Here is a 144179-nt window from a genome sequence, read left to right as displayed (position 1 = left end):
ACTAAGCTGCGAGGCGGCTCTGTGCCAGTGTGGGGATGTAATGCCAATAAGAAGAAGAAGATATTTATAATATGGGGCGATGTGACCACCCCCTCGGGGCAAGACGAGCGAGGACCAACAATTATATAAAAAGTGTGCTAAATTTATTAAGAAAATCGAATTTCAATTTCAATCAATATTTCAAGAAGAAGTGAGGTTGTCAAAGTGCGTTTTTCAGTGGTATAGCCCGTTTACATTATTGTTAGTCATTCCTCGTAATAATAATGCTCACTTTAGTCATAGTCAACGTTGGCTGTCTTGCCCCATATGGCGATCTTGCCCACTTTCCCCTATTGGTCATATTAGGCAAAACAATTTTTTTTTTCTGGTCGATAAGTTATTGTTTTTCATGGATACTATTAAAATTACATTGAATAACAGAAATCAGTATAAAATTTCAGTAAATTTGACAATGTAAGTTACTCAATAGATTCAGCGCAATAGTTTTAGAATTTTGTGTATTTGATTGTTTCAAAATGGAGTGCTACTCTTGCCCCATTTAAGATAAATTAGGTATTCAAATCTTATTAGGCATGGTCAAACATTTCACTGTAAATATTTTAAATGTAAAGGTAAAATAAAGGGGTGCTCATCTTGCCCCTGGGGACGATCTTGCCCCGTCCTCCCCTTAATCATTTGTTTCGATGCTATGCAGTATCTTTGTGGCATTTACTCACTCAGGTCGTTATTGAAGATTTCTGGAATTGAAGGTAGTCGAATCTTTGGTTTTGTTCAAGAAATTCAGTCAATCCTCCCTGTCCATGGATAAGGGCTTGACGTTGATATTTCAAGTGTCTTAAAAGATTTTTATTTTATTTTTATTTTTGTTGTTTAATAGAGTGCTTTTTCAAACAAAGGTTAAGTTCAACACTAAATTAAAAAATTAGGATATTTTTCCATTTTATATCTCTTTCACAAGAATGTCGTTATTTTAATGGTAATGGTTTGAAAATAAGCTCCGTAGAAACTTTTATCACATCTTACTTAAATAAGGTCAACAGTTATACCAAACACTTGAGGTACCATGCCTCCAAGTTAACTAATGGTTAGTGTCGCACGATCTAACAACAACTGCCTATTGAGTAAATTTGGAGGTGCCGGCAAATCAGGGCTCAGTAGAGGTCTAACTAACATATCTCTAATACTAACAAGACCCTGAAACAAACGCTTATCCAAATAGCATACATCTATTTATACTTGTAGTAGTAGCTAACAATAATTCATTTTGTACCCGTATAGCTGAAGTAGAATTTTTAGTAGTGAAAAGTAGAATTTGTAGATTTACTAATTTGGCATTGGAGATAGTGAATGTATCTATTATATCTTCTCGATAATCTTTTATTTTAGTCTATCTAGCTGCATGGATCAACGCAAAAAAACTGTTTCTCTCTTTCCTTCTATTAGGTTAGTTAGAAAAATTAGCGGATATATAGGGGACATGACTTAGTGTTTCTCGTATTAAGACAAATTCGCTGACCTTTACCTTATAATAAAATAAATTACCGATAGTAAAATAAATGACTGAAATTTAAAGATATCAAATAAATAATAAAAAAGAAAATAAATACATGACCATCGGTGGACAGAAAGATAAGAGACAGAGTTCTGTTTAGAATAGTTAATGGAGACCATTGCACTCACAAGATAGAGAATAACTAGTACCACTATTATTGCTACAAGACTAATAACTTGACCACTTACGGAAATGAGGATAGACCATATGATGCGTTGAATATTGTATACCACTGAATCTGAATAACTGAATTTTAAACCTCATTATTTTAATAAATAATAAAAGGTTTTGAATATTAGAAAAGGGAATAGAACTTGACCAAAAAGCAATTACGGAACAACTGGACAGAAATTTTGTATAATGATCACTATTAGACTACTGAAACTTTAACATATGACATTACTGTGACTGATAGGATACAATTAACTCGACGACGTATTGACAAACATCCGATACTCAACCGTGTTAAAATAAGGGAAGCTCTTCAATGTGTCCATTTATTACAATAGTACTTAAATTAATCTATTTTGAAACTACCCTACCAGAATGATATCATTACATCTTTATTCGAAATTGTTACTTGGAAATGGCAACAGTACCACCCGTTGTCAACATAGACGAAATTGTTACTTGGAAATGGCAACAGTACCACCCGTTGTCAACATAGACTACTATTAGGTATTGAATGTCGGCTCCAAGTAACTAATAATTAAATTTACATGTTAACTACTTATTCAGAAAACATCTATGTACATGTTGAGCTTCCATTATTTGTTCGGTTTATAATTGACAGACTGTAGATAGAAAGAATAATGTATCGCAGTGGCGTTTCCCTAACCTCAATCTACCTGTGCACTGGACTTAAATTTAAGGAATTAGTGTGCGGAAATGCATAGAACAACTAGATTTTGATTAGTTTAAACGACTCTGATAATTTTATTTTCCCTTTAGGCTGTCAAAATATCAAAATTTTCATTTTTCGGGTCAGTGCACAGGTAAAAAGTGAGGTTACGCGACGCCACTGATGTATCGGTATGATCACAATACAAACCCAGGCCGCAGTGACCTAGTGAGCAACATAGCTTGAGTCGTCTGCTAGTATTGTGTATCACATGGAGAGCCCAGCCGAGATACCAGTCTATTAAGACTACAGCTGATCAACTCTCGAAAAAAAAAAAAAAAAAGAAATTCAGTCAATCGTCGGTTGACCATTCGCTCCATATTTTTTTAGATTCAGCTGGTTAGGGCAATTCGCCAATAGTTTCTGACTTCGTTAGCAGGGCCCCTGTGTTTCGGGATAGCGATGACGAAGCTATGCTTCCATTCAACCGAGACCGTTCCCGCAGTTCACTCTTGGTTAAGCGTGGCTTTATCTCTGATACTGAGATTTTTTTATCATCAGATATCCGATGTCATCTGGACCCTCAGTTTTCCCTTTGGACTTATGAAAGGCGTATTATAGCTCTGCCATAGTGAACGGGAGGTTGTAGTTCTGTTCTTCATCAGGTGGGACCAATAATCCATGGATAGCCATGTGGGAGGAAGGATGCCGCTTTTAGGAAGGTTTCTGAGTAACGGTATAAGGAGGAAGACAAGTCGTGGAGGTATTCTGCCAAGGCATCCGCCATTGGCTTGTGGATCTTTGATTATTGTGCCGTTTACCTTGATGGCTATTCTCTTGTGCCGTCTTTTGCCCTGTAGACTATTTGTTCGCATCCATATCTTTATAGCAGACTGGCTCTCGTTTTGTGTGTGTCTTTATTAGCTTGTTGCTCTTGGCTGGCTCGTATCTTCTTCTCGCGCGTTTAACGGGGCGAAGAAGTTTTCTGCGTCATTTGGCCGCCGTCGCGTCGTGATGTCCTTCCTTATTAAGGGGGAATGAAGACGGGCAACACACCACTACATAAATCCTTTTGTGTTTGTGATATTGCCCGACACACCGCCGGTGGTGAATCATTCAGAAAGCTGTTTTCTTTGCCCAACTTTCCTTGAGCTTTAATATCTGCAGTAAGTTACGAAATCAATGTAGGAACACGAGTACATATATAGTTCAGTTTCAAGTGCAATTCGAAAACCGGCCACCGAGGTCTGCTCGAGGTCTCTGGGTCTGGAACTGTCTTGTTTTGTAGCGCGATACAGATCGGAGCGTGGTCGAATCCTCTGAAATCCTCGTGCGCGGACCAAAGAAAGTGGTTTGCGGTGGGGGTCGCTACAAGAGAGATGTAAATCGCTGATTCTGACTGACCTCGGAGGAAAGTGGTTGACCCATCGTTTATGATAGGGAACTGTTCCGTTTTCCATCCCACTGAACATATATTCATCTCATTGCAAAACTAAGAAATACAGCACCAATCTCGTCGCTTCTTTTTGCTAACAAGCGTGCTAACTGCTGAAAAAAATCACAAAAATAAGAAACAAACCAAATTCCTTTTCAATGCTTTGTTTTTGATGGGATGTAAATAGGAGCTATGGGATGAAGTGCCGAACCGTTCCCCTAGTTAGATTAGATTGCGCCGGGTAGCGAGGGTAAGCCCACATGGCATAAGGCCGTTTGGCATAATGCCCACAACAAACTAAAAGTTAATCTATGAATATATAATTTCCATCTTTAGAAGTATAAATTACCCCTTCTTCAAAAGTACGCAATTTAATATTCAGAGTAAAGCAAAGAAAACAAAATTGAAATAACCAATGTGGGCTCATTTTATGTCCGATTGAAATTTTTAGAGAAGAAGCCTCATCATGTCTTTTTTGGTACATTACTTGATTTAACCATGGTGCCAATCCGCCCGGGTTTATTAAGGGAGGGTTCCTGGGTCAGGTGCAGTCAAAAAGGGGTCATTCTTAAAACCCTTGATAAACGAGCAAAACGAAAGCAAACGTAGTCAATCATTATTGAATAGTATATGAAGATAGTTTTGATATAATTGGATCACCCGGACATGGTTCCAGATGTTCCGGGAACCTAGTTCCCTCAAGGAAGTGAACAAACTCTGAAACCTATCTTGCAACGTATCAAACTTCATGATTTTAAAAGACAAGCTCAAGCTCAACAGATAAATTTTTCAGAGATTTTGGAGTCATTTGCTACGTCAACTTCTCTGTGGGAACCAGGTTCCCGGGAACACTTCCACCCGTGGTCAATGTATCGAAAACCTCTCAAAGAATCATCCATTCATTTTATCTTTCAAAATCACGAAGTATGATACATATGTCGCAAAATGGGTTTTGGAGCTAATCGAAGTTTGTCCCCTTCCCTGAGGGAACCAGGTTCTCGGAACATCCGGAACCATGTCCTGGTGATCCATTTGTGTCAAAACTAACTTCTGATACTGGTCAATAATGATTGACCACGTTTGCATAAACATTCTGTACGCATTCCCTCATTTATCAATGATTTTAAGAAAATGATCCGTTTTTGACTACACTTGACACAGAGTAAATCCGGCCGGATTGGTACCATGGTCAAATCAAGTCATGTACCAAAAAAAACATGATGACGCTACTTCTCTGAAAATTGCGTGTCAATCGGGCATAAAATGAGCCCACACGGTATAAGATCTTCTTTTGACCCCGGAACCACAAAGCTCGGTTTCGGAAGGAAACCGGCAGCAAACCCCTTTGGGGTTTGTTTGGGTTTCCGGAGCTCAGGGCGTACGGACGCAGAGGAGATTTCGGATCTCGGGAACCTATATCGCACCCGCACGTAATACTCACAATCAAACATCGCATCGAAGATAACGATCGTCAGATTGAGGGGACCATAAAAACTGCACGGACAGGCGGAGCGGAGTACGGCGGAGGCTTCGTTGATTTTTGCGGTATTTCACCGGGAAGGAAGGTGCGATGTTGGGCGATCTTAGTACAATGGCGACGGTGTGTGCCACGGTGGGCTACAACGACAATGGTTTCAACAACTGACGTGAACGACGGACCAGGTGGTCTCGGGAAACGAGGTGGTGGTCCCCAAGGGATGATCTTCGGTTGAATAACCGCTGAATGTTGCCGGCAGCGATTATTGGAGCTTGGCAACCGCCACGGACTATGTGACAACGGAGATGAGCCGCGACGGCGTCTTTCAGGAAACAGAATGGCGGTACAGGGAGATATACTGTTTCGAGGACCGCGAAATCCAGCCGATGGCGGAGGTGGTGACTTTGGTTTTAGCGTTCAGTAGGAAGGCTTTCGGCGGCTACGGCGATTAGAGTGCCAGCCAAATGCACATGGATGTCTGTATCAGCCCGGTACAACGAGTGATGGATTGCCGAACAACTATTCGACGATGAAGCCACGGCAAGATTGCAGCGCTAAGCCTACGACTACGAATCACGAACCCATCGGAACCCATCTTAAACTCACTGTTGGGGTTTCAACTTAATTTTTACTACCGGATCGAAAAACGTATGTACTGAATCCTACCAGGTAGGAGTCTTGCACTCCGTTTTCTTTTAAAGGAGCTACTCTATCCAGGAATTAATATCAATTGCCCCCTCATGCCGTTTTCCAACCTTCCACCTTCCATCCACTCATGAGGCAGAACCTCATCCTCCCAAACCTTGGTAATCAGACAGTGCAGTGCTCTAGCCAGTGCCTCACCACCATGTTTAAACAGCTCTGGTAGTTGGTCAACGCCAGGGGCTTTGTTGTTTTTCAGCCGGCCGATCTCCTCCTGGATTTCCTGGAGATTCGGTGCCGGAAGTCGCATGTCCTGCGCGCGTGCTCCTAGGTTTCTTACCATACCGCCACCGTTGTCTGCCATATTGCCATTCAGGTGCTCTTCGTAGTGCCACCTTTGGATCACCTCACGCTCGTTTGTAAGAAGGTTCTCGTTTATGTCCTTACACATATCGGGATGTGGCACGTGGTCCTTACGTGAACGGTTCAACTTCTCATAGAACTTTCGTGTGTTATTAGCGCGGTACAGTTCCTCCGTCTCTTCACGGTCTCGATCTTCCTGCTGGCGCTTTTTCCTCCGGAAAATCGAGTTAAGTCTGTTCCGCGCCCGTTTGTATCGTGCCTCGTTCGCCCTCGTTCGGTGTTGCAGCAATCTCGCCCATGCTGCATTCTTCTCCTCAACTAACTGCTCACATTCGTAGTCTTGGGATAGTCTACCGTCTTGTAGCCGCCCAATGTTTAGCCGCAGCGGACGACTACGACGCGTGTTGTACACCGTCGAGAGTTTTGAGCGCAGACATACTGCAACGAGGTAGTGGTCGGATTCAATATTCGCACTGCGGTAAGTGCGTACGTTCGTGATATCGGAGAAGAATTAACCGTCGATTATAACGTGGTCGATGTGGTTTTTCGTTTCTTGATTAGGTGATTTCCATGTGGCCTTATGGATATTCTTGCGAGGGAAGATAGTGCTGCGGACTACCATTCCGCGGGAGGCTGCAAAGTTTATGCATCGTTGGCCATTGTCGTTCGATACGTTATGCAGACTATCCGGTTCGATGACCGGTCTATACATTTCCTCCCTTCCTACCTGAGCGTTCATGTCACCGATGACGATTTTTACGTCCTGCAGTGCCTCCATCGTATGTCTGCTCCAGCTGTGCATAGAACGCTTTTTTTCTCGTCGTCGGGTCTCCCTTCGTGTCCATCGCTCAACTCCTCTACCACCATCTTGCGAGCATGTTACACGAAACAATGTTTCGTATGACATTGTCACCAGAAGGCGCTAGAATGAAATGTCAAACTCGAAGGATTCCGACGCTAGCGCCTCTAGTTGTGAAACGCTCAATCAATGAAATTCAAATTGCTCGTTAAAATCATGGTCGATGAAATTTTCTATAGTGTTACGTCTGTTGTCTGTGATGCTATAGTTGAAGAATGGGTAGGCTGACCATATCATTTTGGTGAAAAAACGGGACAAACGCGCTTGCAAAACGGGACAAGCAAATAAACCTTGTGATAAAATTTAAGAGCTGTGGAAATTTCAAAATTCATTGAGATTGCTGACGTCTAATCACCTTGATTGATTGCGCAATTCATAACTAGGGGCGCTAGTGTCGTAATTCTTTGAGTTTGACATTTCACTCCAGCGCCTTCTGGCGACGATGTCATACGAAACATTGTTTCGCGAAACATGCTCGCAAGATGGTGGTAAAGGAGTTGAGCGAAGGATTTTTCAGAAAAATGTTCAAGACTGTTGTGCTTTTATTGCAAGTTAGTTGTGGAAAAATACTAAACTACAAATATTTCACTCTTCAAAGAAACGCGGACAAAAATACGAAGGAACAGAAAATTAAGCATCTTTCAATATTAAAAAAAACATACTTTAAGGAAAAAATGTCAGAAGACAAATGCGAAAAGAGCAATAGAGTGGGATCATTGATTTCCCGTGCCAAATCCCTTTTTCATTAATTTATGTGGGGAAAAATCTGCGGATAAGAATAACATGAATATTAACAAGGAAAGAACTTTAATAGAATGTAATTTTAATTATTTCCATGGAATTGGTTGGCGCATGAGAACAAATGTCAAATCGAGGCAATTCACAGTCCTTTTTGATCCAAACTGATTTAAATGTCGCTACAAGTAGTCTAACACCTCGAGAATCTAATGAAGTGATGAACTTTGTTATAAACTTAAAAATCACTATAATAAATAAATAAAAAAATCCGACCTAATTTTCCCTTGGTGTTTTAAAATCGATTATGTTCAGTTGATTTTTAAATTATTATTTCATGCCTTCGTTTGCTTAAAGTGGAGGATGTCGAAATATTTAGAATTATCCAGAGAGTCTTTGAATGATTCTTAACATTTCAAAAAGAATCAAATAATTAAAAAAATACACGATAAAGCTGATTTGAAAAAAAAAATAATTACCTACTTCGGAAGCTTCAAAAAGAATAATCGAAAATGAACTTAATCTGAAAATTAGAATGTCTGTCCCTGCGCTTCATTTTATTGACGTTGAGGCGTAACCTGATTTTCAGGAAATACTTGCCTACCAAGTTACTACTGTTGAATTTGTCCAAATTTTAATAAAAATTATTTAGGCTCTTTTAGTGGAATGTCTTCAACTGTCTAAGACAAGTTTAGTACTTTCCATTTAATTCCACTACGTCTTTATCTATCTATCTGATATCTTTACATATACGTATTTCGACCTTAACTGTGAGGCCGTCTTCAGTGTCTCGTAAGTCGAGGCAAGTACGAGATACTGAAGACGGCCTCACAGTCGAGGTCGAAATACGTATCTGTAAAGATATTTAAACTTGTGGAATTAAATGGAAAGTACTAAACTCGTCTTAGACAGTCAAATTTCAATGCCTCCGTATTAAGCAGAAAAAATCATTGACGGTATGAAAAATCTCCCGGTGAAGCACCTGTTGTCAATAACAGACACCTTAAGAAAAGTCGATCAATGGAAAATACAACACCTTACACTTTTTTATGGGTTTCGTCCACTTTCTTTGTTGAGAGATTAGCCAGCCGAGGGCTGTAAATCTCTCTTATAAAGGACGCAAACAAAAACACTTCCCATGTATGATCAATGTAGAATCAATGAAAAAACGGGACAAATTGAGGATTTTTCAGATTACGACGGGACAGCACAAAAAGGTCTAAAAAACGGGACTGTCCCGTGAAATACGGTACTTATGGTCAGCCTAAGAATGGGCCTTTTATCCTCAGCTTGCACATCCTTGCGTTGATTGGCTGCCACCCAATCACGCGTTAGCGCATCTTTCCCAGCACTATGAAGCCGGTTCCCAGCTCGTTGGTGGTGCCACAACTTTGGTAGAAGGTAGCCGCTCGATGCCCGCTTTTACACACTTTCTGTAATGTCCAGCAGATTTCCTGCAGCGCTACGACATCGAAGTTGCGGGGATGTAATTCATCGTAGATTATCCTGTCGCAACCTGCGAAGCCTAGCGACTTGCAGTTCCATGTTCCAAGCTTCCAATCGTGATCCTTTATTCGTCGCCTAGGTCGTTGCCGATTGTATCGAGTCGTATTATCTTCTATGTCGTTCGTAATGGTTGTTTTTAAAGGCGGCTGATTGGGCCTGCGCAAACCTCCTGTCTCATCGGAGGGCCGTCGTGTCAGGGCTGTTTAGCGTCCCACCTAACACCAGGGCTTGGGCTGGTGCGCTTTGAGCGGCACACGGTCGCTTTGGCGGAGCCTACTTGCGAATACATGCAGCTTTTTATAGAGGTTCAACAAGGCTGGGGAGGGATCGTCAAGCCCATGGACATAGTCCCTACTGCCCCCAACAGTGATTTTCAGTTGGACGGCATAATTTACGATCAAGCACCATGATACTCATTCAGTTCTTGGAGAATTAAATAAAGAATGTTATGCTGAAAACCGCGACAAGATTAGAGTTTATTAGTCAAAGATATTACCATTTTTGTCCAGAGCATCAGGGCTTCAAATAGAACCGAATAAGAAGGCGACCCATCTAAAAAAGTGAAAAAGTTTTTCCCATACTAATTTGAGCCAGCTTTCAGAGGCTATTTCCTTATTTTGCTTTTATTGTCTATCCGTAACAAAGTTAGAACGCTTTTTGTACCAAAATTGGATTTTTCTCCAGATACAGGCAACTTTCCCAACTTCGGAAGTAGTGCGCTAGACTCGCCCAAAGATGCGCTAAACAACGCATCAACCAGTTTCACAGATAAAACTTCGGAAGAAAGTTCGGTTCGGAAGTCCCGACTTCCGATATCTAAGTTGGTGCTACGCCGACAATATATTATCTCCAGTAGCCTTGCTAGCAAAGGCGTAGAATTGCCATTCCGGAGAAGGCGAGTTCGATTCTCAGGGGCATAGTTTATCCATTGTAGGGAGGTAGGGGGTAAAACGGATAGGGGTCCCGTTTGAGCTAAATTGTTACAAATTTGGCACTCTATCGCGTGGATATTATTGCTTGTTTCAAATTATGAGTGCAACATGTTTTACTACATTCAAATATTGGAAACTATCTTGTTTATTGAAGATTTAATGTAAACTATGACTGATATGCCATGGTGATGTAATTTATGATGTGCAAGCTTTTAAAACAGAAATCGGCAAGGCTAATCCGCATGATACTAGATGATCTCAAACTTTTTTCTATTCAAAGATTGTTTACGGGTTGAATTGAAAATTTATCCCAAAATTCGATTTTTCAGATTTTTTTAAGAAATTGAATCATAGTGGGGTAAAACGGACACGTTCTGGTGTGGGTAATATGAACTATATGAAGTACAAATAGGGCATCCAATCATGGTTTGAACTAGTGAAAAGCGTATCATGGTTTGAACCATTTTGAAATCAGTAGAAATTACCATCGGGTCGGTTGCCAAAAATAACGTTCTTTTTTTCTTCTATCTCCATTTTTCGTGGTATTTGAGAGGCTTCAGTAAGCTACCTTACCGGGGTCGCGTTACCTACATCGCGATGATGGGGCTGCCACCTTAGGTATAGCTGACACGATACAGCATTTCGTTAATCAGCCGCTGGGTACCAGGCAGACGCTGTTTGAGCCGCACCTCCTGGTGAACAGACGCTCGAGACATACCTTCTCACTCTAGCTGATGTCAGAAGGACCACAGTGCCCAGACTGCACTACCAGCTAAGTACACAACCCTTAGCTGTCGGTCTTTAGTCATCGGATGACCCGTGGAAGCGTGATATAGGAACTTGTGGGGAGCAGAGCTCTGTTGGGCGCTCCTTCCTTGATGTCAACCCACGATTTTGCAGCCCAGGTTCATCGTAGAGCTGTAGCCCATCAAATCAAATCAAATCAGAAATTACCATCTCATTGGCAGGAAATGAATCTAAAACAGTCTGAATGGAATATTTAGGTATACTGGAAGTGATAGAGTTTATTTAAACATTCGTGCATATTGTTTAAGTAGTAAAATTAAGGGATTTAAAAACGTCATGAATTTGCGCCAAATCCCCCCCACTAGTGGCATAATTTCAAAAAGCTCATAAAGGACGCATTTTATGACACAGGAGTGAGATCAATATATCAAAAGAACGCTATTTTCATATGTAATCGATTGACGTCATCATACAATTGAGAAATAGTTTTAAATAGTTAAAATAGTAACATTTATACAAGGTCAAAACTGATCATGGTTTGAACTAAAAGATATTTTAGTTACTAGATAAATATTGTCGCTCCTGTTCCCTTTGTTCTGCTGTCCGGAACATGTTGGGTATCAATCGATTTGACATCGTATGGATTTTTCTTCTTTGGCATTTAGCTCCCCTATCCTCGCCAGCAAAAGATGTTCCGGACAGCGACGACAGCGACAATCTTTATCTAGTAAATAAAATATCTTTTTTTGAACTGAATTCGTACCATGGTTTGAACTTGTAAATGCAGTCATGTTCTGCTGCTGTCCGCTAGGAGCGCTGCATGCGCCTAGCTGAAGCATTTTGTTTACATTTCCAATATGAAAAAATCGCATTTTTCATATCGATAATTTAGACGATTTTCACACGTTTCGAGTTACTAATCAAATGCGAGAAGATGAATAGTAAAATAAATTTGCTTTTCTACAGATTTCCTCAGCGTTTCATGCATGTGATTAGTATTATATTTAGGAGCTGCTGGCTGCTGCAGTAGTTCAAACCATGGTACGAATCAAAGTTATGTAATTATTAAGTTTTTTCAATGAAACTAAGCATAAATATGTGCACTAGAGTGGGGCGTCGTGGTATTTTTTTCAAATCAAAGGTTTTTCGAAGCCATTCTGGATCCTGAACAACTGTACAGAATTTTGGACCGATTGGTTGCTTCATCGCTTTCCGCATCGCGTTTGAAGTTTGTATGGAAATTAGTATGAGAGAACGTATATTTTTGCATTTCTACTACTAGAGGTTTCAGTTCATCGTGAACCAAGTGGCACATTACGTTAAAGTATAACCCAAAGGATGCCGAAAAACTTTGCTGAAGAAGGCACGTTGCTGGAACGTCCACGAAAAAAGTTATAACGCTTCGAACATTGAGTGTTCAAATCATATGCAAAAAATCGTTTATTCTGCCAGCACTGCCGTACTACGTAGACCAATAATTTAAATGAGTGATATTTCAAAATAATTAATCTTATAGGCCTTTACAGCTAATGGGAACTATCCGGAATTATTTCACAAAGAAAAAAATCCGATAAGAAGGAAGATGGGTTTTGCCCTTCGATAACCATAGGTTGTCCGGTAGTGCTGGCAGAAACATTGATTTCTTGCATATGGTTTAAACAATCAATTTTCAAAACGTAATAAAATTTTTTGTAGACCTTCCAGCTACGTACCTTCTTCGGCAAAGTTTTTTGGCATCTTCCAGACTATATGCTAACGTATTGAGTCACGTGATTGATGATAAATTGAAGCCGCTAAGAGCAAAAATATAAAAAAGTACGTTTTCCCATACTAATCTCCATGTAAATTTAAAACGCGATGCGGCATGCGAGGTTGCAACCAATCGAGCCCATATTTTGCACAGTTGATTGGGGTCCCAAAACGTTTCAGAAAAACCTTAATCTCACTTGATCGGACGAAGTTTGCGTTTTTCCATACAACTGCGCCCCACTCTAATATGCACCCAGGATGTTTTTAGAAAGATAATGAACTACGCTTCCATACAAACTAGAAATCGCAGTTCTAACATGTCCCTTTAATGAAATAAATCAACTTTATTTTGACGGCTCATCTGAAACCCGCCATTTGGTTCAAACCATGGATTGGATTCACCGAACTTTTGTTTTGAAAAGTTTGCATTGTTTACCTCCAAGCATTCATTAGGAAATTCGACTGACTTGGACATTAATTTACAATGTTCTGAAAACTCAGATGTGAATATGTGTCGACTATGCGTCCAATTTGGGAATCTCCGGCTCATTCAGTGCCCGGAACATAGGCGTTTAACTTTGATATTTACGAGATGAACCGGCCTAGGGCCGAAAATCTCGTAAAGATAATTCAATTCAATTCAACTTTGGTTGAACTGAACCTGAGTTGCGTACTCTTGCCTACGCAATACGGTCGGGTCTGAGCTTGACGACCGACTGGCAAATAGCACACACAACCTCACTTGATCAGTACAATTGTTGATAAAGAATGTGTGTAGCCGCCAGACATTCTAAATACTCACGCTCCTCTAATGTGAACGTGTACTATATACAGTGAGTCCAAAAAGTATTCGTCTAGCTGTGTGTTTTCTAGAAAATGTCAAAGATAGAATCTAGTAAGCTCAAAAAAATAAAACTATCGATTACATTGTGTAGTAAACTAATCAATTCATCTTTATTGTTAAAAATCAAACAGAAAAATAAAACAATAACAAAAAGACAGGTAACAAAACATAACAATTCATTAAATACGGGCTCAAAAAGTATTCGTCTAGTCAGGTTTAGCGCGCTTTTGAAACGAAAACAGGAGTTGTAGAATGGAATTCAATATGTCGTTGGATTCCCCTGTGTATCTATGACGGGCTGTAGTTCTTGTGGCATGGAACTGACCAAATTAGCCGTACTGGGGGACGGAATATTCTTCCATTTTTCTTTCAACACTAATTTCAATTCGTTGTTGTTAGAAATATGACTTTCACGAATTTCACGAAAAGTTTGTCGTCCAGAACCTTCCAATGGAGTTAAATTGGATTCATATCTGGGATCTGAGGAGACGTTTTGAGTTGATTGGGGTATTATAGAGTAGCTACAGCTTAGTACTTTGGGCTGTGTGCTTGAGGTAATTATCACCCCGTAAGATGTATGTTCCCTGTAAGCTCAATTTCCCAGCACTGGCGTTCAAATTTTCTTTCAAAATGCGGATGAACATTTTGTGATACATAATTCCTTCAATAATGTGAAATTTTCCCGCACCGGTTGCGCTCAAGCACCTCAGAGACCATGACGGAGCCCCCACCATGCTTTACTGCTCAAAAGAGATTCTGCGGCTATATCTCAATATTCATTTTCCGCCATACAATACATCGGCCATTTGATCCAAATATGCTGTACTTGCTTTCGTCAGATACCATGACTTGATTCCGAAAGTCATCCTTCTTCCAGCGATATTTTTAGCTGAAATCGAGCTGTTTTTGATAATTTGATGGCTCACTTGAATTTTCTTCCGTGATACTCGCCCATTATACCCATACTTTTCACAGGTATTTCTGTTCGTATTGGTTCATATCTGAGCACTTCTTCTCTCCAACTCACTTGCCTATATGGGTAAACTCGTTTTTAAGGATTTTTTTAATTTTCCGCACAATAAATCGCTCATCGTTATCAGTTTACCATCGTTGATGATCGCTCTGTTATTTGTTCTGATAGATTTTTGTGGCATTGATGCGATCAATCACCAATTAAATGGTTGAATTCTTGCTACCCTTGGCCTACCCACATTTTTTGCAAAGTCATAAGTCAACTTGCACTAATTATGCAGGCGTAGAATAAGTTTTTTTTTTTCATTTTAACTCATCTTTTTACTTTTCCCACCCATGGTGCTTCTATTTTCCGCGCCAAGTTCAAACAAAACAAAAACATTATTTGATCTGTCATTGAATATTGACAAAAATGTTGCTAGACATCACTAGAGTGTGCTAGTGTAACTACATGCGAATAAAACTATTATATTCGTGTTTCACTCGATTATTTTCTGAATAGACGAAAACTTTTTGAGCGAGCGAATTTGACGAAATTTTGGTATTCTCTACATATCAGAAAAAGTAATTCAAATTTCTATTTGCTTTTGAATAATAATCATGTGTTGATAAGTTTTCTACCAAATTTAGAAGAAAGTTTTTTGATTTCACTTCTATCACGCCCAAGTTTTACATTTTACTAAAGAATATGCAGCTAGACGAATACTTTTTGGACCCACTGTACATGTGGAAATGTTTGACAAAAATGGAAATGGATTGACAAAAATGGATTGTGTGATTGATTCGACTATGCATTCAATTAGGCCGATAAGTTGCGAAGGCCGACGGAGGTTCTTCGTAGCTTGGTTAAAGCACCAGTCTACCGTATTGAGGGTCGTGGGTTCATGTCCCATCGAAGGGAAAGTGGTTACCTCCAATACATAGGAAAACTGTCAAAACGTACGCAAACGCATCCATTGTGTTTGGCCCATTAGCCGTGCGGTAAAATGCGCAGCTACAAAGCAAGACTATGCTCAGGGTGACTGGGTTTGATTCCCGGTCCGATCTAGGAAATTTTCGGGTTGGAAATTGTCTCGTCTTCCCTGGGCATAAAAGTATCATCGTGAAGATTATATTAATTCATCAGATGTAACAGCAACGCCCTCCTTAGTCGTGCGGTAAGACGCGCGGCTACAAAGCAAGACCATGCTGAAGGTGGCTGGGTTCGATTCCCGGTGCCGGTCTAGGCAATTTTCGGATTGGAAATTATCTCGACTTCCCTGGGCATAAAAGTATCATCGTGTTAGCCTCATGATATACGAATGCAAAAATTGTAACTTGGCTTAGAAACCTCGCAGTTAATAACTGTGGAAGTGCTTAATGAACACTAAGCTGCGAGGCAGCTCTGTCCCAGTGTGGGGATGTAATGCCAATAAGAAGAAGAATAAGTAACAGCAATAACAGAATTCATCTCATTGATTTGATGGCATTAGTATCCAAAATATTGCTGGCTAACAATTCTAGATTTACATCTACCACAACCATATAGGTACATGTACGACCCATGCTTGCAATACTATCGTCTAGCAAATATTTCCTCTTTGATCATGGGCTGACGAATGGCAAACATCTAGCTATTTATTTTAAGTTAAACAATCCCTAAAAGCTTTTCTGTTTACCGCCCTCCCCTCCTACAGTCTTATAGGTGTTTGCCTTTTCACTCAAGAGAACAGGCTGCATACTGCTGCCACTATCACCGATCTCAATTGGCAAATTACATTACTTTAGAGCAAATAATAATATTTGTCTTCATGCGAAAACAGTTTTCGTCTATCTAGCGCTGAACTGAAGCACCTACCGGAGGTGGGTTTGTCATCAAAGTTTCCATTTCATTCGATTTACGATATCGATTTGTAAGCTGCCCGGTATTATACGATTGTGTGGCCAAACAGAACGAATTCATGAATGTAGCACATTAACAGGTGGATGAGGTCATCGCAGCGCAGCCCAGAAGAGTGTGCGGAAAAGAATAACAGCAACAAGAATCCGCCTGCGGCCTGCGCGATATAAGGAAGGAGGTGAGCGAAGCAAGGCGGCAAATTGTCGAGTCATGGTGACGTTAGACGAGATACCATCACAAACGGTTGCTAAGGTATTGGACCATTTTTCCAATAAATCCCGCAATTCTCCTGCAGCGGAACAACAACGCATCGTGTGGTCAGCGAATGCGCTCGAAGTGTTTGCGTGACAGTGTCTGCCTACACATGCATCCGTACCTGGTGACGGGTAAATTATCTGTCCTTGACCTCACATTCGCATGATATTGGCGAAGCACTGGCGTAGCAAGCTGACCAGTTGGTCAACGCGGTCGCCCCATGTCGGGTCAAATTATTATAATATGAACTATGATTTCATTTGGCACATCGCAGATTAGTGTTTGTTCACAGGTTTCCACAATTATCAATTTAAAGGTTTCGACATCTACACTCCATCATTTATACATTCGTGTATCATGGGGCCTAGTGTCCGCACGTTAGCGGTACGATGCGTGACTACAAAGCAAGTCCATGCTGAAGGTGACTAGGTAAAATTCTCTGGTCAGCCACAGAGAAACAGACGTCTCACTTAACACATGTTGCATCGTTCACCTTTTCAACGGTTGATTTAATTTTTTGTAGATGGTCTTGACGTTTGCGCACTACCGCCATCTGGTTGTCGCTTGGCCTAGTGTCACCGTGTTTTTAGCATTGAGCGACAATGTTTTTGTGACGATGATTTTGATTGCATTTTGTCCTAAGTGAGATGCCTGTTTCTCTGTGGTTCAGCCAAGGAAATTTTCAGATGAAATTCTTTTGATTTCCGTGGGCATTAAAGTGGAGCATCATGATCATTTTTTTTGAACAAGGTTTTTTGATCCCCTATTTTCGGCTGTCTTGATAAAATCATTTTCAAATATGTAGCATTCATCCAGGAATCATTCTCGTTTGCGATTTTGAAGGAAACGTCGCTGTGCCGTACCTTAAACTTCTTACGCTGTTGTAGTCACTGTTTCATGGATATTCTTCCACAAGCAGAGTTGACAAGGCACTTTTGTGCGAATTTGAGAAGTATTAGGATGGTTCAGTAACAAATGTGCAGTGTTACGTGGCCTCTCACTGCTTTGCAAGGTTTGCCGCTTAGGATGGCCATCTTGTCCCATTTTTGTATACGTTTTCTTTGCAATACTTGTTTTTTGATTCTTCGTGACCACTGGAAATTCCAGTCTTCTGTTTTCAAACCTGTCTTAAATTGAATAGGTTTGATACAAGCAATGCTGATAATTGATCTCACATGATGTTATCTATTACGACGTTTTGTTCGCTTTACCTTTACCACAATGTTTTCGTTTCTTTCCCTTTTTGCAGGCCGATTTCGACAGCCGACTTGAGGCTGCTGGCGACAAGCTGGTCTTGGTGGATTTCTTTGCCACGTGGTGCGGCCCTTGCAAGGTGATCGCCCCCAAGCTGGATGAACTGCAAGCCAAACACGCCGATAGAGTCGTAATCATCAAGGTCGACGTGGACGAGTGCGAAGAGCTGGCCATCAAGTATAACATTTCCAGCATGCCCACTTTCCTGTACATAAAGAACAAGGATGTCGTCTACCAGTTCTCCGGTGCCAACGCCGAGAGGCTGGAAACATTAATCTTGAAATACAGCGAGTAAGTGCTTCATCCCTAACTCCACCACTCGTATTTATAATATATATGAAGCATAAAAAGCACACATACACAAACATACACGAAAAGACCTTCTTAAATGAAACGAATCCACTTGTTAGGAAAGCAGAAGGAAACAATCGCGCGGAAGAAGGTTCATAAACTAATGTTGTTAATTTTTGCGTTAGATAACTATAGCTTGAAGATTGATTCAAAGTGGTAATTCATTGTCTCAAAAAATCGATTAGAAACAGACGAGTATAATTTTGTCCGTTAGAACTACGTGATTCGATAAGCGCGCGATTTATGATTGATTTCGACGAGTTATGATGCAATCGCAAGAAATGATGGAACCATCTACGCACCTGCTTGCGAGAATGTTGTTGTACTGTGTAGTAAATAATGCTTTAAACCGGATCTAAGATTGATAACGTTAGAAATGTGAAAGGAATAAACTGCAATTTTGTGTTGCAATACGAAACCTCATATTTTTTTGAAAAGCAAATATCACAGCCGAAATAACGTTTAAGCAATACACTGCACCCACTCGCATATCAGTCCCACACCGTTTTTTCGCATATTGATTATTTTTCGGCGAGTGATCGAAGCGATGCGATTGTGTCCGAGAAACTCATGCGCGATGCTCTCTCTACAGAATCGCAAGCGAGTTAGCTCGTGTATGAAGCTTCCATGATTGAGCTTTGAGTATGATTCTACCAACACTGGTTCTGGATCTCAACTCCACACTGATCTTTCAATATATCAACCAGGTCACCGGCTTCAGTCATTTCATCCAAACCCTTACATTGGATGACTTCAACTGGGCATAGGACTCCCACATGAATCACATCAACCAGCCCCTCTACAATCAAGTTTTTGCACGCACAGCTCTTCTGAAAAGGATCCCGAACATCATTTCGACTTATTTTATTTCTCCATTGAGGCTTCGCCGCCATGAGCCTTTGAGTCTGCCTCTGCTGCGATGTCCAGCTGGGTTCCAGTCTAATGCTTGTTTGCAGATTTAGTTTCCGACCCTACGTAGAGTTTGGCCGACCCAGCCCTACTTCCGATCCCGAATTTCTGTTGCTATCGGCCTCTGGTGACAACGATGATGGAGCTCGTTGTTTGAGACAGGCATCTGTTGATGAACACCTGCAGCCGTTGAGTGTTCTCCACCGATGCACACCATGTTTTGCTAGCGTATAATAGCACAGAATTCACGTTAGCGTTGAAAATTTGTATTTTGGTGCGCTCACTTATCTGCCTGTATTTCCAGATATTTCTTAAACTCGCAAAGGCAGCCCTTGCTTTCTTGATCCGCGCGCCTATGTCGATCTTGGTACCGCCGTCTGACGCCATTTGGTTAACAAGATATTGGAAGCTCTCAACATTCTCCACCAGAGGCGCATTCACGTTCCGAGTCGTGGGTAGGACAAATAGGAAATGCCAATTTGGGAAACAGTTCTGGAAAAAAAATTCCTAGCCTCTTCAAGCTTAGCTCTCGTGCCTATTGAATGGAGACTTCCGTGTCTCTTGAAGGCGGGATTCCATGCCTTTTAAAGGGCGGCTTCCCAGCCTGTTAAAGGGAGGATTCCGAGCCTTTTCAAAGTCGGCTTTCGAGCCCTGAAAAGAGGACTTCAGAGCCCCTTAATAGAAGGCTTCTGATCCTCTTGAGAAAAGGCTTCCGAGCCTCTTGAAGGGGGGCTTCAGAGTCTCTTGAAAGTGGATTTCGAGCCTTTTTAAAGGCTTCTAAGTACCTTGAAAGTACGTTTCTAAGCTACTGAACCTCTTGAAAGTAGTCTCCAAGCCTCTTAAAAAAGGCTCCGGAGCCTTTTGAAGGGGCTTCCCAGTCTCTTTTGAAAGGAGGCTTCCGAGAAGCGTAGAACGATTCTTCTAATTCTGAACTGAACAACTGCAACTGAACTTTTCGAAAAAAAAAAACATCCATCCTCTTAAATGGAGACTTCGTACCATCAGACTCTAGATTTTAGTTCAGAAGGAATAGATTGATTGCATTGAAGTTTTTTTTTAAATTTGTTCATTCGACGTTTTGTCCTTTGATCTTTTTTATCGCCCTTTATACACTGTGCTCGTTTTGGAGAGCAGGATTCAATAGGCTTTGATTTACTTATCGACATGCATATTATAGAAGATTCTAATGCATAATTGTCCCATGTTACCTTTGATGAAAAATCAAAACTCGGATCAGATTGTCCCACCAATTTTAGAATTGTATGGATCTTAAAATTTAACAAATATTTTTGGGATGTTATCACCGTAGGCAACATTTTCCAGGACATAAAACAGATCACTACTTATTTAAACGGTTTTCAGTCTCACTTATCATCAAACAACAACTTCATTATTTCAGTGGGACAAATTGCCTCGAGTTTGAGATTTTTCATTAAAGGTAACATGGGACAATTATGCGTAGAACGGCAGTACAAGACTTGAAATAAAAAATTCACAATTATCAATCTTTATCAATAAGTGTGATTTGAATTGTAAGACAGTCGACTCTCTACATCACGATTTCTAGATGTCTCTCCCTATGTCGATGGTTTTATCGGTTCCTTCAATCTACATACATTTGGGATTTCTACATCTCGCTAAGGGTCTGTTCAAATATTACGTAACGCAATAGGGGGTGGGGGGTTGTTTTATTTTTGTTACGATTTGTTACGCAAAATATAGGGGGTGGGGGTCCTTCGAGAAATTGTTACACGTAACAATGAGAAAAAATATTTAAATTTTTCAAAAAATAGTTATTGTCTTCAAAATAGCATAAAATACACAAAAAATAATAATTTATTGTATCGTGGTTCAAATTCTACCAAAAACAATATTTTTTCAAAAAAAATGTTTTTGTTACGCGTGACGGAGGGGGGTGGGGGTAGTTCTAATTTTTGTTACGGTTTGTTAGGGGGGGGGGGGGGGTTCTTAAAAACAACGTTTTTCGCGTTACGTAATATTTGAACAGACCCTAACTTCTCTGTCTCGATATCTTCACCCAAAAAATCTGCACGTTGTTTCCAATTCTGAAAAGTACGTAGATTTTTTTTCACCTGAAATTACGTAACTTTTTACCTGATTTTTCGATAGAATTTTCATTCTACGTGAAAATCGGCAAGTTCTACCTGGAGTTTTTGATAGAATTTCACCAAACACGTAAAAGTTTCACCTGAATTTTCTTGAAGTATTTGCAGTTACGTGTGCATCGTAAAATGTACCTGAAAATTCAGGTAGAAACAACGTTTAGATTATTTGGAGTGTTCTGTCATATTTTGTTCAGGATTCTCACCTTCCTATGTCAATAATATATCTGAATTTCTAGACTACTAGATCAGTTTTGGATAATAACAAACACAACAAAAAACAAGAGATGGCATTTGTTTTGTTATCGTTTTTCATTGCAATGAGCTTTTATCGATCTAGTAACTCTGTCAATTTTCCTTCCTCTCCTTATATCGATGGTCCCTTCATTATCGAGATGTGGAGATGCGACTGTAGAGCCGCAACTACGCATTATTGTCCGAGGTACCCCCAGAGGTACATGTACCCCAGGTTGAGGACCGCTGATATAGATTACCGAGACTTTCAGCCCGAGGCTGCCTCGTCTCGAAGAATTTGTTTTCGGAGCTCAGAACCCTTTAAGAGCGGTCTTCGGTATGTTTCTGGTTCCGCAGATTTCAATAGACCTTTATTTGAGGTTTGAAGAAGACTTTTTCCGTGGGCTTTGAATAATCCATTCAATCGTGCTTAATCATAACGTCTAAAATATTTAATTAATCGCATTTGCAGAATTCAGCAACTTCTATTTCACCTCTGTAAAACATAGACATCTTTGAGCTTTAGGATTTTTAAAGTGCCTGAAGTCCTAAACAACAATCAATCAGTAGTCCATTGCTTTAGGATACAAAAAACATCTATGATTATTGTTTGGACTCTGATTAACTTAAAAATCATCTTCTGCTAACACACGAATTCTTGCCATCCAATCACTTCATATGTTCTTACAGGAAAATTCATGCGTGTAGGGACATGTCCTACCTGCAGGGTGACCAGCGAACCGGGAAAACCGGGAAAAAGTCGAATCCAGTTTTCCTCGAGCGGTAATGGCTGCCAGCTTGCCTGCGGGTTACTCTCTGATTTGCCGTTTCTGGAGGTCAACTGCACCCACCATTCGAGCATTTTGATTATCGTGGGTATATAAGAAGGCTTGAATTCACTGATTCAGCACCTTCTTATATGCCACTAAAGGAATTTCCAGGATTTTCAAAGGATTTCCTAGACGTTCTTACAAAAAAATTTAAAACATTTCCGAAGGATTTTTGAAAAAAAAAATACAAGGCATTTCCGGAGGATTTTCCGATGAAAACCCTGGAGGAATGGAAAATGAGGAATTTTTATGAATCTTCTGGATTTACGTCTGGAGAAACTGGCTCTATTTAAAGTTTTTTCTAAAATTATGAGTTTTTGAAGGAATTTCTGAAGGAGAACCTGAGGGAGTTTTCGAACAGAATTTCTGTGAGCATGAAGAAATTTCCAAAAAAAAATCTCAGGCATTTACGATGAAATTTCCGAAAAATGCCTTTATTTCTCCAGGTATTATCCGGGAATTACTAAAAGATTTTGCTCCATCGATAAATCACCTAAGAATTCCTTTGGATGCTTCTCCGGGGTTTATCACAATTACAGAAAATATTTTTTAGAATACTCGGTGTTTATATCACAAATCTAGGAAATATTCTTAATTTGGTGAGTCAGTGTGCCCCATCCCTAGTGGAATTTAATATGGAAAACTTAATTGTGTTGTTTTCCTGCTATATCGCAAACGAGTTTGCTCAATCATGGAGAATAAATGAATTAGATTTTAATATGAATAAATCAGCATTAGAAATTTGGAGACAGTCAGAGGGGCGACAACGGATTTTTTTCATATGGAGTTTGGCAAGTATGATGCAATTTCAGGGCTGGTAGCGATGAATGCCTTTCAAAATAGTGACTTTATGACCAACGACTACGAAAAGTGACCAAATAGTGACTTTCTATTTGCAGAAAAGTGGACCAAATAGTGACATTCGTATGAAGTTTTATACCGGGATAGAGCTACAAGTTGCATTAGAGTTGAATACAAACTAGTGTTTTATTTTTGAAATCCTTATCTAGAATGTTATCAGAAATCAAGAAAAGGTAAGAACAACAAAAGCATGAAGATTACTGCTACTGGCCATGTCCATCTTCACGGTAAGGAGGGAGAGGATGGAAGCAAAGAGGCCAGTGACTGCGATACTCTCATAAGTACCACGGAGTTGGATATTGAGGATGGTATTCGTTGGCTCACCAGAAGCCATATCAATATGACCATTGGCCATGTTACCATACTAAGTAACACAGGCATCATATAAGGTAAACACACCCAGCGTCACGAAAACAGGTAGTGAATTACAAGTTGTTACACAAAATTATGTTGATAATTACAATATTTGTTGTTTAATATGAGCTCGGAGTTTTCTTTATATCAGCAAAAGAATGATATAAAATGATCTTATTGATTCCTAGACGGTGAACTACACGGTTTGGACTCACAAAACTTATAAATCTTTGGTAGGATCATTTGTTTGAAGAATATAAAATAATTAATATAATGAAAAATTTGAAAATACGATTTGATTCTGTTATTAAACTATGGTTTAAATTAATAACACATTTAAATGTAGTTTTTGAAGTTTTGAGCTCGACGTGGTATTTTGAAGCAAATTTTGAAGATCCAATGAAACCATGCTCTTTTATTAGAAATCCAGAAATTCTAATAAACTATGATTTCTAAATGGCAGACTTTAGTATTGAAGTTTATAAAATAACGGCCACCAATAATCTCGAGTTAAAAAATCTAATCAGTTTGTTCTATTTTAGATTTTAAAAATCCGATCAATTCATTCACCTCCATACTAGTTTTTTGGGTATCTATTCTTAATTGTTATTAAACTGAATCTTTTTATTTAAAAAAAAATGATATTTCTAAAATAATTACAATCAAAAAAATTTGAATTACACCATGATCCTTTTTAAGGCGATTTTATTCGCGAGCTTTTAGAGAGTGAGCCAGCCTAGGGCTGCAAGCTCTTTAATAAAGAAAGAAAAAGTTCGCGAGCTTTTTTCATACGCACATGTTCCTTATAAAATTTGGTACGATTTAATTCCTACCAGTTAGGGAGAACTGGGTGAGCATTTAGTAGTGTCATTTTAGTTCACTTTTGAAGAAGCCATTAATCAAGCATTTTTTCCTTCACGATTTCCGCATATGATCCGCACCAAGACCAGAACTATTGATTTCTACTATTGTCCCATAATGAAGGAGTAGAAATAAAAATTAATGATAAAATTGATAAAGTCTAAAAACTCATCAGTTTTCCTAAAGAATATCCTTGATTGCCCGTAATTTTATTACTTTATTATTTTTTTCGGAAAAAATTCAAATACCCTCGCCCCTTGAATTAATAAATTTTGTCCAGACGTGGTTCTAGTCTCCAACACTAATCAATTCTGTACTCTATACTCGAGGTTCTTTTGCATTTTAACAAATTCCATTCGTGAAGAAAAAGAGATCATAGATGACATGAATTGGAAATAACCTCACGATTTTTCCTGCAACACACTTGGATTTTTATTTTGGAACTTTTACAATTGGCAATGCAAAAATAGTGACTTTAGTGACCATTTGCGAAAAATAGTGACTTTAGTGACTTTTGATACTAAAAGTGACTCGCTGGGCAGGCCTGTACCTCTTATTTGGCGCATAAATTTATACTCCAATGTCAAAATGCTCATATACTATCATAAATTGTTGTAGTATTTGTGAAAATTTGTATTGTTTACCGTTTTCACAAGAGAGAGTGGTGTCGAAAGCACATATTAAATTAAAAATTGCAACGAATAAAAATACATTAAATCCGTAAAAATGTAGTGTTTTCACTTTGTTCCTTACGCGAAATATGCAGATAAATAATTCTCGCTTAACTTTTCAAAAGGACCTAAGTAACATTTTTTTCATGAATTAATTTGAATACAGCAATCAATAGCTTTCATGTTGTTCTATTGATTGCGCTTATCAAATTAAATCATGAAAAAAAAATTACTTAGGTCCTTTTGAAAAGTTAAGCGAGAATTATGTTGGTAGAAGAACAAGAACTCTGTGCTGAGCAGAAACAGTTGTTTCTTGCATTTTCCAAACTTTCTTCTTCTTCTTCTTCTGGAGCTATCTTTGACAGCTCTTTTTAAAGGGCAGAGTTACTGTGACTATAATGCCCTGTTGCTTTTTTGCGAGAGGTGTACAGCAGATGACCAGATGCTTTTGGTTTTCCGCACAAGTACAAGGCTCCCCCGTTCAATTCCACAACAACCGGCCCCCGCATCGAGGCCAGCGGATTTATTCTACAGTAAATGAGCAATTTAAATATCCATATTGATTTCTTTTAAAAACTTACAAACATCTATCAAGGTATCAATGTTTTTGCTATTAAACAGATCAATTAGATTTCGAAACCTGCAGTCGAACGAATATTTTGAACGAACTATTCCAATGCAACACAACATGCTCTCCATTCTCAGGGTCGTCACAGATTTCACATAATTCGCTATCTACTAATTTCATTTTTGCTCTCCAATACTTAGACCAATCGTGCCCTGTTATTAATCTATTCAATAGCCTTACGTTCTGATTACTCAAGCCTTTATCAAAATACCATGCCTCTTTATTAACTGTTTTTTTGAAATTGATAAAATTGTTTCCCTTTCTCAATAGCATATTCTCGGTACCACTCGTTCGTATTTTCAATTGACTTGTTTTTGAATAAGCCAAAAGCGTCTGAAAGTAATATGCAATTAGGTATTGTTAAGGTACCAGAAATAGCAGTTCTTGCTAAACTATCCGCTGTTTCATTGCCTGTGATATTAGACTAGGAATCCATTGCAATGATGCATTCCATTTTACTGCCTTGGCTATTATTTGATTGACTAGTTGGGGTGTCTTACTAGAGTACTGTCCAGAGTTTATTATTAAACAGGATGATTTTGAATCTGTATATATAATCATGAAACTGATTTTCTCCTGGTCTATTATAGAGAGTGCTTGGTCTATGGCTATTAGTTCTGCTGTTGTAATGCATGTTTCTAGTTCTAACTTATATGAATACCTACTATTGTTATATGCAACAAAAATGCCTATTCCACAAGATTTATCTATTTTGGATGCGTCTGTAAATACTTTGGGTCTATTTTTATATTTTCCATTAAAGAGACATAGAACGGCCTGTTTAAGTCTTACTGGATTAGTGTTACTCTTTGACGAATCTATTGTTTCTAATTGTGTACAAACATTTATCTTTGGTAAACTGATATCAATACAAGTTAATGGTGAAATAGATTCAAATATATGTTTTTCTTTAACAAAAAGTGACTCTAGGTATGTTAGTTTATCAAAATCGACATTATTATCTAAGGTTATTAGCTGTTTAGCAATTAAATTTTGGGGATTGACAGCTCTTGCTATTTCTCTACAAGTAATTAGCTCGTGTCTATGATCTAAAGTTTGTTTTGTTGGCAACTGCAACCAGAGAATTAAGAGGGGTAGTTTTGGTACAACCGGTTATTCTGCGCAAACATTGATTATTTATCGTACTCAGCATTTTTCTGTTGGTTTTGCCAGCGTTGTTAAATATGGAAGCTCCATATTCGATGACACTACGGAAAATTGCATTATAAATTCCAACCATTGTTTGAGGATGAGCACCTTGTTTCATCCCGCTGATAACTTTAATCATATTTAACCTGTCTATTATTTTCAATTTTGTGTTTTTAATGTGTATTCCGAAGCTCATATATCTGTCTAAAGTAATTCCAAGATAAGGGAGCGATTTAACAGTTTCTATTTCAGTATTGTTGTATTTTAAGTGAAGAATGTTGTTACTATTTTGGAAAAGTATTGCTTTAGTTTTATGTGCATTTACACTGAAATTTAATTCGCCTAACTTTTGAAAAACTGTATCTATTACTTGTTGTGCTTTATTGTTTAATATTTCTAGGTTCTTTGCTTTTATTACTGCTGCGAAGTCGTCTGCGTATTGGACTAGTACAACATCATTTTCTAAAACATTATGTAAGGAAGCCGTGTATAAATTAAATAAGGTTGGTGACAGTACGTCACCTTGTGGTAGCCCATTAGAAACGAATCTTTCGATTACATGGTTCTTTAAATTAAATGCAATTTTCTTATTTCTCAAAAGCTTACAATCCATGACGTAATATCACCGGGTATACCAAAGTTGATAAGGATGTTTTCAAGTATATCTGTTTTCACCGCATTAAATGCATTGGATAAATCTATGAATACTACCGCAGTTAAGAAATTATCTCTTTTATTTTGTTTGATTGTGTTAACAAGAAAGTTTGAGCATGTAATGGTTGACATGTTTTTTCGAAAGCCAAATGATGTGTCTGGGATTATTTGTTTGTTATCTAGAACTTTTTGTAATTTAGTTAAAACAGCTGAATTGATAATTTTTGTTAAAACAGGTACTAAAGAAATCGGTCTTTTGCCTTCTATGTTTGACTGATCTTTACCGGGTTTTGGAATAGCTACAATTTTAATGGTTTTTAAAGTCATTGGGAGGTAACAATCCTTCCAGATATTATTCAAATGTTTAATTATTACAATTTTGCCTCCGGTTGTAGTTGTCGCAACAGAGAATATGTAATTTTGTCTCCTCCTGCTGATGATTTTCTCTTTTAGAATTAATTATATTATTGAAAATATCCAAATTAATTAAATTTTCTGAAATATGAAAGGTAGAGTCAACCATAAAAACGGTTCATTCTTACCAAAATGTTTATCGAGGAAAATATTAGCTAATGTCTTATCTTCTTGGATAATGCTATTAGAAGTGAAGCGTTTCTGTTTTCCTGTTAATCTTCCTATTTTCAACCATAGTTCACTAGAAGTCATTGTTGAAATAATTTCTTCTACGAAAGATTTAAAACTTTCGTTTTGGCATTCTTTTGAGTCTGTTAAATTTAGCCTGTGCTTTTTTGCAGATAATTAAGTTTTCCGTCGTGGATCTTCTATTGAATTTTGAACGAGCTTCGTTTTTCTTCCCATGCCTGAGACAACTCTTTCGACCACCAGTGTTTCTGGTTTGTATCTGTTATTAATTTTATTTTTTTCATAAATGTCTGCTACTATTTTTGGAAATATTCTATGCTATTGCAGTTTTCTAAGTTTAAATTTTTATTTCTTCATTTATTTTTTGTGATTGAATATGATTTTACTGCTTTCTACTTTATTGTGATTGTAATTAATTTCTATGATTAAATGATGACTTCCTATTCCATAATTAAGAGTTTTCCATTCTAAATCTGAAAATAAGTTCGGAGTGCAAAGAGTGAGGTCTATTGCTGTAGATTTCCTATTGACTTGTATTGGTATAAAAGTTTTAGAATTGTCGTTCAGAAGAATTAAATTACTATCATTAATTAAATCCATAACAACTGATCCTTTTGTGTCGGTGATATCGTTGCCCCAGGTCTGATGATGAGCGTTAAAGTCTCCTGCAATTATTGTCCTACAGTTTCGTGTTACTAAACTGAAAATTTTAGATAAATCTGACTCTAACTCTGATTTCAAAATTGAAGATGCAATATACAGTGAGATCAAAATTACATCTAATGAGTAAACTTTAATGGCTACAGCTTGGGTAGCATTTGATAGTGTGGGTATATCAATTATCGTGTATCCAGTATCTTGCTTAAGGTAGATTGCACATCCACCGTACCCATCAAGTCTAGCCTTTATGAACTTGTTGTATCGAGAAATATCGTACTTACTCGTTTGTTCTAGTGATTTGTTAGCCTTTCAGATCAAACGGCTGCTGAATAGTCTTCCACCGTTAAAACTCTCTGTAACTCATCCTTAATTTTTGAGAGACTCTGTATGTTACACTGCAAAAAGACATTAAATTAGCAATTTTTTAAACTGAGATACATTAAATCGTTCGAATACAGTTCTCAAGTGGTAATTGTTCTGTTTATGCTATGATACTATCTAGATTTAAAAATTTCTTGGAACATTCTTTTATTTTCTGCTGTAGTTCCTCCGTGACCCCGGTGCATTGAAGCAAAGCCGTGTAGAATTTCGCGAGTTCGCCCGGACGTTGCGATTAGCTGTTTCCAGTGCGTCCGCATTTGCTTTCTTGATGATGTGGTCCCATTTTTCCTTTTCGCTCCCGGCGATAGGATTGTTCACACCAGCTCCTTGTGATGTTGAAGCCTCATTGCGATCTCTGATGTGCTGCTGTCGTTCATTGTCGGGTTTCATTTTTTTTTTTTTTTTTTTTTTTAACTAATTTTATTTGCTAATTATCTAATACAGGCATTCATCTCTTAGACTAGTTGTTCCGCGTTCCTTAACACTATCATCCTTATTTGCTATGTTACGCTTTTAGTTATTATTAATACATTTCAATTGCCTCTGGCAGTTAGAATTTTTTCCTCTGGTTGAATTGAACCATGTAGGAATTACAATGTTTTCAACTTAAACTAAACTTAACCTATTTTATACTAAGGGTACAAGGAGTTAATCGTTGCAATAGAAGATTGCAACGATTTTTGTCTAAAATTGGAAATTATTTTGTTGGACATTTGTTGCAATGTCTCAATATTAGAAATTCTATGAAGTTCATTGGTACTATACCACGGAGGCACCTTCAGAATCATTTTCAAAATTTTATTTTGAATCCTCTGGAGTGCCTTCTTTCTGGTATTGCAGCAACTAGCCCATATTGGCACAGCATACAACATGGCAGGTCTTAAAATTTGTTTGTAAATCAAAAGTTTGTTCTTAAGACAAAGTTTTGATTTTCTGTTTATAAGTGGATATAGGCACTTAATATATTTGTTACATTTGGCTTGAAGGCCTTCAATGTGATTTTTAAAAGTTAATTTTTGATCTAGCAGAAGTCCTAAATATTTAGCTTCGCTAGACCAATTAATTGGAACCCCATTCATAGTGACAATATGTCTGCTAGAAGGTTTCAAATAAGAAGCTCTCGGCTTATGTGGGAAAATTATAAGCTGAGTTTTGGAAGCATTCGGGGAAATTTTCCATTTTGCAAGTAAGTGGAGAAAACATCCAAACTTTTTGCAATCTACTACAAATGACACGAAGGCTTCGCCCTTTGGCTGAAAGGCCCGTGTCATCTGCAAACAAAGATTTTTGACACCCTGGTGGTAAATCAGGTAAGTCAGAAGTAAAATGTTATACAATATGGGCCCCAGTATGCTGCCTTGGGGGACACCAGCCCTTACAGGTAATCTAACAGATTTAGTATTCTGATAGTTTACCTGCAGCGAGCGATCTGATAAATAATTTTGGATCAGTTTAATGATGTACAGAGGAAAATTAAAATTCATCAATTTTACAATCAAACCTTCATGCCAAACACTGTCAAATGCTTTCTCTATATCAAAAAGAGCAACTCCAGTCGAATATCCTTCAGATTTGTTGAACCGAATTAAATTCGTAACTCTCAATAACTAATGAGTGGTTGAATGCCCGTGGCGAAAACCAAATTGATCATCATTAATATGAACCATCTTTCCATTTAAAATAATCTTTTCAAACAGTTTGCTTATTGAAGAAAAGCAAACTGATTAAGGAAAACTGGAAGCCTCAGCTGGATTTTTTGTCCGGCTTCAAAATTGGAACAACTTTGGCGTTTTTCCATTTATCTGGAAAGTATGCCAATTGAAAACATTTGTTAAATAAATTAACCAAAAAGGATAAAGAGCTCTCAGGAAGTTTTTTGATAAGTATGTAGAAAATACCATCATCACCCGGGGCTTTCATATTTTTAAATTTTCTAGTAATAGATCTCACTTCATCCAAATTAGTTCCCAACGAAGGGTCAAAAACATTATCTTGGTTGAGAATGTCTTCGAAGCTTCGTGTAACCTGGTCCTCAATTGGACTAGTGAGACCTAGACTAAAATTATGGGCACTCTCGAACTGCTGAGCAAGTTTTTGAGCCTTTTCGCCATTTGTTAATAAAATTTTATTTCCCTCTTTAAGCGCTGGAATTGGCTTTTGATGTTTTTTAAGAATTTTTGTTAATTTCCAAAAGGGTTTCGAACTGGGATCCAACTTCGAGACATTATTCTCAAAGTTGGTATTTCTCAGAATAGCGAAACGTTTTTTAATTTCATTTTGCAAATCTCGCCAAATAACTTTCAACGCGGGATCGCGAGTTCTTTGGTATTGCCTTCTTCTCACATTTTTAAGACGGATCAGTAGCTGAAGATCGTCGTCAATAATAATGGAGTTGAATTTAACTTCACATTTCAGAATTGTAATGCCTCTGGCTTCTACAATTAAATTTGTCAAAGATACGAGAGCATTATCAATATCACTTTTGGTATCGAGAGGAATATCAACATCAAAATTCCTATCGATATACGTTTTGATAGAATCCCAATCAGCTCTATGGTAATTAAAAGTAGAGCTGATTGGATTGTAAATGGCTTCTTGTGAGATTTCAAATGTCACAGGAAGGTGATCAGAGTCAAAGTCAGCATGAGTTACCAATTGGCTACACAGCTGACTTGAATCCGTTAAAACTAAATCAATTGTAGAAGGATTTCGACTGGAAGAAAAACAAGTTGGTCCATTGGGATATTGAATAGTATAATATCCCGCAGAACAATCTTCAAATAAAATTTTACCATTGGAATTGCTTTGAGCATTATTCCATGAACGGTGTTTGGCATTGAAGTCACCAATTACGAAGAACTTTGATTTGTTGCGAGTCAGAATTTGAAGATCAGCTTTCAACAAATTCTTTTGCTGCCCATTGCATTGAAAAGGCAAGTAGGCTGCAATGAAGGAAAATTGTCCAAAATTTGTTTCAACAGAAACTCCCAAGGTTTCAAAAACTTTGGTTTCAAACGAAGAAAATAATTTATGTTTGATACGTCTATTAATGACGATGGCGACCCCACCACAGGCGCTGTCAAGACGATCATTTCTGTAGATAAAATAGTTTGGATCTCTTTTAATGGAGAGTCCTGGTTTTAAATACGTTTCAGTTATAATGGCAATATGCACATTATGAACTGAAAGGAAGTTGAATAATTCATCTTCCTTACCCTTTAGAGAGCGGGCATTCCAATTTAGAACTTTCACACAATTATTTGGATCCATTGAAACGGAGTCCGATAACAATTTTTGTGTGTACTTTATACCAACCTGAACAGCTTCAGGAATGGTATTTGCTTTGAACATTGCATCAATCATGTAATGCAATTGTTCAGTTAAAAATCAAATCGAAGCAGTCATGCTACCTGAATCGGCAACATGACCGTTATTTTCCGTTGGGACATGGGTATAAGCCTCATTTTGAGAAGAGAAATTTTGTCTACCAGCAGCGATGTTTGCATACGTAGGTAAGTACATTGGAAACATTGGAATTTACTGAAGTGCTTGCTACCCGTTGACGAGCGGCAAAATTTGTTTGTGAATTGTGGTGGGTATGAATTGCTCGACCGGTAACCGGTTTCGAAATTTGAGCGTTTGAAAAATTTCTACCCATCGAATCTGGGATCCGATTGGAATTTCCCGTCATCAATTTTGCACGGGAATTCAAAACTTTTTGCGTGAAGGGCATTCCCAGAAATTGGATTTATGATTGCCCCACAGTTTGCGCACTTAAATTTATTGGAATCTTTCTCTCACAGGACATGCGTCCTTGGCGTGAGAGGTTCCACCACAAATCATGCATTTAGCATCCATGTGACAATGTTTGGTTCCATGACCCCACTTTTGGCACTTACGGCACTGGGTAGGGTTTTGAATTTCCCCAGGCCTGCGGAAATGTTCCCATGTAACACGGACATGAGACATAATACAGGCCTTTTCCAAACTTTTCATATTATTTAGTTCACTTTTGTTAAAATGAACTAAATAAAATTCTTGAGAAATGCCCTCTGGGAAGTACCAGAATGGGATTTCTTTTCATCTTAATTACTTGGACTGGTGAAAATCCAAGTAATTGAGAAATTTCAATTTAATCTCATCCAGTGATTTATCATCACTGGGGAGACCTTTCAAGACGACTTTGAACAATCGCTCAGTTTTGTCGTCGTATGTGAAGAATTTATGGCGCTTCTCAGTTAAATAGTGAAGAAGACGTTTGCGATCGTCAAAGGATCCCGGCAAAACGCGGCAGTCACCCTTCCTAGCAATCTGAAATGAAACCTTGATCCCCTGAAGGTTACTCAAAATCTCATTCCGGAAGCCAGAAAACTCGGCAACAGATACCACAATTGGCGGAATCCTTTGCTTTTTCGCATGAATCGAATCACCTGGGCTAGATTCGATGGGTAGATTCGATTTGCTCAATTTCATCATTAATCAAATCGAACTGATTGCTCAGTTCGATTGGAGAAGAATTATTTCGATATTAGAGTTAGAAGGAATATCTGAATTCTCCAGCTTCCTTCTATTTTTTCCGCGCTTGGGCAGGACGGTCTTGAAACCTTGTTTCTTTGAAGGAAGTGGAGAATTCAGAGACTCCCCTTCCTCTTGTTTTTGTTAATACTCATTGCTGAGCGTGGAGACGTGACCTTCTAAGAGGTTTTTCCCAGAACGGTGTCCCTGCAGGATTACCACCGCTTGTCGGAATTTTACTTCCGCAAACGGGTCCAACGTAAAACGAAGGCACGGGTCCTTGCAGAGATCGTAACGGGATCAGTGGGTACAAATAGCGCTAAGAAGCACCGTTGAAATTAAAATAGCTTCGGGTAGTATTAAAAACTTCCTTCCGCAAAGAGAGAAATAACCGCACAGCACGAAAGCACGATGCGGTCTGATTATTTTTGCTGCTACAGTCGATTCGTTAGCCGCTTTCTTGAGACTACCTGACGTTGCTTCATCCTGTTTGTTGTTGACGTTGTAGTTCCTCTGCTGGGATTGCTGGTTATTTCGAATGGAGTATTTTCCAGCGGTCATTTTCGCGAACGTGTTTGGTAGCGTTGGAAATTCTGAAATGTTAGCCAAGCCATCGTACTTATTTTGCATTTCGATCGGAGCCACCAGCTCTCTAGCTTCCACGTATGTTAAGTTCTTCTTGGACATAATTGTTTTGATGCTTATCTCCTCTGCCGCGCCGGGCATTTCTGAATCCGTTGTTCGGTGATCCGATTTTCGACAATGTAAGCACTTCACCTCATTCACACTGCTCTTCACTATCCTCGTGTATGCGCGAACATGTTCCACACCGCTTCCTTGATCTGCAGCTTTCCTCTCGGTGTCCAAAGCGATGACAATTATCGCAGAAAACAAACTTTCGAACGTATGGTTGAACTTTTACTGACGTTCCAAACACCTTCATTTTTTCCGGCAAATTGCTAGCTCTGAAAGTTACACTCACTCGATTTGAGGCAACCTTTCTCCCTTTCTCTCTGTCCCATCTGTTTAGCCTGTACAGATTCACAATTGGAAAAGCGCACTCATAATCCTGTTGGATGTCCTCCATTTCGATATCCGTCGGTATTCCACCAATCACTCCTGTGATACAGACGAGGTGTCGGGGAGGGATCAGTACAAAAGGCCGAATCACAAAAGGCCGAACCACAGAAGGCCGAATCACAAAAGGCCGAAAATGTTCTAGCATACCACAAAAGGCCGAAAACCCAGAAGGCCGAACCACGAAAGGCCGAATGATATAAAAGGCCGAATCTCAAAAGGCCGAATCATTACAAAATGTTTCAATCTTTCAATTAAGAGAACTTGGAATATTCACAAATTTACGTTTACTTTTATTATGCTGCCCCATTAAGAAAAACTTGTCCACGTATTTTGCAACTACAAAATACCAACAACAAGTTGAGGTATTTAACGTCAGTTCAACGTCGAAGCTCAATCTTTCAATTGAAAGAAGTTGTATGACGGTGTTTCCAGAGTCAATTTAATTCCTTGCATAATAGATCAATCTTCATTGCAGTAATGAAAGCATGAACATACGTATAAATATTATCACTTTAAAGTAACGGAGTAATCCAAGAGCTCTCTTTTTTCTTCCTTTGTTGACGTAGTAATCATTATCAGTAGTATTGTGAAAAGTTAAATTCCCAAATCGTGCCTCTGGAGCCGACGTTCTGATACTACTCATGATCTAATTGCGACATCAGAAGCTAAACAAAATAGACTTTTTTCAATTCTTATGCTTTTGACCAAAAGCTGCATAACTTGCGGTAACGCGGTGTTCCTCAATGCATATCATTTTCTCCCAATTTAAGAGAAACGAAATTGACTTCACAAGACTTCTCTGAGAAATCACAAAATAATCCGAATATGTATTCTAAATTATATTAAGTATTTGAATAAAAAAAAGTCTGAATAAAATCGGCAGACCAACAAAGTGGACCGAAGCGAGCGCGCGCGCGCTCCGATCCACTTTGTTGGTCTGCCGATTTTATTCGGCCTTTTGTGATTCGGCCTTTTGTGGTTTCGGCCTTTTGTGATTCGGCCTTATGTGATTTCGGCCTTTTGTGGTTTCGGCCTTTTGTGCATTCGGCCTTTTTTGCTTTCGGCCTTTTGTAATTCGGCCATTCGTGATTCGGCCTTTTGTGATTCGGCCTTTCGTAGTAGACCCGTCGGGGAACATATGCCTTGTAGCCTTTTTCCGGAAGTGTAGCTTCGCCGACCAAAAGATTTGCTTTGACCCATGAGTTAAAAAAACACAATAATTTTGTTTCGTCCGAGATACTTTAACTCCGTGATCTGGTTTCGGTACTTTTCGATTTTTCGCAGCATTGATCCTACAGAAAATTTGTTGATGCGTTGCGTACTGTCGATTATTTCGATGAACACGCGGTACGGTGCTGCATCCCTAGACGTGTACAGACATGATTCACGTGGTTCTTCTTCCGCCATTTTGTTTCCGCCATTTCCGTTCATGCTTCTTTTATCTCTGTCTTTGTCCGGAGGCAAACCGCCTCCTCCACCTCCTTCCGCCATTTTCCCGTACGGCAAAACGCTTTCTGGTTCCTTTTTTCACAACTTTAATTTCACAAATTCACGAATTCGGAAAACTTTTTAGAATTCACTCGGTCAGAAAAAAGTGTTTCACAATCCGAAAAAAAACTAGTAATTTTAGCGCTCGCACAACCGATCCGTACGCGATGGCGTTCACTGCTCGAATGTTTCCAAACTTTGGGCGTTTCAGAACATTCTCACTCACTGCAGTGTTTATTTTTCATAGACTACAGCGTATACTATAGTGTTAGTGCCGTCGGAATTCGCTTGATTGGAGGCAACAAACATTTGACAGCTTAGCACCCGCCTGGAGACAGTACTCGTCGATATAAAATCCTTCCGCACCCGATGGCATATGAGCAAATCAAACCACCATCCTTTTGCCAGTGGAGTTATATCAGCTTCCACACTGATATTCTTGCCTCCCCCTTCATACGGGAGTTTGGCAGAAGGAAGGTCGTGCGATATGTGCCATCACAAATGTTGTCCTCCGCTTTCAAATCGACTTCTATAAAAACATTCTTCATGCCTGCCGTATCCTAACGGAACTATCAATTCTATACTTTCGCCTCTAATTATATCATGAACATGTACGTCTAAGTTTGGAAAATGATATTAGCATTTCCATATCATTGTAAATCGTTTAACTTCACGTAGAAGTAATACACTCAAATTATTAATTAGTGTTATATTGTTATGTTTAATTTATAATATGTTATTATTGTGTAATTTGTATACTCTAGATCTATTCAGGAATTCTATTCATGTATATATGTAAATCTGGAAAAGAAATGGGGTTTTTATGACTTTTCACCCATCAAGACTGCGAATCGGGGTAGTAATAGTGAACATCTAGAGGTAGACGTGTTGCCTAGTGTTAAGACAACGCATATTGGCCGACGCACGGGGATAGGTTGATAATAACAAAATAACAGAATGTCCTGCCATGATATGAATATTTATTTATTAGACGCTAATACTTGTAGTGTAAGGATTGTCCCTTATAATATAACTACAATCGGATTTCATTGTTGTTCATACCACTTCCAATCGTATATAGATTATTATTTTAGACTACTAAAGACCTCTAAAGACTAGACTATTATTTTTGAAATTCCCCCATTAAGCCAGTTCATGCAATCACGACGGAACCTTGTTACAGAATGTACAGATTTAATCTCGTTTGGAAGTTGGTTCCATAAGACAACTGCATGTACGAAGAAAGTATTGCTGTAATATGAAGTATTGTGACGTGATATGAGAAAACATAGTATTGAAGCGACTGAAGCGAGTACGCGAGTGCTTCTCAATGGTTGCAGCTTCTTAACAAGATATTGTGGTCCATAGTGAATTATCCTAAACAAAGAAACGTAGCAACGTAATTTGAAAAAATCATGAAAAGAACATCCCAAAAGCACCCGTTGCAAGTGAGTGACTCTGGAATATCTGGATAAGTTAAACACCCAGCGAACACAATGATTCAAGGCAATCCTTAAGGTGACACAGGAAGCACTAACAATCATCAAATCGTCATCATTTCCATCATTGAATGCTTAACTTTTTTACTTGTGCTTACTCGCAATCTACATGCTGATACATTTACAGTTACAGGGGTTAGGCAAAATGATTGAGATAGGCAAAATTTGGCCCAAATTCAAATCCTTATAACTTTTTGAAAAAATGATGAAATTAAACAAAACCGGAAGCATTCGACGGTAAATTTATTCGAGATTTAGGAACATGTGCGGTCACGAATACTGGCCACCGGACACCGGAGATGTTCGGATTTTCGGAGGCCATGTCAAAACACATTTTTTTGCCGCTCGTATTTTGTGTGGTTTGAAGTTACATCGATAAACACTATTTTCCTAGAAACTAGATCTTATTGAAAATTGAATGCGTGCTGTTGCGCTAAGATCCGTTGAAAAATATCCGAGATATGGCCATTTCAGTGAACCTGGTTCCGGATACTATGGTCAATTATGTATATCCTTCCAATCACGTATATATTATCCGGTACCATATCAATATTAGTATCAAACTTCAATATTTTTCATGGAGATGCTTCAGGAAGCATATGCAGGACAATCAGTTGCCCTGACCACTCTGTGGTAGGTTCCAGGTGCCCCGGGGGAAGTGGCCAATTTGAAAAACGTTCAGAACCCTATCGATATGGGTATCAAACTTCAAGATTTTTCATGGAGATGCTTCAGGAAGCATATTCAGGACGATCAGCTGCCCTGACCACTCTGTAGTAGGTTCCAGGTGCCCCGGCGGAGGTGGCCAATTTGAAAAACGTTCAGAGCCCTATCAATATGGGTATCAAACTTCAAGATTTTTCATGGAGATGCTTCAGGAAGCATATTCAGGACGATCAGTTGCCCTGACCACTCAATATGGGTATCAAACTTCAAGATTTTTCATGGAGATGCTTCAGGAAGCATATTCAGGACGATCAGTTGCCCTGACCACTCTGTGGTAGGTTCCAGGTGCCCCGGGGGAAGTGGCCAATTTGAAAAACGTTCAGAACCCTATCGATATGGGTATCAAACTTTAAGGTTTTTCATGGAGATGCTTCAGGAAGCATATTCAGGACGATCAGCTGCCCTGACCACTCTGTAGTAGGTTCCAGGTGCCCCGGCGGAGGTGGCCAATTTGAAAAACGTTCAGAGCCCTATCAATATGGGTATCAAACTTCAAGATTTTTCATGGAGATGCTTCAGGAAGCATATTCAGGACGATCAGTTGCCCTGACCACTCTGTGGTAGGTTCCAGGTGCCCCGGGGGAAGTGGCCAATTTGAAAAACGTTCAGAACCCTATCAATATGGGTATCAAACTTCAAGATTTTTCTTGGAGATGCTTCAGGAAGCATATTCAGGACGATCAGTTGCCCTGACCACTCTGTGGTAGGTTCCAGGTGCCCCGGGGGAAGTGGCCAATTTGAAAAACGTTCAGCACCCTATCAATATGGGTATCAAACTTCAAGATTTTTCATGGAGATGCTTCAGGAAGCATATTCAGGATGATCAGTTGCTCTGACCACTCTGTAGTAGGTTCCAGGTGCCCCGGGGGAAATGGCCAATTTGAAAAACGTTCAGAACCCTATCAATATGGGTATCAAACTTCAAGATTTTTCGAGGTGATACTTCTTAATGCATTTTAGAACCAGCAGCTGTCATGACCACTAGTAGTAGGTTCCAGGTGTCTTGGGGAAGTGGCCAATTTGCAAAATGTTCGAAACCATATCAAATACTCAATACTCATTATCAAAGTTCAAGGTTTTGCATGGAGATGCTTTTGGACTCTCCTGTCGAATAGAGTTCGCCGCCGCACGAAGTTGACCATCTACAAAACGCTCATTAGACTGGTCGGCCTCTATGGCCACGAAAGTTGGATGTTGCTGGCGAAGGACCAACGCGCCCTTGGAGTTTCCGAATGGAAGGTGTTTCGGACTGTTTATGGTGGGGTGCAGATGGAAGCCAATGGAGGTGGTGGTGGAGGCCAATGAACCACGAGTTGTAACTGTTAGGAGAACTACCACATGGTACAATTTTGTCGGTTACGGTGGGCCGGGCATGTAGCCAGAATGTCAGACGACAACCCGATTGAGATGGTGCTCGATAATGATCCGACCGGTACAAGAAGAAGGGGCGCGATGCGGTCACGGTGGATCGACCAAGTGTAAGATGGCCTGCCATCAATGGCAGCAGGTCGCAAGCATGACTTAGCAATTGTGTGGGGTGCTATACCTGCCGATTATCAAATTGTTTTGAAAGACAAGGTATTTGTTGATATGATGACAAATCCTGAATATGACGTCTGTTTTTCATTTTTGCGAAAGATCCGCAGGTCGCGTTCCACTTGGTCGATCCACCGTGACCGCTGCACGCATCTTCTTCTTGTACCGGTTGGATTATTATCGAAGCATCATCTCAATCGGGTTATCGTCTGACATTCTGGCTTCTTGCCCGGCCCATCGTAACCGCCAAAATTGTACCGTGTGGGTAGTTCTCCTAACATGTACAACTCGTGGTTCATTGACCTCCATCACCACCTCCATTGTATTCCATCTGCACCCCACCATAAATAGTCCGCAACACCTTCTATTCGGAAACTCCAAGGGCGCGTTGGTCCTTCGCCAGCAACATCCAACTTTCGTGGCCATAGAGGCAGACCAGCCTAATGAGTGTTTTGTAGATGGTCAACTTCGTGCTGCGGCGAACTCTATTCGACAGGAGAGTCCAAAAGCATCTCCATGAAAAACCTTGAACTTTGATGCTCATTTTGATATGGTTTCGAACATTTTGCAAATTGGCCACTTCCCCAGGACACCTGGAACCTACTACAGAGTGGTCATGTCAGCTGCTGGTTCTAAAATGCATTTAAAAGTAGCACCTCGAAAAATCTTGAGGTTTGATACCCATATTGATAGGGTTCTGAACGTTTTTCAAATTGGCCACTTCCCCCGGGGCACCTTGAACCTACTACAGAGTGGTCAGAGCAACTGATCATCCTGAATATGCTTCCTAAAGCATCTTCATGAAAAATCTTGAGGATTGATACCCATATTGATACGGTTCTGAACGTTTTTCAAATTGGCCACCTCCCCGGGGCACCTGGAACCTACCATAGAGTGGTCAGGTCAACTGATCGTCCTGAATATGCTTCCTGAAGCATCTCCATGAAAAATCTTGAAGTTTGATACCCATATTGATAGGGTTCTGAACGTTTTTCAAATTGTCCACTTCCCCCGGGGCACCTGGAACCTACCACAGAGTGGTCAGGGCAACTGATCGTCCTGAATATGCTTCCTGAAGCATCTCCATGAAAAATCTTGAAGTTTGATACCCATATTGATACGGTTCTGAACGTTTTTCAAATTGGCCACCTCCCCGGGGCACCTGGAACCTACCATAGAGTGGTCAGGTCAACTGATCGTCCTGAATATGCTTCCTGAAGCATCTCCATGAAAAATCTTGAAGTTTGATACCCATATTGATAGGGTTCTGAACGTTTTTCAAATTGGCCACTTCCCCCGGGGCACCTGGAACCTACCACAGAGTGGTCAGGGCAACTGATCGTCCTGCATATGCTTCCTGAAGCATCTCCATGAAAAATCTTGAAGTTTGATACCAATATTGATATGGTACCGGATAATATATACGTGATTGGAAGGATATACATAATTGACCATAGTATCCGGAACCAGGTTCACTGAAATGGCCATATCTCGGATATTTTTCAACGGATCTTAGCGCAACAGCCCGCATTCAATTTTCAATAAGATCTAGTTTCTAGGAAAATAGTGTTTATCGATGTAACTTCAAACCACACAAAAATACGAGCGGCAGAAAAAATGTGTTTTTGACATGGCCTCCGAAAATCCGGAACATCTCCGGTGTCCGGTGGCCAGTATTCGTGATCGCACATGTTCCTAAATCTTGACTAAATTTGCTGTCGAATGCTTCCAATTTTGTCCAATTTCATCAATTTTTCAAAAAGTTATGAGGATTTGAATTTGGGCCAAATTTTGCCTATATCAATCATTTTGCCTAACCCCTGTACATTAAACAACTGAAAACCGAAATACGCCGCTCCAAAGTTGCGAGGTGATAATGCTAGAAAGAGACGAAAGATAGGAAAAATAACACGGTGTTTAGTGCCTCCCAGAGTCACCTTAAACGATCATACTTCATACAAAAAGTGTGACATAGGGGGGAGGGCGGTTTTTGCAATGGCCAATTTTTGCCTTACGTAATTAATGGAACATTCCGTACCGCAGTCCTTCGTTTTCTGATAGGCTCAGGTGCCTCTACGACCAAGTCGATTATCTCCTTGCACTTCCCTTCTGCATCAGGCTATTTTCGCCGGCCGAAAATCCAACCTGCGTTGCATCATTGCCAAGTCGTTTCAAGACCTCTTCAAAAGCAACAACCAGTTTAGATCATCACCAGAAACCTCAGCCAATTCGTCATCGATTAGATAAGCAGAAACTGACTCTTAGTTGAAAATAGCCAAAAAGCGATAAGCGAGTATATTGTACATTCCATCACATGTGTCAGCCACTTCATTTAAATAATGTTCACTGTAAATGAATGATTCATTAATATATAATACTCAAATGGAAAGCGAAAATGAAGCGTCAACGCTAGATGGTTCTTATAGAGCAAGCCGCAACCCTAAGACTTCAAGTCTCTCTAATGGAGATTAAAGAAATATGGTTCATTAAAAAGAAGCTAAATGTAATGTGATGTAATGTTCTTTGGGAATACTTTTTCTTTCCAAATAAATCGTTCGTCAATCGTCATGCATAAGTCTACGTACTTACGAGTTTTATTGAATGTCTCACCTGTTCAGAGCATTGTTTGATTCTTTTCAATCTTCAACCACACTACACTTACCTGCCATCGTTTACGGCTGATAAGTTGCAACGAGCCTGATTCCCGTGAGCTGATCCAACGTGTACATTATCGACGCACCATTTGACGGCGTTGTGTTCAGTCTGCGGAGCGACAATTTCAGTGCCGGGCTGGCATCGCTATCACCGTCGATAGCACGCTCCACAAACGCCAGATAAGATGTCTGATCATGTTCCGAACTGACGCTGTAGGCAATAACGTCATTCGTGCTTGGGATACTAATAGCGGGAAAATTGTCCAGTGCCTCCCGAAGGGTCAACCAGAACTCTTCGCCGGTGTACTCGGACAGGAACTTTTCCTTTGCCTCGTCCAACTCGGTGTCCCACGTGGGAGAAGCAGCACGCTTTGTGTTGGTATCTATAAGTTCCTGTTTTACTTCTAGCTGTTTTTTCGGCTTGCGAGTTTTCAATTTACGATGGGAATTGATCACGGTGTCGTCCATGTTGACATCATCTACGTAATCTGGGATAGGAGGGGTTTCATCGTTCAGAATTATAGGGTCTGAATGCTGTAAGGCAGCTTTTACAACTCGAGCAATCGTTGTTTTATTAAGATTACGGTACGGCTCATCTTTAGCCGGATTATCACCATTATCTTCATGAGAGTCATCTTTACTAAATCGAATGTGATTGGGAGCAGCTCCGTTTTCCTGTATGATAGAAGGAACTTTACCCTTTCCGTAGGTTTTAACTACAACTTTCTGTGGAGAGTCCTCCTTTTTCTTTTTTGATTTTCTTTTGCGAATTCGCTTTCTCTTGGGGGTCGGAATGTCATCGACGGTACCATCTTTTCTGGTTACGGATTCTAGTTCAAGGAAAATTTTAGGCAAAGCATTATCATCATCGTCATCGCTCTCGGAATCGGAACTTGATTGCATATGTTTGATGACGTTATTTTCTTTAGCATCCGATACCCGCTTTCCATTTTGTTTTACATCGGAAACACGTGACTCATTATCGCCTGGCGCCACCAGCGCTCGTCCAGGCGCGCAAATTTGCTGAGCGACTTTCGAACTGTTCGAAGGATGTACCCTGTCAAAATGTAGAACAGTTATAGGAAAATGAGTTCTTCAGCTCTCAAAATGGCAGGGATGCCAGAATTAAATAATAACTAGTATATAATATTAATAATAATATATAGAATTAAATAATTATTCATAATTATTATAGAATAAAATCAGCATTGATCAAATTGTTTGGAAATGTCAGTATGAATCTGAATCTGTGTTATCATGTGATATTATCATAGTAATGAACGAACAACAGTAGAGCAAATCTAATCAAGATATACCCGCCCGCATAGAAATAAATCGTAGGCTGAACGGTTATTATTATACATTTTTTATTCCACGTTCGATCATCATTAACTGTATGATACATGTGAAATCATATGATTAATACATTTACCGACCTGATCATACAAAATTATTGTCGGATTATAGATGTTGCAATAATGATTACTAGAATGATGAATGAAAAATAATCTGTAGTAAAAGTATCATTAATCATATAATCTGGGTTGTTTTTTACACACGACTATGTTTTATTTTTATAGTGCAATAAATATATTTCTGTCAGCGGCAGTTGTTCGACTTGAGCCAACGGTCATAATTTTTCTCAAAGTCGGCGGTAATACAAAAAAGTGAAAGTGAACGCGAAGGAAAATAACAATTGTATAATAGAACAGGATTAAAATGCATGTAAGTGAAAACTTTATGATATCAAATCGTGAAATAAATCTGATTTTAAATATTTCTAGAAGCGTCCGTTTCCTCCCACATCAAGATGAAAACGTAAAATCGCTAACTAGGTTGGTGGTAAAACGGTGCCTGAACTGCGAGGATATGCCTACGAAGGTAAGAATCTTCTTTGATGAACCTTCTTTAATATATGTGGTGTGCGAAGAGTGAAATATCAAGACTTAACGTTGACCCAATAACTGAACGGTATCACAACAGACCGTGTCAAGATGCCGAAACTCTGATAGATACACTAATCCGTCAGCACAATGTATCCGATTTTCCCGTATTGCGTCACGACCAATTGTAATAAACTTTCAGCCAGTGTTCAACTATTGGGTTGCTGTCATTTGCCATTTATGTTGTATCCGGGATTGCAGCGCTATCCCAAATATATCAAATCCCTATCTTGTGTCTTACAGATTAGCGCACCCTGATACTTATAAATCATAGTCCTTAAGAAAGGAACCATCACTACTAAATGAATTAATCTTTTTTTTGTATAATTCGCAGGCAAAACTGTTGAATGAACATCGGTACATAAAATATTCTAAAATCGCATGTTTTCTTAAATTAAATGTTTTCGTTAATTTGTAATAAAACATGTCGAATAAAAGTATATTGGAGGAACAGCTGAAATTTATGAGAAAAAAAAACAAAGTAAGCTAAGAGTATATTCTTCCAAGAATGACAATCGTACCTAGAAAATAAGAAGAAAATGCTAAGAGGCAAATAATAAATAAAATAAAATAATAATAAATAAAATATATAAAACTAACTTTTTAGCACAGACAAACAGACGTAACAGCTAGAACAACTTTTTGAAAAATCCATCACCCAATTACTTTATCTCTCGTGCACGTTGCACGAAATGTTATTTAGTACAACATCGTCAACAGAAGGCGCTAGTGTGAGATGTCAAACATAAAGGAAAACAATGCGCGCGCCTCTGTGTGTGAAACTCGCAAGCAGCTGACTTTAAAACGACCGTTGAGTTGATGGACGATGGGAATTTCATTAGTGTTACGTCTGTTTGTCTGTGTTTTTAGTGTTGGTTTATTTAATGAAATGAAAACCCGAATGTGAATATTACCTGTACGGTATTATGTGAAATAATATTATACATATTATAATGCAATAATCATACAATTGAACGATTATCGTACAGCGTTTAATTCAAATCAAAAGCAGAATCGTTAAGAAAAATCAAACGATTTAAAGTTTTTGTTGAATATAATCATAACTCGAATAATCACTAGAAACAAAAAAATGAAGATAAACTAATGATTCATGGTAAAATGTCTTCGCAAAAATATATGAAAAAGTTGATGTTTTTGAATGGTAACGATACTTAACAACCCATTCAATGTATCATCCAAAATCAGATTATCATAGAGCCTATCCTAAATATCATACAAGGTATGATTAACGTACGGTATTTCAAATGATTCCATTAACAATTCTACTTTAATTTTCAATACTCAAAAAACGATAGCTAGAAACATAATCGTATAATACCATTCTATTCGGGCGCATAGTTGAAAAAAAGGTCTGCCTTATTGTTGTTACTAATAACATTTATCAGGAGATATTGTTTCCTGGGTGGTGCGGATAGAATCGATTTGGTTGACAAGCTAAAGCCAAAAAATCCTATTGTGCCGGAGTCAAACATGGAAGATTGTGGTTATGTTCGTTTCAGATATTCTTATGTTCGTTTCAGTTTCTAAATATGAGTAGAAGTATTGTCGTTATTTGAAAACAAATTAAAAATAAAATAAGTTTAAGTTTTGTATTTGTTGTGACAAATAAATATCTTCCCATCATATTTCGAGCGGTGAATTGGTAAAGAAGCAATTAAAAAATAGGTACTTGCTAGAAAATTTCTCGAAATCTAACAGCCGATTGAAGCGAGAATGAATGCACACCATAGTCAAGTCATGTAGAGTCTCGCGCATTTGGGTGCTCACATGCAGCATGAAAAGAGAAAATCGAAGAGCGGGAAATGTTTGTCAACTAAATAACTGCGAAATAATTTTGCTCGGATTAATTTCAAAATATCCCATTACTCGCTTGAGAGCAAAAAAGCGAATCTATCCGCAGGTGAGGTAAATTATCCATAGGTTAGAGAATGAAGGTAATACTCATACTCAATTAAGTTGAAAACCGGACTATCGAAGTTGGATTTTTCTGGCAATCCGTGCTTAAACCCAACTTCGCTAGTGGCGCGCTAGTCTAATTAGGTGCTAATAAGACTAGCGCGCCACTAGCGAAGTTAGGTTTAACGTACGGATTGCGAGAAAAATTCAACTTTGATAGTCCCCGATTCCGGTTTTCAATCTGATTAGCGATACTATATCATTAGAGAATAAAGCCCTCTGTTAAAAATGAGTGCTTCCAAATTTTACTGTTTTGTTTTTGCACATTTGTAAGACGCGCTACCGTATCAAGGAGAATTATGCCTTTTTTTCTCATAAGCAATTCTTTCGAACTATATTACCAGCTATTCAAGGAATACCAGATCATCTTCGGAATATTTCTTTTCCCTCTATCTTTTATGAAAAATATAAAAATGTCAATTGGAACAAAAGATATTTTACTGATGGTTCCCACATTAACGGATACACTGGCTTCGGTGTTTTCAACGAAAATTCGATAACCTTCCGAAAGCTTCAAGAACCGCGTTCGGTAGAGCTGGCAGTAATTAACTTAACTTTGGGGATTATTTCCTATCAGCCTGTAGACCATTATTTCATCTTCTAGGATAGTCTTACTTCTATCGAGGCACATTAACCGTTGTTATATAAATTCTGATAATAGTCTAGGTCAGAAAAATGATATTTTTGTGTTTGAGACATTTTAAGACATCTTTTGGAGTGAGCAACGTCTGTTGATGAAAAGTCAACATATCAGAACGAATGAACCATCAGCCCAAAACGTCAGGCCCATATATTAACTGTCAACGGTTGAGTCAAGTGCCCTGCGTTTGAATCATATTATTTATTCCGTACGTCAAACAAGACCGAAAATGTCGAGGAAGCATTTTCCATTTATTTTTTTAATTTCAAATTGAGCAATGTTCTTTCGACTTTTGAGTCGGAAGAGAAACTGACGCGTTCAAGACGATTAACTTCATCGTTCCCTGAAAGAAAATCGCATATTGACTCCCGAAATGTAACAATATGTTTGTTTGAAACGTATTCAATTTTGGTGCTACGACAAACTGTAATTTTGTTTGGTATAATTAAACCTCAAATAACGGGTGGCCACTGAAGAACGGGAATTTCAATACTTCAATTATTTTCTATGAGAACATCAACACAGAGAACAGACGTTCATCTTTGATCGTGAAGTTGTGTAAAGCCTCGTACTGGTAATTTTGAAGTATGTCATTATGCCCCCGTTACGCGGTGCTAGTGTGCTGATAATGTTGGTAAAAATTAGCCGTATTTTACTTTTCAGCGCTAGTTTTCATTCCGATTCACCACTACAGTCGCGATTCGCTGGTTAGGCCACAACCTCTACCCAACTAATGAATTCGGTTTTCTAGTTGGGTCAATTGACAGCCATTTGATCATGTGTATTTCGACTTGAACATCACAAATGATGTCCATTGACGCCCGTTGTCCGTGTAAAACATGAATTTTGACGTACGGTTGCTTTTTATTTGGACCATGACCCATAACCAGCAGAGGTCCAACTAAAAAGTGATCCAAGTATTAAAATCCCAACCAGCGAATCACGACTGTAGATGGCAGCATCACTTTGTTTACGTAGTGTGAGTCAACACCATCGCTTGGTGAGATTGAGTTTGTATGTCGGGTAATATGCGTTGGCGGCGCTCAGTTATAAAACATGCCATCAAAACAGGAAGCACTGTGGTACGCATTGTACAAGTACACGGTGGATAAGAGGCAGCACCCGGAAATGGCATCCGTCCAGTGGTCATGTGACACCTGCAAGATTAAACTACGGCGCACAGCGGACCACGGACCATATACTATTATTCATTAATCTAAGTTTAAATACTAAGGACTACTATTTATACAACGTATATCAGATTGAACTGTACTTCTTTGTAGTTTTCTTCCCGAGACATTTTCACCACTCCCGCTATTTAGTGGCCACCCGTTATTTTTGTTGGTACCATACTTTTTCCGCGTGCTTCATATGAAGTTTCTTAAGGGCCTCATATATGGCCCGGCAAAACTCTGGAGATTGTCGTCTGTGGAATCCCGAATAAATATTGCAATGACATGAAGCTTTTTACGGTAGCGAAAATATCGTCATTGTTAATCTTTCTGCTAAACATATTGATTTTCTTAAACTCGTGTCCTGCTTCTGAATATTGTATCGCCAGCACTAAATTGATTTGCAACTTCCGACGTTTCACTTTCGACATCATGAACGCCAAAACAAAATTTGAGTTTGCCACCAACACATTGTCGGAAGAGCGTTCGGAAGTGTGGAAATCGACTTCCGAACTTCAATTTGGTGCCAGAGACGTTGTCAGCGACAAAACACGCGTCATACAAACAGTTTTGGTCTAAATGCACAATACGAGTACAGTAGCCGTTCGATAACTGCAAAATGTTTACTTTTCAGTTAACGAATGCCGTTCAATAACTGCAACGCATTCTAGACGTCAAACGGTTGTCAATCGACGTCAGATGCAATAAAAGTGCATCTAAATGTGCAGTGCAATGCAGCTGTCATTGAGTCTGACGTCAGTTTGAAGTTTAGCGGTCCGATAACTGCAAAACTGTTGCAACTATCGAATTGCAGTTAAAAAGCATTGCAGTTAAATGACTTGCAGTTATCGAACGTCTACTGTACCAACATTAATAGCATTAATAGTGTTGTGACGCTTGCCATTTAAACAGTGATAAACAAGGCGTAACTCTTTGTAAAAATCTATGAGTTATGCCGCTTCTATTTAAATTGGGTACGAAAACCATTAAGGTGAAGGTGGGTTGAGTACCAAAACAATAAAGTTTTGAAAGTATTGGTACAATAAAAACTGTCATATACTGTAGTAGTATTGGTGTCGTATTTATAAAAAAATAAAGAAATATTAGTAGGGTTGTTCAAAAAATGACCCAGCTCCACCACGCTCATTCGTTTCCGTCCCATGCTCCGAGTGTCCTCCAAAAACCGATTTGAGCAAAAACTGGTTTAGTACAAGCCGGTTCAAAACATTATTTTTGATATTATTATTGACGAGGTCCCAAAAAGAAGAAAACGACGGAGCGGAAATTCAAAATATTCAATTTGGTACAATAGGCAAATAAAAAATTTAAAGAATCGCAAACAAAAATTACATAAAGCTTACAAGCTTGACCAGACGAATGAAAATTTGGAAAAATATTTAGACATCTGCGATCAATTAAAATTAGCAATTGATGTGGCATTTGAAGAACACAGCACGAAAACAGAAAACGAAGTAAAGTCATGTCCAAAGAACTTCTTCAATTACGTAAAATCAAAATTAAAATCAGGCAATTTTCCGTCAACCATGTATTTAGACGAATGCGTCGGTATTTGCTCGGAAGATATCTGTAATCTTTTTGGAGATTTCTTCCAAGAAATATACACCACCTTTTCGGAACAAGATCGCGACCTAGATTTTTTTGCGCCTATCCCAGAATTCGCTAGGGATATCGGTGTTAATCAGATCATGGTGAACGATATTCTAAACGCTTTAAAAAACTTAGATGCATCTAAAGGCCCTGGTCCTGACGGTATTCCACCGATATTTATGAAGAGTCTGGCTAAAGAGCTGACTGCACCTTTGTTTTGGCTCTTCAGATTGTCATTGGAATCCGGAAATTTTTCCAGGGTATGGAAAAGCTCCTATCTTGTGCCTATCTTCAAATCAGGCAAAAAATCTGACATTCGTAATTACCGTGGAACAGCCATTATCTCTTGCATTCCCAAACTTTTTGAATCCATTATCAATGAAAAATTATTTTCACAACTTAAAAACAGAATTACGAATAAGCAGTATGGATTTTTCAAAGGTCGCTCTACCGCTACAAATTTAATAGAATTCATTGACTATTCTCTTAATGCTATGGATAATGGTAACTACGTGGAAGCTCTATACACTGACTTTAGCAAGGCGTTTGATCGCATTGACATTCCAATGTTACTCTTCAAATTGCAAAAAATTGGAATTGAGCCAGGACTCCTTAGATGGCTCGAATCTTATCTCACAGACCAGCAACAAATAATAAAATTTAACGGAAAGAAATCCAATCCCATTCAAGTCACTTCAGGAGTTCCACAAGGCTCCACAAGGAAATAAAAAATGAAGACGACTTAATCATATTCCAGAATGAAATACACATGTTCTATACATGGTGCAGAAAAAGCTTATTGCAACTGAATGTTAAGAAATGCAACATAATATCATTCAACAGAAAAAGAATAACACCAAATACACAAATTGTACTAGGGAACAATACTGTAGAAAGACACGAAAGAGTTAGGGATTTGGGAGTGATTTTAGATTTCAAACTAACTTTTGTTGATCACTATAACACAATCATCCACAAAGCTAATAATATGCTAGGCTTTATCAAGCGTTTTTGCTTCAACTTTCAGGATCCCTACACAATAAAAACACTATATATTTCATATGTACGATCTATACCGGAATATTGTAGCATTGTATGGTCGCCTTATACAACCACACATGAAGAAAGACTAGAGTCAGTACAAAAACAATTTCTATTATACGCTCTTCGTAAATTAGGTTGGACGTCATTTCCTCTTCCATCTTATGAAGCACGTTGCATGCTTATAAATATACAAACTTTGAAAGAGCGTCGAGAATGTGCAACGGTTTCATTTGTTAACGATATAGTTTCTCAACGTGTTGATTCAACTGAAATTTTATCGAAATTTAACTTTTACATACCTTCTCGGCTACTTCGACATAGAACATTATTTTTAACCAACCACTGCCGAACAAATTACGCCAAATTTGGGCCTCTCAACCGAATGATGGCTGTTTACAATCAACACTGCGAAACTATTGACTTAACAATGTCTCGGCATAACATTAGACATTATTTTCAAAGAACATTACAAATTCAGCAATATAAATTCAAAATCAAAATTATACATCACTTTACTAAAAAAACTATTATTTAATTATACTATAGCATTACAAAAACAAACATGTATATGTATATGTACTAGTCTACGTTGTTTGACGAAATAAAATAAAAAATAAAAAAACTAGGAAGCAAATAAAGCCACTACATGGGAAATAATAAGTAGAGCTCTTGTTAATAAATAGAAAAACATATAATTTGTTGGTGGCAATATAGTTGCCACTGCCTTATAAAGGTTTAAAAGATTCCAACGGATTTCTGGGATTTCTAATTTTATTTATCTGGTTTAAAAATGTTAGGGTTGTATACAAGACACGACTGCTCGACGTAAACTACGTGAAACCAAATGGAGTAGACTGAACCAATTATTCCGATTCATATAGAAGACAGGGAATTATCCCACCGACACTACTATCCAGCTTAAGCAGTATCTCCCATTCTGTGAGGGAGTAGGGACCCAACTGTCTAGCAGCTGAGCCACCCCATTCATACACCCCAGTTCAAAAATTGATAATACCCTAAAAGTAGACAATTGCCAAGGATGGAAACGCGTAGCATAGGAGATGCATGTGCATGAAAGAACTAAATTTTCAATAGTTTAGCGTTGATACTCAGAATTTTCAATACTACTGGCAAATTGGTGGAGAGTTCGCGAATCGATTGATATATAAATCTTTAAAATCCATTGAGAGATAAAGGACTTATCAATGTTACAAATCTTACATGATTTCGTGACGGTCCCCAATTTTGAAATTTTCATTTTACACCCTGTATCCGAGTCTTCCCCTTAGACGTAGTTTACGTCACAAAAAAAAACTTAATGAAAATGTTATCTAAGGGTCTGTCTCAATTGGATAATTAAACTGAAATTAAACTTAAAAGTGACATTTCAATAATTATCAAATAACCCTGCTCGCAGAGCAAGATTACTTTTGACAGATATCGAATCATTTTCCATCGATGTCCTATTGGAATTGCTGGGTAGCACCAGCCATTCTTGTAACGGGGTGATTTTTTAATTTTCGAACTGTCACTTTTAAGTTTAATTCTTCAATTGAGACAGACCCTAAGTACATCACATTACAATCAACAGAATCTATATTTTGCATAACTTATGAAAATAAAATTATTTTTCCCCCAAATACAGACAATACAGATTTTTTAAGATTGCCAATACAGATTTACGAAAAAATCATCTGACAGCCCTGGCCGCCGGTGCCACCGTTGTTTTGATGCAGTGAGTGCTAAGTCTGTCTCATTTGGAGAATTAAACTTAAAGTGACAGTTCGAAAATTAAAAAATCACCCCGTTATAAGAATGGCTGGTGCTACCCAGCAATTCCAATAGGACATCGATGGAAAATGATTCGATATCTGTCAAAAGTAATCTTGCTCTGCGAGCAGGGTTATTTGGTAATTATTGAAATGTCACTTTTAAGTTTAATTTCAGTTTAATTATCCAATGGATCAATCAATCAGCAAAAACTGCCGCTATGAAACGAACAGATCGAGCCACTGTAGACATGTTCTGTCAAAACAACACGAATAGAAATATGCGTATACAGTGCCGCCGTTGTTTTGATGCGGTGAGTGCAAAATGAGTAACCTTGATTGATCCATTGAGACAGAACCTAAATGAGTTACCTTGATTGATCAATGCCATCCGGCTCAATGCGAAAATGTCAGTCCCGCAATATAAATATTATTAATAAATATTAATAAGAAACGAACTTACCTTAATAAATCACTTTCTCGTATCACGTCCAAATTATCTTCCTCCATAAATAATACTCCATCGTCATTAGTAATAAAAATTTGATTCAATCCAAAAACGCACCTAACATGTTTCGTTAGACAAGAAATTCGCTTCCATTTATCGCGTTTGCCGACAAACACTTTTTGTCGATGATCAGTAAAGAAATCACTTAAATTTAACTGATATCGCTGCATTGCTCAACTGAAAACTTGAATACTCGTACATGTACAAAATTACATTAATTCGACTGTTTTAGAGAAGTACAAAATTATTTGTTTTGTTTTATATTAAAATGTTTTGGATCGTCATTTGCGAAACGATTGCACTCGCGCGAATGTCGGGACCGGGAATGCCATGACGAGCGTGAGTGGCACATTTGGAACTCACCGAAATCTAATGACATTTCGCTAAATCAACTGTGGTTGAACGAAAAAGGTAAACAAAGGACCGTGCGCGAAACGCGTAAAATTTTTGATTCCGCAGCAAATCGATTTCCGGCATTTCCGGGGCACGCAATGGATCATCCTCGACCGTGCGGTTGTAAAGGCCGTCGAACTTGTCTTCACTGCGAAAAGGACTTTGAAATAGAAAGAGTTGACTTTTTCAAAATATTCAAGGTAGGTTCCTGACAATATTTACAATGTTCAAATGATTTGAAAGTTCTCTGCTCATTTTATTTGTAATTTTTATTTTAGAACTGTAAAGCTTACTCTTTCTGTCCATGGTGCAATAGGATCTATCCGGGATGGGACACAGACAAGATAATGGAAGAACACGACCAAAATCATGGTGGCGACCCGGGCGAAGACTATCCGGGTGTGTACATCGATACTCAATTTCTGAGTGAGGCAGAGGAAGCTGAACTGATGAAGGGTATCGACGAAATGCCGTGGGATATATCCCAGAGTGGCCGACGTAAGCAGAATTTTGGTCCAAAGACTAACTTCAAGAAGACCAAGCTTAGGGTTGGTAGCTTTGAAGGTTTTCCAAAGTTCTCAGAATTTGTCCAACGAAAGTTCGATCAAGTTCCTGTGATGGAAAAATTTCAATCGATAGAACAATGCTCATTAGAGTACACACCGGAGAATGGCTCCTCTATTGATCCCCACATTGACGATTGCTGGATTTGGGGAGAAAGGATCATTACGGTGAATTTGCTGAGTGACTCGGTTCTTACAATGTCCAGATACCGCAAAGAGAATGGCAAGAATCGTTACAATTTGGATCTTGTACAACAGTACAGAGAGAAATTGATTGCTGACCTGGTAGACGAACAGATTATGGATGGTTTCGACGATCTTATAGTTAGGATTCCGATGCCAAGGTGAGTCACATTTCGTCACTGCAAAAATTGCCCATAATGCACAAAAAACCCACTCATTCCAGACGATCGCTATTGGTTCTGTATGGACCTCCCAGGTATCAATGGGAACATTCAGTTCTACGCGAGGATATTACCGAACGCAGAGTGTGTTTGGCTTATCGAGAATTTACGCCAATGTATTTGGAAGGCGGTTGTGAATACAGTAAAAGTGAAGAAATTTATCGGTTGGCGAAAAACTTTTGGAACCATTTAAATTTGTAACAGTTGAATAAACCAGGTTGGTATAAAAATTGATTGGATGACTGCCATTAGCTATGAAAAGACAAAAAAAATGATAAGTTTTTTTTGTTCATTTATTTTATTGTTCACTAATACTATGGTTAAATAGGTTCAAAGACAGTACCCTAACAGTAAAACATTTGGATTAGTCGTATACAATACCTCACCTTTATCGGCTAGTGCCACTTAACTACACAATCGATACACATACAGAAGAATCGAATTAAAACAAAAACATAAGTCAACAAAACCGCCTTCTAAACGTTGAGAAACAGCGTCAATGGGCAATGGTCACTGCCGTACACACCCGTCCGGATGACGTTATCCACCACTTTACCGCTGATCCGCTCGGATGCGATAAAATAGTCCAAACGCCAGCCCACGTTCTTCGACCGCGCGTTGCCCATATATGTCCAGAATGTGTACGCTGCCTTCTGGTCCGGATAAATCTGCCGGAATGTGTCAACAAAGCCCAACGACAGTAACTTCGTCATTCCATCTCTTTCCTCCTGAGTAAATCCGGCGTTCTTCTTGTTGGTTTTTGGATTAGCCAAATCGATTTCCTCGTGAGCCACGTTCATGTCGCCGCATACTATTACGGGCTTCTTTTTGTCGAGATCTTTCAGATACTTGTGGAACTTTTCGTCCCATCGCATTCTCTTGGGCAGAGTTACGAGCCCTCGACCTGCATTCGGAACGTACACACAAACAAGGAAGAACTTTTCGTATTCCGCCGTAAGCAACCGACCATCAACATCCTGCTCTTCGTCCCCGAGTCCGTAGGTAACGTTGATGGGCATTTTCTTCGAGTAGATAGCCACACCTGCATAGCCGCCCGTTTTACACAACCAGTACGGATGGTAACCTTTGATTTGGCGTGCTTCCTCTGGCAGCTGGTCTTCAAGGCACTTGGTTTCCTGGATGCACAGAATGTCCGGGTTCTCATGCTCGAAAAAGCTTAGCCCATCTTTACCTACCCAACTGCGTAGGCCAGCCACATTCCAGCTGGAAATTTTGAAATTAAACTCCTTACCGGGCAGGTCAAAGTTCAACGACGAATAGTCTGTGGCCGATTTGTTCACCTTCGGGGCCGCTGGTTTCTTTTCCGCTTTTGGTTTCTTCTCCGCCTTTGGTTTTTTCACCGTTTCTGTTTTTAACTTTTTGCGCTGAGTAACTGAAAAGAATAAATTTGGTTTTTATTAAGACCGAAGATTTCAATGTGAGATATTCATAGTTCAATAATTTGGAGAGTAAAATTTAAACAACTTACGAGAGAGCAGCTTGTCGATAAAGGTACGTTTACGACCGAGCATTCTTGAAGTCAACAAAAAGTCGAAAAAATACAAATAGATCTGTATAGAGCTAGAAAAATTAAACAACTGTTAATAGCCGGAGTCGTGCGTATGAGGATTTTATATCATCGGATATGTACCTAATAACTGCACGTCAGAAGTGGAGAACTGCGTACTGTACCTAACAGGTATGAATAGAGATTTAAGTGGAGTGTAGCAACAATATTTCGCATGGTTTCTACCTGTGTCAGGTCAGGAACTATGCGAAACAAGTGAAATTTTTGCAGTCGCAGTATGCGTGAAATAATATTATATGTGCTTATTAATATTGGATTCGGATTAAAATTGGCCAAAATGTTTCGATAAGAGGAATATGAAGGCGATTTGGTGGATAGAGGCCTTTTCAATGATGTCAAGGTATCACTAAAGTGTCTCTCAATTTTATTGATGACTAGGCAAATTTTTGAACTCACGAAAATAAATTTTTCTACCGGTCTAGGCAATTTTCGGTTTGGACATTGTATCGATTTCCCTGGGCATGAAAGTATCATCGTGTTAACAGGGTGTCTACTTGAAATCCGGGTTAAAAATTCCCTGAGTTTTTCCAGGTTTTAAAATCATATGCAAAAATCGGTCTCGGCAAGTTAGAATTTGGAAATATATGCGGGCACATATATGTATCTTACTTTCATCTTTATAATACTTGTTTGAATACAGAAAACTTTGGAGAATTCTAATTGTTTTCGAATCTAACTCGAAGGGTTTATTTCCACAACTATAAGTTCTTGCTCTTGCTTTTTGTTACTATTTCAAGAGTAAATGTTAACAAGAATATAGATTCGGGAGGATATACTCCATGATAAATTATTTTTTGAGCAGGTCCATTGCAGGGGCACTGGTGCTGATGATGCATTTTTACTTGTTTTACACAGGTTTTCTTTGTCTCCAACAAATGAGCAAATGAGCTTGGCTATGTGGACTGCTTCTCCGATTTTTCATCGCACTTGTATCATGTCGTGATGAGCTTGTTTTCGTGGCTTGTACAGGGAATCAAAACTGACGAACATGATAATGATAACTGCATTATCCTTAGTGTAACACTTCACGATCATTGCAGCTAGCGATTGCTCGTTGGAAGTAAACATTTAAGATAACAATTCCGTAGCAAAATTTGGCTTTTCATTAACTGTCACTCTAGGATCCCCATTTTGGGAGAGCATAACAATAAGTCATTTTGCTGCTCAAATAACAACAGAACAGCCGTCGAAAATGCTCAGCGTCTCTGTGATTTGACGATTATCATTAGTGTTGCATGATCCGATCTAAGTAAGATCCTGATAAATTATACCCCTGATATGCGGCAATTATTTTGAGCAATGATTGCGATGTCGTGTATGGGTGGTTTTATCGTAGCAAAACATCCGAAGATGACGATTTTTTGATTCCCTGGGCTTGTAACGATTGTAAGAGTCGTCTATCGTTTTCAATTAAACTAGTGCATTGAAAGTTAACATAATTGAAACGTTTTATCTAAGTAAAAACAACAACGACTAAATTGAAATTTGCTTTGAATATACAGTGTTGACCCGATTTTATCACATTTTCGACCCGATTTTGTCACCCCATTTTTTTTTTTAATTTTAGTCGTTCTTTTTATTTCCGTCAATAATAAGCAAACAACATTGATTTTAATGAAACAACTTTTACCGCCTGTAGTTTATTACGAACGGCTTCTAAGTACCTGGGAAATATTCTGTAAGCAATTTAGACAAAAAATAACGGGTACGTTTCCGCATTTGGCCTTTCCAAGCCATAAAATGATTATTATTTGTGAAATGAATAAAAAAATTGGAATTTTTTTCCGAGTTTGTCACATACCCTGTTTTATCACCCCAAAATTCACCAGGGGGGTGATAAAATCGGGATATTACTGTATTTAAAAAATAATTCCCGGTTTTTCCATGTTGAAAATCCGCTGAGTATTCCCGGTTTTCCAGGTTTTTTTTTCAGAGAATAGACACCCTGGTTAACCTCATGATATACGAATGCAAAAATGGTACCATGGCATAGAAACCTCGCCGTTAACAACTATGGAGGCGGCGGCAATGTGAGGCGTCAATGTCTTGTTAAAGGTTCTTTCTAAAATTACGTAACGCTAATTTTTTTTTTTTCAAAAACACACTCAGTGCGCAAGTGTCAAAAAAGGTGTCACGGAACTTAACATTGCCACATGGATTGTAAAATGCATGATTTGTGGTGGAACCTCTCACGCCAAGGACACCTGTCTTGTGAGAGAAGATTCCAATAAATTTAAATGTGCAATCACACATCCAATTTCTGGGAATGCCCTGCACGCAAAAAGGTTGTGAATTCTCGTGCGAAATTGATGACGGGAAATTCCAACCCGTAATGCTGGGTAGACACCTTTACGTGGTGTGTTACGGGGTAAGGTCTACCACGGTTACATTGCCAGCTACATGCAAATCCTGACCCAACGAATACCTTCCTCATTATCCAACTCCGTGGTACTTATGAGGGTGTCGCTAAGTCGGTGGCCTCTCGTTAAGTAAGTATCACATCAACATTTCCTTTCTCTCCCTAGTTACGGTGAAGATGGGCGTGGCCAGGAGTAGTAATCCTCATGCTTTTGTTATCTTTGTTAAAGATTGGAATCAAGGACCACTCCCCTTCTTGATTTCTGATAGCATTCTAGATAAGGATCTCAAAAGTAAAACATGAGTATCACTAGTGTCCAATCTACGAATTACACCGTAACAATGCTAATGCTAATGCTAATTGATGACGGGAAATTCCAATAGGGTTCGACGGGTAAAAATATTTCAAACGCTCAAAATCCGCAATAATTTGCCGGTCGAGCAATTCATACCCACCACAATCAACGAACAAATTTCATTCCTTCCTCTAACCGGGTAGCAAAAATTTCGTTTCTGAAAATTTACCGACGATGAATGATTTTCATACCCATTCTTCAACGGAAAATTACGGTCGTACTACTACTCAGGTCTACTCAGGGGCCCTCCTTAGCCGTGCGGTAAGACGCGCGGCTACAAAGCAAGACTATGCTGAGGGTGGCTGGGATTGGAAATTGTCTCGACTTCCCTGGGCATAAAAGTATCATCGTGTTAGCCTCATGATATACGAATGCAAAAATGGTAACCTGGCTTAGAAATCTCGCAGCTAATAACTGTGGAAGTGCTTAATGAACACTAAGCTGCGAGGCGGCTCTGTCCCAGTGTGGGGATGTAATGCCAATAAGAAGAAGAAGAAGACTACTACTCAGGTAGTATGTCTGAATCCGATTTCGATTTTCTAACATTCTAACAGAACAATTGCATCACATGATTGATGCAATGTTCAAAGCAAATACCAAAACTGAAGCTGTTTAGGTTGGTATCAAATTTACTCAAAAAAAAATGTTATTTGACTTCGGTTTAATGGATACAAATATTTTTATGGAAATTTTAAATTGGAATGCCCGCTCTTCAAAGGGTAAGGATGAATTATTTAACTACCAACAGTTTATAATTTAATATATTGCTACCATATCCACATTTGATTTGATTGATCATGGGTATGATGACCGTGCATTTTGTAGTTCCTACTCCGTGGTTGACCAGAACAATCGCAATTACACAGGGAATCAATGGGTGGAAGCATGGGATTTGCTTTCCAACCTCAATGTACACAGTCCGAGATTCTTGTATTTTAAATGGTCGATAACGGCACTGGCCACGCCATCACGGTCTATCGGGGATGGGAATGAATTGATGATGCAGTGACTCGCCCATTGTAAGCCGCCCACTCAGCTATCGAACCGCCAGAACTAATCAAGATATAAGGTAGAAGATAGAAATAAAACGGGCCTGGGATTGAACCCACGACCTTCTGCGTAAGAGGCAGAAGTGGTAGCCAAGCCCGTTAACACATTTTATTTGCTTGATCATAATAGGTACAAATGAACTTTTTACAACAGGCAATCCAAAAATAGTGACTTTAGTGACCATTTTCCGAAAAATAGTGACTTTAGTTACTTTTGGATGCAAATAGTGACCTTTTAGTGACTATACTCAAAAAAGTGACCAAGTCACTAAAAAGTGACTCGCTACCAGGCCTGTAAGAAGTCGTTCGTAATAAACTACAGGCGGGGAAAGTTATTTCATGAAAATCAATGTTGTTTGTGGTATTATTTACGAAAATAAAAAGAATGACAATTTTTTTTGGGGTAACAAAATCGGATCGACAACGTGATAAAATCGGGGAGTTACAAAATCGGGTCAACGCTGTATTGAGACATTGCAACAAATGTCCAATAAAATAATTTCCAATTTAAGACAAACATCGTTGCAATCTTCTATTGCAACGATCAGTTCCTTGTACTCTCAGAATACAATAGGTTGAGTTTAGTTACGTTAAAGACATTGGAATTTCTATGTGGTTCAATAAAACCAAAGAAAAAATCCTAACTGCCAGAGGCAATTGAAATACTATATATAATAGCCCTGTTGGTCTGTCCGGTGGCTAGCCAACCAGATGCAGCACGCGGGGAAATTCTCACAAAAAATAAAATATTTGACACTTCAATTCTTTTTTACTATCAGAGGCAGAAAACAAAACCAGTGACAACCTTAGATAACCAGACACAGCATTTGATGAAAAAAAAAATCACAGACAACAGACGTTGAACATTTTGATTTTTTATTATGCATAAACCGTTTATATTAAAAAAATACTTGCCACGGGCGCTACTGCGTCCACAAATATACTAGTGTATTAATAATTACTAAAAATGTATCATAACTAATAAGGATGATAGTGTTAAAAAAACACGGAACACCAAGTCTAAGAGATGAATGCATGTATTAGATAACTAGCCAATGAAGCCCAAGTCCTGGTGTTAGGTGGGACGCAAAACAGCCCTGACACGACGGCCCTCCGACGAGACAGGAGGTTTGCGCAGAGGTTAAAATTTAAGCCGCCAACGCGTGTTTGGGTGGCAGCCAATCAACGCAAGGATGTGCAAGCTGAGGATAAAAGGCCGATTCTTCAACTATAGCATCATCAACGTGCATAGCCCACACGAAGGGAGACCCGCAATGAGAAAGAAGCGTTGTGTACAGCTGGAGCAGACATACGATGGATACCCACTGCGGGACGTCAAAATCGTCATCGGTGACATGAACGCTCAGGTAGGAAGGGAGGAAATGTATAGCCGGTCATCGGACCGGACAGTCTACATGCCGTATCGATAATGTGACTAGACGTTTCGGCGTTTCGCGGGACGCTGCATTTTCCAACTTCGTTTTACAAATTTATTCATACAGCCTAACAAATATTTTTCCAATTTTTTGGACCAATGTGAAATTCACTTTTAGCCAGTGACGCAATCCAGATAGGCGTTCCGCGTTTCACAGGACGCTTGCTTGTTGCTAACGCATCGAGCGACAACGGCCAACGATGCATAAACTTTTCAGCCTCCCGCGGAATGGTGCACAGAGGGACGAATTCTTAGAAAGAGGGTCAAAAGGTCATTTTTCAAAATGATGTATTCTATTTTTTAAATATTTTTCTCGCATTATACAGGTTATAAAACATTGTAAATTACTTTGGTTGAGTCAATTTGACGATATTGTGCCCATTGGGGTACCTCTGAAGTTGGCATGAAAACTGTTTTTAACACCATTGATAATATATAAATATGAAGTATGATATCTTTGCAATATTTTTCAAATTTGTTATTCAATCATTTCAAACTCAATACATCTTCAAAGATAAAATAATCAATTATCAATTGCATACATTGTATCACAAATTCATGAAATATTCACCCTTGGCTTATGGAGTTGAATTTGGGCTTATTTCGAAATTTACTCATTTCGTGGTGTTTTCATGTGTTCAGAAAACAATTTACCCATCATTACCCAGCGCTGAAAATCGCATGGCTACTAGTTTATATTATATATTTTCAAACTAAATCAAATTTAGGGCCCGCCAGGGCTCCCAGTTTTTTCTGAGGCATTTGAAAATGACGTGAAATACATAGAAATGTCGCGTCAAAGTATGTATATGTACTGAATGTTACAACCACAACAATCGTTATGAATGTAGTTGAAAATGATAAAATTTCATCACAGTAAGTATAATAAACCCATTTGTTCTCATTTTAAGCCATATTTGTACTTTTGACCGTCTTTTTTTCAATCCGTCCCACTGTGTGGTGGTCCGAAGCATTTTCTATGAGAAGTTAAACCGGCAGCAATACGAAGATCACCTGAATGGCGATATGGTAATGAACGACGGCGGTACGGTTATGACCCTAGGAGCACGCACGCAGGACATACGACTTCCGGCTCCGAATCTCCAGGAAATCCAGGAGGAGATCGGCCGGCTGAAAAACAACAAAGCCCCTGGAATTGACCAACTACCAGGAGAGCTGTTTAAACACGGTGGTAAGGCACTGGCTAGAGCGATGCACTGGGTCATTACCAAGATTTGGGAGGAGGAAGTTTTGCCGCAGGAGTGGATGGAAGGTGTCGTGTGTCACATCTACCAAAAGGGCGATAAGCTGGATTGTAGCAACTACCGCGCAATCACATTGCTGAACGCCGCCTACAAGGTACTCCCCCATATTTTATGCCGCCGACTAACACCGATTGCAAGAGAGTTCGTGGGGCAGTACCAAGCGGGATTTATGGGTGAACGCTCTACCACAGATCAGGTGTTCGCCGTACGTCAGGTATTGCAGAAATGCCGCGAATACAACGTGCCCACACATCATCTATTTATCGACTTCAAAGCAGCATATGATACAATCGATCAGGACCAGCTATGGCAGCTAATGCACGAAAACGGATTTCCGGATAAACTGATACGGTTGATCAAGGCGACGATGGATTGGGTGCTGTTCGTAGTTCGAGTTTCAGGGGCATTCTCGAGTCTCTTCGAAACGCGCAGAGTGTTACGGCAAGGTGATGGTCTCTCGTGTTTGCTATTCAACATCGCTTTGGAGGGAGTAATACGAAGGGCAGGAATAGACACGAGTGGCACGATTTTCACAAATTCCGTCCAGTTATTTAGTTTCGCCGACGACATTGATATCATGGCACGTAACTTTGAAAGGATGGATGAAGCCTACATCAGACTGAAAAGTGAAGCTAAACAGATTGGACTAGTCATCAACACATCGAGACGAAGTACATGATAGGAAGAGACTCAAGAGAGGTCAATGTAAGCCACCCACCACGAGTTTCTATCGGTGGTGACGAAATCGAGGTGGTTGAAGAATTCGTGTACTTGGGCTCACTGGTGACCGACGATAACAATACCAGCAGAGAAATTCGGAGACGCATCATGGCAGGAAATCGTACGTACTTTGGACTCCTCAACACGCTCCGATCGAATAGAGTTCGCCGCCTTACCAAACTGACTATCTGCAAAACGCTTATTAGACCGGTAGTTCTCTACGGGCACGAGACTTGAACGATGTTCGTGGAGGACCCACGCGCACTGGGAGTTTTCGAAAGGAAATGTCTGCGTACCATTTATGGTATGGTGCAGATGGCGGACGGTACGTGGAGGAGGCGAATGAACCACGAGTTGCATCAGCTGTTGGGAGAACCATCCATCGTTCAAACCGCGAAAATCGAAGACTGCGGTGGGCCGGACACGTAGCCAGAATGTCGGACAGTAATCCGGTGAAAATGGTTCTCGACAACGATCCGACGGGAACAAGAAGGCGAGGTGCACAGCGGGCAAGGTGGATCGATCGGAAGACGATTTGCGGACCCTCCGCAGACTGCGTGATTGGCGAAGTGCAGTGCAAAGTCTCGAGCTGAATGGAGAAGACTTTTATGTATTGCACAGGAAACTCCGGCCTTAGTCTAGTAATAAAATAAAGATAATATAACTAGTTAAAAAAAAAATAATATTGCAATTCTATACAAACTTTGAAAAGGGCGTAACAGCCAAAATTTATTCCTTCTGATTCTTATATATGTAGACGAAGAATCAGAAAAAAAATGTGGCTGTTACGCCCTTTTCAAATGTTGGTCTAGAATTTTGATCTACGCCGGGTCAGCTGGTTGACATGCGTTATATATGTGTTCCATTCAAGATTTATTGCGAGTACTTATCACTTATGATACTGAAAGATCGTGTTAAAATGAAGGTTAAAGTACTGACAACCCCGATTATAAAAATCATAAGCAGAACGGAGGTAGGCATAACTTCCAGGAACCAACCATCGCCATATTGACGTGGCCAGGATTTAATGAATCAAATCAACTTAGTAACCAAAACTTGATTCCAACTGCCTCTGCTATTAGCATAGTAACGCACCAATGAGAATAGATAGTATTTATTTTCATTGGTAATGGAACGTACACACGGTCAAGCAGTTTGACCAACATTAACTCCACCTCTCGTTTATTCAAACATCCATCAAGTTTTACCAACAGCGGCACGAACAATCAATTTATTCGACCTACAATAACACACACGAACGACCGAAGCGCCAACTTGAGCACCAACCATCAAAAAATATATGGGGGTTTGTGCAACTTCACTACAAATGCTCAAACATGTTCGGCGAACCTTGACTTCTTAGAATGGGATACACGAAATGACGGAGCAAACTTGAAAAGCGACTGCTTTCAACTGAGGTTTATTAAGAAGTTACTATTAGGAAAAATAACAAACTGTTAGTAACTAAGGTAAGGAGGGCGTAGCTAGGAATATCAAGATTGCTTAGGCTACTTAGATTACACCCCCTCTCAATAAGATAATCCAATCATCATTCGCAGGGTCTTGAATCGGTTATGCTCCAGAGCCTTCGTGAAAATATCTGCCAATTGATTTTGCGTTTTGATGGGTTCAATTTTCAACACTCCAGATGCCACATGATCACGCACGAAATGATGTTTGATATCAATATGTTTCGTACGTTTTGTTTCCAGGTTCTTTGCCATACAAATACAACTTCGGTTGTCCTCATACATAGTGATGTGTATGTTCGATTCTTGTAGATCTTCAAGTATTCCTTTCAGCCAGAGAGATTCGGCAACTGCTGCACTGAGCGCGATGTACTCCGCTTCACTAGACGAAGTTGCAACAGTGGTCTGCTTCTTGCTGCACCAGATTACCGAGGATCCAAATACTTTAAACAGATAGCCACTCACTGATTTCCGATCCTCTGTGTCGGACGCCCAATCGGCATCAACGTATCCAACCAAAGGTTTGCTTGTTGGGTCTCGCTTGAAATTCAGCTTCGTTTTTATCGTACCTTGCAAGTATCGAACAATTCGTTTCAGGGCTTGCCAATGTTCAGTGGTCGGTTGTTGCTGAAAACGCACCAAATATCCGACAGGGTAACAAATTTCAGGTCGCACATTTAGCATTATTTACATCAGTGATCCCAGTAGCTCACGATATGGTTGACTTGCATCTGGTCCACTTCGACTAAGCGTGAGGCCTTTCTCCATTGGTGTACGAGCTGGATTACACTCGGACATCCCAAAATGGTTCACAAGTTTTTCGATACTGGTATCTTGAGAAAGCTGTAGTTGTCCATTGCCACGATTATACATAATCTTCATGCCCAAAAAGTTTCGGAGCTCCCCACAGTCAGACATTTCGCACTTCGTTGCAAGATCCTTCTTCAGCTTCATTACTGACGGAAGATTGCGGCCAGCCACCAGCAGGTCATCAACGTACAGAATTAGCACCAGCTCATCGTCTTTATCGAACTTCGTGCACAGGCAATAATCATGTCTTGATCTCTTGAAGCCCATCTCGAGAATTGTTTCGTTGAATCGTTCATTCCAACATCTAAGTGATTGCTTCAAACCGTATAAAGATTTCAGCAACCGACAAACTTGACCAGGTTTTGCTGATTACACTCCGGGACTTTCATAAAGATGCTTTTCTTCAAGCGGCCATGGAGAAACGCAGTACGTGCATCCATTTGGTGGAAAAGTATTTTCTGTGAACGCCAACTGCCAATACGGTTCTGATTGTAGCTAGTCGAGCTACCGGTGCATAGGTTTCTTCATAGTCGTGTCCTTGCTTCTGAAGGTATCCCTTCGCTACAAGACGGGCTTTGAAGCGAACCAATTTTCCGTTCTCATCTTCCTTCAAATTGAACACCCACTTGGATTTCAGAGGTTTAGTATCTTTGGGACAGGTCACCATTTTCCAGACATCGTTCTTCCTCAGTGACTCCAGTTCGCTTGCTACAGCACTCATCCAATCGTCTCTGTCATCTCGACATGCAATCTGACCGTATGTTTCGGGTACATCTGTAGATAACGGGACCGCAGAAATTGCTCCATAGCCAACAAAATAGTCTAGGAACTTACCCGGAAAGGAGCGCTCCCGATCGCTACGCCTCACCAACGGTTGCCTTTCGGATTCGTGGTTTTCTGATTGCGATGCTGTTGGTTCCTCTATCTCATCATTGGTTTCGTTTGACTTGTCATCATCGGATTCATTTGATAGCTCATTGGTCGGTATTGTTTTGCTGGTTTAACTGCTCAATTTGTCTAGTGACTTCTGGCTCTTGATGTGCTTGCGTTGCGACTTCTTTATCCCCCTCTTTTTCGTAAGAATATTGCACTACCAACGGCGACTCTATATTAGCTTCCGCTTCAACTTCATTCGGAAAACGACATTCATCGAACTTCACGTCACGCGCCACGATGATCTTTCGACGAGTTCGGTTCCAAAGCTGATAACCGTTCGGCGCATAGCCAACCATCACAACCTCAAAAATTTTGGCATCTAGTTTCTTTCGTTGCTGTCCAGGTATCCATGCAAATGCTCTGCACCCGAAAATTCGAAGCTTCTCCAGATTGGGCTTTACTCCCATCCATAACTCAGCGGGAGTCAACTGGACCGACAGAGCATTCGTTAACGCTGCTTCACACCACATCCTTTTCGGCATTTTAGAATCTAAAAGCATTGCACGTACCTTTTCAATAAGCGTTTGGTTGAACCGCTCGGCCACTCCGTTCTGTTGCGGGGAATAAGCAACTCTCGTCTCAATCTGAATGCCTTTATTCTTATACCATTTCTTTTGCTCGGTTGATCCGTACTCTGTGCCTTGATCCACCGTTAGTTTTGAAATTTTCTTGCCGAAAGCTGCTGTCACCATCGCTTCATATTCTCGGAAACGCTCGAAAACATGGTTTTTCTTCTTCAGCATATAGATGACCGAGAAGTGGCTGTAATCATCGATGAATGAAACAAAATAACGCGATCCATCCCATGTCGGGGGGGTCAATGGGACCACAGACGTCCGAATGAATCCTCTCCAAAACACGAGTCGCTCGTTGACGTGTACCGTTGAAGGGCTCACGGCACTGCTTTCCTTGTATACATGGTTCGCAAAATCCGATCTTCTTCGGCTTTGTATCAATACCCTCCACCATGTTGTGTTGCATCAGCTTCAAGATTGAATGTTGGTTTAGATGTCCTAGTCTACGATGCCATAAATCCCTAACTTCCGGTTGGCATACATTCGCATAACAAGCATTCAATTTGACTTCCAACTCGTATAGACTGCCGTTCAGGTACGCCATAGCAATAGTCGTGTCATCTTTCCGCAAGGTAGCTTGTCTACCACAGAACAGTACCGATATACCAGCCTTGGCCAGCTTCTTCACGGACATCAGGTTGTCTCTTACAGGGTGTCGACTTAAATTTGAGAATAAAATTCCCTGACTTTCCAGAACATTCCTCGAAAAATGCCAGGTAGGAAAAAGGTTTTTTTCTTAATTCCCAAACTGCCTGTAACCGCATATTTGTGCCAACTTTGCTGGCTTTCCTATTAATATGGGACATTTAAACGATTACAGACAGTAAAAACATATGAACACCTCTGCATGTATATGAATCCTTGAAGTCCATATGATTTCCTGAGCTACCGGAAACCTAATCACTTCTAGAAACAGAACATTAAGGATTTGTAGAATATCGTAGGTAATTCTGGTTGTTCACAAAGATTCAAGTAAATGCGCAGAACTCCTGAAATGTTTTCATAATTCACATCTTTCCAAAACAAGCTTCTAGAAATCCTTCTAATTCCGATTGTGGTCTTCGGTTTAAATAAAGCAATGACCCCATTGAAAAATATCAAAATTAGGTCGTATTTGTGAAGAAATGGCATAACTAGTCTTAAATGCTCAGGGGAGCTACACCTACTCCATTTATTTTATCGGTTTTTGATTGTTTGTTAAAATATATCAATGGTCTTGAAGTTCAGCATTGTTTTATTTATAGAAAGTTCAACTACTATCAACTACATGTTATAACTGCAACAAGCAATGAAACTTTATAAGGAACATCTAATGGAGTTTTCTGAAGAACTCGTGGAACCATGTTTGAACATTCCTTGGCATATTTTTTGTATCAATCCCTTCACGAAGACATTTCAATTTAAATTCAAGTAAATACCATACCATGTCCTTCGAGGAGAAAACTATTGACACAGCTTTTTAAATCCTTTGGGATTTTTTTAATATTTCAGTGAGAACTCTAAAGTAATTTGAAAAATTTTGCGAAGGGAAAGACTTGCTCCACAAGATATCCTAAAGCATTTTCAATGAAGTAATTTCTGGACAAAATTCTCGAAGATCAATCAGAATATTTTCTGATAAAATTGTTTTATAAACATCAAAAGCAGCGATTGCAAAACTGAAACATTACCATTGACAACAACATTATCTTCCTCTTGCGTCCGAGTATGATTAGGGAGTATCGAGTAACAATGACAATTAATTTGACCACCTAAGGACGTGATGATCGAGCAATTACTTTATAAGCCCATCATCAAAATGAAAGTTCACGAAATGTTTCTATAACATTACCTACAGAATCTTATTCGGAGATGATGATGCCGATGCTGTGGAGTGCCGTCATAGGTCCAAGCTTTCAAGTACTTAGTTGATGATTGTAGGTTGAACATTTTTGATGATTGTTTGTTGAACGGTTCTGAACTATGGCTCATTTCAGCCATTTTATTCAGTTTCGACTGCTTTCACTAGATAATTCTCAAAAATTTTAACGAACTTTCATAACTTCTTTTTTTATGGGAACCTGACTTAAACTGATAAGGAAACTACAAAAAAACCGAAACGACTCCGACACAAAACCAGTCAAACTAAAAAATCTTAAATATTAAAAAGGACTTTTTATAAAAACAAATATTTGGATCAGGTTTTAACAGTGACCATTTGAGCAACGTGTCTTTGGAACCTCTGTTATTGCTTATAGAAACAAACTCGGGGAACATGAAAAGGGCCCGGCCGGAGTAGACTTTTAGTCTAGAGACTGCCAACGGTCACACAAAAAATAGACTTTATAGCTTGATAGTAGAGGTGGTTGTCGACTGTAATTGCCTCGGAGAACTGTTTATCGGCTATGCAGTGTGATGACCAGCTAAAACGCTATATTAATTCTGATCCGACGTTTCAGTACCTTTAGTGGTCCTTTTTTAACAGATTGAAATTGGTTCAGCGTTTCATTGTCATAAGTTTCATAAGTTTTAGTATGTTGCTCGAATTGAAAAAAAATCACTTTAAATTTTCAAAATTGGGTTTTGTGATTTTTTCCCTGACCTCAATCAAAATTCCCTGACTTTCCCTGACATTCCAGGTCCAATATGAAATTCCCTGACTTTCCAGGTTTTTCCAGGTAGTCGACACCCTGTCTTAGTTCCGGTATGTACAGGACTTCATTGATTTTCATTTGGACGCCTTTGTTACTCACACCTTCGATGATACCTTTCTCCAGTGCTTCCAAAGTTTCACCATCCTTCGCAACATTGATGATTATTGGACTTGACAGCTTGCTCAAAGATGAAAAGACTGCAGCATCGTTCACAAGGTATTCGCTTGATCCGGAGTCGAGCTTGAAGCACAAATATCCATCACAGATTCGATGTTCACCTGCAGAACCAGCCATAAAGCTTACCGCCTTGCTTCCACATCCAGTAGCAGAATTCGCTTCACTGTGTTTATGCCGGCAGTCCTTCTTCATGTGTCCTTTCTTGCCGCACTTATGACACTTACCAAGGAACTTCTTGAATCGATCTGCTTTCTTTTCACCAGCAAACGCAGTGGTCTTCTCGTTTGAGTCGTCTTGATGCCTATCGAGTAGCTTCACCTCTTCGCCCAGAAGCCGTTGCTTCACCACGTCTAGCGATAACTCATCGTCACCAAGATTTTCCAGAGCAGTTATTAACGGGTCATACGATTCCGGAAGAGTACCGAACAGCGTTACCACCATATCGGGTTCCTTAAGATCCAATCCTGCTACTTTCAGTTGCCTGATCAGATTATCGAAACGCACCAAATGGTTCCGCATGAATTCTCCTTCCTTCATCTTCAAACGCCCAAGTTGCTTCCTGATCAGGTTCTGCGTCGCTAGCGATTTCATGGCGAAAGAATTTTCCAAAGCTTTCCACATTTGTTTGGCCGTTGTTTTATCCCGTATGATCTCCAGACAATCATCTCCCAGGAAACAAATCAACATGGACTTTGCCTTTTTGTCCGCCTCGTCGAGCTTCACTTTTTCTGCTGCTTCTTGAGGAGCATCCTCCGTCAGGGTATGTACCACTCCCATAGCGTCCAGATATGCACGTACACGAAAACTCCAATTATGGAAACCGGGTCCTCCGTAGAATTGAGGAATACCGTGAACTGATTCCTTGCCGGACGAGCCCATAACCTCTTAGAATGGGATACACGAAATGACGGAGCAAACGTGAAAAGCGACTGCATTCAACTGAGATTTATTAAGAAGTTCTTCTTCTTCTTTTTATTGGCATTACATCCTCACACTGGGACAGAGCCACCTCGCAGCTTAGTGTTCACTTAAGCACTTCCACAGTTATTAACTGCGAGGTTTCTAAGCCAAGTTACCATTTTTGCAATCGTATATCATGAGGCTAACACGATGATACTTTTATGCCCAGGGAAGTCGAAACAATTTCCAATCCGAAAATTGCCTAGACCGGCACCGGGAATCGAACCCAGCCACCCTCAGCATGGTCTTGCTTTGTAGCCGTGCATCTTACCGCACGGCTAAGGAGGGCCCCTTATTAAGAAGTTACTATTAGGAAAAATAACAAACTGTTAGGAGGGCGTAGCTATAGGAATATCAAGATTGCTTAGAGCTACTTAGATTACATGACTCCACCCCCGACAACTCAAACCAAAATCAAACCGTTTTAATTTTTTCCAATCGAGCTGCCAACTGTCAAATGGTTGTTCGAACAACTTCACACACGTTCAAACAAAGCAGCAACCGAAGCGTTGAGTCAATGTTCTTCAAACTGCTTGACTGGTGTGTACGTTGCATAATGGAATAATGGTACACATGGTCAAGCAGTTTGACCAACATTGACTCCACCTCTCGTGTACGTTGCATAACGCACTGAATCGGGGAATAAAGGCAATATGACGCAGAGTTTAAACCCTCCCTAGCGCCTTCTAAGAATTAGATACGTGAAACTAACTATCCTGAAATTGCTGCGTGGAAAAATAAGTTATACTATTAGATAATTTCTTGAGACCTTGACTACCCCACATTGCACTGGCCCGTTTGGAGTCATCCAGTGGCACTTGGTCTTAACATTCGTTTTCTTTATAAATTCTATAACAATTCATCACGCTCACCCTCCATATTAGTCATATTTACAACGAATGCTTGACTATTACTATACTAAGTATAGTAAAAGACCGGAAGTAAACATAGGGCCAGCAACCACCATATCTATTTATCATCATATAGATACTAAATAAAGGATATTTTAGTTACAAGATAAAATTTGACGCTGTCGTCTGTTTGATTCACCTATTAATGCCAACATAAGCGTGAATGTAGAGGTGCGGGAACTCATATTCTCGGTGCAGAATTTGTTTTGTTTCTGTTCTGTGTTGTTTTAGTTCTGTGTTGGCGAGATATTCGATGTTGTGAAAATTCTTAAGGGCAGTAGGGGCAATATGGTGGCTTTTCCGCAAACGTGACCTTTAAGTGGTCTTGTTGTGTAGGGATTATTACGCCTATCTAGAGACACGTGGATTCTTTTTTGCAAATTTCATATCAATTTGTCCATTTTCGAAACATGTGCTGTGCATATGCACCACAGCCAAGATATTTAACAAAAAAAAAACAAATCTACGCTAAATTTTACTCTCCAATAAAAAAGCCGTGATCTACTCACCTCCGTTTAATGGCTGTTCCTCATTGACTGTGGCCGTTTCTTCTGGAGCTGCAGACCGTTTCTTGGCGGCCTTCGTATTCGCTAATCAGGGAAATATAAAAAAATGAGAGTAAATATTCCCCTTTCAAATAAAGTTCACATGCATGCATAATAACAAAGGTTAGATAGCGGGATCATGCACCGTGGATAGTGGACGGAATCAGAAGACGGGATAGGGACAGGCAGATTAGTGAAATTTCAGGCAGCAATGGGTAAAACCATCACCATTTTAAAGTGGGAACATGAGGGAAGAATCACGAAACACTACAAGCAAATACGATCTACGAGGGAAACAAGCAGAACACACACACATCAAAGAAAATTTGTAAAATTTCACTAACCTGCACTTCTTTATTCCATTTTATTAGCTATAATATGAACAGCAAGCTGAATTGTTTTATTTTATGTCGAACGCATTTCGGCAGAATGACGCGTTTACCTAATGATTGCTTTTGTTGGGCTCAGACCTTGGAACCGCATTTTCGAACATAGTGTTTCATTGAAATTAGTAGGTTAATGAAATGAATGAAGTCGATTTTTTTACAGAATTAAGACTACCTTTATTGAATAAAACTGTTTCAGTTGAGTTAAACCTATAAGTGTTAAAATTTTCAAATGTTTTCGGTTTGTTTCCAAGTGTTGGTTAGTAACCTATGTGAATGTTTTTCTTTTAGTTTTGTTTGCCTGATGACTTGTGTTTTAAATGAATTTTGGGAGAATGCGTCAAAAATGTTATTCAATCTCCTGATTGGATATTCTTCTATTGAGGTTCTTGGATTAAATGTGGTCGTTTGGCACTTGGAAGCGGTACAAGGATGCTTAAGAATACTGATAAAATTAAACGAAGGGTAACCGAGCTTAGCTTTTTCGTGACTGATTTTACGTTGAACATAAAATAATAACAATATGTGGTAGGACAGTTGGATGACAACTTGACGGAACGAAATAGTTCCAGAAAGAGAGAGAGACATTTCAGGGTCGGAAAAGATGTTGTCGAAACATCGTTTAGAGCGAGTTTTCATAAACGAAATAAAGAATAAGAAAAAAAACTGTTGTCAAATAGATTTTAATGTGTCTTTCACGTCACTTTGAAAATTTAAACAATGTTAATGCGATTAAACTGTACAAAAAATATATTCGGATTATAATTCCTGCTTCCAACACTTGTACGGAATCAAAAGTGTGACTATATCCACTTTTTGCATATAACCTCCTATCATATCAAGTTGCATCCAGCTGATTTTGGTCTTAGGAACAAAAATGTTAACGGTCGTCCGTTCCAAACGTGTACGATTTCTAGATTTATAAATATCGCGGCATTGCGGCTTAGACAGAGGAAGAGGGCTCGTTTTTGTAGGGGAAAAATCATTCGTCTAAAGTTCAATTACCCTCTTCTTGCTCAGTGGCAGCAGCCTTTTTACCGCGTCCTCTTTTGGCAGGCGCCTTGGGGGATTTAGTTGGTGATGCGGTTTGTTCTACAAATTAGCAAATGATAAAAGGTGATATCTACTGATCAAACGACTGGAAGTACACCCCAAGCTACTTACTTGTTTCGGCGACCTTTTTGCGACCTCGTCCTCCTGCTTTGGCAGCCGCTACCGGCTCTCCGTTGGTATCCTCATTCACAGCTTCCTGAACGGCTTTTTTTGGGCTTGGTTTTTTCGGTGAAGGTTCTTTGGCTGCCTGTTTGGACTTCTTTGCTGGGGATGCGGCAGGTTCGTCTTCTAGATGAAAGAAAGAGAGAGATAAATGCAGCTGAGATTATTGCAACTGAAGTGATGGAAAAACGTAAGTGTTGATTCCAGTTCTCTACATTTTTGAAACCTAGAAGGTATTTCTTTTGAAAATTAATTTCAGACGGCGAGCATTATTACATGATAAACTGAGTCTTGATATGAAACGTCATGTATATTACTTCCTTGCAAACTTTGTGGAAATTTAACATTAAGTTATTCTTTATCGTGTAATAAAGATCGCAGTCTAAAATAAGCTATTAATAGACAATAGGGGGATTCAGTTAACGGCGTAGGTTGCTGTGTATCTGTTTATGGAAATGTTTCATAGGCGATTTGAAATATGTCCCTAGTGATTGAGTGTGAAACATTTCTATAATCAGATACGCAGCAACCTACGCCGTTAAGTGTATACCCCTAATATAAAGATTCCAAGAGCCTTAAGAAAATAATACACAATAGGGACATCCACTAACCGACGTAGGTGGCTGCGTATCTGAATAGTGAAATGTTTCACACACATTCACAAGGGACATATTTCAATTCGCCTATGAAACATTTTTATAAACAGATTACGTAGCAACCTACGCCGTTAAGTGTATACCCCTAATATAAAGATTCTAAGAGCCTTAAGAAAATAATACACAATAGGGACATTCACTAACCGACGTAGGTGGCTGCGTATCTGATTAGTGAAATGTTTCACACACATTCACAAGGGACATATTTCAATTCGCCTATGAAACATTTTTATAAACAGATTACGTAGCAACCTACGCCGTTAAGTGAATACCCCTAATGTTTATTTGTGAAAGTGCTTATTCACCTCGAAAAACCACTAATCAGGTAAGAATGTGCAATGACACGTACCTTTGGATTCCGCTTTCGCCTTTCCGCGCCCCCTTTTTGCCGGAGCTGCCGCTGGTTCTGGTTCAACTACTTCCGCTTTTGCAGCCTTGCCTTTTCCTTTAGCTTTGGCGGGGGAGCTACCATTCGTTACCGGTGCGGTTTCTTCTGGTTCCTTTTCGGCAGCTTTCCTACCTCTTCCTTTCTTCGCAACCGGTTCCTCTACTGGAGTTTCGTCCTTGGCAGCAGCCGGCTTGCGTCCCTTACGTCCCTTTGCTGGTTCTTCCACCGGCTCCTCTTCAACCGCCACAGCCTTGCCCTTCCTGCCTTTCTTTTTCTCTTCTGGAACTTGTTCCACCACTTCGACTGGCTCTGCTACTGCTTTCGTTTTGGCTGCAGCTTTAGCTCCCTTTGCCGCTGGCTTCTTCTTGGCATCGCCATTATTCAGTCCTGCTTCTTGCGCGAGTTCCGCTTCCGGTTCGATCGCTTTCTTCGCAGTGCGTCCTCGCTTACCTTTCGCTTCCATTGAAGTCAATCTGTCATAAAAAAAAGTCCAATTTAACGAAAAGATGATAAACTATAGACAACCAACAGGTAGGGAAGACTAAGGTAGCATGTGGTATCACGCCCATAGAAATCAAATTCGTTATCCAAAATATACGCTATATTATGTGCTTATTTTTAATACAGAGTACCTACAGGTACATATGGTCGGGGTTCCGCCAATTCGCACCAAGCGCCAATGATCTTCTTTTTCTTTATGGCATTACATCCCACACTTGGACATTGCCGCCTCGCAGCTTAGTGTTCATTAAGCACTTCCACAGTTATTACCTGCGAAGGTTCTAGGTCAAGTCACAATTTCTGCATTAAATTTTGTATATCATGAGGCTAACATGATGATACTTTTATGCCCAGGGAAGTCGAGACAATTTCCAATCCGAAAATTGCCTAGACTTGCACCGGGAATCGAACCCAGCCACCCTCCGCATGGTCTTGCTTTGTAGCCGCGCATCTTTGCGCACGGCTAAGGAGGGCCCCGGGCTGCAAAATGGTGGGTTGACATCAAGGAAGGAGCGCCCAACAGAGCTCTGGTCCCCACAAGTCCCTATCTCCCCTTCCACGGGTCGTCCGATGACAAAAGACCGCCAGCTAAGGCTTGTGTACTTAGCTGGTACTGCAGCCTGGGCACTGTTGTCCTTCTGACATCAGCTAGAGTAAGAAGGTACGCCTCGAGCGTCTGTTCATCAGGAGGTGCGGCTCAAACAGCGTCTGCCTGGTACCCAGCGGCTGATTAACGAAATGCTGTATCGCGTCAGCTATACCTAAAGTGGCAGCCCCATCATCGCCATGTAGGTAACGCGACCCCGGTAAGGTAGCTTACTGAAGCCTCTCAAATACCACGAAAAATGGAGATAGAAGAAAAAGAGTACGTTATTTTTGGCAACCGACCCGGCAACGAAATAAGGACTATGATTGGAAACTCGGTACCTGGAATGTCAGGACCCTAAATGAACCTGGACGAGTGAGCCTTCAGGCTCGTGAACTGCAGAAGGTTGGAGTGAACGTGGCTGCTATTCGAGAAGTCCGATGGCCTAGATCCGGAGAACGTGAATTCCGAGCCGTGGACCCCACGACCAACACTGCACACCGTGGCACACAGTGGCGGTGAAAAAGCAGAGCACGGAGTTGGTTTCGTAGTGATGGGCAAGCAGATGAAGCGAGTGATGCGGTGGAAACCCATTAGCGAACGAATCTGTGTGTTGAGGATACGGGGCAAATTCAATTACAGCCTAATCAACGTTTACGCACCGACAAACGATAAATCCGACGACGTGAAGGACACGTTGTATGAATGTCTTGATAAAGCCTATGGAGAGTGCCCAAAGCATGACGTGAAAATTGTTATCGGAGTAGACCTGTGCGCCTGTCATATCATCGGCGGAGGCGGCATGGTGGTCACTTTTGCCCCGACGGTGGCGGCGCGCCGTTAAGTTTTATCGGCGGTGGCGTGAACCGGCGTGGATGAAAAAATCACTGGCTGAAAAAATCAATTTTAACGTGGATTTTTGGATTCACGCGGTTTGATTCACACGGTAGGAATCGCCCGTATAAAAATCGACTTCAGCGGATTGAAATTGCAATATTCTACGTTTGCAGATCATCAAATAGCACATTCAAAATAGTCAATTGCCGCCGATACTAATAAATACCTGATTTCAAAATGTTATTTGAATTACCACTATTTTGTTACTCTTTGATTTTGATTAATCAAATTTTAACAATAAATCCTGCTTCACTTTTTCGTGACCCCTAAGTGTTAAGAATTAGATTTCAGAGTCATAGAAAAAATAGGTACACTTTTTTCAAAAGTTATTTCCAATTTAGGATTTAGATACACAAAAAATCTAATATTTTCCTGAAATTTGCCTAAATATGTCAACAAAGCTCTTGGTGGAGTTTCTGAAAGAATTTCTGGAGGAAACTATGATTTTTTTAAATTCCTACAGGCATTTCTCAGTAAATTTCATTAGGAATTCCTTCGTAAAATCTTATGACAATGTCTGCAGAATTTTTCTATTTTAGAAAGAATAATACATTCAGAATTTTTTTGGGAAATTCCTTGAGTAAAACATAAAATATTCCTGCAGGAATTTATTCGGAAATTTATTAAAGAATGAGATATTTTCTGATGGAATTCCTAAGAGAATTTTCTAAAGGACTTTCCGAGAAAATTCCTGAAGTAGTGTTGGAAAGTGTAGTAGGAACCTTTTAACAAAATTTTGAGCAAATCCCACAGACATTTCGAAGGAATTCCTAACAGTATATCCAAAATGCATCAGCGGCTGCTTCCGCATCTTCCTCGATTGCACACCGCAGAGCCAACGTCCTGTTCCAGGTTCTCTGCAAGTTCTTTTGCTAGTCTCTCTTTCTGCATACGCACTACATGTCCAACCCACTGTAATCTGCCTTATTTTATCAACCTGCCTATGTCTGCATTTTTTGTATACTTGGTTTAACTCGTGGTTCATTTATTCGTCTGCTCCATTTACCATTTTCCACCACGCTGCCAAGTATTGAGCACAGTATTTTCAACTCAAACATTTCGAATCAACGATGTGTACAGAGCTAGTTTTGTCAGTGTCTGTAGGTAGCTTCATGGAGTTACAAAACAATTTTCTGGAGGAATTTTCAAAAGATTACCCTGAGAAATTCTCTTTTAAATTGCTTAAAGTAGTTTTGGAAGAATTCCTATGGGAATTTCAGGAACAAATATTCTCAAGGAACTTGCTAAGGAATTCTTAGAGGAATTACTAAAAAAAAATCCGAAGGAATATCAAATTGATTTACAAAGAAATTTCAAAGCAAAACTCCGAAGCTGACAGAAATTTCCGAAGTAATCCGTTAATAAATTTCTGAAGGAGTTTCTAGAGTTTTTTTTTTTTTGGAATTTTGAAACAATTTCCTAAGGAACTCCTAAAACATTCTCTGTAGATATTTCAAAAAGAAGGATTTTCAGAAGGTATATCCGAATTTCTGAACGAAGTCTTGACGGAATGTCCAACGGAATTTTCGGAGATATCTAAGACTGTCAGAAGTTTCTTCAGGAGTTACTTTGAAAAAAAAAACCAGGGACTGCAGGGACTTCTACGGATATTCCTTCAGGAACTTGTTCAGGAATTCTTAAGGAAATTTCGTATAGAAGAATTTCTTGAGGAATTTTCGGGAAAACACCTTAACGATTTTCCCGAGGTTTTCTTAAACAAATTTCTGAAGGAACTTTTTCCGAACTAATTCCTGAGAGAAATTTCAGAATACAACTGAGGGAATTTTCGAAAGACTTTCTGGAATTCGTATCCGGAAAGGTTTTTGTAGAACTTCTTGAGGTAATATCCGAGGGAATTTCTGAACGAATCGCCATAGAATTTTTTGGAGAATTACAAAAAAAAATCCTGGAGAAATCTAGGAATTACTTCAGAAATACCGGTAGGCATTTCCTCTGAAATTCTATTAGAAATTTCTCCATAAATTCCTTTGAGAATTCCTCCGGAAATTCTTTCAAGTATTCCTTCAGAAATTCCTTTATGGGTTGTCCATAAACCACGTAGACTCTTGAGGAGGAGGGGGTTCAAAAAATTCTACGTCAGTCTACGAAGGGGGGCAGGGGTACACGAAAAGTCTACGTAGACTTTTTTCATTTTTTTTTACAGCAGCTTTGTGCAAAGTTCACTTTACCGAAATAATCTCTCGAATCTCTTATGGATTTCACTGAAGTAATAGTTTAAACTACGGCTTAAAAATATCATGATTTCAACAGCAAATTCTTCTGTGTTGAGCAGGAAAATTCTCCAAAGTATTCTTTACAAAAATTCGAAAAAAAATCAAAATTTCCACTTGGATTACATTCATTACATTGTAGATTTTAAAATATCTTTTGATTTTCGGCAGGAACTTCTTTAGAAACTACAAGTGATTCTTTAGAATTTCCACGGGGAATTATGTCGCGCTTCGACGAAAAATTATTTAGAATTTATAAAGGAAGCATTTTGGAATATCCAAGAAGAAGTCTTTGGAATTTCCAAAAGGCTTCCTTTGGAACTTTACGGGGAATTCTCCGAAATTTCCGTGAGAAATTCTTCAGAATTTCCACTGAAGATTTTCTGGGAAGGATTTTTTTCTTAATTTCTGAAATTCTTGGAATTTTCGCGAGGAAATCTTTGAACATACATATAAGCGAAATTCTTCGAAATTTAACGGCAAATTCATCAGCAGAAAAAGAAATTGTTGAAAACTTTCAAGAGAAATTATTTGAATTTCCCACCAAAATCTCTTTGAGTTTTCAAAATAAAATTATTGCAATTCTTGTAAGAAAGTATTTGTAATTTTCATGAAAATTTATTCTATTTTTTTTTACAATAAATTCAACACAAATTCAACTGAAATCCTCCATAATTTTCACCGAAAATTATCTGGAAAACTCTTGGGAATGTCCATAAGATTTTTTTTTTAATTTCTTCAGGAAATCACTCCTACTTTGCAAGAGAAATGTCAAAATATCGTAGGAAACCTTTAGCATGATTTCAACGGGAAATAATTCAAAATTTTCAGGAAAATTACTCAACATCTTAACGGGAGAACTTTTGGAATTTAGAAATTCTTGAGATTTCAACGGAATGGAATTTTCAAGAACAATATCGGAATAATCAGGGATAGTTCTTTGGTGTATTACCTGGAAACCTTGAAGGTTATTATTCGGGAAATTCAACGGAATTTCTACGACAAACTTTTTGGAATGTGCACTTGACGTTCTCGGAATTTCAACTCGATTTTTTTTTCGAAATTCTGAAAGTTCTTGGGTTTTCTACAAATTTGAACCGGTATGAAGAATTATAATTCAGATGCGTGACAGATTTTAAGCAGTGGCGCGCCTATGCAAGTGTCGGTGGCGGTGGTGCACACCTCTAGGAGGAATCAAATCCAACAGAAATTAAATTAATTGGCTTCGAGATTTGGTTTCAGAAGCTATGGACAGAGGATTGAATTTGATTTCGTTTTGAATTTTTAATTGATATTGAGTTGGATTTTCTTTAGTTTGATTTTGTTAGGTTTGAAATTTGAATTTTACTGTAGTGTTTACAATGGATTTGAAAATGGATTTGTATATCTGAATTGCTGAAAACGTGGTTGATTTCCATTTTTTTCCAATCACATATGACATTTTGTTAAATTTGAAAAAGTCTACGTAGGCTTCAAGGGGATGGGTGGTGGGTTTGAAAATGTGAAAATTCGGCCTACGTGGTTTGTAGTAGACCTGTGCGCCGCCGCGCCACGCCGCCGCCGCCGGTGGTTTTACTCGCGCCGCCGCCGCCGACGATTTTGGGTCGGCGCGCCGCCGATCATAATTTTGCCACGCCGATGACTAATCGCAATAAAAAAAATCAATTAACTTAAGTCGAGTCGAGTCAAGCACGAGACACTGAAAACGGCCTAATACTTGATGTCGAAATACGTGTCTGGTGGATTTTATTGGAATAGTACTAAACTAGTCTTATGGCAGTTCATAAATGTTGTTAAGGTGGATCTCGTCGAAATTCAATTTCAAATCTACCTCAAGCGATGGTGTCTCTTAGTCGGGGAAGTGACATACATTGTTTTGTTTAATTAATAGGTTGGTTAAATAGTTTGAGAGTTGATTAGTTTCTCTAGTATACTAATACATAAATTGTTAAACTGATTCTTGGAATGCGTTAAGCCAAGGCTTCATTCAGTCGGGTACCTAAACTTGTAGGTGACTCGGAAAATAGGTTTGTTGTGGTTAAGCTTTTGTGACCAAAGCGTCCCCATTCTTAAAGGATCAGGCATTGTACAGAAAAATTATTGCAGTTTAGAAATTTTAAGTTAAGTTGCACATTAGTTACTTTGACAATATTTATTTTTTATTTTGTTTTATAGTTTTTTATAGTTTTCTTTGTTTTTAAATTTGTGCTATTAAGACAGTTGGCTTATAAGGCAAACTGATTTAGCAAACTAATTAAATCCCAACTGTGAATGCTTTACCGATTATTTTGTTCCGACTCCCGAGTAGGTAATTTATATTTTGAAATCAATTTCTAAATATAATAAACAAAACCACTTGCTAAGCATCAGCAAAGCAAATATTGCTGAGCAAATATTACGAGCATCAGTTATAAACGCTGCTTATTTTCTTATTCACAGCCGTTTTAACCCAGAACTGAGGCCTGTCGCCTCATTGCATAGTATTTAGTCAAATTATTTAGTTCAAACGTCAGGTATTTTCAAACATTACGAAAATTTAATTTTTATTTCTTGAAATTATTTGAGTAAAAGCTTTTTGTAAAATTCCTGGAATTTCTGAGAATATTCGAAGAAGTATCGTTAAACCATACATTTATGAATTCCTTCGAAAAATACTCCAGAAATTAGTTCGAAAATAAATTAAAAAATGTTTTTAATAATTCCTCCAGATATTCCTCCGAAAAGATTACGATTTTTTTTCGGAAATTGCTTAAGGAATGCTTGAATTTGCCTAAGGAATTTCTTCAGAACTTCTTCCAGCAATTCCTTTAAAACATTCTCCGGGAATTCTTCCGGAAGTTCCTGCAGGAATTTCTTCGAAAATGCCTTTATCTTCCCGAAAGTCTTTTAGTGTTTGTGTTCTATTTTTGGATTTTTTTTTCGAAAATTCTATAAGTAACTACATCGCAAACAACTTCATTTTTAATAAATTTCAAAGGATTTCCTGGAAGATCCCCCGGAAAAAAAATCTGGAGAAATCTCCGAAGGAAATCTCGGAGGTTTTTCGAATAATCTTTTGAATAAGTCTCCGAGGGAATTCCGGGCGGTATTTTCTTAATTATTTAAGAAATAAAATTCTAGGGGAATTTCCAAATAAATTTTTGAAGGCATTCCAAAAGAGAACCTGAATGGATTTTCAAAAATAATTCCTAAAAGAACTTTTGTGAAGCGGGCTTGGTAGTCATATGGCTACTGCTTCTGCCTCATACGCAGGAGGTCGTGGGTTCAATCCCAGGTCCGTTCCATTCTCCTACTTTGTATCTTTCTCTTTATTTCTCATGTTCTAGCAATCGCTAAAACTGGAAATGGACTTCCATACCGTTTCCATTACTATTCCTATACCTTCAACTTGAGTATTCTAATCTGCTAGAATTGGAAATGAACTATAGAGCTCGTTTCCTACATCCAATTAGAAATTCCATCAATTACCTTCTCCTATCTATCACATTGGCTGGCAGCTCGTTAACCAAGACGGACCCCTGCCTCTCCAACCTAACCCAGAAATTCCAACAAATTCCGCATGAACTCGTGGCAAGTGCAGAGGTATATTCGGCTTGCAGTGGGCGAGTGATTGCATCATCATTTCCTCCCCCTTCCCTACATTGACTTGCATTCTGACGTGGCAGGCGCCAGTATGACCTAACAAATGGGATCACCAGTACTAGTAAATTGAAGATGTGTGCTAGTCCCAAGCAAACATCTGTTGGTTCCCTGTGCAAGAACAGCTGATCTGGTCATAATGGAGTAGCAACTACGAGCAGTCAATCAAGCTCAAGCTCAAGCAATAATTCCTAAAAGAATTTTTGAGTTTTTGAAGGTAAAATACTTCCATGAAGAATTCTTTACCCGCAATGCTGGGTAGACACCTTTACGTGGTGTGTTACGGGGTAAGATCTACCACGGTTACATTGCCAGCTACAGGCAAATCCTGACCCAACGAATACCTTCCTCATTATCCAACTCCGTGGTACTTATGAGGGTGTCGCTAAGTCGGTGGCCTCTCGTTAAGTAAGTACTACATCAAGACTTCCTTCCTCTCCCTAGTTACGGTGAAGATGGGCGTGGCCAGGAGTAGTAATCCTCATGCTTTTGTTATTTTTGTTTAAGACTGGAATCAAGGACCCCTCCCCTTCTTGATTTCTGATAGCATTCTAGATAAGGATCTCAAAAGTAAAACATGAGTGTCACTAGTGTCCAATCTACGAATTACACCGTAACAATGCTAATGCTAATGCTATGCTAATGTAAAATACTTCCATGAAGAATTCCTAAAAGAATTTCTAGAGGGATCGATAAAGGTATTTTTGAAGGTTTTTATGATGGAATTTCCGAAGGAATTCTCAAAGGGAATTACGAAGAAATTCCTAATAGAATTTCAGAGAAAATGCCAACTGGTATTTCTGATGTAATTCCTTAGTTTCTTCAAGAATTTCTTTGGAATTTTTCCCAGTAATTTATTCGCAATTTCCTCCATAGATTGCTTTGAAGATTCGTCCAGGATTCCTTAGGTAATTGCCGCAAAAAGTTCTACAAAAACTCCTCCTGAAAAGAATTCCAGAAAGTTCTTTCGGATATTCCTTAAAATTTACCTCAGGAATTCAGGAACGTCAGAATTTGCTTCACGTATTCCTTTGTTTAAAAGAATCTTAGGAAATCCGTTATGTTTCGTTCTTTTGGAAATTCCTTTGAAAATTTCGTAGGAAATTGCTTTAGGAATTGCTTCATAAAATCCTTCAGGAATTCTTTCGTAATTCCCTTAGAAATTCTTTCGGATATGCCTTCCGAAAATCATTCGCAAAATTTCGACAGAAAATATTTTAAAATATCTTTAAAAATTCCTTCAGAATTTCATTCACAGATTCCATCGGAAATATGTGTAGTCTTTGAAAGTTTGCTTTGGAATTTCTTCGGAAATTAATACGGAAGATTATTTTAAGAATTCCTTCTGTTTTTTTTAGAAAAAAAAACGGATAAAAATTCTCCTAAGGGTTCCTTAGCAATATTTTTGACTTATCCTCAAATTCCCATAGGAATTTTTTTAGAGCTACCCTAAACAATTCCTTGGGAAATTCTACAGGTAATCCTTTGAAAATTCTTTGGTAACTTTAGGAAGTAGTTCTTGGACAATTTCCACAAGGTTTCTTTCTAAAATTACGTAACGCTAAATTTGGTAATTTTGGACCCCCACCCTCCCCCTCGTAACACTTTTTGTATGGAAGGTTTATTTTTTTGTATGGATCGTAACGCTCGGCTTGACCCCCTCCCTCCCTATTCAAAGTTACGTAATTTGTGAAAGGCCCCCGATAATTCCGTCACAACATTCTCCATTTCTTTTGATTTTTTCGGGAATCTCTTCAGAAATTAATTTAAAGAAATTTCTCCGGGAATTGCTTTTGGGAACCATTCAAAAATTCTTCTAGGAATTTCCTAGAGCATTTTATCGAAATTTAGAGTAGAGTGGGGCAAGAGTGCGCGTGGGGTAAGAGTACGTTTTCGATTTTTTGAAGTTATAAAAAAAGATAAACTAGCAACACTGCATCAGTTTGATAGGTATTCTGACCAACTATTGTCATGTGTAATTGTGAACGATTTGAATAAACAATAAGGGAGATATGAGGATAGTTAATTTTCTGGTCATTTTGCTAAAAATAATTGTGTTTTCGCAACTAGTATACCATTACTATATATAGGCTCAATCAAATGAACCTTCTACCATTTCGATAACCTATTGTATAGAGTACTTTATGGCACAGAACATTAATTCGGTTGGTTTTCCAAGAGGTCAAAACCATTAACTGAATAAATTTTGGGGCTTTGGGGTAAAAATACGCAGGAACGGGAGGGGCAAGAGTACACATGTGAACCATTAAGTTCTGTTGTCAAACCCGTATCTCCGGCCGAAATAAGATTTTTGCCAATGCGTAAAGATCCATAACAAAGGAAAAATGAACAGAAATCAAAAATATCACAAGTTCTCCTTTTAAAGATAAGTTTTTTGGTGTTAGAAAGGACTTAGCGAACAAAGCACTGAAGCGAAATAATAAAATTGTATTTGATATTGTTTTACACCTCAAAATAGTCTGAACTGAAAACACAATTTCATCTAAATGGCAATCATTTAATCAAAAGAAACATCCATACATTACGCAACGCTGAGCTGGGAGAGGTTGCGAGATGTATGACGAATCATACAATTTTTAGAGGATTCATACAAAAAGTGTAAGATAGGGGGGAGGGGTGATGAAATGGTCAAATTTTCCATTACGTAATTAGTGATCTTTCTTTAAAGAAAATTCCTTTGTTTAAGCCTCGTGAAACCTGGTATATTTTTACCTTGGTAGTTTTTTTTGTATATACTAAAAAGCAATATTTTTTCGTGTGAAAGTTCATATTTCTAGGACCCTTCCCCTTTCATAGTTACGTAATCTTTAAACATTATTTAATATACTTTCAATAAACATCAATTAAGTGTTATTTACTCTTATTTTTGTTAATATATACTTGAAACACATGATTTGAAAATTGCGTACTCTTACCCCACCCGATGCGCACTCTTACCCCACCGGTGGGGTAAGAGTGCGTTTTCTACATGTCTTGCAATAATGGTTCTACTAAAACGAATTAAAATAATTTCAATATTTTTTCCACTGGGTAACATATAGGAAGAGTATACGAATCGTCGACATTGATATGATATGCAGAAGCTTGCTTCATAAGGGCTACATGATCGATTGAAAACTAAGTACGTACTTTTGCCCCACTCTACTCTACTGATTTTTCTGCGGGAATTCCTTCGGTTCTCTAATGTGAACTATTTTTGAAGTCGGTGCTACCGGGCAAAATTATATAATACCTATAAGTATCTGCGCGCCCAAACCTTTGTTCCTTATGACGAATAAACGAGTCTACATTTAGCAAGCAAACAAGCTAGTTTGGTTTTGTATTTCTTCGGTATGATTTGTGGGAAGTCAGTCGTGGGATCAATAGGAAAGTTGACCAAGTTCGGACGAAATATTTTACACTAACTTCTTTCGAAAAATTCTTCAGAAATTTTGTCAGAAATGTCTTTATAAACTCGGAGAGTCCTTTCTGAACCTTTCTTCGGGAATTGTTTAAGGAATTCTTTCGGAAACTATTTCATTCCTGAATAAATTTCCGAATTAATCCTGGAAGAATATTTTATGGTTTTACCTGTGGTTTTACTAAAGGAATTTCCCAACGAGAACCTTAATGGTTTTTGAAAAAATGCCTATATGAGTTTCCGCAGAATTTCTTATAGGGTTTTACAAAGGAATTTCTAATGAAACTTCTAGTTTCCTCCGGAAATGCCTTCAGGAACTCCACCAAGAACTTTTTTGGCATATTTTACCAACTTTTGAGGAAAATATTCAATTTGGTTGGTCATCGTGCCCCAGTCTTACTCAGCCGAGCTCATTTAAGTTATGTTGATCATCTATTGAGATTTATGCATACAAGAACGAGATGTGGGGAGTAAAATGTCCATTGTTGTTGTCATTAGTGGATTCCATCGTGAATGTCCTTCCAGAATCTAAGGGTCACAGCAGGTGAACGAAGTAGCACTGCAAATTCTCTAAATATACTAGAAATGCAGACCATGATATCAAACCATGCTCAATTGTATATGTAACTCAAAGTATAATACAGTATCCCCCCGCTTATCCGGACCTCGCTAGTCCGACGACTCGTTAGTTCGGATCTCGCTAATTCGGAATTTTCCGGATTAAAAAGTATCAACACCCATTTAAACACAATATGCTGTCAGTTTTCAAATTTGTGCTGTGGTTTTGTTTTGGTTCATTTGTATGGATTTGACAGTTGGATTAACGAGAGACACCCCGATAGTCCTGCCCAGGACCGGATTTAGCCGGAAGGGGGCCCCGGGGCCGACGGTATGTGGGGGCCCCAAAATGTACAAAAAAGGTTGGTTTTGGTACATAAGATTTGTGGGGGCCCGGGGCCACGGCCCCCCCGGCCCCCCCATAAATCCGGCCCTGGTCCTGCCATACATTTGTCGGATCAGTGGGGGGATACTGTAGTTAGTTTTTTTTTCTGAAATTTAGATATATTGAGAAGTAAATCGTCTGAAGTTTACCAAAATCCTGAATTGGAAAAACTTTTGGAAAAAATATTAACAAATTAGTCCTATGATACCGAAGTCTAATTCTTAATACTGCTCAAGGGTTACGAAAAGTGAAGCAGGATTCGTTGTTAAATTTTGATTAATTAAAATCAGAGAATAAAAAAATAGTTTCAATTTAAATAACATTTTGAGATCAGGTACTTATTAGTGTCGCTTGTAATTTACTATGGAATGTGCTGTTTATATTACAATTTTATTCCTCGATTTCTATACGGGCGATTCGTACCATGCGAATCAAAACCGCGCGAATTCAAAAATCCGCGTTAAAATTGATTTTTTTAGCTATTGATTTTTTCATACACGCCGGTTCACGCCGCCGCCGCCGCCGCCGATAAAAGCCAACGGCGCGCCACCGTGACGCCGCCGCCGCCGGGGCAAAAGTGACCACTACGCCGCCGCCGCCGATTATATGACCGGCGCACAGGTCTAGTTTGTAGGAAGTTGTTTAGAAATACTTTCAAAATCTCCTAAAGTAGTTCAAACGGGAATTATTTTCGAAAATCCATTCAGGTTCTCTTTTAGAAATGCCTTCGGAAATACATTTAGAAATTCTTGCACAAAACCCTCCAGAAATTTCTTCAAAAACTTCTCCAAAAATTCATTTAAGAGCTCCTCAAAAAATTTCCTTGAATAATCTAAAAAAAACTCCACCAAGAATTCCTTTGGATATTTCACCAGAGATTTCTTTAAAAGTTTCTTCGAAAAGCCTCCGGGATTTCTTCTTAGATTTCTTCCAGTATTTCCTTGAAAATTAATTACATAATGAAATAGTTTTCGGTGGAGTTGCTAATTGAGTTTTTGAAAAAATAAAACAAATAAATTTAACAACTAACACTGAAAAAATCCGAAGGTATTACTAAAAGAATTTCGTAAAGAACCCATTTTCGATGGAATTCCTGCAGGAAGTTCTGGAAGAATTGTCGGAGAATGGTTTAAAGGAATTGCTGGAAGAAGTTCTGAAGAAATTCCTTAGGAAAATTTGGAAGAAATCCCTTATGCATTCTCTGGAAGAATTTATTTGATAAATTCATAGAATAGTTGCCGAAGCAATTCATGAGGAGGTATTCTTTTAAAAAATTGAAGAGTTGCTAAACAGTTTTTGAAGAAACTCCAAATGAAATTTCTTGAGAAATTTATTAAGAAATATCCGGAGGAATCGCTAAAGAAACTTCCGAAGGAATTCCTTAACGATTTTCCTAAGGAATTCTTAACAACATTTTCGTAGAAATTACTGAAACAATTTTTTTTGTATGCATTCCATAAGGAATTTCCTGAAGAAGTCACCTACAGGCAGTGTTGTCTTACACTCTGTGCAAGAAATTCTGCTCTTTGATTTTACTCCATCTAAATGATGGACATTTAGTAAATTCAAATAGCCTTCTATTAGTTGCACATACTTAGTAAAGATTGTAGAATCGTTTGGGTGGAGTAAAATCAAAGAGCAGAATTTCTTGCACAGAGTGTAGGACAAAACTGCCTACAGATTTAGGTGCCCGACTGAATGAGGCTTTGGCTTAGACGAATTCCAAATACCAGTTAAACATTTTTTTTGTATTATTCTACTTAGTAGATCTAATCTACTAGATACAGCCTAATTCAAATTCACAACTAATCAATCAACCAACCAATTAATTATCCAATGTTTGTCACCACACTGTCTTAGAGGCACCATCACTTGAGGTAGATTTGAAATTGAATTCTGACGAGTTCCACCTCAACAACATTCTAACAACTAACTAACAACAACAATCATAACACGAGTTTAGTACTATTCCAATCAATTCCACCACGTTGTATTGTCTTACAAATACGTATTTCGTCTCTGTAAGGCCATCTTCAGTGTCTCTTATTTTACTCGACTCGACTCAAGTTAATTGATTTTTTATTGCGATTAGTCATCGGCGTGGCAAAATTATGATCGGCGGCGCGCCGACCCAAAATCGCCGGCGGCGGCGGCGTGAGTAAAACCACCGGCGGCGGCGGCGCGGCGCGGCGGCGCACAGGTCTATATCGGAGACGCTAACGCTCAGGTTGGTAGAGAGGACTTTTTCAGTCTCATAATTGGTAGGGAGAGCCTTCACTCCGCTACCAATGACAACGGCCTACGGCTAGTAAATTTTGCTGCTGCCAGAGGGATGGCCATCAGTAGCACCTACTTTGCACGAAAGAACATCCGAAAGCACACCTGGAGACACCCAAATGGTGAAACTTGCAACCAGATAGACCATGTTCTGGTGGATGGGCGCCATTTCTCTGATGTTATCGATGTGCGGACATTCAGAGGTCCGAACATTGGCTCTGATCACTACCTCGTTGTCAGTAAAATTCGATCACGGTTATCAACTGTATCGAACGAAAGATCACAGGGAACGATGTGATACAATATCCAGCGATTGTCGGCGGAAGGAGTATCGGCTGAGTATCGCCAGAAGCTCGACGAACGGATAAGTGCAATCAACGTTCAACATCAACGATCTATGGGAGTCGATCCATGGAGCGGTGAGCACAACAGCACGAGAAGTGGTAGGCACTGCACAGAGGCGACCCAGGACGGGTTGGTTCGATGTGGAGTGTCTGAGAGTGACAGACGAGAAGAACGTTGCCAGAAGCCGGATGTTGGTGTCGGGTACCGGTATCGAATAGAGATCGGTACAAGGAAGCAAGAGCAGCCGAAAAACGAACCCACCGCAGGAAGAAAAAAGAGTACGAAGATCAAGTTATTAGTGAGGCGCAGGAAAAAATGAAGCAGAACGATATGCGGAGGTTTTATGAGTCTGTCAATGGCGTGCGGAGAAAGACAGCGCTATCTCCCGTCATGTGCAACGACCAACAATGAAAATTTGCTGACAGATAAAACTGAAGTGGCTGCTACGTGGAAGCAACACTTCGAGACTTTGTTGAATGGAGGAAGTGACGGTGCATCGGTGAACAGAATAAATATTAGCGACGATGGACAAGCTGTGGAGTCACCTACACTAGAGGAGGTTAAAAAACTGTTAAAGAGCTGAAAAACAATGAGGCTGCGGTGAAGGACCAGCTCCCGGCTGAACTTCTCAAACATGGCAGTGAGCAGCTTTATGAAGTTCTGCACCATATTATGTCGAAAATATGGGAAGACGAGGAAATGCCTGCTTGCTGGTTGGACGGCCTCATTTGCCCTCTCTTTAAGAAAGGTCACAGACTGGAGTGCGCCAATTACCGAAGAATAACCCTCCTTAATTCGGCGTACAAAATTATGTCCCGTATTCTGTTCAATAGATTGAGACCGCTTGAAGAGTCCTTTGTCGGCGAAAACCAAGCAGGTTTTCGTGAGGGCCGATCAACTGGATCAAATGTTTACCCTGAGACAAATCCTTGATCAATTCCGGGAGTACAACTTGCAGACACATCATCTGTTTATTGATTTCAAGGCTGCGTAGGATTCAGTGAAACGGAATGAATTATGGCAAATTATGCTTGAACATGGTTTTCCGGCGAAACTGATACGGCTGATTCGTATAACGTTGGACGAATCGAAATCAAGTGTAAGGGTTGCGGATGAAATATCGACGTCATTTGTTACCTTAGATGGATTAAAGCAGGGTGATGCACTCTCGAATCTACTGTTCAATATAGCGCTCGAGGGAGCGATTAGGAGAGCTGGTGTGCAAAGAATCGGTACCATTATCACAAAATCGCATATGCTCCTGGGATTTGCGGACGATATCGATATTATCGGAATTGATCGCCGTGCCGTGGAAGAGGCTTTTGTGCCTTTTAAGAGGGAGACAGCGAGGATTGGACTCACGATCAATACCAGCAAAACGAAGTACATTGTCGCTGGCAATCAACGTGGGTTCATTAGTGGTGGTGGTAGCGAAATAGTGCTGGATGGTGAAAAATTTGAAGTGGTAGAAGAATTTGTGTATCTTGGAACATTAGTGACGTGCGATAATGATGTTACCCGCGAGGTGAAAAGGCGTATTGCAGCTGCAAATAGGGCTTATTACGGACTTCGTAACCAGCTTAAGTCCCGTAGTCTGCAAACGAAAACCAAATTGATTCTTCCGGTGGCTTTATATGGCCATGAGACATGGACGTTAAAGGAGGCTGATCGGAGAGCTTTCGGAGTGTTTGAGCGTAAAGTGCTGCGGACGATACTTGGCGGTAAACAGGAGAACGGTACCTGGCGGCGTCGCATGAATCACGAATTGTAGGGCTGGATATTATTAAGCTTATTGAAACGCGGCAGTCTACGGTGGGCTGGTCACGTTGTTCGTATGCCGGAAGAACGTCAAGCGAAGATAACATTTAGTAGAGAACCCGGAAGAAGACGCAGGCTTCGTGGAAGGCCGCGTACACGATGGCTTTTTGCAGTTGAAGAGGACCTGAGGGCGCTCAATGTTCAGGGCGACTGGAAGCGATTGGCCCAGGATCGAGTCCAGTGGAGAAGGATACTCCATTCGGCGTAGGTTCATCGAAGAACTTTAGCCCATCAAGTATCAAGTATCAATACAGGTCCATCTAGGCCCGGATGGACATGTACGGGTAGCAACCCTACTGACGTCTAAAGGCGAAATTAAACGGTCATTAGCTAAGTTGTGCCTATTACCGTTTGCAGAAAACGTGCGCGCCCGCGGAGCATGAATAAGATTGAATTGATTATAATAAACAAGTAATTTTTCTCAGTGTATTTTATTGCATCACTCCTGAATATAACACCAATCCAGTACTTCGCCACTCCTACACTACTAAAAATCCACACATATTTATTGGCAAAAATCCATAGATTTTACTTATGATGTATATCAGCGCACACATAATCATTCTCCACGCGAACTACTAATAAATTATATATCGAAATAAACTTTATGTGTGGTCTCGAATTAGCAATTATTTAATTTATGTGTGGATCTATATTCTCCGAATTTCTCTGCTGGTATCGTTATCGGCGGTCACCAGCGAGCCCAAGTACACGAATTCTTCAACCACCTCGATTTCGTCACCACCGATAGAAACTCGTGGTGGGTGGCTCACATTGACCTCTCTTGAGCCTCTTCCTATCATGTACTTCGTCTTCGACGTGTTGATGACTAGTCCAATCCGTTTAGCTTCGCTTTTCAGTCTGATGTAGGCTTCCTCCATCCTCTCAAAGTTACGTGCCATGATATCAATGTCGTCGGCGAAACCAAATAACTACGCACATCACCCGATCCATCGTCGCCTTGATCAACCGTATCAGTTTATCCGAAAATCCGTTTTCGTGCATTAGCTGCCATAGCTGGTCCCGATCGATTGTATCATATGCGGCTTTGAAGTCGATGAATAGATGATGTGTGGGCACGTTGTATTCGCGGCATTTCTGCAATACCTGACGTATGGCGAACACCTGGTCTGTGGTAGAGCGTTCACCCATAAATCCCGCCTGGTACTGCCCCACGAACTCTCTTGCAATTGGTGTTAGTCAACGGCATAAAATTTGGGAGAGTACCTTGTAGGCGGCGTTCAGCAATGTGATTGCGCGGTAGTTGCTACAATCCAGCTTATCGCTCTTTTTGTAGATGGGACACACGACACCTTCCATCCACTCCTGCGGCAGAACCTCATCCTCCCAAACCTTGGTAATCACCCAGTGCAGCGCTCTAGCCAGTGCTTCACCACCGTGTTTAAACAACTCTCCTGGTAGTTGGTCAACTCCAGGGGCTTTGTTGTTTTTCAGCCGGCCGATCTCCTCCTGGATTTCCTGGAGATTCGGAGCCGGAAGTCGCATGTCCTGCGCGCGTGCTCGTGCTCCTAGGTTCATTACCATACCACCACCGTTGTCTGCCATATCGCCATTCAGGTGCTCTTCGTAGTGCTGCCGCCACCTTTGGATCACCTCACGCTCGTTCGTAAGAAGGGTCCCGTTTATGTCCTTACACATATCGGGCTGTGGCACGTGGCCCTTACGTTAACGGTTCAACTTCTCATAGAACTTTCGTGCGTTATTAGCGCGGTACAGTTCCTCCGTCTCTTCACGGTCTCGATCTTCCTGCTGACGCTTTTTCCCCCGGAAAATCGAGTTTTGTCTGTTCCGCGCCCGTTTGTATCGTGCCTCGTTCGCCCTCGTGCGGTGTTGCAGCAATCTCGCCCATGCTGCATTCTTCTCCTCAACTAACTGCTCACATTCGCCGTCATACCAGTCGTTTCTCTGATCCGAAGCCACCGTGCCTAGTGCAGCGATTGCGGTGCTTCCAATGGCGGATCGAATGTCTCTCCAGCCATCTTCAAGAGATGCTGCGCCCAGCTGCTCTTCCGTTGGGAGTGCCACTTCCAGCTGCTGCGCGTAGTCTTGGGCTAGTCTACCGTCTTGTAGCCGCCCAATGTTAAGCCGCGGCGGACGACTCCGACGCGTGTTGATCACCGTCGAGAGTTTTGAGCGCAGACATACTGCGACGAGGTAGTGGTCGGATTCAATATTCGCACTGCGGTAAGTGCGTACGTTCGTGATGTCGGAGAAGAATTTACCGTCGATTAGAACGTGGTCGATTTGGTTTTCCGTTACTTGATTAGGTGATTTCCATGTGGCCTTGTGGATATTCTTGCGGGGGAAGAAAGTGCTTCGGACTACCATTCCGCGGGAGGCTGCAAAGTTTATGCATCGTTGGCTGTTGTCGTTCGATACGGTATGCAGACTATCCGGTCCGATGACCGGTCTATACATTTCCTCCCTTCCTACCTGAGCGTTCATGTCACCGATGACGATTTTGACGTCCCGCAGTGGGCATCCATCGTATGTCTGCTCCAGCTGCGCATAGAACGCTTCTTTCTCGTCGTCGGAACTACCCTTCGTGTGGGCAGTGCACGTGGATGATGCTATAGTTGAAGAAACGGCCTTTTATCCTCAGCTTGCACATCCTTGCGTTGATTGGCTGCCACCCAATCACGCGTTGGCGCATCTTTCCCAGCACTATGAAGCCGGTTCCCAGCTCGTTGGTGGTGCCACAGCTTTGGTAGAAGGTAGCGGCTCGATGCCCGCTTTTCCACACTTTCTGTCCTGTCCAGCGGATTTCCTGCAGCGCTACGACATCGAAGTTGCGGGGATGTAATTCATCGTAGATTATCCTGTCGCAACCTGCGAAGCCTAGCGACTTGCAGTTCCATGTTCCAAGCTTCCAATCGTGATCCTTTATTCGTCGCCTAGGTCGTTGCCGATTGTATCGAGTCGTATTATCTTCTATGTCGTTCGTAATAGTTGTTTTTAAAGGCGGCTTTTTCGGCCTGCGCAAACCTCCTGTCTCGTCGGAGGGCCGTCGTGTCAGGGCTGTTTAACGTCCCACCTAACACCAGGACTTGGGCTTGTGCGCTTTGAGCGGCACACGGTCGCTTTGGCGGAGCCTACTTGCGGATTCATGCAGCTTTTTATAGAGGTTTAACATGGCCCACTGTCAAACCCCACCACATCCTAGGCAGGTGCCACAACTCGCAGATGGCCTGGGGAGGGATCGTCAAGCCCTTGGACATAGTCCCTGCTGCCCCTCAGAATTGCAGTAACTCATACTAAACGATAACGAGTTTGAAAAATTCAAGTTAAAGAAAACTGACATGGGATGCTCATGCAAATAGGGGCAGTATATAGGTAATGTGGTTCGAAATAAATGACTGCTTTAAAATAAGTTTGATCGAAAATTAGAAATTCTAACATGAACCTAAAAATGGGGCAAGATATCTCAGCAAATACTGAACGTAAAAAATATTTTTCGTTGCTGATTTAATCATTTTGGGGTTATCTTCGAACATGATGGTGTTAATTTGTTTATTAAAACCCAACTTAATTCACCGAGTAGTGATACTGCCTTTCTCGCATTTAGCCAAGACACCAACTTTATATGGTGCTAATATGGTTCGATGTACCATTTTCTTTATAACTTTTAAACGCAACGGCCGATCATTATCAAATTCAATAGTGATCAACTAGACTTCCCCTGTTGAATGAGACTTGTTGCGAGAATATCGGTTGAAGATTAATAAGAAGTTGTCTAATGTTTTTCTTAGCTTTTGTGCACACACATACACACACACATACGCACGGACAGACAGACATTTGCTCAGCTCGTCAAGTTGAGTCGATTGGTATATAACACTATACGTCTCCGAGGCTTCTATAAAAAGTTCGTTTTCGTAGTGAAATGATAGCCTTTCGGTACAACTTTGTATAATTTTTGTCTTTCAATACACAGACGGTTTGTTTTCATGATAAATTGCGGCCTTTTTTTTTAATAATGTAAGGCCAATTTTTCATCAAAGGCCTAAAAATTCAAATTTAGAACAGAATTTGATGAAGAATTTTGCCCCGCTGTTTGACACTATCTTACCCTGGCATTTTTTGCTTGACAGATACATAGACTTTTACTTTAATGAGTCAAACTTAAATAAAAAGTGGAATTTTCGTTATTTTATACCTTTGGCATACAGTGGGGTCTTCCTTAGCCATGCGGTAAGATGCTCAGATACAAAGCAAGATCATGCTGAAGGTGGCTGGATTTGATTCTCGGCCCGGTCTAATGATTTTTTTCGACTTCGCTAGACATAGTATAATCATAGACTAATACATAGACCGAAATGTCCGGTACAAACCATTTTAAATTCGGGCACCATGTCTTCTTCTTTATTTTGAGAAAAATACCCCTCGTGGGTGACGAATTACATTTAATTTTACCATAGGGAGTTGTCTTACCCCTCCCGGCGTTTTGACATTTTGCCTGTTTGTTTTGCTCTCACGCTTCACTTTTGATTCTTCTGATTCTGAAAAGTTGCACTTGCAGTTTCTTTGTTTAGAAATCGTTAATCGGTGATTAATATAAAAAAAATTGATAATGTGATAATGATTGTTTATTGGTATGTCTTTTATTACTAGCTCATTTCAATTTGAAGAATGACTCTTTTATAGAAAGATCGCATCGATGACGAAGTCAATGACTTCGGCGAAAGAGTGGCTTCCAAAGGTCAATCACGATGGACGGGTATTTATTTATGTCGTCTTCTCATCGGATGATGCAGCAAATAAAGGATCATCGTTTTGCTGCGACAGCAATCAGAGTAGCACGGTAGACAATCGGCAGTTTCGAAAAAACGGTTAGTATCTGTAATTTAATGGTGCTGTTGTTCTTTTTTTCAATATATGATACGTCGCGAGGAATTTGGGAAAAATATGCTTCTGGATTCCCAAACAACGCTGACCCTAATTGCAAACTTTATTTACAGTGGTTTGCACAACAACAGTAGGAGCATAATCGAGGTCATTCTGTATCACAAGGAGCATCGCATACCTCCATCGTGTACCGACCGACTCGGGGAAAGAAAACATCCTTCTCGCTACCAAAATGTTCATTGGTCGAACCACCATATATGCCGCTCTCCTGGTCTGACATAAACCCACAACTGGATTAGTATCTATTTCATTGACAAGCATAATCGAAAAAAGCAGCGATGAGAAAAACATCTGCACAGACAGCCGCAGTTGGATCGTAGCAACTCCCGCAAACAAAGTGCCTAATCGGTCACAAGTTCGACGGTCCAGCTACCAGACGAACATTAGGCACTTAGGCAAAACAGTGTCCAACGTCGTTGTTATAAAGTAATGTAACAGTAACTCGTAGAGTCGGGCTACCAAGGATATCGGTCCCATCTTCGGATTGATTGCGTAGCATCAATAAGTTGATAGCAGCTGCCATTGTCTACGGTCTGGATAAAAATACTGCCAGCGAGTGCAACGTTATGCTTATCAATCTTGATGGTGATACTATTGATGAGTCACGCTTGGAGGAAGGATGGGGAGTTTCCTAAAGTGTAACAGTTCATATAAAATGTTCGGATACTTTATACAAAAAGTGTGACATAGATGGAGGGGGTTGACCAATTTTTGTGATACGTAATAAATGGATCTTCCCTAATAAGAATCTGCCTTCAATGAAGTGTGTCGTTGGCGTCGTTCCTGCACGATATGCGAACGCATAAGCGTATTCTTTCGTAATCGACACGGGCCAGCGGGCCAGCGTTTGAAAATGACTTGTTGTTTGAGGGAAGCATTTTTCACGACTACCCGTGCCCGTTTCAAAGAATCAAACGCCGATATGTTGCCGTGATGAGGCCGTTACCTATGGTGCTACTAGCTGCCATACTGCACAAGAACAAATTTGAGAAAGTGGAGACCTGTTACTTGACGTTTACATTGCTGCATGGTGTTGAAACAAGCATACCAATACTTTCAACACAAACTCGGTGTGATGATATTCAAAGTTGGCCAAGTGGCCAAGGACATTCAGCACGGTAATGTAACAGCAACAAGTGGCAGTGACGTTGGTAGCGAGGACGAGGATATCGAACGCATGGTGAACGAACGAGATATACATGCTACGATGAAAAACAAAAGGAAACCATTACCGCTAAGAACGATCCGGGGTTCAATTGATAATCCAACCACCAAGAAAATATCCTGTTGATAAGCTATTGCATATGAAAATTGCTGACTCAGTTCGGAAGAAGTCGGTAAACCTGCTCTTCCATTCGCGATCCTATCTATTATTCATAATTATAAAAATAGTAAATTTTAATTTATTAAAACCATATCATCATAATAATTACAAAAATACAAAATATATCTATTTCATGTCACACACTTACTCCAGAAGTCAAGAACAGGCTCGAATTAATTGTCATAAGAGTTTGTACAATTCCACCACTACATTGTACCTTTGACAGATACAGATATACGTATTTTGACCTCAACAGTAAGGTCGTCTTCAGTGTCTACGAGTACGAGACACTGAAAACGACCTTACTGTTGAGGTCGAAATACGTATCTGTCGAAGGTACAATAAAGTGGTGGAATTAAATGGAATTGTATAAACTCGTCTTATGACAATTAAGTACATTACACTAATAGCTCAAAATAATTTTCGTTTCCAATTCGTTAACCAATTAACCAATATTAATTTATCAACCAAATATCAACTAGTTAACCAATAGGGGTGATCGGGGCAATATGGGCCACCTAAGGAAATCGTTCCGAAAAGCGCTGAAAAGCTCAAAAAAACATCGTTCAAATGTAGTTGACTTATACTAGAGAATGTTACCTTTCATATTACGTCGATGAATGACGAAAAATGCGTTTGGAAATTGTTGGAATGCACTTTTAAAAATGTATTGATTTCAATGTGTGTTCCCGACTATATGGGGCAATATGAGCCACCATTTGGGGCAGTATGGGCCACCCTTCGAAAACCTTTATTTAGGCAAAAAAAAGTATCGTAATATGGAAGAATATGATATTCCTACAACAGTTGTGAGTATTCCATACCAAAACAAATGAAAAAACTGCACAACAGCGGACTGAACTGATTTGCCACTCTTCACCGTTTGAACAGCCACAGTTCAATTGGTCATTTTTTCTGTTTCTATCGCAGTAATGCGCTATTGTATTCCGTAATCCGTAAAGAATCTTACTTATGATAATATTCTTGTATTTGATTACTGAAATTTGAACTTGTTCGCATTTTAAGGCCAGATATCTTGTTCTATGCAGGTATGCCCATATTGCCCCATAGAGACTGGTTTTGGGGAAAAAAAAGTTTTATGATAAATTCAGATTTGTATCAATATAAACATGTGTGCACAATATTCAATTTTTATATATGTTTTGATTGTGGTGTGTTTTTGACCTGTATTTTAATCAGTTTTATGTCAAAACCTTATTTATAAACTTGAAATCTCAGGGTGGCTCATATTGCCCCTACTGCCCCTATTAACAAATTCGGAATTCCGAAAGTACTCCTTTCAGAATCCCAGAAGGATTCAATTTGTATTATGAAAAGGTTTTTTTTCGAAATCCCAAGCGAGAATCCGACAAACGACATCTTTCAAAATTCGTATTCGTAACATTGTTTTATACGTAATCAGAGGTGAGCCAGCCTAGGGTTAACCCTTTTTCATACAGACAATAATAACAATGCTAAAAGTCTATTCAGATTACGCCGTTTATTATAATAAATACTATGATAAAGAGTAACTTGAATCCCTACAGTCATTTATATTTCTCTACTTTAACATATTTATTACGATAAATGACGTAATATGAATTACTATTATCCGTTAAATCTAATTTATTTTTTCATACTTCTTTTATTTCGCTGAATAATCCGCCGAATGAATAACTCAAATTAGCATCCTCGTTAGTCGGCCAAGGTGGCATATTCTTTGTACTAAACCGCTTCTATTTCCGCTCGGCAAGCTTCGTTTATAGTCTAGCATGAGGCTGAGCAATTGGCCAATGGTGTTCTGCCATAGGAAACGTGTATGCACTCCATTCAACTTTGATACAATTCTTATGATGCAATTCATACTTGACCACCTAGCTGCTGAATTAGATGAATGGTAAAATAGTTCCGATTTTCAACCGGTGTCTTCAACTTACAATCCGCAGATGTGAGGGGTGGGAGGGGTGTATCAACAAACTTCATACCACTGGCACCATCGTTGCATAGTGGACGATTCTTATCATACAAATTGTGTTGAGTGCCCTTACGGTGTTTAGTTGTTGGGGTGTAGTTGCGGTCGACAATTTGCGACCTTTTTCTCCCGGAGTGACATGCTTTCAACTTCTGAAAAAATGTAGTTCAATTGGAATAAATAAACAGCAATAAAAACCAAAGATTATTAACTACTACCTGAGTTTCCTAGTTGTGAGGCAAGTAATTCCAAACGAGTTTGCAAACGGAATGCATTTTTGTAGCAGACCAAGGACGAAGCCGCCGGCGTATGCAGCTTGAAGAATCACTTCATTCGGAACTTCATTTGAAATCTTGCCTTTTCCTCACACGGGCAGCATCTCTAGGGATCAGAGTTTTTCTGAAATTTTTCATAATCAAGAGCCGCAAAGCTGGGCGCCGGATTGGCACAGGATGGTCATCTGTCGCTTCTTCATCTGTTCAAACATGTCGGAGCAAAGGAACTTCTTTGTGAATGATGTTGGTCACCTCTATTAGTTTCTTCTCTGCTGTTCCGTGGTTTGCATCGCTTTCTATGTTAAACTACTGTAGCTGTGGCTCCCTTTTACAACTCGCACAGACCGATTTTTGTTTCCACGAACACGAATTACACTTTAAAGCAATAATTACGATGCTTGAAGCAAACTCGAAACGCGAAATTAACTCCGGATTTGATAATTTCGATTCCCAACCGAACTGACTGAACCGAGCTGAGTCAAAATTTTATCAGAAGCACCAGAGGTAAACAAAAATGTGTAATTCTCGCTTAACTTTTCAAAAGGACCTAAGTAACATTTTTTTCATGAATTAATTTGAATACTGCAATCAATAGCTTTCATGTTGTTCTGTTGATTGCGCTATAGACTAACGCAAAATGAGCTCCCCCAAGAAATTATGACGTTTGAGCGGGACGCATAATGAAGGCCAAATGAACTTTTGTTCGACTGGACGACCCGCTCAAATGTCAAAATCCTTCGGGTGAGTGAATTTGATGAACTCCTGCGAAGGTCTATAGACGAGTCCAAGTAAAAATAAGAAGAAGACACACGACGGTGTTAACTTTGACAGATCCTACAGCACAGCATAGGGAGATCATTTTAAAATGCTTATAATAAATTCTAGACAAAATGTAATTAAAATCTGATTGATGTATGATACGGAAAAAGTTCCGAACTGTATGATAGATACATTTTTGGAAAATATTTAAAAAATTAAGATAAGCTTCCAGATATGTAATTCAGAACTTTTTCCGTACCGTACATCAATCAAATTTTAATTACATTTTGTCTAGAATTTATTATAAGCATTTTAAAATGATCTCCTATAAACAATCTGACGTTTATCATCTTTCTCTTGCACGCACAGGCGGGATAGATTTGTTTTCATACGGAAACGCTTCCGAAGCGTTTCCGTATGAAAACAAATCCTATGCTTTCCGTGCGCGTGCAAGAGAAAGATGATTAAACGTCAGATAGCCTTATGCTGTGCTGTAGGATCTGTCAAAGTTAACACCGTCGTGCGTCTTCTTCTTATTTTTACTTGGATTCGTCTATTCAAATTAATTCATGAAAAAAATGTTACTTAGGTCCTTTTGAAAAGTTAAGCGAGAATTGTCAAACTGACGTGGTTCGAACTGAGGGGCTTCTCAACAGTCGAGTGGTTGTTCTAATTGTAATCCGTCACTCCCCAGGGGTATATAGTGGTGCCCGGAAAACTGGCCACCACTCCGTCTATGTATTCGTCAATGGTATAATCGTGTTAGCCTCATGACATACAAATACAAATATGATAATTTGGCTTAAAAACTTCGTGGCAGTTCCAGTGGGGTGTAATGCCAATAAAAAGAAATCAATTATGTGGCGTTGGTTAGTCTCCAAGCTGTAAACGTCGATTCCCGAATCCTAATCCCCGTCCATCCTTAAACATTGCAAACCTAACCTCAAGTCACCACGAGTACGTTGGCTTACTAATTTAATAATAAGATTATGTCGATTGTACATATCACAAAGAAACGTGGGTCCGTAAAGTGTTATACACGCCTGAGCCTACCAAATAAACGAACTTAGAAAAAAGCTCAACTGTCTAAGACGAGTTAAGTACTCTCCATTTATTATTGGAGAGTACTTAACTCGTCTTAGACGGTTGAATACATTCCACTAAAAAGAGCTTACCGTGGAGGCACCATATTTGACGCAGTTAAGAAAATTTTAAAAAGAATCATTATTTAAAAAATAATTCCAATATGGATTCGCTCAATATTCTGCATAACGAGCTTACTACTATTATAGAATGTGTAGAAATAATGAAACTTCGAAATATAAGTGTATTTCTTAGTTTTTTAATCTGTTTTTATGTAGTACTTGAGGTGCCCAACCTGACGCACTAATTTTACTATGTTCCTTATTTGACGCAAAGTTGTTCCTAATTTGACGCACTTTAAAACTACTATGTTAAAACTCAATCAATTAAATGCCTTATTTTTTTAATTATTTAAAGACAGTGTACAGGGTGGCCACTAAAATTCGATTTTCAAATTCCCGGTTTTTTCCCGCTTTTCCCGATAAATTTTGTCAAATTTTCCCGGTTTTATTTAATTTGAAAAAAAAGGGAAAGAGTTGTTTGACCTTAACTAGGTGTTCTATTTTTTGACCATATTTGTTTTATAATTTGTAATAATAGCAACTGATAATTTGTAACGAACTTTTGAAATAAATACATTAAATTACAACAACGTGTTATGCGAAATGCATCAAATCAGAAGACACATTGAAATTGTCCGCCTCGTGACCATGAAGTGGACATTTAATCAATATGGTAATACCACATTAGCACCTGATGAAAATGGTTTGAATCTTTTGTTAGTTGCAAAACCGTCGTATTTTTTTGTTGGCTGCGAAACTTTCGTAAGCTTTTGACAGAGCCAATTGACATTGCGTGCCAGTCAATTACATTTTAAAGTTCTAGAATTTTGTTTTCTTTTTCCAGTCTTCTATCCATTAAATTAAAATCTTGAATCTATTATTAAGAAGTTTGAACGTTCTTGGAATATTGGAATATTGCAGTTTTCAAGGTTTTGGAACTTATTCTTTATTTTCAGAGAAATAAGTTAAAAAATATCTTATAGAATATTTTTCACCATCATAACCTTATATTATATTAGGTTAGTTGTGGAAAAATACTGAACTGTCATACTTCAAAATAAAACAGACTAAATCACGAAGACATTTTTTTATTATTTGTAAATTTTTTGAATGTAATTCCAAACAACTCTTGAAGATGTATCAAAATATATATTAATCACCTTATTTATTTTTTGTTTCGAATTCTGTGCAATTGAAAATTGCTAAAATAAAAATAGAAGAATTTTCGTCTTAAGACGAGCTTGGAGATTAGAAGAGTAACTTAAAGATGAATACTTTCATTTAAAAGAATGAAAATTTCGATATTCGATTCTAAGCTTGCCTCGTAACTACGTAATGAATTTCTAAAACATAAAAATTCACAATAATAAAGATTAAAAAATTGCTCGTAAGTCGTAACACAATATATGGTCGGAGTTCAGCCAAAACGCACCAAGCGGCTTTTTGACTGACTGTTCGTACAAGGACAACGAAAATCGTTTCATATCAATTCAAACGTACATTTGCAATAGGATATCCTCATTTTTTGGATTGAGGGATGTCCGATACGATTTGCGATCAATTAAATCTGCTAAACGAAAGTTTGGGCAGAAAAATGGGTAATTTTTCTTTGGCGCTTGGTGCGTTTTGGCTGAACCCCGACCATATGTCAGTAGAAATTGATATCAAAATTATCTAGTGCCAACACAAATTGGATTTGGAATCTACTTAATTAGGTATCACACACCATGTACTGAAATTAAATAATTCAGTCAGAATGCGACTGAGTAATAAACATTGATAAGTTTTTTTTATCCTTATATCAACATCATTGAAAAGAATTTTGAATGTAATTTGACAAAAAATATTTTTCCCGGTACATGTCCTGAATTCCCGGTTTTTCCCGCTTTTTTTCCCGGTGACTTCAATTTCCCGTCTTTTTCCCGCTTTTCCCGTTTTTCCCGGTTCGGTGGCCACCCTGAGTGTAATAGAACTTGGTACGATATAAAATAAAAAGTTTTTTAATTATACAAAGAGGCATTTTATTTTTTTTGCTCAGTTGTTCTGCAAGTTATATGCTCTGTGGCATGTAAGTGTTTTGTTAGTTTCATGAACTCTGCACATCATACGAAATGCTTCTTATTTAGGTGCAAGAATCATGTCAAAATATATATTTACGGGAAAATTAACTTTTACATTTCATTACATAACCAGCCTACCATGGTCTGTTGTATTTGTAATAAAAAAATAACTTTCTTTGGTAATCTGCAATTTTGAATCTATGAACTGAGAAGTTCGTATAGCTTCTTTCTAAACTGAGAAGGATACAGAAAACGCAACTTGTATATGAACGCTTTTGGAACCACATTGAAGCTACCAATCTGCAAGTGTTACGTGACCGGCAGATATATCTCAAAAAATATGAGCTGCCCATCTATATACATTTTTTCAATGAACTATTAACATAAACTGAAGCTTATATGAGAAAGGCAGCCATATTTTTGTTTGATTACATATTCAGGATTGCACGACTAGTAGCGACAGGAAAGCGACAGAGTAACAAATTGAAAATGTGTTCATTATTTTGGTTTGTTAGAATTTCGTACAAAGAAAGTAAATTGAATTATATGATACTAATTCATATTAAAATATTGTTTTCTCGCAAGAATTCTAAAACTAGCATATAAAAACAGCATAATTACCAAATACCTGTAAGAAACGCGTCAAATAAACGCATCAAAATCGAAGGCAGCATAAGGCATACTATCATGGGCTGGACACTTAGTGGAATGATCCAATGTTGACTAATATTTAAAGTAGTTGAGAGTTAGTTAAAACTTAATGAATACATATTGCTTTTCCTAAGACTATTATTGAGGTTTATTAGCACTGCCTTGTCTATTCGTATGATAAGATTAATTAGGAACATCACAATGCATTGTGGAGCCTAATTTGACGCAGAACATTTTGGGTTGAAAAATGCGTTCGAATGTTGCAATGTTCAACGTAAAAGATAAAGCTTACTCATAATGCTCAGCTGTTTGTAGGTAGGGGTAAAAGATTCTCACAAAAGTTATTTTGCGTGAAAAAATGATCATTCGATCCTTAGCATTGTGGCTAAGAACGAAAAAAATTGACGCATTTTGAGTATGACTTCCATATATTTTATTCGGGTACGTTGATTCTTCATTAATAATATGCTTTTTATGCCATATATGCAAAGAAGAGCAAATAAAGCTATCTAGCTTGATTCGTTGATATATTTTTGGCGAAAATAGGTTTTCTGCATCATTTGATTTAAGAGTATATGGTGCTTCCACGGTAAACTATTTTCCCCAAAAAAAAGCTGTAAACGCTCACATACACCATGTTTTGCCTATAAATATTGATCTCTAACGAATAAGTCGAAAAATTCTGCACTTATTTATTCATAAACAGTTTGTTCTTTGCTCAGTGTTGTGTAAAAGGATATAATATTATGCAGTTTCTCAAACAAATGATCAATTCTTAACCGATTTTCTCGCAACAGGTTATCGTACTCAATGAAATTACAATAACAATAACGAAACAAATTTACCATAAAAAAATAATAAAGTTTTGCGTAAACCATATGAAGTGAAAATAAAATGATTAAACTTTGACATCAAGGTGCTCTTTATCCCATCATTGAGCTTGTATCTGAATAGCCTATTACGAAGATATAGCGAAAATAATAAATTAGAACGTGTGTAGGAAAAATCATGTTTGCTAATACATTACTCAATCGATTTGCTCGCAACATGTTGCGTTCGACAAATATTTTTTAAATGAGTATAAACCAAATGTGAATAATGAATGGGAAAATAATTTCAGCCTATCAGTTCTATTTTATACATTTTACACTTTTAAGGCACAAAAAAAGGCATTAACACTGCTAGATAGATTTCAGTTTTTCATTTTTCAGATTTCAGGTAATTTATTTATTGTTTCCACTCTTTTAGTAGTTTTTGTTTTAACGCTTCCTTGACCCCATAATAAGTGTAAACTAACCGGTTATCGTTCCCAATAAAAATTACAATTACAATTTTTTAAACACATTTCTCACCACATAATTTTCGCGGTACTTTTTTACTTCAATAGGACATTATTCCATACCAATGATTAAACATACTTCGGTAATATTTATCTCTTTGGTAAAAAAAAATCTTCGAAATAGTCTTTGTTTACATTTGCGGTTCTAGTCTTCCGGAAAACTTTTATTTTGTACCAAAAAGGTGCAAAACAATGCCGTATTTAACGAGAAATGCTTCTCCGCAGCGCTTGGGCCTCCGCCACTGGGCTACATCAACTACAACCAGCAAGCGTATCCATTTTTGTTTTCGCTTCCAATGCAACGAAATCCATGCATTTTTTCCACGCAATAAAACATACCTGATTCTTTTAAGCAGCAGAGAATTATATTTCCACAATAAACTGCACTGCACTAAGCAAATCAACTTCACTTTCAACTTTAAAATCGTCCGAAAAAAGCACGCGCGTTTTGCGACTAGGCTGCTGTGATTTTCTATGGAAGTAAATACTTTGGATCTTTTTCCTTCGCTGGCAGCAGTCCAGTCGCTTGCCCTGATGCAGATGCCGGTTGAGAGAAAAGGCGCGTTCAAAACGAAAAATGTGTGAGAGTCGTCAACGTTGACAGCTCGAGTGCGAGGGGAGCCATCTTTTATAACAGTTAGGAAATGAGTGACCGGTGAGTTATTCGAATATTTCTTGGCTCCAGTGCTGTATTCGGGTGCCAAAGGGCAAGGGGAATTTTGAACAGCATTTTTCTTTTATAGTAGGGTAACCAACTTGATTTGGACCCCTACACATTTTGGACCCTCCTGGCGACATTTTTCTGATTTCTGAAATAAAAACAATGCCGCTGCTAATTCCTCCATTGACTTCAGGAAAATAACATTGTTCAGCATCTGTTTCACTAGTTTCCCGTGCGAAAAAGCGATATTTAGATGAAATTTCGAAGAAATAAGTTTGTTCGAAGAAGGCGAGCGTTACAATGCGTTACGCTTAAAAGTATTGGCAGTCTAATGTTGCATGAAGAAGAAGAAGCAGAAAAGATGATATTCGGAAAAAAAAAGCACGGGGAAGCATACGTAGAAAATTTTGAAAATCTTTTTAAAAATTCTAGAAGCAATTTAATTAAAAACGGTTAGCAGTACGGGGTAGGAAATTTCTTATATTGTTTAATAAAAACAGGCTGCGAAATGGTGAGTTGACATCCGGGAAGGGGCGCCTAACATAGCTCTGGTCCTCACAAGTTCCAATACTCACGCTTCCACGGGTCTTCCGATGACAATTGACCGCCAGCTAAGGGTTGCGTACTTAGCTGGTAGTGCAGCCTGGGCACTGTTGCCCTTCTGACATCAGCTAGAGTGAGAGGGTGCGTCCTGTGGGGTCTGCCTAGGATGTGGTGGGGTTCGACAGTGGGCTCTGTTGAACTCCTATAAAAAGCTGCATGTGTCCCCAAGCAGGCCCTATCAAAGCGACCGTGTGCCGCGCAAAGCGCACTAGCCTAGTCGTGGTGTTGGGTGGGACTTTAAACAAATTGACCCGACTGACCGAGCGTCTGTTCACCAAGGAGGTCCAACAGCGTCTGTTCTGGCATCCAGCGGCTGAGTATGAAATGCTATTTCCCGGAAGCTATACCTAAGATGGCAGCCCCATCCCGGTGGATAGGGAACCTTGGGCCAACAACCTACTGTTCCCGAAACATCAATTTGTTCGAGAATCCGATAATGAAAGAATACGGACTGATTTTACGGCGACGACTATTAGCGCGAAACAACGGACACAAATAGGAACATGGAACGTTTTAACCCTAGCCCAGCAGGGTAAATTGGCACAACTTGCCAATGAGGCACGCCGCATGAAGCTTGAGATCCTGGGACTGAGTGAAGTCCGTTGGCCAAACTTTGGAGAACACAGAACGCCGTCGGGACAAGTTCTGCTATACTCTGGTTTACGAGGTGAACACGCTCCCCGGCATCGCGGAGTTGGCTTCCTACTAAGCGCTCAGGCACACTCTGCGCTTATGAAGTGGGAACCTATAAGTGAAAGGATAATCGTTGCCAGATTTAGAACACGGGTCCGAAACCTTACTATAATCCAATGTTATGCCCCAACCGATGCTGCCGATCTGCAAGGCAAAGAGAACTTCTACAGTCAACTCAATGCCGTCGTAGATAGAATTCCGAAGGGTGATATCAAGATCTGTTTGGGCGACTTCAATGCGAAGATCGGATCCGACAACTCGAACCATGAGCGTATTATGGGACGCCATGGTCTCGGAGAAATGAGCGAAAACGGAGAGCTGTTCGCAGAATTTTGTGGTAATAACGACATGGTGATCGGGGGATCGCTCTTCCCTCATCGACCGGTTCACAAGGTCACGTGGGTCTCCCGTGACGGCTTTACAGAAAATCAAATCGACCACATCTGTATCAGCCGAAAATGGAAACGGAGCCTTCTTGATGTACGGAATAAACGTAGTGCCGATATCGCGTCCGATCATCACCTCCTCATCGGCGAAATACGCCTGCGCATTGTGCGGATTCGTCGGCAGGAGGAAAGAGTTGGACGACGATTCAACACGATATCTACGATATCTCACGACGCTTAAGCGGGGCGAAGATGAATGCAACGATGCCTGTGAAAGACGCGAATGATCAGTTATTGACCGACCCAACTGACCAGCTGAAACGCTAGAGATTCAAACAGCCATCTAAAGCATGAAATCGAATAAAGCCCCAGGGGTCGACCGCATATCAGCCGAGATGCTCAAAGCTGACCCCATGACATCCGCTCAACTACTGCATCGTTTATTTCGTAATATCTGGGACACCGCAACTTTCCCGGTCGACTGGATGAGTGAAGGTGCCCAAAAAGGGTGACCTGACTGTATGCGATAACTGGCGAGGCATTATGTTGCTGTGTACCGTTCTCAAAGTTCTGTGCAAAATTATCCTAGCCCGGATTCAGGAGAAGATCGATGCGACTCTCCGGCGGCAGCAAGCCGGATTCCGTGCCGGAAGATCCTGTGTGGACCATATTGTCACGCTCCGCATCATCCTGGAGCAGGTCAACGAATTCCAAGAGTCCCTTTACTTGGTATTCATTGACTACGAAAAAGCTTTCGACCGTCTCAATCACGAGAATATGTGGGGCGCCCTGAGACGCAAAGGAGTTCCTGAGAAAATCATCGGCCTCATCGAGGCACAGTATGAGGCCTTCTCGTGTAGAGTGCTGCACAATGGGGTCTTGTCAGACCGGGTCGGCAGGGAGAACTGCCTAGGGCGTGATGGGATTTAGCAGTGGGCTCTGCTAAAATCCCTCCCAAAAAACCACAAGTGCCCGTAAGCGGACTCTATCTAAGCGACTGTGTGCCGCTTCAAAAGCACAAGCCCAGGGAGTGCCAATTGGCATGTGGAGTGTCCCTACTTCGGTAGGGTAGTGCGTGAGCTGCTTCGGCAGGGAGTGAGTGATCTGTTTGTGCTGAGGCAGGAGTGTCATAGCGCGTCACCGCTATTGTCACCTCGAAGCGCAGCAGAAGTCTGAGTATGGACTGCACATGCTAAGGTAAGAGTGTCGTAGCGTAGTATCGTTGATTGGTCCCTACATACCGCTATCGACACCTCGAGGCATGGCAGTGGAGTGTTAGAGTGAGTTGTGGAGTGTACCTACTTCGGTAGGGTAGCGCGTGAGCTGCTTCGGCAGGGAGTGAGTGATCTGGTTGTGCTGAGGCAGGAGTGTCATAGCGTGTCGCCGCCGCTATTGTCACCTCGAAGCGCAGCAGAAGTCTGAGTATGGACTGCACATGCTGAGGTAGGAGTCGAGGTATCCCATCGACACCTCGAGGCATTGCAGTGGAGTGTTAGAGTGAGCACCCGACAAGGGGTCACCTGGAGCGAATGGTCTTTGGAGAAGCCGCTTCGGCGGCAGGGTAGCAGTGGGTTGTACCCACACACCTACAGTTGTGCACATGTGGTGCATGGGGAGTGTCCCTGCTTCGGCAGGGTAGCGTGTGGTCTGCTTCGGCAGTGGTGTGATTGATCTGCTCGTGCTGAGGCAGGAGTGTCGTAGCGTAATATCTGTAGGCCCAGGCAGTTACCGCTATTGGCACCTCGAGGCATGGCAGCGGAGCGTCCGGGAGAGCATCCAAGTAAGACTCAAATGGAGTGAATGGTGTGCGAGCACCCAAGTCAGTCTCGCGTGGGACGAGTGCCTGTGTGAGCGATAATGAGCGAGTACGCTTAGTACTGCCGTCCCCCCAGAAGTAGTACTGCGAGGTAGTTCCTGGGGGAAACGATGGCGGAGCCCAAGGGAGTTTAGTCGGTATTACCGGTATGGTCGAGTCCGACACTCCAGTACACTTCCGTGTGGTAGTTTGGCAACTACAATGCACGTGTACTGGGTTAGTGTGTAAATGCATTCTCCCTTGTAAAAAAAAAAAAAAAAAAAAAGACCGGGTCGGCAGCAGGGGGGCAGCAGGGACAGCAGGGACAGCATGGACCATGTCCAAGGGCTTGACGACCCCTCCCCAGCTGTCTGCGAGTCAGGGAGAACTGCCTAGGGCGTGGTGGGATTTAGCAGTGGGCTCTGCTAAAATCCCTCCCAAAAAACCACAAGTGCCCGTAATCAGACTCTATCAAAGCGACTGTGTGCCGCTTCAAAAGCACAAGCCCAGGGAGTGCCAATTGGCATGGGGAGTGTCCCTACTTCGGTAGGGTAGCGCGTGAGCTGCTTCGGCAGGGAGTGAGTGATCTGTTTGTGCTGAGGCAGGAGTGTCATAGCGCGTCGCCGCTATTGTTACCTCGAAGCGCAGCAGAAGTCTGAGTATGGACTGCACATGCTGAGGTAGGAGTGTCGTAGCGTAGTATCGTTGATTGGACCCTACATACCGCTATCGACACCTCGAGGCATGGCAGTGGAGTGTTAGAGTGAGTTGGGGAGTGTCCCTACTTCGGTAGGGTAGCGCGTGAGCTGATTCGGCAGGGAGTGAGTGATCTGGTTGTGCTGAGGCAGGAGTGTCATAGCGTGTCGCCGCCGCTATTGTCACCTCGAAGCGCAGCAGAAGTCTGAGTATGGACTGCACATGCTGAGGTAGGAGTCGAGGTACCCATCGACACCTCGAGGCATTGCAGTGGAGTGTTAGAGTGAGCACCCGAAAAAGGGTCACATGGAGCGAATGGTCTTTGGAGAAGCTGCTTCGGCGGCAGGGTAGCAGTGGGTTGTACCCACACACCTACAGTTGTGCACATGTGGTGCATGGGGAGTGTCCCTGCTTCGGCAGGGTAGCGTGTGGTCTGCTTCGGCAGTGGTGTGATTGATCTGCTCGTGCTGAGGCAGGAGTGTCGTAGCGTAATATCTGTAGGCCCAGGCAGTTACCGCTATTGACACCTCGAGGCATGGCAGCGGAGCGCCCGGGAGAGCATCCAAGTAAGACTCAAATGGAGTGAATGGTGTGCGAGCACCCAAGTCAGTCTCGCATAGGACGAGTGCCTGTGTGAGCGGTAATGAGCGAGTACGCTTAGTACTGCCATCCCCCCAGAAGTAGTACTGCGAGGTAGTTCCTGGGGGAAACGATGGTGGAGCCCAAGGGAGTTTAGTCGGTATTACCGGTATGGTCGAGTCCGACACTCCAGTACACTTCCGTGTGGTAGTTTGGCAACTACAATGCACGTGTACTGGGTTAGTGTGTAAATGCATTCTCCATTGTAAAAAAAAAAACAGCCGGGGTACGATTTTCAACGGACATGAAACATGGACAATGCTCGAGGAGGACTTGCAAGCACTCGGAGTATTCGAGAGACGGGTGCTTAGGACCATCTTTGGCGGTGTACAAGAAGACGGTGTGTTGCGGCGAAGAATGAACCATGAGCTCGCCCAACTCTACGGCGAACCCAGTATGCAGAAGGTAGCTAAAGCCGGAAGGGTACGATGGGCAGGACATGTTGCAAGAATGCCGGACAGCAACCCTGCAAAGATGGTGTTCGCTTCCGATCCGGCAGGTACGAGACGGCGTGGAGCGCAGTGAGCGAGATGGGAAGACCAGGTGCAAAACGACTTGGCGATTGTGCACACTTAGTTTTTATTTCTGCAGCTCGGCAAAAATCCGCACAGCCGTGCGCCAGCAAAATAAAAAACTGATATTTCAGCAGAAATGACGTTTGTTAGCTGATTTTCGGCAAAATATTTACTGATTTTCAGTAATTTTGACAGAAATCTCGGCAAAAAACATGATTGCTGGGTTACGGCTGTGCGAATCTCGGTAAAAGTTGACCATTTTGCTGAGATCCCGGTAAAACAAATTAAGCGTGCTGGGGCGTATCCGAGGATGGAGAGATGCGGCCTTGAACCGTGTATTGTGGCGTCAAATGGTTGATTCAGTGTTATCTGTTTAGATGTAAACTAAATAAATGAAATGAAAGCGCTGGAATTGGCTTTTGAGGTTTTTCGTTAATTTCCAAAAGGGTTTCGAACTGGGTTCCAACTTTGAAACATTATTTTCATAGTTGTTATTTCTTAGAATGGCGAAACGTTTTTTAATTCCATTTTGCAAATCACGCCAAATAACTTTCGACGCGGGATCGCGAGTTCTTTATTATTGCCTTCGCCTCACATTTTTAAGACGGATCAGTATATAGCTAAAGATCGTCAATAATAATGGAGTTGAATTTAATTTCACATTTAGGAATTGCAATGCTTCTGGCTTCGACAATTAGATTTGTCAAAGATACGAGAGCATTATCAATATCATTTTTGGTATCCAGAGGAATATCAACATCAAAATTCCTATCGATATACGTTTTATATAAATCCAAATCAGCTCTATTATAATTAAAAGTAGAGCTGATTGGATTGTTGATGGCATCTTGTGAGATTTCAAACGTCAAAGTCAGCATGTGTTACCAATTGGCCACACAGTTGACTTGAATCCGAGGAAACTAAATCAATTGTCGAAGGATTTCGACTGGATGAAAAACAAGTTGATCCATTGGGATATTGAATAGTACAATATCTCGCAAAACAATCTTCAAATAAAAATTTACCATTGCAATTTGCTATAAGCATTAATCCATGAACAGTGTTTGGCATTGAAGTCACCAATAATAAAAACATTGGATCAGCTCTCAACAAATTCGTTTACTGCCCATTGCACTGGAAAGGCAAGTAGCCAGCATTAAAAGAGAATTGCCCAAAATTTGTTTCAACAGAAACTCCCAAGGTTTCGAAAACTATGGTTTCAAACGAAGAATATAATTTATGTTTGATACGTCTATTAATGACAATGGCGACCCCACCACAGGCGCTGTCAAGACGATCATTTCGGTAAATAAAATAATTTGGATTTCTTTTGATGAAGTCCAAGTTTTAAATATGTTTTATAGTTATAATGGCAATGTGCACATTATGAACTGATAGGAAGTTGAATAATTCACCTTCTTTGCCCTTTCAAGAGTGGGCATTCCAATTTAAAATTTTCAAAGAATTATTTGGATCCATTAAAACGAAGTCCAATAAAAAAATTTGAGTGAATTTGATACCAACTTGAACTGCTTCAATTTTGGTATTTGCTTTGAACATTGCATCAATCATGTGATGCAATTGTTTATTTAGCAAATCAAAGTCGGAAGCAGACATGCTACCTGAGTCGTGAGAACGAACGTTACTTTCCGTTAAAGAATGGGTATGAAAATCATTCATCGTCGGTAAATTTTCAGAAATGAAATTTTGCTTGCATGTGGGCGTGTTTGAGAAATTAGAATTCGACGAACTGCTCGTTACTCGGTGAGAGGTGAGAGCACAATTTATTCGTTGATTGTGGTGGGTATGAATTGCTCGACCAGCAAATGATTGCGGATTTTGTGCGTTCTAAATATGTTTACCCAGCGAATCTGGGATCCTATTGGAAGCACGGGAAGTCAAGACTTTTTTGCATGAAGGGCATTCCCAGAAATTGGATTTATGATTGCCCCCACATTGGCACATTCAAATTTATTGGAATCTTCTCTCACAGGACAGGCGTCCTTGGCGTGAGAGGTTGCACCACAAATCATGGGATTAGCGTCAATGGGGTAATTTTTCTTCGATGACCCTGCTTTTGGACGTTACGGCACTGAGTGGGGTTTTGGAAATTTCCCCCAGACCTGCGGAAATTTTTCCATGTAACACGGACACGGGACATAATGCAGGCCTTTTCCAAACCTTTCATATTATTTAGTTCATTTTTGTTAAAGTGAACTAAATAACATTTTTGAGAAATACCCCTTTGAGAAGAAGCAGAGCGAGATTTCTTTTTCATCTTAATTGCAAATCCAAGTAGGTAGGTAATTGAGAAATTTCAATTTTAATCTCATCCAGTGATTTATCATCACTGGGGAGACCTTTCAAGACGACAAAAGCCAATATGGTATACCGTGGGGCATCGAAATCCGTACACTTAAGCACCTTAGTATATGAAAAAGACATTAGAAAATAGGAATCGAATGTAAATAAAACGTTTTTCATTGACCTAGGAGCATGAAGGCTTCTACTTTTGAAGTGTTTCACATTTACACTTTGAAAACTACGAAGAACAATATAAAATAATGAATTAAATCAACTATTCCTGGATCGAAATCCGTCCACCGTGGACGGATTTCGAATCAAAGAATGAAAATCCGTACAGCAATTTTTTTAACTAAATATTTAATTTGAAGCAGACTGATTGACTAAACTAGCACTGTAAATAGTTCAATACACACCTTGGAAAGCGATCCCTTCGATTTGTGCTCCGCTTTTCTTATGTAATAATTCGCAATTAGGGTAACGGCTGTATTTTGGACCGGGCTCATATTTTGGACCACCTAGCTGAATTTTGCATTTTTATCACACAAAACTAAATAAAACATGCAACATTTAAATTTTATTGTAAAAAGAAACTATTCATAAGGTATCTCCTACATTTGTTTCTTATAAAATATATCCATTATTAGGAAGATATTCACGTATTTACCCATTCCGGTTAGATTAGACCAAAACCAAGACGACATTGTAAAATGGAATTCAACTTTCAAAAGCTGTAAGTTTATTTGTACATAGATTTAAAACACGTGAATAATGTTGTTGACCTATTAGAACCTAATTGAAGCAGTTTCAGACCTGAAGTAAAACATTGCAAGTTTAAAAACAGTATTCTGAGGCATGTCCAAAATAGGTTCATTTTTCATTGAACCGAACATATTTTCGACATATCTCCTTTTACAGTTCTAGATCTCTTAAACTTTTGCCTTTTTGCTACCAGAGGTGAGCCAGCCAAGAGCTTAAAGCCTCTTAAATGAAGAAAATAATAATAATAACTTTTGTTTTTACCAACCATTTATTTCTCTAGTATCAAACCATTCATAAATTACTGTTCATACCGAATTTATAAATTACCGTTCATTGATGTAAGTCCTAGAAAAATGTCTTTTAAACCAACATGTAACTGATCTAATTATTTCCATTTCCAATTGTTAAGAAAGCTCCATTACAAAAACCAATCTTTGCTAGAGCTCTCCGTCCGTGTTGCTTGCCAATGGAACAGGGTTCCGTGTTCTACGATTATGTTTCGTTTGGAAAAAGTATGTGCAAGGAGCAAGGAAGAACCGAGCAACCCACTACTATCAAGGACGCAAATGGAACAGATCAGTAAACTACATAAAAACATAGCATGGTAGGAGTGACCAGGTGGCTACATCACGGCCATGGGCCGCACGTTTGTTTTGCTTTGATGATGCTGTACCGAGTGGTACTGAAATTGATTAGTTTCAATACCTTAGCCATTGGTATTGTTCTAAGCTTTTGAGTGCTTATAAAAATGTATAGGTTAACAAAGACTTTAAGGATGAAACGCCAAAAATGCTGGAAATCACTAATTTAATCTAATAGTAACATAACTTTGCAAGCAATTCAAAATTATTCGAGTGGTCCAAAATATGTTAAATAGGTGGTCCAAAATAAAAACAGGTGGTCCAAAATTAAATCTTACATATCTTCAGAATTTATGATATTTTGGTTCTTTCGGTGGGATTTAGAAACATTTTTACCTACAAATCCAACCTAGGATTTACCACTTTTTAGTTGCATAGGGAAATGATCAAGAATTATTACAAAATCTAACTTTTATTCGAAAAATTGTTCGTCCATCTCCTAAAGTGGTCCAAAATACCTCCCTTACCCTAGTAAAGAAACACAGTTACTTTTGGTGCAATAATGCTCTACCCGAAAACAAAATGGCGGCCAAAACTCCGCGTTTGGTGGGTGGCGATTTGTTTTTGATTTTTGTTGTTTTAATTTCAAAGCCTTCTTTCCATTTCAATGCCCTAAAAGCTTACTGCCAAGTATCTGAACAGGACAAGATAAATTATTTTTACATTCATTACCTTTAACCCCCTTTAATTTATTGATATCTCATGAGGTAGACGGATTTCGGTCCCGCACGGTATATATTATCATATTGGACAAAAGCTTCTTTGATATTTTTGAAAATTTGGCCGCCACATGGCGGATTCTAGCGATGAATTCTTTGGTAGCACGTGCTATTTGTACTGAAATTTTACACATCTATGAGAGCCTTGGAAAGTGATCATGAAAGTTGTCATTTTGTTGCAAGGCACAATATTTGGTAAAATGTAGGTACATAAATTGGAAACTTGTAGCTTCAATAATTCGGGATTAGGATAGGGTATACACGATTTTGCTAACAAACATTGAAAGTCGAATTCCTGCTGAAGCAAGCATTTCCTGAGAAATCTACGGTATGTACCCAACTATATGAGCTTTCCTCTATTGAATAAGGGAATTAGTTTTAGTGAAAAATGCTTGCATTCTACGGAATAGGTAGATAAAAAAATGTCTGTTTACAAAATAAGTTGTATCCAAGTCGACCAGTAGTCCCGAATTATAAAAATGCTTGATTTCACAGATTTTACATTTTACTAATGAGCAACGTTCTGATTGGCAGAAGCAACAACAGTAGAGAAAACGAAAACATTTTATCCAGAGAAAAGCCGGTCAGCGACTCCAGTGTCGCAGCTAATGCGCATGATCATGTTTATCCATCGTGATGTTTGACGGGTACAAGTGTACGAGAAAGCATTTATTTTTCCGGCTAAGTATACGACAGACCATGCTGCTCCTCTATCCTCGTTTACTAGTTTTTGTTGGTATATGTGCGCATCGACATGCTTTTTTCGCAACCCTTATCTGGTGTTGTCAAAATCTGACAGAACATTTTTCCACCTGGACTGGAGAAAACTCGTGGAAAATCAGCTGGCAGTCGGTGGAAAATTGAGCCTCAGACATTTCGCGTCGAGCGGCCTCGAAAATTGTTTCCGGGGAGTTGTATAATTTCTCGGTGGTAATTAGGCGGTTCAGAGTCTGATTGATATTTTAGTGAGTGGACAAGGAAAAATTAGCGTGCACTAAGTATGGCTTCATCGGCGTACAGCAGAGTTGACGACTATCCCATGGATGATACTCTCGAGTATTTCATCAAGTTTCCCTCCCCGAATTTCAAAAACGATGGTGAAGGCGCTGAATCGGATTACGTATTTGTTTGCAACGAGACCAACGTTCCGATTGTACTTCTGCTCGGGTGGGCTGGTTGTCAGGATAAATACCTAATGAAATATTCCAAAATTTATGAGGACCGGGGGTATGTTGGTAGAACTTTGTTGTGGATTTCAACGATTGTAAAACATCTCTTTTAGTCTAATCACTATTCGCTACACGGCACCGGTGGACAACCTGTTCTGGAAGCGAACATCCATGAGCCAAATCGGAGAGAAGATACTGAAGCTTATTTACGACATGAACTTCGACAGCCATCCACTGATATTCCACGTGTTCTCCAATGGGGGTGCCTTTCTGTATCAGCACGTTGCTCTGGCCAACCGGCGGTCGAAGAAGCCGGTACAGATCTGTGGAATGATATTCGATTCGGCACCCGGCGATCGACGAGTGCTGGGACTGTTCCGCGCAGTATCGGCCATTTTGGGCAAGGATAGGCGCTGTAACAAGGTGGTCTCGGCACTGATGACCATCGGGTTGATATTTTTGTGGGCTTTTGAGGTATTGTCTTAATCATAGGTTTTGTATTTTCCGTATAGTGAAATTTTATTTTTTTTTTGTAGGACTCGTTTAATTATTTCCGGAGCTTCATACGGCCCTTCGAGGTACAAACGAACCCATCGCACAATTTGAAATACGAAAGCAATGAATGGCCTCAACTATTTCTTTATTCCAAAGAAGATAGGCTAATACCGCATACGGTGAGTAGAGTTGTTCATTGAGTTCATTGAGTTGCGTATTTTTTTCTGGATTCGGCAAACCATCTTCGTTGTTTTTCCATAGTTCAGTTTTTTTTTTTAAACTTTACTAACCCACTGATTTATACAGAAAACCAATTTTGTTAAATCGATCCATTAAAATAACATTGAAGTCGTATTTAACATTTAGTTCGCCTTTAGATGGGGTACATTTAATTAATGGAGTTCTAATGTAAACAAAAAATGCTTGTTTTAATTTTGATCAAACATACAACATCGCATTTGTTCAATAATGATTTATAGTTCAATTTAAAAATATGACTTATCTTTCATAACTTTTGAATCAATGTTAATGTTTTACAGTGTGTGTGTGAAATATTAGTAGTTTAGCATTTTTATACTAAACTTATATAACAGAAGCCTATGATGGTGATGATACGATACACTTTAAAACATTTCTTATATTGGTTACATTCTTATCTTATCTAAACCAAGTTACAATTTTTGGATTCGTATAAAACGATTATATTTTTATGCTTAGAGAAGACAAGACAATGAATCATATACAGTGGTTGGTTTCCTACCCGCCGCTACCATATCCAGACGCTAACGTATATGTAAAAATAGCCAGCATGAGTTAACCACCTGAAGTTTGACACCACGAAAGACATCTCACGTGGGTTTTCTCAGCAGTAGGAATTTTTCACGGAAAACTATTTGGTACCAGTTATGTAGGAAGGTGTCCGCTACTACGCCTACCAAATATTTTTTCGATTAAGGTGCTTATTTTCGGGATATTACACATTAGATGTCTTTCACCATACTGATTTCCAAAACAGGCGATTCATTTTCAACCTTTATTTTTTTAGACCAGGATACGAATCCGGCCACTCTTCGCATGCTCTTGTAGCAGCGTCAAGGAGGGCCATAAAGATGAAAATACAATAAGTTCAAATATTTTAAAAATATTCATTTTCATTTTGCAGCGTTTGGTGGGGCAATGAGAGCGCAAGTCAATCCAAGGCCGATAATAGAGAGGGTAATGGCAGAAGAGTCCTTGCAGACCACTCGAACGCCATGGGGTAGGATAAGGATGGGGTGAAGTGAGGTTCGGATTTGGAATCGACTCGACACTAATGCAAAATGTAATTGAATGCAAACTAGTCAACTAGTACAACGGTTTTCTAGTTTTTAAAAGCAATGTTTAAAATTCAATGTCTTCTTCTTTTGGCTTGGAAGCAGCTGATGTGATTTGAAAAGCCATATAGTCGTATAGTCCAATTATAAGTTATTGAGTTTATTTAGCTTTATGTGACCACATTGAAAATATTGAATATTATTGCGAATCAGTGTTCTATTTTAAAACTTTTTTTTATGCAATATGAAAACTAATTACCTTGTTTGTTCTAGGTGTAGGTGTTCGTCAAATCACTTTGTTTACCTAAGTTATTGTTTCATCAATGTTCTTAAGCTGTGTCGAAACTACAAACTCAATGTAAGATGTATCATGTAAAAGCGGAAACTGTTAAAGAATTTAGTTTGTTCTATTATATTTTTTGTCAAGGTTGTCTATAACTTTAAATTGTTTTAACAACGTTGATTAATTAGGTAATTAAATTATTTATTAAATTCTAATCAAGGTAAGCTATAGGATTCACTTTTCGGTGGCAAGGTAAAGCTTCATAACCCCTATTGCCTATCTATTTGTTAAAATTATCGAAAATGAAGCCGTTATAAGATTGTTCATATACCATCATTATAATGTGTGGTATTTTTTTTATTATTGCTCTTCGAAGTGCGGCATATCAAAATAAAACTGGCACCATGTTCCTAGTTTTGAAAAAACTTCTACTCAGTGAATCCAGCAGTCGATTCCCTTCGAATGTCTTGAATACATTGTTTTTCAATAAATGCCTTGCTAGCTAAATGTAAGCGTGGCTGCGAGTCATCGTCACAGGGAACGCATCAGAAAAGTATTACCGAAAAGAAGAGAACTCACATCATTATCACTGACTGATGGAAAAGGCCTCTGCCTGACTGCACTACCATTCAAGGTTCCAAGACACGTTGGATGTCCGTTGGATCACATACAAATGCCGTAAATTAGTGCGTCAATGCCAGATATGTAATGCGGCACCAAACAAAAATAGTCAACATGTGATACCACCACGACAGGATATGTCTTTGGTTGCCATATCAGTGCTAATGGCGTAAGCCCATCCATCGCGGCAAGATCACATATCCGAGGGGAGGGAAGTTCAAATATTTTTAAAATATTACATTAATATTTTTGCAGTGAATAACAATTTTTTTACAAGACTTTATGATTCTTCCCATTACATTCACTATATATTTTTTTAAATAAAACAAGTGGAAGTAAATGGAAGAATTACAAAGTCATATAATTGTGTGAAATTCCCCTATGTCGCTCAAAAATGATTAAACAAGAATTTTCTTAATATTGATGTAGCGAAAATCCGGCAATGATATTTTTATCGGAGAAATAATGTATATGGTGGAAAAGTAGGATCTGAAATTACAGAATGCGAAATAGATTGAATTTTGAATTGGAAACGTTGTTGGATCGAGTTTAAAAAGTTCCAGTTCCTGGAGAATGTAATTCTGAACTACTTGGAGCCTGCGAAATGTTTCTATGTGCTTAGAAAGGATGATGATTAGATGATTAGACGTCAGCATTCTCTATAACGTGTTATCTTTTGAGTTTTTTTTTGTTTATTCAAAATTGTTCTGTTTTACATTTGACTGGGGTTTTGCCAAATCGTACCAAGCGCCGGTTAGCATATTTAATTGATCACAAATCGTATCGAATATCTCCCAACCCTTTGACTGAGGGTAACCTTCAACAATTATACTTGTTATGAACCTAGAAACATGAAATGAATTTATACAAATTAAAATTGAATTATATTATATATATTACCTACCTTCTTACTTACCTTGAAACTTGTAATTAAACACACACATACAGACACTAAACTCCACATGAATAATCCCAAAACCCACAAGGTACAAACAACAAGAAACAAAAATCCACATATCAGTTCAATAGAAGCTATCATCCACTAAAGTGCGCGTTCTCTAATCGAGTTTCTACCACAATCCGAAAAACCAGATTTTGTGGTCTTCCAGCAAGTCGGTCCGTCGTATTCACGATCGTTTCTCGGTACCGCGACAGTGTCCGTGCGAGTGGATCCAGTGTCCGCAAATTCGTCGTCGAAAATCTCCCGTAACATTGGTGCCGAAACCCGGGAGTAAAGTTGCAGTGCAGTTAACCTCATCACCACGTGCTTCGGAAGGTTGCTGCATCGATTTGTCATCTCGTCGCGGTCAAGTGTTCGCAGTTCGGATCGGATTCTTCATTAGTAACCGTCCATACAGCAGCATCATCATCTCGTTCGTTCAGCAGCAGCATCATCTCGTCGTCGTCGTCATCGTCGCAGCCAAGCGGCAGAGAAAGTACCTACAGTGGATGTGAAGAATAGTGTCGTCGTGAGTAGCAACCCGGCGGCGAACAGTGCACAGCGGTACAGAAGGCGTAAAAATCGTACCCAAAATTCAAGCACTTTATCGGCAGGAGCGGTAGCAGATTTATTTCGTCGTCGTCGTCAACCCTTAGCGATCAACACCGTAAAGGGAGGTGAGAGTAAGGTTGTGGCAGGTAGCGGAAATATCAGGTACGTGATTAGGCTAATTGGTGAAGGTCCAGCATGACACCCAAGAAGAAGACGAGTAGTAAATTGACAAAATTAAAAATTTTGTATCGTCGACGAACGAATATTTTGGGCTCCGCCAACCTAATTAAATCGTTTAACGACACGTTCGACCCTGCTAATAGTGGTCAAGTGCCCATTCGCATTCAACGTCTTGATGCGCTATGGCGTGAATTCGAGGAAACTCAAGAAGAAATTGAGATCTTGGAGGAAGCAGAACAGGATTTTCTCCAAGAAAGAGAAGAGTTCCAAACCCTTTATTACGAGCTCAAAGCGTCGTTACAGGGTAAACTTCCTGTACAACCACCCGTACCTCCGCCACTTCCTTCTGCCCAACCATTGAATTCCTCCGTTCCTATTTCGTCAAGCGTTCGTTTGCCCGAAATTAAATTAAAAGAGTTCACGGGTAATCTCGAAGATTGGATTCCGTTTCGCGATCTGTTCGTCTCGCTTATACACTCGAGCGTGCAGCTAACGGCGGTGCAGAAAATGCATTATTTACGAGCTGTACTCCATGGCGATGCAGCTCGTATAATTTCTTCGCTAGAGATTTCTGCCAATAACTATCTCATTGCGTGGAATTTGTTGAAGGAACGATACGAAAACCCGAAATTGTTGGTAAAACGGCACCTGTCTGCCATACTCACAATTCCTGCGTTAAAAAAGGAGTCTGCACAGGGCCTTGCAGAACTTGCCGACGAGTTCGATCGCCATGTGCAACTGTTGGATAAGCTCGACGGCGCTGAGAACCACTGGAATTCATTCCTGGTCGAACGGTTGAGCCAATGCCTTGATCACATTACACTTCGTGAGTGGGAAACGCACGTTTCTGAAGACGACGATTATCCGAAGTATCAAGAACTCCTCGAATTTATCCACAGAAGATCGCGAATCGCACAAACTCTAAAGCTCTCCCAATCGGCAAACGTCCAATCCGAGAATAAACACCCCAAATCACGGGCAATCACTTCTCACATCGCCTCTGACAATGGGCCCAGATGTATCAGCTGTAAGCAAGCACACTTCCTGTTCCAGTGTGAACAATTTCGAACGCTCTCTCCCCAACAACGGTTTGAAGTCGCCAAGAAGCATGACCTGTATATCAATTGTTTGAAAGGAACACACCAAGGGAAGAACAGTTCCAGCGAGTCCTGTAGAAGCTGTGTGAAGAAACATCATTTGTTATCACATCTGCCTCCCCTCTCATCGGCCACTGGTTCACAACCAGTAACAACAACAAAGCCACCGGTGCTGAACAAACCCGTTGAAGCAAATAGTTCGCAATCGTGTCAAATGTCGCACTTCATTCCGAATCGTGTCGAAGGCTCGCCGTCGGAAGAGCCCGCGGTAGCCTTACCACCTGTCACACCATCGGTTCTCTCGCAGTCGTCGCGCGGTAGTTCTCTCCCAAATCATTCAGTGTCGTCGGTTGATTTCGTTGTAAACCCTCCATCCACTGCCTGTCAAAGTGCAGAAGTGATCACCCAAGCTCGGCAGTCAACAGTTATTCTGTCAACCGCAGTGATTAAAGTGAAAGACGTTGATAACAAATACATTCTCGCCAGAGCTCTGTTAAACAGCGGCTCACAGCCAAGCTTTATCTCTGAAGCTTTGTGCCAAAAGCTAAGACTGAAGCGGACAAGGTTAAACTCACCAGTTAGTGGAATCGGACAATCCAGTAGTCAACGTTCGCTACTCTGTATCGTTAGCCATTTCTTCTCGTTTCGAAACATTCACTGCTCAATTGGACTGCCTGGTACTACCGAAGCTTACCGTTTCACTGCCTAGTCACCACATAGACGTCTCTCGCTGGAGAATCCCCCGGAATCTCCCTCTCGCTGATCCACAGTTCAACATCAGTCAAAGTGTGGACATTATCATCGGAGCATCACTGTTCTTTGAACTGCTCGAGCACGACAAAATCTCGCTCGCTGCTGGATACCCAACGCTGCAGAAAACAGTGCTGGGATACATCGTCTGTGGGACATTAGAGCAGCAAACGCCTGAAACCAGTGGACATCAAACCTGTCACATTTGTGTTGACGAAACACTCGATTCCCAACTCCAGCGGTTCTGGGAAATTGAAAACTTTGACGAAGGTAAAGCACTCACTCCAAATGAACAACATTGCGAAGAGCATTTCCAAGCCACCGTCGCCCGTGATGATACGGGCCGCTATATTGTCCGTCTGCCGCTCAAGGAAGAAAAGCTATCAATGCTTGGAGATTCGCATACTGCTGCCCTGCGGAGATTCCAACAAATGGAAAAGGTTTGCTAGCGATCAAGATCTTCGTCATAGCTACATGCAGTTCATGAGTGAATACGAGAGCTTGGGTCACATGGAAGAGGTATCCGTCGCGTCGCGTAGCCCACAGTTTTTTCTTCCCCACCATGCCATCCAGCGCCCAGAGAGTACGACTACCAAAACACGTGTGGTGTTCGACGGATCCTGCCGAGGGCCTGCCTCGATATCGTTGAACGATGCACTGTATATCGGACCCACAGTGCAACCAGCCCTCTTTTCTACCGTCGTAAACTTCCGTCTACCACGTTTCGCCATCACCGCTGATGCGGAGAAAATGTTCCGACAAATATGGATCCACCCAGATGACCGGAAATACCAGCAGATCCTCTGGCGGGACAATCCATCCGATAATATTCGATCGTATCAACTGAAAACCGTTACGTACGGTTTGGCAAGCTCACCGTTCCACGCTGCTCGCGTGCTGAATCAACTAGCCATCGACGAAGGTCATCGTTTCCCACTAGCTGTTCCAGTCATTCTGAAAGGCACCTACGTGGACGACGTCATCTCAGGACACGACAATCACGACACTATGGTCGAAACATGTGAGCAGCTGATGGAGATCATGAAGTCTGCAGGGTTTGTTCTGCGAAAGTGGGCCGCAAATTATAAAACGGTTCTCAGTAAAGTTCCCCAAGAGTTGTGGGAAACATCTTCAGAATTAGAGCTCGATCGTTCGCAAGCAATCAAAACACTGGGTCTGCTGTGGTTCCCCCATCCGGATGTGTTCAAGTTCAAGGTCCCAGCACTTCCTGAACTAAATGTCGTAACCAAACGGATAGTAGTGTCCGAGATGTCTCAACTCTTTGATCCACTGGGACTCCTCGGACCAGTGATCGTAAACGCAAAAATGTTTATACAACACCTCTGGGCAGCTAACTTGTCGTGGGATTCTGAGATTGCGGAAGAGTCAGCAACTTGGTGGAAGAAATACCGAACTGACATAAGGCAACTCCAAGCTCTGCAAGTTCCCAGAAGGGTTCTTTGGAACACTGAACGAAATTGCACGATCCATTGTTTCTGCGATGCCTCGCAAAAGGGATACGGTTGCTGCATTTACATGGTGTCACCAGATGAGTTAGGTCAACTACATTCCCATCTACTCACGTCAAAATCTCGAGTAGCACCTCTTCGAGGGTTATCTATTCCACGCTTGGAGCTTTGCGCAGCTCTCCTCGGGAGTCAACTGGTCCACAGCCTCACAAGCAACCTCAACTTTGCAGTGCCAGTGATGTTTTGGACCGACTCAACTGTCGCACTACACTGGATCAAATCCAGATCGAATACATGGAAAGTATTTGTCTCAAACCGCATCGCAGAGGTTCAACGCCTATCGAAAGGATCGCAATGGATGCACGTGCCGACCGACCTGAACCCTGCCGACCGCATCTCCCGAGGAATGCTTGCCAGTCAGATCCTGCACGACAAGTTGTGGTGGCATGGTCCAGCGTACCTCACCTCCCCCGTCGAATTGTGGCCAAAGTGTGCGGTTTCGATGCCGACCAAGTCGGAATTACAAGAAGAGAAGCGCCCTTTGGTGTCCCTAAATTCGGTCGAAGAGAACGCAACTGTTTTCAATGAATTCTCAGAATTAGCAAAGCTAACAAGATTCGTCGCTTACTGTTTCCGATTTAGGAACAACTACAAATTACCGAGAAATCAGCGTGTACTCACTGCCCTGGCGCCTAAGGAAGTGGAATGCGCGTTAAAATCACTGGTTCGCCTGGCTCAGCAACAAGAATTTCCAATGGAGGTTCAACAGTACGCCCGTAATGCCACGGAAACCACTGGCAGAATTGCATCGAAATCGCCACTCAAGAATCTCAACATTTTCATGGACGAATTCGGACTTCTTCGTATTGACGGGCGACTGAAAAACTTGGATGCACCATTCGATACCCGTCACCCAATGCTACTCCCAGCAAATCACAAGTTGAGCTGGCTGATTGTTCGATCCATTCATCTCCAGACTCTCCATGGTGGACCTTCTCTGTTACTCGCCACAGTTCGACAACGATTTTGGCCACTTCGGGGTAGAGACTTGGGTCGTAAGGTTATACGCAAATGTGTCACGTGCTTTCGGTGCAATCCTACTCCAGCAAACCAGCTCATGGCACCTCTACCGTCGGTCCGCCTCAAGCCAGCTCGAGCCTTTACGTATGCTGGGATGGATTATTGTGGGCCGTTTTTCGTTCGTCCACTGATTGGGAGAGGTTCGTCGGTTAAAGTGTACGTCGCGTTATTCGTCTGCTTGGTGGTAAAGGCCGTGCACCTCGAGATTGTCGCTGATCTGTCGACCGCCGCGTGTATCAACGCCGTCAAACGCTTTACCGCCTGTCGCGGTCGGGTTCTCGAGATACATTGCGATAACGCAACCGCATTCGTCGGGGCGGATCGCGAGTTACGGAAGCTGCGGAAGGAATTCCAGCAGCAATTCAAGTCCGCGGAATGGGGCGAGTACTGTGCAGGAAATGGCATCACGTTCCGATTCATCCCGGCACGTTCGCCACATTTTGGTGGCATCTGGGAGGCCGGAGTGAAATCTTTTAAGTACCACTTCCGCCGTATCATGGGACAAAAGGCTTTCTCAATGGATCAACTCCTCACGGTCGTAGCCCAGATCGAATCTGTCCTGAACTCTCGCCCTCTCGTCCCTCTTTCTGATTCTCCAGATGACCTAACAGCTCTGACACCAGGACACTTTTTGATTGGGGAGCCTCTAGTCTCAATCCCCGAGCCAGACCTGCTTCATCTGTCCCCTAATCGCCTCACCCGTTTGCAGGACATGCAACGCTCAGTTCAAGATCTGTGGCGCTGCTGGTCCCGGGACTATGTAAGCCAGCTACATCAGCGTAGCAAGTGGAGACGCCCATCTGCGGACGTTCGAAAGGGTCAACTGGTGCTTTTGAAACTCGACAACTACCCCTCACTACAATGGCCTCTTGGACGCATCGTAGAAACCATAGCCGGGTCAGACGGCCGAGTCCGCGTTGTGGTGGTTAAAACGGGTGCTGGGGAATACAAGCAGTCACGGAGATTGCGGTGCTCCCAATCGATTCCGACAACGAAGAGAAGGATGGATCAGCATTATCGCCACCTGGCGACCCAGTAGTCGGTTGAAACGGACGGTTTCAACGGTGGCCGGCATGTTATGAACCTAGAAACATGAAATGAATTTATACAAATTAAAATTGAATTATATTATATATATTACCTACCTTCTTACTTACCTTGAAACTTGTAATTAAACACACACATACAGACACTAAACTCCACTCGAATAATCCCAAAACCCACAAGGTACAAACAACAAGAAACAAAAACCCACATATCAGTTCAATAGAAGCTATCATCCACTAAAGTGCGCGTTCTCTAATCGAGTTTCTACCACAATCCGAAAAACCAGATTTTGTGGTCTTCCAGCAAGTCGGTCCGTCGTATTCACGATCGTTTCTCGGTACCGCGACAGTGTCCGTGCGAGTGGATCCAGAGTCCGCAAATTCGTCGTCGAAAATCTCCCGTAACAATACTTATGAATTGATATAAAATGATTTCCGTTTTTCTTTTACGAACAAAATATCACACGTCAGTCAAAAAGCCGCTTGGTGTGGTTTAACAGAACATTTACATTTTACATTGTTATGATTTCACAGACTTGTTCATTATTTGCCATTTGTTGTTTTTGCAATGAATATTTTTTTTATCGATTTTTGAACAGACAAAACATTAATTTAGTATCTCACGGTGATGAAATCTCCCAAAACAAATTAATATTTTACAGTTTCGAAAACATGTCTACACAAGGTTCGCTTTTTACGCGGATGGATTTAATCAATTTCTTGGCATACTTCAATTTCCACAACATTTTTATTTCCACCAGATTTTTCTTCGATTTTCTTCGACTCAATGTTTAATATTCATTTACTAAAAAATATCGAGAAAAAATATTGAGAAGATTTGGGGGCTACGAAATGGTGAGCTCTGATCCTCACAAGATCCAATACTCACGCTTCCACGGGTCTTCCTATGACAATTGATCGCCAGCTAAGGGTTTCTTACTTAGCTGGTAGTGCAGTCTGGGTACTGATCGAGCGTCTGTCCACCAAGGAGGTGCGGCTCCAACAGTGTCTGTTCTGGCATCCAGCGGCTGAGTATGTGCTATTCCCCGGAAGCTATAGAGTAGAGTGGGGCAAGAGTACGCACTTAGTTTTCAATCGATCATGTGGCCCTTATGAAGCAAGCTTCTGCATATCAAATCAGTGTCGATGATTCATATACTCTTCCTTTATGTTACCCAGTGGAAAAAATATTGAAATTATTGAGATCCGTTTTAGAAGAACCCTTATTGCAAGACAAGTGAAAAATGCACTCTTACCCCAGCGGTGGGGTAAAAGTGCGCATCGGGTGGGGTAAGAGTACGCATTTATCCAATCATGTGCTTTAAGTATATATTAACACAAATAAGAGTTAATAACATTTAATTGATGTTCAATGGGTATATATTTGGGAATGTTCAAAGATTACGTAACTCTTAAAGGGGGAGGGGGTCCTAAAAATGTGCACTTTCATACGAAAAATCTTTTTTTTTGTATATACTTAATATATATCAGGTTTCGCGTGGCGTATACAAAGGAATTTTCCTTAAAGAAAGTCCACCAATCACGTAACGTAAAATTTGGCTATTTCATCTCCCCTCCCCCCTATCTTACACATCTTACACACATCCCCCCTATCTTGTATGAATCCTCTGAAAAGTATATTGATCGTCATACATCTTGCAACCCCTCCCAGCTAAACATTGCGTAATTTATAAATGTTTCTTTTGATTAAATGAAATTACCATTTAGATGAAATTGTGTTTTCGTACTATGTTTAGGTGTACAACAAGTCCTAATACAATTCCATTATTTCGCTTCAGTGCTTTGTTCGCTAAGTCCTTTCTAACACCGAACTACTTTAACTTATCCTAAAAACTTGTGATAATTTCAAATTCTGTCCCTTTTTTCTTAGTTGTGGATCTTTACGCTTTGGAAGAAGTCTTATTTCGGCCGGTACTTTTTAAATTATTCAAGTAATGGTTTTGACTTCTTGGAAAACCAACCAGATTGGTGTTCTGTACCATAAAGTACTCTATACAATAGGTTATCGAAATGGTATAATGTTCACCTGATTGAACGTTTATATGGTAATGAAATACTAGTTGCGGAAACCCAATTATTTTTAGCAAAATGACCAAAAAGTTATCTAACTCCATATCTCCCTTGTTGTTTATTCAAATCGTTTACAATTACACATGATAATAGTTGGCCAGAATACCTGTCAAACTGATGCAGTGCTGCTAGTTTAACTTTTTTTTATTACTTCAAAGAATCGAACACGTACTCTTACCCCACGCGCACTCTTGCCCCACTGTACTCTACCTAAGATGGCTGCCCCATCCCGATGGATAGGGAACCTTGAGCCAACCTACTGTTTCCGAAACATCAATTTGTTCAAGAATCCGATAACGAAAGATTACGAACTGATTTTACCGCAACGACTCTTAGCGCGAAACAACGGACACGAAAAGGAACGTAGAACGTTTTAACCCTAGCCCAGCAGGGTAAATTGACACACTTGCCAATGAGGCACAGCACATGAAGCTTGAGATCATGGGACTTAGTGAATTCTATTAGCCAAACTTTGGAGAACACTCCCCGGCATCGCGGAGTTGGCTTCCTACTAAGTGCTCAGGCACAATCTGCGCTTATGAAGTGGGACCTATAAGTGAAAGGATAATCGTTGCCAGATTTAGAACAAGGGTCTGAAACCTTACTATAATCCAATATTATGCGCCAACCGATGCTGCCGATCTGCAAGATGTCTGCCGTCGTAGATAGAATTCCGGAAGGTGATATTAAGATCTGTATGGGCGACTTCAATGCGAAGATCGGATCCGACAACTCGAACCATGGGTGCATTATAGGACGCCATGGTATCGGAGAAATGAGCGAAAACGGAAAGCTGTTCGCAGAATTTTGTGTTAATAACGACATGATGATCATGGGATCGCTCTTCCCTTATCGACCGGTTCACAAGGTCACGTATGACGGTCTCCCATGACGGCTTTACAGAAAACCAAATCGACCATATATGCATCAGCCGAAAATGGAAACGGAGCCTTCGTCGAAGAGCTGGAGACGCGTTCTGCAGATATTCCGGAAGGCGGCAGCGTGGAAGACCAGTGGACCACCATCGAGAATGCCTTCATCGCCACAAGTGATAATAATCTGGGCGAATTGCGCACCCAGAGAAAAAACAATTTACCACCGATGAGACCTGGAGGAAGATAGAGGAGCGAAGAGAAGCCGAAGCCGCGACAGCGCGAACAAAAACCAGAGGAGCCAAAGCCTAAGCCCATCAACGATACTCGGCTCTGGAGAGGGAAGTAAAACGCTCATGTCGACGGGACAAGCGAGCGTGGGCAAACTCTCCAAACTTTCGATCAACTTTTTCAAGTGCCAGCCAGGCCACCACCATCTCGGCATGATCTGTCTAGGATCCGACGTATAACACGCGTCAATACCGATGCTCCATCACTGCTACAGTTTCAAACAGCCATCCAAAGCATGAAATCGAATTAAGCCCCAGGGTCAATCGCATATCAGCCGAGATGTTCAAAGCTGCCCCATGACATCCGCTCAACTACTGCATCGTTTATTTCGTAATATCTGAGACATCGCCACTTTCCCGGTCGACTGGATGCAAGGTATCTTAGAGAAGGTGCCCAAAAAGGGTGACCTGACTGTATGTGATAACTGGCGAGGCATTATGTTGCTGTGTACCGTTCTCAAAGTTCTATGCAAAGTTATTCTAGCCCGGATTCAGGAGAAGTTCGATGTGACTCTCCGGCCGGCCTTTACTTGGTATTCATTGACTACGAAAAAGCTTTCGATCGTCTCAATCACGAGAATATGTGGGGCGCCCTGAGACGCAAGGGGGTTCCTGAGAAAATCATCGGCCTCATCGAGGCACAATACGAGGCCTTCTCGAGTAGAGTGCTGCACAACGGGGTATTGTCTTGTAGCTGGTGTTAGGCAAGGATGTATTCTATCACCGTTCTTCCTTCCTTCCTTCCAATTGGTATTACATCCCCACACTGGGACAGAGCCGCCTCGCAGCTTAGTGTTCATTAAGCACTTCCACAGTTATTAACTGCGAGGTTTCTAAGCCAGGTTACCATTTTTGCATTCGTATATCATGAGGCTAGCACGATGATACTTTTATGCCCAGGGAAGTCAAGACAATTTCCAATCCGAAAATTGCCTAGACCGGCACCGGGAATCGAACCCAGCCACCCTCAGAATGGTCTTGCTTTGTAGCCGCGCGTCTTACCGCACTGCTAAGGAGGGCCCCATATTCTATCACCGTTACTGTTTCTCAAAGCGAAATATTTGGATCCTATACCACATGTTTAGGAAATCTAAACACTCAATCAAGTTTGGTCATCTTGATCGTTGAGACAGTGATCAATTTTCAGGAATATGAGATACTCAAGGTTCTCCAAAACGTTCTCGAGTTCAGCCCACGGTATCTACCAGATCAACCAAGGCTTATGCAATGTCTTCATCATCGGCATATACCCAATCCAGTCCAATGGGCACATGCGCATCATGCAAATCCAATTTTCTCGAATACGGGATATGAATTATACTCCAATACTAGTTCAATTAAAAGTATCTACCGAACAACCAAGGCTTTTTGCAATGTCCTCAACATCAATATGTACCCAACCTGGTTCAATAAGCATATGTGCACCATGTATATCCAATTTTCATAAATTCGAGACGCTCAAGGTACTTCAAAATAGTTCAGCTCAAGCTATCTAGGAGTAATGTAAACGTTTTCGAGATCAGTTCAAAATATCTACTAGATCAATCATGTCTTTTGAAATGTCCTCATCGTCAGTATGTATCAAATCCAGTTAAAAAAAGATAGGATCCTAATTCCATGAACATAAGATGTCCAAGGAGTCTCCAGTTAGCCTTGCAAGCATAGGCGTAGGATTTCCAATCCGGAAATGGTGAGTTAGATCCGGCCCGGTCGTCACTTCTTCACATAATTGATTGCACGTCATTATAGACGAGCTGATTAAAACTTAATAGTGTCTCAATTAAACAAATAATAGGCACTTTTGTAACATAAATGTATGAACATTAATTATGACACCTTCATACGTTACTGCAAATTCATTATTACAAAAAAATAATAAAAATCTTTGCATGGCAGCTGCCGCTGCCAAACAAAAATGATATGAAGTCTTCGTTCTTCGATGTCGTCATGACGATTTGGTTGCATGACGGAAGCTAACGTCGTGCGCGTCATCAACGATGCGTCGAGTAGCAATGAAGTCACTACTACTCGTCGCTACTGTGGCATTTCGTGCTGCGACGATGACTATTGTCAGCCCTGTGGCGGGCGTAGAAAAGCTTTCAATTAATAACTGAGGAAATGCTAAGAGAATACTAAGTTGAAAAGCAGACCAAGTTCCAGTTAGAATGTAGAGCCATTGAAAAAGAAGAAGAATAAGAAGAAGAAGATGTCCAAGGTCCTCCAAAATGATCTTGAGTTAAGATCAAGATATCTACTAAAGAGGTGTTTGTGACGAGCAATTTGGCTGCGGACTTTTTTGTTGAAGCGTTTAACGGACTTAGATGATGACATCAAACAACGACTTCCAGGATATTTTAGCCATCCGTAAAGGCCTGCAATGGCTGGTACATGTGATGATTGAAGGCTAAATGGACTCACTGGGATATCATATCTAACATCATTCATAAGTTGTATCATTGGATAGGTCAAAGTCGTTTTGAAAATTATCAGAGATCCTGGATGTTTCGAAGAGATGTAATACAGTCGATATCGAGATGTGGAACAGATGTTCTAGGAAAATTGTTCGAAAAGACTATCAAAGTAACCGTGAAAATATTTTAGTATGTCGTCATTTGTTTCAACAATTCGATATTGAGTCTTAGAACAGTCATGGAGGGTCCATTGTAGCTTGTAAAAGAATGAAGTGATATCCTATAAGCTCGATGGAACTGTTGGAATGTTTAGTGATATACAGGTACATCGTTTAGAACTTGGTTGATTGGCCGGATCACATGTTCTGAACTGAAGGACGTTTTGGAGAACCGAAAAAGGCCTGTAGTAGCTTGTAGAAATATTAAGTGAAATCCAATCGGCTCAATAGACCTGCCAGGATCATGCAAGGATACATTGTTCAGGACTTGGACAAGTCAGGGCTATTACCCCGTCTTGTTACACGTCGAATATACATTTTCTAGGCCAAAATGATATTTTGTTACGTTGAAAATTGAACCTACTGACATAAAGAAAATTGAAACTTGAACAAATGGTTTGAAACTTTATTCAATGTGAATGAAATATTATTTTAGACTGTCCTTTCACACAAAACAACCTCATTTCTTCATGTCCATAACTAAGGTACTGGATCGTATGCTGGTAGTAACTAGCGAAGCTGTGCCAGTTTTACTTAAAACTGAGTTATCAAATCTATAGAATATTTTTAGGGAATTTCATGGACTCGGATATCCTCTTATAAGATTTTTTTCAGGCATCCTCCTTCTTTGTTTCTTCTAAGATTTCATGCAAACGTAGGTATATTTGTGATTCCAACAGATTTCTATAAACTCTAAAGCTTGCCGGGCTTTTTTTTCTCATAGGCTTGCTACCTCACATTCAGATGTGCTACAATTGTGGTTTTACTTGCATATCTTTGTTTAGATTTTCAGCTTTTGGATCCGGGCTCGGCAGTCTAGTCTAGTCTGCCTTATACACAGGAGGCCGTGGGTTCAATCCCAGCCTCGTTGTTATTTAAAAATAATGTAGCATAGAATACATCACTTTTGTAAATGTTTATCTTACCGAATTAACTTAACTTTCATTATTCATTGAAATATCGAAGGTGCGCTAGACACATCAAAAGGGCTACGTGGTCTTCGTGGCCGTGTGGTTAGCGACGTCAATAGTCTAAACACATGTGTTGTGGAGTGTGGGTTCGATTCCCGCCCCGGTAAGGAGAGACCCTTCCGCAAGCGAAAAGTTCTCCACTGTTGTGTAAATGTTCTTGTCCGTTGAAACGAAATTTGCCAAGCTAGCGAACAATTCATCACTGCGCGGAAGTGGGTAGTGTTCAGTTTCGATTCATTTGTTAATTGTGACTTCAAAATCGATACAAATACGTAAAGAATCCGCCATTGGAACTACTACAATTGGAGATGCCCATGGACTAGACCTTACAGAGACTAACACGCCTTCGCGAAACCCATTCGATCCAATTCATTTTCAACCTTCTCTCGTATTCCAAACGGAACTGTATTGGCCTTGTTTAAAACAGGGACAGCATCGGAAATTGTCGAATAACGCTCGAATGCTTTTCTCCACTCTGGGAATAGACTATCAAGCCAAGGCCGACCAATTAACGACATCTTGGAAACTAACGACTTATTGCACCCATAAATGATTAAATCTAACTCCAATACACGTGTGTTACATGGTAGCCTAACTCTAACCTTAATCTGACCACTTATCTGGATCTGTGAGAGTTACAAACGTTTTGAGGCACTTTTGTACTGGAATTTCACTGAATAGCGATGACCTTTTTTTCCCGCACGCAAAGCATTCCCAATTACGTGCTGGACAGTCTTTTTGGATCATGGGACTTCCCACATAGATGACACGTTTTACGAGCTTCACTTTTTACAAACTGTGATACAGACTTTTCTTCCTTAACACGTGGTTGTGTTGAAACAAACTTTTTCACAAAAAACGGCTGATGCGATTGATGCTGCAACGTGGTGTTTCCGGATTCAGCCATTTCTCGCTTAACTTTTCAAAAGGACGTAAGTAACATTTTTTTCATGAATTATTTTGAATAGCGCAATCAATAGCTTTCATGTTGTTGTGTTGATTGCGCTATTCAAATTTTCTTAGTTCAATGCCAAATCACACGCCATTTCGAAAGTTAGGTCGAGAATTGCACGAGGGCTCGAACTTTGTATTCCCACGACAAACCTATCTCGCAGAGCATTATCCAGAAAGTTCTCAAATTTACACGACTGCGCACGAGCCTTTATTGCAACAATCTAATCCGAAATGGATTCAGACGATGCTTATTCCGCAATCACGTTCACTGTAGGCGCAAAACGGTTGGTTAATGCGGCCACTAATTCTTCATACTTTTTGGTTTTCGGTTCCACCGGCATTACTAAAGAATTTGGGATTCTGTAAGTTTCCGGACCAATCAGAGTGACCAGCATAGCGACACGCTTTTTATCGATCACATCACAGATAGAAAAATCCACTGAAATTTACGCTAAAAATCATGCACATAAATGGAACGCCATTATTAGCGTAATTCCATACGGGATAGAGCCCAAATGTAGACAATATTTGACGTGAATCATCAATATTGCATGCAAGTTGTAAGCAAACTTGTTAGAAAGAGCACCATTTCAGCGTTAGAAAGCGTAAATTTCCGCATCTCAAGTTTTACACGCTGTTTACTTTTCATTATTTTTTCTGTGATCATTAAGTTCGAAGAATAGCTCGAGACGCTCTTTGTATTCTTCGAAACATTCACCAGGGACCTACGGTTCAATGCTTCCGATCATTCCTCCGCGGTTCACAATCACTGGCTTCGACGTATTCGAATTTTCAACTTCACTATTTTCTTCGCCGCTTTTCGGCATTACTTCACGACCACGTGATTTGTCTTCGACGAACTGACTCCAACAACATTATTGGAACTTAGAACACACGTTACCGATTTCTTCGTCGCCGACCTTAACTGTATGGTTTGAGGAATGAATGACGAGACGAAATTGCTTTTCTTACCGTTCTTTATTATTCAACGGACGAATACAAAAAGATGTCACATAAGATGCTAAAGTGGAGGCCATATAGGTACTTCCCCATACAATATGTACGTATATCGCCTCCACTTTAGCATCTTATGCTGCATCATATACGATTCTGTGTTGACTGGGGAGACTTAATCTAAAACAGGTAGCCTTTATATAGATGTTGCACCGGATATCAATAACACCAAAATGAGTTGTCAATATAATGAACCTCTGTCAAGAGATCTGATCTGCTATAATTAAAGTACACTATTATGGTAATCCAATATATTTCAGTATTGTAGGGATGTAGAGGTATTCTCGGCAACAATAACTAACATTCTTCTCCTTTCCCAACTGTCTGTCGCCGTTATTGATCTACATATTTTTGAGTTCCGCTGAAACATGCACTTCCAGAACAAGTGGTAGATCCTAATTTAATCTTGAATCCTAAATTCACAATTCGCATGGAGTTCTGATCAGTCAAAGATTTGCAACTATTTATTTGTTACCACCGTCTCGAAAGAATTAAAAAAACTATTGACAAGTATACAAGTATACAGTCAGTCTTAGATATGTTTTCAAATTTAAATTAATTCACCCACCTCCCTGAAGTAACAGAAATAATTACGTAGTTCCAGAAAATTTTCAATAATTTTATGGAAGAGTAGAAACTATTAAAAACTTCAAGACTTCTTGGAAAATCCCGGCAGGTACAAGAAAGCATGGAGCGTAGCGAGCCAGATGGGCGGACTAAGTACCTATAAATCAATTTGGCGAGCGTGAGGTGCAACCGAGGATAAAAAAATGTAGGCTCGAATCGGGTATATGTGACTTTCATCCATTTCATTTCCTTCCTAACAGAATCCAACTCCTGTGGCAGATGAGGAGCCATAAGATTAATGGCCATAAGAACGCAATCGGCACAGTTATTGTTTCTTTCGCATTATGGACCTTGACTTGACTATGAAAAGGCAATCCCAGACTTCATATTTTGGTTCTTTGTGCAACTTCGACTGTTCAGGTTATTTTATGGTCAGCATGCTCATCCTCATACTTAGTAATTCAAAGCTAATTTGTTTGCAACAAGTTGCATTCGACTGGAGACAAAGCCTTGTTGATCATTAATAAATTTGATAATCCATTAGAAAGGTCTGGGGAACATGGTATTTTGAACCAGAAAACAGTTGGAGTCTTAGTTTATTACGAGAAAGGTTGTATTACTACTAAGTAAATTAATTAAAGTTTGTCATCAACACTGCCACGACCGTGAGTACATGAGCAACATCGTTTTAGACTGTGTGTGATCGTGATGTTGGAAAAATGGAGACTCATGGTATTTCACTTCGGGCTTTAATATCTGGAATGGCTTTGGGCTTCTCGATTTAGCCGAGCATTTTAGTTCTCCTATTTATTCTAAACATTTGAACCTTCAAAATTAATCAAAACAAAACCTAAGCCAAAAATTTGATTCCATTACCGTTGCAGGACATTGAGAAATTCGCAGCATACCGCCGAAGCTGTGGCGTCGACGTCAAGATGGTTTGTTTCGACAAGTCGGAACACGTGAAGCACTTCATCCGGCATCCCCAGCAGTACATCTACAGTGTTTGCAAGTTTATCAACGATTGTTTAACCACCTACTACAACAAATATCACACCTAAGAAAATGGCGATTGAACTGGATGCGTCAAAAGTACGATCGAAATTAACGAACGAACGCCTTGCAGCCAAAATAAATAGACAAGATTACAACAGTTCCAAGAATTCGGATTTGTTTTCACCGTTCGGTTGAACTGTAGATCGGAACCGGTAGCACAACGGTCAAGGTAGTGTAGGTTTTAGGAACAAATTCAAGGAAACCATTTTAAGTAGATCACTTTGACACTACTGGACTCAGTCTAAGATTGTACGAATTGAAAGTAATTCTTCTGTTCCAATATGAGGGCAATTATTTTATTTCAAGTTTTTAATTAAAAAAATAACAAAAAATTGCACAAATTGTTTTCACGATCAGTATTATGTAGTGTTCCTAATTTTATGTACTCATCGACAACAAAGTTCGTATTATTTTATTACTATGTGTTTTAAGTAAGGCATTGTTAAGATATAAAACATTCGTGCACTTAGCTAAAAGCAAGAAATTATTCCATCACATTTGGTAGATATTCGTTGGTTCAAGCCAGTAAAACTGTTATGTGATATTAACACTAGGTGCCTATCGCAATTGAATTTCCGTTCAGCTACTTTGAATCTGAAACTGCAGATTAGCATACGTGAAGGTCAAATTATTTTAACTCATTTTCATTCCTTCACAAATGTGATATTTAACTCCATTCAACAGCTTGACTAATCGTTATGCCTTAGTTTTTTTATCGAAGTTATGATATTTTAGTTTTAGATATATTCTATGAATTTAAAATTTGAGTTCGGTTATGTAATATGGAGGAGAAACATGATTGTATTGAATAAATTTGAGTTTTAGCACCAATTTATTTGATATATGTGTTTAAATGATAGAGAAAGATCCGTGCGGTTATTGGAGTAATTTTTGCAATTCCTGATCATAATATCTGGTTTACAGTTCGTCTTTGAGTGATAAAACGGCCTACTTTTCCATACCAACGAAATGGGTGCTTTAATGAACATTATGCAACTCAAATGGGTTGCATAATATTCATTATAACACTCATTTGGGTGCTTTAATGAAAAACCAACATCAGAACAGTAGTTACATGACTACATTTTGCTGAATGAGCTTGGGTAAGTGTTCAAATAGTGTATTCTTTGCGTCGCGTAATACATGAAATTGATGAGCATGACATCAAAACTGTCCATAGGCAAGTACATCTATCGCTTCACGATTTATCGGACTATGCAATGTGGCACGGTAACATGGAATCTGATTGTTTTCTGCAGCAACATAATTTATTGGCAAGAATGATCATGTGGAGTAAATTAGACTGAACAATTTTGGTACAAATTTATCAAATTCAAGTCCATTTTTCGTCATTGTAAAAAATAGCGTGTGCAACTCATTGCAAAACTCGATTTTTTCAGCACTCGTTGTATTTATCCAACTCGGCAAGCCTCGTTGGATAAACGTACAACTCGTGCTGAAAAAATCATCTTTTTGCAACTTGTTGCACAAACTACTATTTGTTTTCAATGTAGGAACTAAAACCTCGATGAGCAGAAAGATGCAAGTAATGACTCGGTCTCTTCTTGTCATATCTCTGTGGTGGCGTGCACGTCTGGGATACTGCCGAGGAAAGGGTTGATAAATCTTAAAAATCTCAGTCCTGGAAGTTGCTGCTATCATCGCCTTTCGCTCCGGCCACAAATTTGAAGAATTTTCTTAAGAATTAAAAAAAATCTGAAGAATTTCCCGCAGTCTATAGTTTATGCAGTTTTTACATAATATGAAATGGTTGTCCAAAGAACTAATATTATTATCAGTGTAGTGCTGTCTATAATGATCATGTTGAAGTCGCTCGAAGTTTCTCCCATCCTGCTCGTTCATTTTGGTCAACAAATGGGGACGAGCGAATTGCGACTTCAAGCTGTTCATTGGAAAGGACTATTGTTTCAATCATGCGGTGCAGGATTATAACAACATTATAGCAATTCAAGCAGTTCATTATATAGTTCAATTGAGTATAGCAGCAAAATAGCGTTGAAACAACTAGTTAGGCCGATACAAATATTAAATTTATTTTATGTCCGACAGCTCTTGGAAAACACGAGTGGGGGAATAGAAAAAAAATCCTAAATGGGAATAATTGCATGAAAAATTTGGAATTAAATTGGAAATGGAAAATGATAGCAAAGAATGTTAAGAGAAAGCAAAGAATATGAATATTTGTAATATATTCAGTAATGAACTTAGCACAAGATTTATATAATTAAAAAAATACTGGAATTTATTTCCGTAGAAATTTTAGTTTTTCTTTTCGGGAAAGTTTTTGCTGTTGAATCCATAACACCATCATTTTTATAAAAGCTTTTGTTTAAGTTAAGGATGAATCTCAAATTGGTTGTACTGGGGCAATGGTGAGGTGTACTTTTGAAATCAGAGATTTGTTGTCTGAACATGAATGTTTTATGAAGGTTCGGAACTGCAGACTTCCCGGACTATGCGGAGTAGATAGGTGAAGTTTGAAGCAGTTGCTTCATCGGTGAAGCACGTCATATCAGCTCGTCATATCAAGCTCACGTTCCTAAAATTATTGAAATGCCATGCTACTTGTTAGCGGCATAGATACGGCCTTGGATAAACCAGCAGAGAGGATGCAATGGACGTTGAACTTACTCATGCAAGAAATTTGCGTGGACCAGCTGCGGGGGTTTCTATATAGTCGTAAAAAGGTCATTTCGGCTCACGCACGGCGATTGCTACCTGGGCGCTTTCTAATCCTTACACGATCTGAGATGTCTTATCAGTAACTGGTTGCAGATTTTGGTTTATCTTACTCCAAGGTAATATACACTGAAAACAACCTTGGTTTTTTAGAGTTATGAGTTATGAAAAATAAAACCGCTAAGCTGCGGAGGACGACGGAGGTCCTTCGTAGCTTAGTAGGGAAAAGCACCTGTCTAGCGTACTGGGGTCGTGGGATCAAAGTCCACCAAAGGGGCGGTTACCCCCCAATACCTTTTTCGAACGAAATCTATCACATGTTGTACATATGCATAATCGAGTTTCAGACATAGTAATTAATTTCCACTCCGGGTGGCTTAATACCCGGCATATAGGCAATTAACTTTGAATGTACATAACATTCTTCCAAACAAGTTCTAAAATAAATCTCTTACTTACTTGATACTTCATACTTAATGAGCTACAGCTCTTCGATGAACCTACGCCGAATGGAGTACCCTTCTCCAGTACCCTGGGCCAATCGCTTCCAGTCGCCCTGAACATCGAGTGCCCTCAGGTCCTCTTCAACTGCAAAAAGCCATCGTCTACGCGGCCTTCCACGAAGCCTGCGGACTCTTTCGGTTTTTTTTTACTAAATAATATCTTCGCTTGACGTTCTTCCGGCATACGAACAACGTGTCCAGTCATCGTAGTCTGCCGTGTTGTATAAGCTTAACAATATCCAGCCCTTTATACACCTGGTACAACTGGTGATTCATGCGACGCCGCCAGATACCGTTCTCCTGTTTACCGCCGAGTATTCTCCGCAGCATCTTACACTCAAATACTCCGAAAGATCTTCGATCTTCGTTTGCAGACTACGAGACTTAAGCTGGTTACGAAGTCCGTTGTCAGTTGCAATATGCCTTTTCACCTCGCGGGTAACATCATTATCGCACGTCACTAATGTTCCAAGATACATAAATTCTTCTACCACTTTAAATTTTTCACCATCTCCACGTTGATTGCCAGCAACCATGTACTTCGTTTTGCTGGTATTGATCGTGAGTCCAATCCTCGCTGTCTCCCTATTAAAAGGCACAAAAGCCGCTTCCACGGCACGGCGATCGATCCCGATAATGTCGATATAGTCCGCAAATCCCAGGAGCTTATACGATCTTGTGATAATGGTAACGCTTCTTTGCACACCAACTCTCCTAATCGCTCCCTCGAGGGCTATATTGAACAGTAGATTCGACAGCGCATCACCCTGCTTTAATCCATCTAAGGTAACAAATGACGTCGATATTTCATCCGCAACCCTTACAGTTGATTTCAATCCGTCCAAATGCATGCGAATCAGCCGGAAAACCATGTTCAAGCATAATTTGCCATAATTCATTCCGTTTCACTGAATCGTACGCCGCCTTGAAATCAATAAACAGTTGATGTGTCTGCAAGTTGTACTCCCGAAATTTATCAAGGATTTGTCTTAGAGTAAACTTTTGATCCATCGTAGATCGGCATTCACGAAAATAAATCTCTATTACTTAGCTAATCAAACTTACACAATTCAAAGGCTATACAGCAGTAGGATTGGTTTCCTCCTCAGCACTCATGTACATGTGGCATTCACACACCCACTACTGTGTTCTGAACACCTTTTAGGGTACATGGGGCAAATGTTAAGGATTTCCATCCTTGACTTGAGCACAGATCTCATTCTCATCAACTTTGTTTATTTCTCTGTAAGGGTTTTGCCGCCAGGCGATGCAGGGTCTGTTCTGCCGGCTTCCAGCACTTGCTTGCAGATTTCGCCTCTGCTCTTACGTTGTCTGTGGCCGGCCTACGCCCATTCACACTGTGGAGTTGATATTGTATCGTCGATGGGGCTCAGTATTCGGGATCCAGTTGTGAGCCATTCCGAGCTGTAAAACATAGACTTCGGGTGATGAATACTTGCAAATCTATGTGATCTCTGCCAATACGCACCAAGTCTCACTGATATATAACATCACAGATTTCATGTTAGAGTTGAGTATTCGAGGTTTGGTGCATTGCCTGGACAGATTGGATCTCTATGTTCTATGTTGATCTTGGTCCGCCGTCCGACGTTGGCTGGCTTTGGTTTCGACCTTCTCCACTGTTTGCTACTGTGCTGTGGAGTTGGAGTTTGTTGAGTGGGAGCATACGACCTGGTCTTTAAGTTTACTCTACTTGGTAGAGAGCGTAGAGCGGTAGTAGAGCAGTATCATCATCTCGTTCGATTGCTCTATGGAGGTAGACTGCTAGAGAAGTCCATGATTTCGTCGACTAGTTGACGTAAGTTGTCGAGCTAACGTTTCAGCTGATCAGCTGGATCGATGAGTGACTGACATGTCGCGTCTTTATCTATCATCCACGAATTTGTCCTTGCTCCCTTCAGGCGTCGTGAAATATCAAAATGGGAATGAATATCGCCGGTTGTTGCAAGTTTCCTCCTGCTCCCGCTTCTCATGTTTGCAGGCAGCAGCATTTGACTTACTTCCAGACCCGCTTTTAGTTGGCAGGACTAGTATTTAGCTCCTCTCGAAATGGATCAGCTGAAAACGGAGACGATGCCTTCTTGAGTCCGTAATAAATGCAGCGCTGACATCGCTTTTGACTATCATCTTCTAATTGGCGAAAACGCATTGCTCGGATTCAGCGGTATCAGGAGAGGCTCGGGCGTCGAATCTAAATAGACCGTCCAGAAGATCCAGCTGTGAAGAAATCGTTCGTTGAAGATCTTAGAACTCGGGTAGTGGATGTTCTGGAAGGTGGCAGCGTAGAAGATAAGTGGGCAGTGAAGAATGCTTTTATCGAATTCGGCTAGAAAAACTTGGGTGAGCTGCTCACTCAGCGAAAAGAATGGATTACAGAATCTGATGTAACCCGACGGATGATTTTGGAGCGTAGAGAAGCAAACGGTGAGGAAAGTGAAGAATCAAAGAGGAACAGTAGAGTCCGTCAACGGTATGTATTCCTGTAAGTGGGAGTCGGGCGCTACTGGAGACAGGACAGGCGGGCATGGGTGGACTGACCGATGAAGAAAGGATGACTGTAGCAACCGGAGGTTATTGCCTCAATTGCGCTTTGACTTGGACAGCTAAAGTGTTGGTTTGAGAACTTCGAACAGCGTCTTCAAGTATCAGCCAGTGTCAGTGGCGTAGCCACTTCTTCTTAAAATTTTGTCTCCTGGGGGGGGGGGGGGGTATGTCCAAAACCACCTCCGTG

General features: G+C 40.1%; 5 protein-coding genes, 1 long non-coding RNA gene and 1 pseudogene across 8 annotated transcripts in view; 4 read left to right on the top strand and 3 right to left on the bottom strand.

Annotated features, from left to right (window-relative positions):
- The window catches only part of LOC134212507 (thioredoxin-2), a 132827-nt gene extending 114016 nt beyond the window's left edge, over positions 1-18811 (top strand). Inside the window, exon 2 of the mRNA XM_062690447.1 lies at positions 18038-18811. Within this exon, the coding sequence (XP_062546431.1) occupies positions 18038-18337 (300 nt within the window). The 3' untranslated portion in view covers positions 18338-18811. The remainder of the gene's footprint in view (positions 1-18037) is intronic.
- A 10600-nt stretch (positions 18812-29411) lies between these two features.
- LOC134209831 (uncharacterized) lies at positions 29412-36397 on the bottom strand (annotated as a pseudogene).
- Positions 36398-42720: 6323 nt separating this feature from the next.
- On the bottom strand, positions 42721-53782 carry LOC134212504 (uncharacterized). The gene is made up of 2 exons (XM_062690444.1): positions 53426-53782; positions 42721-43866 (listed from the first exon to the last, which is right to left on the bottom strand). Exons 1-2 carry the CDS (start codon positions 53638-53640, stop codon positions 42828-42830), a joined length of 1254 nt encoding a protein of 417 aa, XP_062546428.1. The 5' UTR covers positions 53641-53782; the 3' UTR covers positions 42721-42827.
- LOC134212506 (uncharacterized) lies at positions 44471-45289 on the top strand. The gene is made up of 3 exons (XR_009979287.1): positions 44471-44534; positions 44594-44690; positions 45087-45289. It is a non-coding gene; the product is annotated as an uncharacterized LOC134212506 (long non-coding RNA).
- A 69-nt stretch (positions 53783-53851) lies between the features above and the next one.
- LOC134212505 (alpha-ketoglutarate-dependent dioxygenase alkB homolog 4) lies at positions 53852-55043 on the top strand. The gene is made up of 3 exons (XM_062690446.1): positions 53852-54063; positions 54142-54770; positions 54833-55043. The coding sequence occupies exons 1-3, from the start codon at positions 53962-53964 to the stop codon at positions 55029-55031; spliced, it is 930 nt and encodes a 309-aa protein (XP_062546430.1). The 5' UTR covers positions 53852-53961; the 3' UTR covers positions 55032-55043.
- A 62-nt stretch (positions 55044-55105) lies between these two features.
- On the bottom strand, positions 55106-106946 carry LOC134212503 (DNA-(apurinic or apyrimidinic site) endonuclease). 3 transcript variants are annotated; one of them, XM_062690442.1, is made up of 6 exons: positions 106711-106946; positions 75224-75735; positions 74168-74341; positions 74009-74095; positions 72582-72662; positions 55106-56223 (listed from the first exon to the last, which is right to left on the bottom strand). In XM_062690442.1, exons 2-6 carry the CDS (start codon positions 75723-75725, stop codon positions 55307-55309), a joined length of 1761 nt encoding a protein of 586 aa, XP_062546426.1. In that variant the 5' UTR covers positions 75726-75735; positions 106711-106946; the 3' UTR covers positions 55106-55306. The 3 variants fall into 3 exon arrangements, with proteins under 3 accessions (XP_062546426.1, XP_062546425.1, XP_062546427.1); XM_062690441.1 differs by having other exon boundaries at positions 74168-74344; positions 106711-106945; XM_062690443.1 differs by lacking the exon at positions 74009-74095 and having other exon boundaries at positions 74168-74344; positions 106711-106945.
- Positions 106947-116876: 9930 nt separating this feature from the next.
- LOC134216637 (transmembrane protein 53-B) lies at positions 116877-139047 on the top strand. Its single transcript, XM_062695495.1, has 5 exons — positions 116877-116987; positions 117320-118012; positions 118068-118428; positions 118491-118628; positions 138053-139047. Exons 2-5 carry the CDS (start codon positions 117786-117788, stop codon positions 138227-138229), a joined length of 903 nt encoding a protein of 300 aa, XP_062551479.1. The 5' UTR covers positions 116877-116987; positions 117320-117785; the 3' UTR covers positions 138230-139047.
- The last annotated feature ends 5132 nt before the right edge of the window (positions 139048-144179 follow it).

Source organism: Armigeres subalbatus, chromosome 2, assembly GCF_024139115.2.
Source record: "Armigeres subalbatus isolate Guangzhou_Male chromosome 2, GZ_Asu_2, whole genome shotgun sequence".
NCBI classification, from domain to species: domain Eukaryota; kingdom Metazoa; phylum Arthropoda; class Insecta; order Diptera; family Culicidae; genus Armigeres; species Armigeres subalbatus.
The sequence above is the reverse complement of the archived record's forward strand: the minus strand, read 5'-3'. Positions and strand labels throughout refer to the sequence as shown.

Excerpts from the sequence above, each read along its gene's own strand:
- LOC134212503 (XM_062690441.1), bottom strand. The coding sequence starts at position 75,725 with ATGGAAGCGAAAGGTAAGCGAGGACGCACTGCGAAGAAAGCGATCGAA. Across the intron at positions 74,096-74,167 it reads CAAAAAGGTCGCCGAAACAA|AACAAACCGCATCACCAACT; the intron begins GTAAGTAGCTTG and ends GCTAATTTGTAG. Across the intron at positions 56,224-72,581 it reads GGAACAGCCATTAAACGGAG|TTACTCAGCGCAAAAAGTTA; the intron begins GTGAGTAGATCA and ends TATTCTTTTCAG.
- LOC134212505 (XM_062690446.1), top strand. The coding sequence starts at position 53,962 with ATGGATCATCCTCGACCGTGCGGTTGTAAAGGCCGTCGAACTTGTCTT. Across the intron at positions 54,064-54,141 it reads ACTTTTTCAAAATATTCAAG|AACTGTAAAGCTTACTCTTT; the intron begins GTAGGTTCCTGA and ends TTTTTATTTTAG. Across the intron at positions 54,771-54,832 it reads GTTAGGATTCCGATGCCAAG|ACGATCGCTATTGGTTCTGT; the intron begins GTGAGTCACATT and ends CACTCATTCCAG.
- LOC134212504 (XM_062690444.1), bottom strand. The coding sequence starts at position 53,640 with ATGCAGCGATATCAGTTAAATTTAAGTGATTTCTTTACTGATCATCGA. Across the intron at positions 43,867-53,425 it reads CGAGAAAGTGATTTATTAAG|GGTACATCCTTCGAACAGTT; the intron begins GTAAGTTCGTTT and ends ACATTTTGACAG.
- LOC134216637 (XM_062695495.1), top strand. The coding sequence starts at position 117,786 with ATGGCTTCATCGGCGTACAGCAGAGTTGACGACTATCCCATGGATGAT. Across the intron at positions 118,429-118,490 it reads TATTTTTGTGGGCTTTTGAG|GACTCGTTTAATTATTTCCG; the intron begins GTATTGTCTTAA and ends TTTTTTTTGTAG. Across the intron at positions 118,629-138,052 it reads ATAGGCTAATACCGCATACG|GACATTGAGAAATTCGCAGC; the intron begins GTGAGTAGAGTT and ends TTACCGTTGCAG.